This window comes from Rhinichthys klamathensis, unplaced genomic scaffold (genome assembly GCF_029890125.1).
Source record: "Rhinichthys klamathensis goyatoka isolate OS25496 unplaced genomic scaffold, OSU_Roscu_1.1 h1tg000056l_1, whole genome shotgun sequence".
Classification (NCBI taxonomy): Eukaryota; Metazoa; Chordata; class Actinopteri; order Cypriniformes; family Leuciscidae; genus Rhinichthys; species Rhinichthys klamathensis.
In genome coordinates this window covers 2,635,177-2,779,355 of record NW_026606601.1, presented here as the reverse complement: position 1 = coordinate 2,779,355, position 144,179 = coordinate 2,635,177, and the positions used below count along the sequence as shown (strand labels likewise).

Below are 144,179 nucleotides of genomic sequence, written 5' to 3'. Positions count from 1 at the left end.
CCAGGGTCACTCTTCTCTAGCTGGTAAGGTCCCTAAAGACCCGGGACGACAACCGCCATCGATCCAGGGTGAAATGTCATCCTAGCAAGAGCCAGCAGGGATAAGAAGGCCACTTTTCAGGAAGCAAAGCCCAAGGATGAGGAGGGAAACTGTAAGATCGACTGAGAAAAACACAAATAAAACAACAGCATGCTGGATGGTGAGCTTCTATTGAAAAAAAAATAATGCTTGGCATCACATTACTACAAAAAGTCGTTGAAAGGCAATTCAACAAATCAAAAAAGCAAAGCAATACAAAACGAAATAACAGTAATATCATTAAATGCATGTCTTTCATCTAGCAGTAAGTACAAGTAACACGCAAATAACCTTCAATGCCACATTTAACGGATGTCTCCAAAAAAATAAAGAGAGAACACTTCAACATAATGTGCTTAGAGAGAGGAAGGCAAGCTATTCATTAAGCATATTACAAGGCAAAGAAAATACATTAACGCCTGCATTGAGCTCTTTAAGCATGTAATTCTTCTTTGTTCTGACTTCTTAAGCATGTTATTAAAAGCATGTTAAAGAGGAGCCATTAAGCTCCTTGGCACCGGACATGTACGTTATATAAAGGATGAGAGGCCACGGACACATTTGATGGGTCAGGACTGACCGTGGATCAGTGGGTTTACTAAATCAGGAGTGTAGAACAGGCTACGGATGACCCGCTGTCTGCGATCTCACTGAATCGGAAATATGGAATAGGATTAGAACAACGACCCCGGGCCTGAGGATTCCCGGGAGATGGAGGTGGAGTGGGAGAGATGATGATTGGGCGAGACAATAGAGAGCACCATCAAAGCCCAAAGCACCACACCGTAATGAAAGCACTTCTAGGCAATGTGAACACAGGGAACTGAGCATATAAACACAAACTTATTCACTGCGCCGGAAGATGGATGGTCAGCAAAAGTCGTGTGTGTGATATGAGAAGAAATGAGAGGAGGAGGAAGAACAGATTCAAGAGGATCGGTGCAGGAAGAAGTAACAGATGGGGTGAAGGAATGGGGTTTGTTAAAGAACAATCACCCCAAGCTCCGACTGGAGAGACTTTCTGTTCCCCAGGTGATTCCTTAAACACAATAACAAGCCTTCTAAAGAGGGAAACACGGTCCACTGTGAAGCGAGACAAAGGTATGAAAAATAGACTTGTCATACTAAAAGTAGCAAAAAAATTTAATCTCTTTAAAACACTCTGTGTAGTGTGGGGGGTGAATTATTTTACGGTATCAAGGGAAGTCTCCAGGGTAGGGTAATAGCTGTCTCCTGTTTTCTTTTTTTTTATTGTGTGTTTTTTTTTTTTTATCTCTGATATTATGATCTCTGATATATGATTATGATATATCTCTGAGACTGAACTTATAAACTGGACAAATATTTTTCAACAAATTGAGAAAGTGAACAGGGAATTATTGTTTATTTTTAGTCAACATGAATTTACTATTGACTTTTTTTTTTCCTTCTTTTTTTTTTTTTTAAGTCACAGTCCTCCATGGTCCTACTCCATTTTTCCCTGTTTATATTTTAAACTTATTCCCTGTTTATATTTTAAACTTATGAAAGTTTATATTTTTTTAATATGAATTTTCACTTGGAAATACATCATATGTTGGAAGTACAGTACAATTGTTTGTGAGACTCATTCACTAATAGTGTCATAGACTGCGTTTTTTATTGTAAATAATTAATAATTTTGCAGAATTGCTTACTTATTTAATTACTAACATATATATATATTCTTAATTTTAACAAAAGTAAACAAATTACTTGTTTGTTTTCTTTTAAAACAAAGAGTTTTTGAAAAATTTGGCAACTGAACAGTGAATTATTGTCAACATGATTGTACTATTTACTTTCAGGAATCATTCACCAGCTGAGTGCCATTGAGATGTATGAAAATGCCAACGGATCGCTTTCTCCAGATATTATAGTCCTCCTTGGTCTTCTTACCCTACTTTTTTTTTTTTCATTGAAAATCCTGATTCACTTTGAAATATGTCACATTATGAAAGCAGTTGATTGCGAATATTAAGCCACATTCACTAATTTCAAACAAATATGCTTAGGCTGCACTGTGTTATGCAGCTTCTATTTATTTTTATTGTATTAATACTTTTGCAGAGTCTATTATTCAAATTATAATAATATATATTTTTAAACAGGTGTTTAAACAAATACAAATATTCTAAACAAATTGTCTCTTTTTTTATTTTGGCCCTTTTGCCTATATTTTGATAGGAATGTTCACAGAAAGACTGGAAACAATTGGAAAGGAGAGAGTGAAATAAGATAAGGAAAGGACCACAAGCTGGGATTCAAACTCATGTTGCCTGAAGCGCTGCGCACAAGGGTATGGCTTGACACAAATTGTTTCTAAGACCAATGAGAGTATATGATTGATTTAAGTTGTTTCTAAACTTTTAAATATAGAATTTAAATATAGACGTAAATATAATGTTAAAGGGATAGTTCACTTTGAAATTAATTTTTGGTATGTTTTAGCTTACCTCAAGGGCATCCAATATGTAGGTGTCTTTGTTTCCGCAGTAGTTTCAATTTTGATATTTTTAGGTCAAACCGTTCTTGTCTGTCAGTCATATAATGGAGGTCTATGGTCACCGCCTCAAAGAGCATGCACAGAGAAGTCCAAATTAAACATGATTTAATGACTCGTAAATGTAAGTACACATTGATGGCCTAAGACATGAAACGAGCGTTTTGTGTGAGAAAACGAACAGTATATATATATCGTTTTTACCTCTTGTAAACACAGCCACGTCCAAGTGATCTGAGGGCGCCGGCGCTTCGGTCTGCGCAAGCGCCGGAAGTGATCTCTCGCGCGTGTACGTCACTCATTGTTTACACAGAGATTTCGGAAGTGTTACCTTTCACTGTGAAGATCTAAACATATTTAGATATACAGGAAATCGCAACGGAAGACGATTTCGATATATCAACAGACAACGTTTAATTTTTTACGCAACCGCGCGAGAGAACACTTCTGGCGCTTTCCGGCGCTTACGCAGACCGAAGCGCCCGCCCGCGCTTTGATAAAAATATCAAAATTGAAACTACTGTGGAAACAAAGACACCTACAACTTGAATGCCCTTGAGGTAAGCTAAAACATACCAAAAATTAATTTCAAAGTGAACTATCCCTTTAATACAAAGTTCTGTCATGAACATCTAGATGGTGTAGGCTGATAGGTCCTTAACTCAATCTGCTTGCAATCACATTATTCTATGTTGGATTGGGCTCAGCTGATTGGTTCCTGCTGTATCAGCAGCCAATGAACGTGCTGCTCAACTTTCAAATATTTGGTCAGCTTTTGCTGCAGCAGTTTGCAGCGCGCTTTCAGATATACTCCACTTTCCCTATCTCCACCTGTCCAGATCTGCTACAGGTATATCATGCACAATGTTGTACAGCAGCAGCATACTTTGCTTGCTCACAGCAGCTTGTCATGTATGTATTGGAAGTAGCAAGTTGTACTTGCTCTGCAGCAGAAACAACAGCAGTGTATATCAGATCGATTCTGCCAAGACCAAACATATTAACATTAACATATTGTCATATCCATTACCATGCCAATCACCCCGAGAGTTGTCATGACAGAAGTATAATTGTAGTGCAAACTTGAGTCATGATGAAATCAATGTTTATGTGACAACATTTATTCTCAGATTTTATGCACAAATATTTTTTGTGAAATCCATTTCCTGTCAAGCCTGCAATAAAAGGTATGTAAAGTAATGGCAGCTGTCATCCTCTGTTTCTCTTTGTTTTACACGCCCACTGTTTTTGTTCTACACGGATGCACAACCAATGCTAATTTTACCAGCAAGTGCCAAAAAGTCTGACCACAATCTGGCAACCTGAGAAAGTCACACTTCATCCGGTCCTGGTGCAGATGACATTCGCCCGAACCGTTTCTGACAGAAGTCATTAATAAAAGTGTGGTCATGCATCAAAAAAGCAGGTTCTCCATCAAGCTGTCGCTGTCTTCTCGAGACTGAATAGAAGAACCAAAAGCCGTCTGTCTGACAACTCATCCTATCTGGGTGTGTTAGTGTGTAAAAAATTGTAGTGTTGTTTGTGTGTTGTTGTTTTTTTCTCTGAAATGTGTGATTTGTGATGTGTGAAGGGCCAGAGGGCCCACTGGAAGAAATGTTAGGTGAGGATGCAAAATCCACACTGTAAACCCTAATGCTCAAAATAATTAATTGGTTTGAGTAGGACAAACTTAAATTAAACAAATTAGTTCAGTCAAATTAACTTTTATGAGTATTTAGCACTTTCTTTTTCTTTCAAGTTCACTGAACTGATATATTTTAAGTAAACTGAACTGTTTCATTGTTTTGAGTTTTATGAAATTATTTATTTTAATTTAGATGAACTTAAGTTTAACTGAAACAGCTGGGATGTCTATTTCCCAGCATGCTTTGCCGATGGCACTCGAAAGGGAGAGTAAATGCTAAAATTAAGTGTAATATAATGTTTTTTTGTGTGTAAGATTAATGTTATGTGTGAGATTTAGTAGTGATTCATGTTTTGTTATGCTAATTTAGAAGAATTTCTGTTAATGTTGGCTTTAGGATAGTTACCATCATGGTGACAAGTGGTGCGTGCAGCTTGATTTGAGAGCAAATAATCCATTTATTTTACTGTGCTCATACAGCAAGTGTTTCTGTATAACATACTATTGCTAATATGTTAGCATTTACTATGTTAGCAGATTAGCTTTTTGAAGCTAACTAAGTTTGTACTAATAAAAGTATTTTGAGTTCTGCCAACTTATTTGGGTTTACAGTGTACTTCATGGATTTAAGTTATATTAACTGAATGGAATTAGTACTATTAACGTCTCGGTTACGTATGTAACCCTCGTTCCCTGAGTACAGGGAACGGAGACGTGTCGTCGGGGAGTTCCCTGACGAATTGGGATCACGCTAGGGAGCCAATTGCCTTCGAGAGAATTAAAACGAGCCAATGGAATTGGCATGCAAAATTTGCATTCCGCAGCCCGCCTACCAGCGCGGGTATAAAGGGCGGAAGTAAATATTGCGCAATGCTTTTCGCTGAGGAGCCGAACAGTGTCCAGTCCTCCGCGAAGGTACAGCAACATGGCGAAGGGACGACACGTCTCCGTTCCCTGTACTCAGGGAACGAGGGTTACATACGTAACCGAGACGTTCCCTTTCGTCCTGGGAACTCCAACGTGTCGTCGGGGAGTTCCCTGACGAATTGGGATCCCTAACAAAACGCCATGGTGCTGGCCCCTTCCAGCGCCCAGCTAAGCTACCCTAAGCAGTTTCACAAATTACGGGAGCTAGCAAGGGAGTCACACTGCTGTTCCGCAAGACCCACACAGTGGATTGGATAACACTGGGAAAGCGTGCCCAACCCGAAAAAGGGGGAAGGGAACGCTGCGGAAGCCAGATGCCTGAAGAAGGCCTGGAATACACATATGTACTAGCCCAGGGGGATAGTGAAACATATGGCAGTCCCTGAGGTAGTCCCCTCCAATGGGAGTGGGAGCATACTCAACAGGGACGACAGAACGAGTCTGTCAAGGGGAAGACACGGCTGAACTGCACGTGGCATAATGGGTCACCGAAGAGACCACTGGACATAACACCCAGTCTACACAACAACTCCCCTAGAGGTAGTAGACCTGGCGCCGGCGGTCCGCCACGCCTGGCACCGAAGGGGTGATGGAGGAACTCACGAGGCTAACCAACGTAGGGCGCCAACGGAGCGAAAGACGCACGTATCCGGCTGAGGCACGGAGTGGCGTAGCAAGCCGACACAACCTATTCCCTCACACCACTGGCCGTAGCGAGTACTCGGGAGGAAATAGGTTCCACACGTAGGCTATAGAATCTAGCGAACGTGTTCGGTGTCGCCCAGCCCGCAGCTCTACAATGTCTGTCAGCGAGGCGCCTTGAGCCAACGCCCAGGAGGCGGCAACACCTCTCGTAGAGTGAGCACGCAACCTGGGAGGACAAGGCTCACCCGTAGCTTCATACGCTAGGGTGATAGCATCCACTAACCAGTGAGCTAACCTCTGCTTGGAGACGGCCTTCCCCTTCTGCTGGCCTCCGTAACAGACAAAGAGCTGATCTGAGGTCCTGAAGCTTTGCGTTCTGTCAGTGTAAACCCGCAGGCGCGGACTGGACAGAGAAAAGCTAGGGCTGGGTCTGCCTCCTCCTGGGGCAGCGCTTGCAGGTTCACTACCTGATCCACGAAGGGAGTGGTAGGAACCTTGGGCACATATCCGGGCCGGGGTCTCAATATACGCGAGAAGGCCCGGCCCGAACTCTAGGCACGATTCGTCGACCGAAAAAGCCTGCAGATCCCCGACCCTCTTAAAAGAGGCCAATGCCAACAGGAGCGCTGTCTTACTGGACAGGATATTCAGCTCCACTGTCAGCAAGGGCTCAAAGGGAGGACTTTGAAGAGCTCTCAGTACCAGAGCTAGGTCCCAAGAGGGTACAGAGTGCAAAACACGAGGTGGATTTAACCTCCTAGCACCCTTGAGGAATCTGATGATCAGGTCGTGCTTCCCCACGGACTTACCTTCTACTACATCGTGATGTGCGGCTATTGCGGCAACATACACTTTGAGGGTGGAGGGAGACCGCCTTCGCTCCAACCCATCTTGTAGGAAGGAAAGCACGACTCTGATCGGGCAAGTTCGGGGGTCCTCCTGGTGGGAGGAACACCATTCGACGAATAGGTTCCACTTCAACGCATAGAGGCGCCTCGTAGAGGGGGCTCTAGCAGAAGTGATGGTGTTTACCACTGCCTGTGGTAGATCACCTAGAACCTCCGCGTCCCGTCCAGGGACCAGACATGGAGTTTCCAGAGGTCTGGACGCGGGTGCCATAGAGTGCCCCGTCTCTGAGAAAGGAGGTCCTTCCTCAGAGGAATCGGCCAAGGAGGGGCTGTCGTGAGGAGCATGAGTTCCGTGAACCAAGTCCTGGTGGGCCAATACGGCGCCACTAACAGGACCTGCTCCTCGTCCTCCCTGACCTTGCACAGAGTCTGTGCAAGAAGGCTCACTGGGGGAAACGCATACTTGCGCAGGCCCCGGGGCCAGCTGTGAGCCAGGGCATCCGTGCCGAGGGTCCCCTCGGACAGGGAGTAAAACCACTGGCAATGGGTCGTGTCCGGAGAGGCAAACAGGTCTACCTGTGCGACTCCGAAAACACTCCAGATCAGCTGAACCGCCTGGGGATGGAGTCGCCATTCTCCTGGCAGGGGAGGCAACCGTGAAAGCTCGTCTGCCACACGGTTGAGCTCCCCTGGAACATGAGTGGCGCGAAGCGACCTCAGATGCTTCTGACTCCATAGGAGGAGGTGGGAGGCGAGTCGCGACATGCGGCGGGAGCGTAGACCACCTTGTCGGTTGATGTACGCAACGGTCGCAGTGCTGTCCGTACGGACCAGTACGTGCTTGTCTTTGAGAAGCCCCTTGAGGCGGCACAAAGCCAAGCGTACTGCTTGCAACTCTAGGCAGTTGATATGCCAATGCAGCTGGGGCCCCGTCCACAGACCCGAGACTGCATGCCCTTTGTACGTGGCCCCCCACCCCATGGTAGAGGCATCTGTGAAAACCACAGCATGCCTGGAAACCTGGACTAGGGGCCTACTCCAGCCCGTAGAAACGCAGGATCCGACCACGGGGAGAAGGTTTGGCGACAGTGCGGGGTTACTTTGACCCGGAACGTGCCGCTCTGCCACGCCCACCTCGGGACTCGATCGTGAAGCCAGTGCTGGAGCGGTCTCATATGTAACAGGCCGAGCATCATTACTGCGGCTGCCATATGCCCCAGGAGCCTCTGAAATTGTTTCAGTGGAACCGCTGTCCTGCCTCGAAAGACCTGAGGCAGGTGAGCACTGACTGGACGCGCTCCTCCGTGAGGCGCGCAGTCTGGCGACCAAGTCCAACTCCATACCGAGATAAGAGATCCTCTGCACGGGGCAGAGTTTGCTCTTGTCCCAGTTGACCTGAAGCCCCAACCGGCTGAGGTGCCGAAGCACCACGTCCCTGTGATCGCACAACACATCTCGCGAGTGAGCCAGAATGAGCCAGTCGTCGAGATAGTTGAGAATGCGAACGCCTTGTTCTCTCATGGGAACAATGGCCGCCTCCGCGACTTTCGTGAAGACGCGGGTCGACAGGGCCAGCCCGAAGAGTAAGACCTTGTACTGACACGCTCGACCCTCGAAAGCAAACCGTAGAAACGGTCTGTGACGAGGAAAAATCGAGACGTGAAAGTACGCGTCCTTCAGGTCGATCGCTGCAGACCAATCCTGGGGACGGATGCACTCGAAAATGCGCTTCTGCGTGAACATTTTGAACAGGAGTTTGTGCAGGGCCCGATTCAAAACTCGCAGATCCAGGATTGGCCGTAACCCACCGCCTTTCTTGGGTACAATGAAGTAGGGGCTGTAAAACCCGGACCTCATCTCGGCAGGAGGGACCGGCTCGATCGCGTCCTTCGCCAGCAGGACATCGATCTCTTTCCGCAGGACAGGGGCATCCACTGACCACACACGGGTGAAGTGGATGCCCCTGAACCTGGGAGGCCGGCGTGCAAACTGAATTGCATAGCCGAACCGAATGGTGCGGATGAGCCATCGAGACGGACCCGGAAGCGCTAGCCAGGCTTCTAGGTACCGAGCCAATAAGCCCACCCGAACCACCGGCGTACCCGCGGAGGGGCAGCGAGGTGGAAGGCCGGGACCCGGCTCCAGTGGCAATGTAGCCACTGGAAGCGGGGTCTGGGCGGTCCACCGTGGGGCAGACGGTAGAGAGAGCTCGTTGGCTTTCTGCTGCGGGCTGCCCGGTGGCGAAGGGAGGGGGAGAGACGAAGAACGAGGCCCTGACTCCTCGTGTCCTGGTCTCTGCGCCTCCGGGCCCAGCTGCAGACCGGAGCGACGCAGACGGGGCTGCGTCACTGCTATCTGCAAGCTGGGGAGAGGGGAACGGGAGTGGTGCAGCTCGGGGGCAGCACGCACTGCCATTCTGACCCTCTCGGACGGAGGAAACTGGTCTTATTATACTGCCAGTCTCGACCGTGAGGGGAAACGAGGAACGAGGCCCGGGGGCGTCGAGTCCTGGTTTCCCCTCACCCAGCGAGAGACGAGAGTGACAAGGCCGCAGCCCTCACTGTCATCTGAACACTGGGGCCCGTGAACGACTCAGAGGAAGTGGACTGCTCAAACTTTGAGTACCGCTGATTACAGGATAACCAGCGGCGGAACAGAAACGAAATTCTCCACCCGGCCCTCCCCCGGGGGAAGGAGTGGTAATGACACGCACTCCCAAGAGCAGAACGTCACATACTCTGGGTCGCTCCTCTCAGGGTTGTTTCCCTTCCCTTTGCTGGGGGAAAACAAACTCCGAGCGGGCTGGTTTTGAGGTGCCTCTGGACCACAGTGTGGACATCGTCTAACCGAGGGCCAGCGCTGTGACTAATCACGGTCAGTCACTAAGCACAGCTCAACCCCGAGTTAGAACTACGCACGTGCAGTGGTAGTGAGAGAGGAAAAACTTCTGCAGATTTAGGCATGTTTGGCTTGCCATATTGGCACCAAAAATGCTTCCATACTGCCAAAATTCTTCACACACATCCAGGCGCTTTAGAACAGCCCAGGAAAGTGTGGCCGTTAAGTCTGAATCTTCAGCATGAGAACACACCATTATAGTAGGAACTCAGCATCATTTCCAGAATATAACCGCCCTCTCTCCGATGTAGCGATCGACATCTGTCCTCCCTGGGGCCCCGAATGAAATGCCTGGTCCCTCATGAGAAGGACCAGAAACCCATTCGAAAGCCTCGACGGCACACGGCACGCTGAACTGCTCCAACCTTTACGTGAAAGGGGAGGCGAACAACGCGCCGACGTGGTCATGCACTCCTAAGAGAACATGAACCACCCACGAACGCAGTCTCAACACACTGATTAGGCATGTGAAACCGTGATCGTGGCCGTCAACCAGGCATGCAAGATAGTGAACGTGGCCATCGCTTCGATGACACACGGCACGCTGGACGCTCAAGCCCTCAGGCAGGCGAACAACGTGCCGACGTGGTCATGCTCTCATGAGAAAGCATAAACCACCCACGAACACAATCTCAGCATGTTTGCGATGCGCTAGAGGAGTGAGTGGGTCGTGCTCACTGAAACCCTCAGATCACCAATGTTATTCGCCAAAGCAGCCCTCTCCTGGTGCACCAGAAGAGAAACTGAATCGGGAAATAAGCAAAGGGACTCACCTCATAGAGGCACGCGAGTCTTGATCTTGACTACGCATCTTGAGCGCCGAATGACGCGCGCTGGGTTGCCGTGACAACCCGCGCTGTCAGCCGGCGCTCGACGGCACACGGCACGCTGAACTGCTCCAACCTTTACGTGAAAGGGGAGGCGAACAACGTGCCGACGTGGTCATGCACTGCTAAGAGAACACGAACCACCCACGAACATAGTCTCACACACTGATTAGGCATGTGAAACAATGAACGTGGCCGTCAAATAAGGACAGGAAACGATCGCATCCAGAAACACACAAGTGAAACGTCATCCTGAAAAGGACGCGATCTTCACTCGTGTTGCTCTTTCAGAAGGGAAGAAAAAATACTCTTTAACGTGCCGAGGCACAGAGGAACCACCGCGGCAGACAGACGGGGAAACTGCAAGCCCGAGTGCTGCACTCACCACCCAATACCAGCCGTTAGAACAGCTTTTGTTTTTAAAGCCAGCTGGCCGCGGGAAGCGATGGTCACTCGAAGTGCCGTCACACCAGCAACAGAGGATCTTCTCTCTCCTTCCAAAGATGACTCGTTCTTCTCTTTTTAAATGTAGCTTTCTCGAAGGACACAGCAGCTCAAAGAGACACACTGGAGGCTCCGAAGCAAAAAGCATTGCGCAATATTTACTTCCGCCCTTTATACCCGCGCTGGTAGGCGGGCTGCGGAATGCAAATTTTGCATGCCAATTCCATTGGCTCGTTTTAATTCTCTCGAAGGCAATTGGCTCCCTAGCGTGATCCCAATTCGTCAGGGAACTCCCCGACGACACGTTGGAGTTCCCAGGACGAAAGGGAACTTTATTTACCCAAGTTATCTTAACAATAATTATTGAGTTACTTGAACACAAATCAAATATTTTTTTAAGCTTAAATTGTTTGAGTTAATAAACTTAAATGATTTAAGGCAATCGGTTTCCTCAAACGGTTTGAGTTGAACTAACTCATCAGGTTTTACAGTGCACCTATAGGCCCAGAACATTTATTTTGGAAGACTACATAAGAGATTCCAGGTTTCCTAATAATTCCATAATTCCATTAATTATTCTTTCAGCTAGACTGAAATTTTGGTATTTTTTTGCACACAAATTAATCATATGACTTTAAGCTCATATAAATGCATGATTCACATTAACCACTTCTACACTTTTGGTGTATTTTATAGTTGTCAGTGATATCAGTGCAATACACATCACAGTCATTCAGTATATTCTTCAATGAACATGAGCAGATGAAAGCGAGAGAGAGAGAGAGAGAGAGAGAGAGAGAGAGAGAGAGAGAGAGAGAGCTTAAATGTTAAAGGTTAATTACCATTCATAAAATGGAGAAAGTATAGCTTTGACCATTTAGAACTTAATTAGATGGTGTGGCGTACTCAATGGTGAGAAAGAGGCAGAGACAGAGTTAACCTGTTTACAGATCCAAATTAAAGCTGACACGACAACAAAGCACCGTGAAAGAGTTAGGCAAATGAAAGAATCTGTTTTTCTGCACAAATAGGCCAATCATTTAGGACACACACTTCCACTTTCTTCCTAAGGGACTGCAGCAGCAAAGGATTTAACTCATCAAAGCATTAGTGTGTGCGCGAGTGTGACAGAGAGGGAGGGATGGAGACTGTGTGTTCACTTGTGCACATCCTTTGCCAGTATATCTGCATGTAATGAAATTGCATGTGTCCTCTGGTGCATGAGATGATTTGTTTTTGAACTTGTGTCCATGTCTATGAATGTGTGCCACCCGGACTGTGAAATGTAGGAATTTACTAATAACGATTTGCGCCCACCGATATCGCCGTTTATTTGCACTCCCTGTTTGCCGTTTCAGCATCCGAGTCACCAAGGAATTATGCAAATCAGGCAACAGCGAAAAAGTGTGATGCACTCTATCATTTTTATCTGGAAGCCACAATGCGCTGTTTTTTTTTTTGGAGTTATTTGTGATGAAAGATTTCACATTTATTTATATATGTATTTGTGTAAAATTACAAATTCAAACAATAAATATCGTTTCAGTTCAAATGGCAGCACGCAGCGTGAGTGAATCTCTTCTGCTTTACTAGCACTAGCACGACATAAACATGAATCAACATGAAAAGGTATGTTGAAAGATACACTATAACTCAGCCTATATATTTAAATATGTAATTTCTCATCATGTATAGTCGCCTAGCCAGTGTTTGACCCGAAAGACACGTCCAGATAGTTTGACTAACAGTTAGCCAAAGAGTAATCAGTCTTACTTTTCTGATTAAAATTAGATCATTCTTTTAATGTGACTGACATAAAAACAGTAATGATCAGTCTTCAAGAAAAAAGATGACTAACTTATACGACTAGTCTAGTTCAATGTCCAAAGTTTGTTCTTTAGAAAAATAACTTTACAGAAGAGCATATCACTAAAATTAAACCGCATTGTTTTTGCTTAATTATTGATGTCTAAATTATTTAATGTGTGTTTAAATGTATCCAATTTTTTAAAGGACATTTTCTTAAAAACAAGTTCTAGTTAACATGAATTATATTATTAAAATGTGAGCCTACAACTTGCATTGAAAGGTTTGTGATTAAAATGCAGGCCATTGAAATATTAGTGTGCTAAGCTTGTTCAACTGTTTAGTAAATGCACACTTTTTTTGTTGTTGAAGGTGGAAAAACTTCTGTACATTAAGACTTCTGTCCAATTTACCTTTGCAAGTGAGTATGGTCACACACAAAGAGTTTCTCATCAGCTCCTGCTGTGCCAGCACAATGGGGTTGGCAGGTCTCCAGGACAGAACATCTGGCGCTTGAGAAAGAGACTACAGAAGGTGATGGGCATGGCTCAGGAACAATGGCAACAGTACAGACTCATACACCGCTGAGAAAGAAGGAGGAGTAAAACTCACAACAGACTCGAGGATCTTAAGGATACACCGGCTGTGATCTCTGCTGTATAAAGAGGTAATCAGAGATGTAATGCTGCAATTTTGAAATCACATACACACAATGGCCTGTATCACGTTCATTTGTAGTCTGGCATCCACTCCACCCAATGCACCTAAATATATGTGTAGGCCTACTTGTGAATATACTTTGGATACACAGTAATTTGCTGTACTTAAAGTGCTATACTCATACAAAAACATCTCTGTCGGCATTTGAGGCATGCAGATCAAAAAGCTCTACACCTGCTCTACCCACGCTAGTGTCATCCCAGAATACAGGTACATGATACCAAAATAAAACTCATCAAAATAAAATAAAATAAAACCTGCACAGATACTCATCCATAACAAGTCAAGCAATATCAGAATTTGTATAGTTCATAATTAAAACCATAATGTCCATAATTCATAATCTCATAAAAGTCCAACAACATTTTTAACTTTTTGAATTGTATTTTATTATGTCATTTTCTTGTTTTATTTATTTACATTTTCTGCTTTCTTTAGTGAGTAATGTTGCTGTTTGAGCATTAAAAAAGGTCTGCAATGGTACGACGCACAAAGTCTACTAAATAGGGAGTTATTATCTAAATGAGTAATCACTGTTTCTGAACTCCCTGAAACGCCTCAATTGTAGTCTTGAGATTCCAGGAACATATCCTCATTTAAATAAGTCTGACCCAAGGCATATGCAAAAAAAAAAAAAAAAAAGGGTCAAGGCCTGATTGAGTTGCATTAGTACTGTGTTAGTACTCGCGGTTATGGTAAGGGTCGTGACATTTCATTTTCATACCATGCTGAAGCAGCTGATCAATCAGAGCACTTTCGGACTGTTCCAGACTGGAAATAGGGGTGCGTTTCCCAAAAGCCTCGTTAGCCAACTATGGTCACAAGTTCCTTCGTTATCAGCATAGTTCAACGAGTTGATGTTTCCCGAAACCATAGTTCAGCTTCACAAAGTTGTGTGGGACAGATCTCGACCTGTGGTTAGAAGCAGAGTTTCTTGTTTGCATAACATGTGGACTGAATAAATCCCTATCTTGAGCAAAAAAGCTGTTTTATTCCCAATATACACAAATGTAATTTACGTCTTTTAGTTTGTCAATAGCCTACATTTTTTTCAATAAGAAGTTTTGAAGAGTGCACATGTGCATACGTGCTCTAGTATGTAAGACGATTGAGTATGGAAATAAAGCAAAATATCTGAGAAAAAAAAAGAAAAGAGGGAATTAGTCCTCGGATGCCAAATCCGTAATTTATAGAAAAAAAATCTGGCATTAATTTGATCTCAAATGGATTAATTAAAATAAGTTTTTACGGTAACACTTTATTTTACGACCCGCAAACAACTGCGTAAGTAAAGTTGCGTACGTTTCTGTAATTATAGTGTACTTCCATGTAGGTATAAGGGAACAATATGTTAAGTTTTGGGTAATAAAGGGGTAACAAGCAGATATACAAGCAAATTATTTATAATGTAATTATTTTTAAACTAACAGGTACCTATTCTGTTAATATATTCCAGGCAAAAATTGTACGTCTGTTGTATATAAAAGTTATCATCACATTTCTGGCAAAATATGTACAGTGTGATTTCAAGATTATTTCTGTTCTGTTTACAGATTGTGTTGATGTAATTTCAACATTGTGATTGTTTATTGTTAAACTTGTTTTAATAAATGGTTTTGGTTTAATTGTGCTACTGTACTTTTACAAGTACTAATTTAGAAATTTGTTGATAATGCTAATGGTGAAGCTAGGTTTGTCTGTTTCAGCATACTGGTTTAATGTTGTACTTACCCTGTAACTACACAGAACAAGGAGGTAACAAGCGCCACTTTAATTTACAGCCCGCAGGAGTTACACTTACCCTGTAAAAAACATAGTTGAAACGGGTAACAAACACTACTTACTATGTAACAATACGAAACAACACTATTCGCACAGTAATTACAGAGAAAGGTACTCTTATAAAAAAAAAAAAAAAATAAAAAAAAAAAAAAACCTTTTAATTACACCTACACGGAAGTACACTATAATTACAGAAACATACACAGTAATTTCGGTTTACTTACGAAGTTATTTGCAGGTTGTATATCTGCTTGTTACCCCTTTATTACCCAAAACTTAACATATTGTTCCCTTATACCTACACGGAAGTACACTATAATTACAGAAACGTACACCGTAATTTCGGTTTACTTACGCAGTTGTTTGCGGGTCGTAAAATAAAGTGTTACCGTTTTTACTCCACCACCTGCATCACATCATTAACAAACGTGGTTGAACGACAAATTTACCGACAATGAGGTTTCGGGAAACAGACGCATTTCTTCAACGATGCATCATATGGCAGTTAAGCAGCGAGTTGTTTTATGGGAAAAGCACCCCAGAGAGTTACTGACAGAATGGGAAGAGACGTGCTGCAATAATGTAAAATACGTGAAAAATAACATTCAAGCATGAAAACCTAGTAGACCCACAAAAACAAAATCAAGACATTGTAAAAGGGCATAATAGATCCTCTTTAATATAATTTTATTTGACGAAGATTTACGGTCCTGTAACTGGTCACCATTTATTTTTTCCGCAACCATTTGAATCCCATTTTTGTTTAAAGCATAACTATTCCATGTAATCTTTCAATTTATATTAGATAATTAAAGCTTCATGTATAGTCATATTCAATGATCAAAGTGCTGTTTGAAATAGTTTTAGATGGAGTACAGCATGTCACATACAGGACTTTTATTCTTCCAATGCATAATGGCAACATGGAGACCAAAGCTCCTCAGAAGACCTTAACAGTACATCACAAAATCTTCTTGTCTTAAACACGATTAGGACACTTTCCCTAGTTTCTTACCTAGACGGCTCATCAAACAATTGGTGTGTAACTTTGCTCATGTTGACAAAGCTTTTTTCGCAATACAATCCTCTATCCCCTTGCATTTCAATTTTAAGGCTTCCCTTTTATATCAAAAGCTCTGCCGGTCTGTTGGGGTTTGGACTTTTCTGTGCCTTTAAACTCTAAAGCGGGTGTTGGTGAGCAGTAATGCGGTATAGTCACTGAGCTTTAGCTCGCGTGTGGTGGGTGTATTATTGAGGGCAGATGGCTTAAACCCACGAGTGTCTGTTGAGATATCACGGTGCTGAAGGGCTATGCCACCAAACCCATTTTGATTAGACTGGGTCTCTGGAGCCAGAACTGAACTGGCAGACTCCGCTTTGCCTCTAGATCATAAAACCCTCAATCACAAAACGAAAGTACATTCAATTAGTTCGCCAAACCCACATAAATGCACTAGCGTAAGCCTGAGTTTATTTTCCTCTTTTCAGCCCTCCTTGCCTCTATCCTCCCACCTTTGAGTCCTCAAACTCTCTTTCTGCAAAGAGAAAAAGAGCATTTCCTCATCAAAGTGTTCAATAAAGCCCCCACCCTCCTGCAAAAAAAAAAGGGCATGAAACACAATTATGCAATGCGCCGCAAATGAGCTATGGCCACGTCGACAGAAAACGGCTAATAGTTCATTTCAGTCACTGTCTGCGTGTGAGCGCATCAAGCTTTTTGCTCCATTACCTCCAAAACAGTATGTAAATTTGCTTTTTTGGAGACAAAATATTTAGCTGTGTTTTGCTCAGAGGAAATGAGTGCTGCGGCTGATGGGAAGAGAGAGAGAGAGAGAGAGAGAAACAGTCGAGATGTTTGTTTGAAGTTTCCTCTGCAATTGGGGGAAAAAACCCCACTGCTAGCATAGCCCGGGCCACGCTTAAAATATAAGCTTTAAAGACATGTAGGTCACAAGAAGATATTTACATAACAAACCGTCTGACATGTGATGAAGCAACTCTCATTATTCTGACTGGTTTCTGTACTTTTCTAGTGGCTTGATGCCACTTTTGAAGAACGGTACTAGGTTAACACAGCGTATTTTCCATAAACAATGCTGATAATTATCTTTCCATTCATCTTTATCACAAATACAACATGCAGATTTATGGCAGTTGAGAAAATATCTTTGTTAAACGGTTGTTTTGAAAACACTGAGAATAATGAGTACAGAAAGCAGCAAAATATGTTCAGAGAAACAGGACAATTTATGGAATGCATGACAGATCACCTTGGAAACCACCCGCAGAGGTGAATCATAAGTGTACATTGTAGCATAACAAAAGCAGCAATAATTTGACAGAATGAAGATGGAAGACGTTATTTTGCATGTTTGCCGATATCTGCTTTTGTGACTTACAAAAAAAAAAGCATTTTGGTTGCAGTATGGTACAGTAATGCTGGCACAGGGAACTTCGATATGATTATCACGATTTACCATTATAAATACTATAATATACACTTCAAAAATACAAAAGTTTGGGGTAAAAACAGTAATATTATGAAATATTATTACAATTTAAAATAGCTGTTTTCTTTTTGAATATAATTTAGAATTCAATTTACTCTTGTGATGCAAAGCTAAATTCTTTGCATCATTACTCCAGTCTCCAGTGTCACTTCAGAATACATTCTAATATGCTGATTTGTTGCTCAAGAACTATTTCTTATTATTTAAATATTAAAAACAGTTGTGCTGCTTAATATTTTTGTGGAAATAATGCTATTTTTTTTAGGTCAGGATTCTTTGATGAATAGAAAGTTCAAAAGAACAGCATTTATGTATTTGAAATAGAAACCTTTTGTAACATTATAAATGTTTTACTGTCACTTACTTAATGCCTCTTTGCTGAATAAAAGTTTCAATTTTGAACACTAGTGTATGAATATGGTAATCATATTGCCATAAATACCATCAAACCAGGGTAAACCTGGGTAAGTGTATACGACGGTATTCATGGTATTGACCATTAGTTGGTAAAACCTTTGACACATACCATTGTCCTGCATGATTATCATGTTCAAATACTCTGCAATTTATTCTGTTTCCATCAGATGGTAATACCCAACACATTCTCATCCTTTGGCGTCATATAGGTGACGCCATATGACATTCCGTCGAAATCTTACGCACATGGCATCCTTTAGCGTCAATATAACACGCACTGTTATGGGTAGGTTTAGGTCTGGGGTAGGGTTACGGTTATGACGCCTTGGGATCTGCGTCTAATATTCACGCTAAACGATGCCATGTGCGTTGGATTTCGAAGAAATGTCAAAAGCGTCACCTGTATGACGCCTTGGGTTCTGCGTCTCATATTGACGCTAAAGGATGACGTGCGTAAGATTTCGACGAAATGTCAAAAGCGTCACATGTATGACGCCTTGGGATGAGAACGGGCTGTAATACCAGGGTACTTTTATACTGTGTACAATCATATTCATACATGTACATTTCAGTGTACAGTACAGTGTCAATGAAAATGCAGTAAAATGTCGGCTACAAATTCTTTGAACCTAAATAGACATATTGTAAAGATTTGTACATTATGCTAGATGTTATGTTACAGCCCAGGGCTTGACATGAACTTTGTTGCTCACCAGCCACTGGGGCTAGTGGTTTTCCAAAGTTATTAGCCACTCAACATTTTCACTGGCCACGATTTTGACTTTGAGACCATGGGGAAAAACTGCCATATAGATATGTTTTAATATTATATCGTAATTTGGCAGCAGGTAGCCTATATTAGGCTGCTGTCACTTTAATACCTGACTCATGGATCCATTATACTGTTACACATGCGTTTTCTTTCTCAACTGTTTAAGTTCACTTAAAACACAACTGACTGTGTTTATGTGAAAACTCGCCAAGACCGGCATTTCGACATTATTTAGTGTGTATTTGACTGTTTAAGCGCAATAAGCAGCGAAAAAGAACTCAATGAGAGGCGGCATTATGTGCACGCACTTAGGGTGTCAAATTATGCACAATACCTGCAATCCCACTAACAACAACAATATTCATCCGGAGCAAATGAAATGAGTGAGTGAGGGGAGGCGAGTTTGTGTTTCAACTCACTGTCGGAGAGACAAGACAGCGAGAGAGCGCAGCTGGTATCGTGTCTATTATGCTGAAAATGAGTATTGAAAGCATTTCAGATATTTCAGTAGGCCTATCGATATGTACTGAAAAATCTATATTTTGGATAACACTACACTGAATGATTTCAGATGAATTTTTAAAAGACCACGATTGAAAAATTCACATTTTATATATAAAATTCAACCCTCCATAGTGACTTGTAGGAGTTACACACCACTGCTGAAATCCACCCGCATTTGTTGGGTTGGCGGCTGTTACTTTCAAGCCTTGAACAACTATTTATTATGAATACTTATGACTAATGAGATCATGTTTGACATGTATGTGCTTTCTTAAAGTCGTATGAGAGAGAAAGCAAGGCTCGATAGCTTCAGAAGGCCTCTAAAAAGTTGACTGACGCACACCGGCACTCTATCTGGAAAACAGTGTCATTTAGTTGCAGTAAGTGAACAAATCCCCAGGGCAAATCTAAACACTAGTTCACAAATAATGAGCCCTGCCTTACAGACAGAGTTTTCTGTGCTCAAGCACTCCCAGACATTTCGGATTTGAGACTGAGCTCTTCACGACATCTTTCCTAAAAGCCGGCTAGTCATGGTGGCCGAGAGCTCTGGCAGGAGATCAATGCGAATCTCTGCACCCCTTTCACAGACTTTTGCGGCCGTGTTGACAGAATGAAATGAAAGCGTGGAAGCATTTCAGCACAACTGATTTATTACTTTATGACAAAGGACTGGTCTGAGAGCCGTGGTCACCGGCGCTGATCTGACTGTGTGCTGACCTTAGAACAGAGATCACAGTGATCCAGAGACATTACTGAGACTGTATGTATGCTGGAGCTAAATTGTTAGGAGAGTGTTTTTTGAAACTCACAAATGTATCTGCTACAAATTAAAGTTGTTTAGAAATATACAGTTCATCCATAAAAGCTGGAAAAAAGTTTAGAGTACAATAAGTTTACTAAATGGGCTGTAAGAGACAGATGTTTAATGCTTTATTTAAACACCGTTGAGCCAAATCCTTATAACCAGCTGCCTAATATGGTGTTGGTCCTCCGCATGCTGCCAAAATAGGTATGCCCACTGAGGTATGGACTCTACAAGACCCCTGAAGCAGTGGCGTGTGCCATTCTGAAATGAGGATTTTATTAAAAAAGTTTATTAAAAAATATATTTTTGCACATTTATTTTGTAAATCAAATTTACTTGGTCAAAAGTATTATTTAACATATATACCATTTTATTAAAAATCAAGGTAACACTTTACAGGTTCATTAGTTAACATATTAACTAATATGAACTAACCATGAACAATACATTTGTTGTATTTGTTAATCTTTAGTTACAAAAAATACAGCTGTTCCTTGTTTGTTCATGTTCGTTCACTGTGCATTAACTAATGACAACAAGATTTTTATAAAGTATTAGTAAATGTTGAAATTAACAAACAAAGATTAATAAATGCTGTGTAAGTGCAGTTCATTATTAGTTTATGCTAATTAATGTAGTTAACCAGAGTTAACTAATGAACCTTATTGTAAAGTGTTACATTGATTATTAATAAAATGGTATGTTAAATGATACTTTTGACCAAGTAAATTTGATTTACACAATAAATGTGCACGGATGAGGCAAAACATTATGGCCAATCACAGGTAAAGAGAATATAGTTAATCATCTCCTAACAAGGCCACATATTGAGGTCTGGGTAGATTATTAAAATCAAATGATAAAACAGACATACATTTTTACTTTTATACCTCAAAATTAGTTTTGTCCTGTAAATCTTTTATATGTAATATTTTCCTTTTACTGTCACCTTTCTGATGGTGTTACAACACTCTCTGGTCTCTCCAATTCACTAAGATGTGAAAATATTGCTAGTTTAGATATTGATATTTTGTGTAAAACCCCCTTTCAAAGTACTTTTCTATGTGACAATGCAATTATATTAGTGTATAATGTTATATATTTGTGATATGATGATATATTGTTGTGGTATAATGATTCAGTGCATCTGTGCATTATGGAAAATATGCTAAAACACACCTTACACATAAAAGAGAGTCCAGCTAGGCGTCATGAAACAGAACAGTGACTGATCTGTTGAGACTTAATTGGCAGGGAGCCGTTTAAAGCGAATCCATCTCATGCAGCACGGCCATAATGAATGTCCACTAGAGAAACGCATGTCCTCTTCTGAATTAGCTGTCTCACACACATCCTTTGATTGAAAGCTTGAAGGCAACCCTAGAACAAATGACACTTATTCCTAAAGCTAATAAGCATATCGACGGCATAAAAACACACTGGATGTCGATCACATGGCGTTGTGATAAACGATTCTCTTTCCGTTTAGAAGACTGAGCTGATGGCCTTGTTTTCAAGTGCCCTCGATAATTCAAAGACTGAAAACAAACACGCTCGCACAAACTCCTACACAAGCGCACAGACGTGTCTTAACACTTAACATTTCAGCAAGACATACAAAGAATGAATGAATGAATGAAGCATTTATATAGCGCTTTACTATACTGTACACCCAAAGAGCATTACAATCATATCAGTGGGTCAGTGGGTCAGTGTGCAGCATCCACCTGGATGATGTGACCGCAGCCACAGTACAACGGCGCCAGTGCGCTCACCACACACTGGCTATAGGTGAAGAGGAGACAGAGTGATAGAGGCAATTCAGTGGATGGGAATTATTAGGAGGCCATGATTGATAGGGGCCAATGGAGGGAATTTGGCCAGGACACTGGGGTTACACCCCTCTTTACGAGAAGTGCCATGGGATTTTTAATGACCAAAGAGAGTCAGGACCTCGGTTTAACATCTCATCCGAAGGACGATGCTTTTACAGTATAGTGTTCCCATCAATATACTGGAGCGTTAGGACCCACCCATGTATTCATGGAGTACCCGGACGACGACCATTTTTATTTCCAAGATGATAGCTGAACAACACGCGATAGCATTTCCTCCCCTTTTCCCCATATGTCATTTAATCTCATATACTGTACAATAGGAACAATTTGCATGTAGAGTTTAGTATGAGCCGTGTGCTTATGATGGGTTCTATGGAGACTCCTCATAACAAGAGAGAGCTAATTATGAGAAGATGAGCAGTTAACCCATGGTGTCGGGGCCCATGCGAAGTTGCTAATTGATGCTAAATGTATGCAACCTTATTGTACAGGATCACTGAAGCGCTAATCAAATACTGATCTACGAGGGCAATGTGTAAAATACGGATAATTAATCCTCATTCACGTGGCATTACACATTTTACATTACACATTATAGAATCACAGCAGGAAGGTTTATGTAATGTTCATATCATATTTTAAGTAGACTGACAGTAGCTTCAATTTCTAATTTAGATACTAATTGTTCCAAAGCAACACAATTGTTTTTTTATATCACATGGATGAATGAGCTGAGGCACCGATTGTCTTTCCCATATGAAGTGTTATAAGTTCAATGCATTCATTAAATTAGAATCAAATTCATAAATTTTTTTCATAATTCAATCTCCTGTGAAAAATTTAGAACAAATCTTGGTAATATTTTTACTTTAGGAATTAGAGTGTTTTGTAGTGTGCCTATTTATTTTGAACTGCAATATTATGAAGCGAAGTGAGTGCTTTGTTTGCACAAAAAATTTACCTGTAATCCCGTAGGAGGAGCAACACGACGCATGCGTGTTGTGTTGACTCGAGCGCTGTCGTAGTTCCATGAACTCGCTTTGGATATTATTATTTTGTAAATATAGAGGTAAATTATGTTTTTTTTTTTCACAAACAAAGCACTTGCGTTGCTTCATAAAATTGAGGTTAAACCACTGGAGTCAAATGGATTACTTTGATGATGTCTTTCCTGTCGTTCTGGACCTTGAATGTGTGCATTGCTCCCAATTGAGGGACAGAAATATCTTCATTTGTGTTCCGAAGATGAACTAAGTTCTTACGGATGTGGAACGACACGAGTTGTGAATAATTAATGACAGAATTTTCATTTTTTGGTGAACTATCCCTTTAAAGAATGTACGTTCCTAAAAAAAAACATGGTATTACCTTGGTACCATGTCAAAAAACATGGTGATGTCCTGTGTTTGTTGTTTATGCTTGTTTTTCTTATTGAAGTAAAAATGTATTTATATTGTATTGATGTAGCTGTTACGATTTGCGTGGAAGCAAAGGCTGAAGTCGGATCTAAACGCAGCAGTAGACTTTAATACAGATTCAGAACAGACACTCGAGGTACGCACATTCAAACATACATTCAATAACTGAACCATGAACAAAAGAGAAGACAGGATATAAATACACAGAGGGGATCAGGGAACAAGACACAGCTGGGGCAAATCAGAACAACGAGCGGGACCATACAACCTAACAAGACAACACACCTGAAACAAGGGACCTAATAATGACATGACTAGGATAACAGACTACAATTAACAAGGCACAAACTGAATAAAAGACCAAAGACAGAGAAACCACAAACCAGAAACATGACAAAATGAATAACACCGTAACATTATCCCCCCCTTCCATAAGGCGCGACCCCGCGCCGAATGAACATCAAATAGGGGCGGGAGGGTGGGCGCCCTGGAGGCTGACGAGGGCGTGGCTTGCCCGGAACAGGAAGCCTCCAGGGCGGAGCAGGACGTGACGGCGGCCAGGGCGGAGCAGGATGAGGCGAAGGCCAGGGCGGAGCAGGACGAGGCGAAGACCAGGGTGGAGCATGGCGTGGTGAAGGCCAGGGTGGAGCATGGCGTGGCGAAGGCCAGGGCGGAGCACGATGAGATGGTGGCCAGGTCGGAGCAGACTCAGACGAGGGTGAGGACCATGTCGACGTCGTCTCCATGGCCCTCACGGAGTACCTTCTGCCCCCCCCCAAAAAATACTTGGGGAAATCCTCGGGAGGAACCTCCAGGTGGTAAATGGGTTCCGGGCAGGCCTCCCGGAGCTTGAAGGGCGCAGGCAGGACGAGGCGCAGAGGCGGGGCCGGCAGGGCGAGGCGCAGAGGCGGGGCCGGCAGGGCGAGGCGCAGAGGCGGGGCCGGCAGGGCAAGGCGTCTGGATACACTCACCGGAGCCTGGCGAGCTGAACGAGTCCTCCTCCTCCTGCGACGGCGCTTCACTGGGCTTGAAACTTTCACTTGGCTGGATTCACTTGACTTGGAACTTGACTCACTTGACTTGGAACTTGACTCACTTGACTCGGCGGCACTTGACTCACTTGACTCGGCGGCACTTGACTCACTTGACTCGGCGGCACTTGACTCACTTGACTCGGCGGCACTTGACTCACTTGACTCGGCGGCACTTGACTCACTTGACTCGGCGGCACTTGACTCACTTGACTCGGCGGCACTTGACTCACTTGACTCAGCGGCACTTGACTCACTTGACTCGGCGGCACTTGACTCACTTGACTCGGCGGTACTTGACTCACTTGACTCGGCGGCACTAGACTCACTTGACTCGGCGGCACTTGACTCGCTTGACTCGGCGGCACTTGACTCCCTTGACTCGGCGGCACTTGACTCACTTGACTCCGCGGCAATTGACTCACTTGACTCGGGAAGCGCGGTCTCACTTGACTCGGCGGCACTTGACTCACTTGACTCGGGTTCGTCGAGGCTGAAGTGATGTGCGAGTTCGGCTGAGCGGACAAGAAGCGCGGGTTCGCGGAGCGCGGAGGCTGGCTTGATTGCTGGCAAGACGTGGAGCGCGGTCTGAGGGGATACTGCGGGTTCGGCTGAGCAGACCTGAAGCACGGGCTTGTGGAGCGTGGTCTCGGCAGAGCTGAAGTGAAGCGCGGGCGCGACCGGGGCGACGTGAAGCGCAGGCTCTCGCAGCTTCTCCTCCACGTCCACGGTAAACGAAGAGCCGCTCCACAACAGCGCCAAGTCGATATACCACTCTAAAGACCCGTGCGGACCAGGTTCGGGCATCAGAGACCGGAGTGGTTCCGATAATCCTCCGCGGAAGAAGATCTTCAAGCCCTGGGTGCCCATTTGCGCGAGATGTGCCAGCTCGAGGAATTCTGCGACATAATCCTCGATGGCGCGATTCTCCTGGCGAAGACGGAAGATCTGGACATCAGGACTCCAGGTAGGCATGGCTGCTAGATCCTAGTGGGTCAGTTATTCTGTTACGATTTGCGTGGAAGCAAAGGCTGAAGCCGGATCTAAACGCAGCAGTAGACTTTAATACAGATTCAGAACAGACACTCGAGGTACGCACATTCAAACATACATTCAATAACTGAACCATGAACAAAAGAGAAGACAGGATATAAATACACAGAGGGGATCAGGGAACAAGACACAGCTGGGGCAAATCAGAACAACGAGCGGGACCATACAACCTAACAAGACAACACACCTGAAACAAGGGACCTAATAATGACATGACTAGGATAACAGACTACAATTAACAAGGCACAAACTGAATAAAAGACCAAAGACAGAGAAACCACAAACCAGAAACATGACAAAATGAATAACACCGTAACAGTAGCATGGCACAGCATATTTGTATAACATCCAGCGCCTTAAACGGTTTCATAGTAGAATATGAAACGAGAAAGAAAAGCAGAAAGCTTATAAAACTTGTATATTCATCAGTATGAATAAGCGAGGACGGGAGTTACAGGTTAATAAAAAGCAGCCTGTAAGAAGTTTCTACTCATGGCCGCTATTAGATATGCAGCACCAATCTCACCAAGAGGAGGAGTGGGTGGAGGAGAGAGAGAGAGAGAGAGAGAGAGAGAGAGAGAGAGAGAGAGAGAGAGAGAGAGAGAGAGAGAGAGAGAGAGAGAGAGAGAGAGAGAGAGAGACAAACAGTGGTCTCCTCCATTGCCGTTTTATAGTCCCTGATGACATTGAACGTTCCTTCTTTACGACATCACCTGGAGAATTAGTAAACATAAACTGCGGACTTGCTCCGCTCATTGACTGAGCCCTGATTTATGGCGCAACCTGCTGCCTTTTTCTATAATCGTCCATCAAAATGGGAAAGAAATAAAATCCCAACAACCTGAGAAAAACTTTCTCACTCCGCCAACAATATATCTCACTGACATTACACACTCAACACTTATGAGGAAGAGCTCTGCTATAAATCACAAAGTACAGAATCATAAAAAATGGGCTCAAATAGCATCACTTTTACACCGCCTGCTCTGATCCCGGCTGTCTCTTAGCTTTACATGCAAGCTTCGTTGACAAAGACATGTTTCGTGGCTTCTTGCCTTCGAAAACTATATATATTAAAGTTTAGCTGATCATTTTTTTTAAGAACCTCCAAACTTTAAGAGGAGCTATGCTAACTGTTGTAAAACTTGCTTTTATTGGAGGCATTTGTCTTGAGTATATTTAGACAGGCGAGAGATGGCATGAAGTCTTCCAGAGGGAGGCGGAGAATATTAAGGCACATATTTGAGGTGTTTGTCATAGTGAATTTAAAGTGTCACTGTGAGAGAGTAAAACCACTGGAGCTGATTTACAGCCATGCTTTGCCCAGATATACGCATAACGCTGTTAGCGTAATAAACTCTTCGTCTCTTTGTTCACTTGGCTATTAGATATGGCCCATTAGATTCACCTGAGAAGTCTCACTGTCAAACTATAACACAACGACACAGATGCCTTTTCTATAAGGCCGATCGACTCTCAGTTCTCTGGAACTGGCTGAGATGAAAAGAGAAAACTAGAAACAGGCGACCTTGGAATCTGTTATTACGTCTGAAAAAAGTGCACAAATATGTAATCATAAATATAAAACAAATATACTTTATGTATTTAATCTCACTTTATTAACCAATTTCTTTGCTACTGACCTTCAATGATAGCCTGGGAAAACCCAGACAACTTCCGGCAAATTTAGATTTGCTCTGAAAGTTAGTCTGGCAAAGAGCTCATTCAAGCCCATTTCCAATCCGTCGAAATCGAGGCGCCAATCAGAAACGTTGGGGCGGATTTTACACGATGACGACAGCGCTGGGATTTTAAAGCAGATTTTGTAGCCTACATTACAAAGATGGATGCCGCCGTCGAACATCACTCGTTCGAATCAGCTATCGCGTCTGTTTTAAGCGATTTGAACGTTTCCTTTTTGTTAAAAACCGAGCAAAGAACAACACTCGGAGATGTTTCTGCCGCTCTGCATACGTCATCTCCTTCATCGCTCTGATTGGTTTTAGGTCTATCCGCGACGTCCGTTGGTGACGCCCCTCTGGAAATGATTTGTCTATGACGCTTTGCCAGACCATAACTCAGTTACAACTGAGAATGGTCTGGTTTTAACCAGGCTACTTCAATGATCCAATTCAACCAAATGACTTTAGTTAAATATCACATTTGCGTATAAATTGGTCGTGAGATAGCGTTGAATGTAACACAAGTAATACGATTAGTTACCTTTTCAGGGAGTAACGCAATATTGAATAGCTTTGCTTTTAAAAGTAACATCCCACAACACTGATCGTGACTGTGTGCATTTTTGTATATGTACACGTGTTGTACAAAACAATGCCCCATTTACCCTGTACCAAGGTGTCTCTGGCTGTGTGTGTCCGTATCAGGGATTGGGTGGCTGCTTGGGTTAATGCATTACAGCTGAACTTATACACATGTAGCGACCAGCTGCTCCCGTCAGATCCCCACAGCCCGTTCGTCCTGACGCCCTGCACCTTCAGCCGGCCTCCTCTCACCCCCTTCAGTCTCTCCCCCAATCCCTTCATCGTGTCACATCTGGACAGGAGCCACTGCCACTCCCTGGCCACACACAGATGGCTCAGAGATTGCGCCAGCCGGTGCATTGTGGGTAATCACTTTGACCAGGCTAGAGGTCACTCACAGAGGGTCAGTATATTTCCTCTTCCTGCATCAGGTCTTATCAAGGGCATTACAGGAATTAACCCCAAAAGAGTAAAGGGTAATTACAGCGTGCAGACCTAAACTGTAATTACCATTATTGACAAGAAGACTTTTCGCCAGTTGCAGTTTAATCACACACATTCAGATGAAACATTAAAGTGACTGCTTTTTTGTGCGTGTGTACTTTTCTTTAAAAACCGTTGCATTGATTGCACGTTGAGTCATGAGGATGATACTAGAGCAAACAACTTTTGAGCTGAGCAGTTTAATTCACTAGAAATAGATCTTGCACAGCCGTCTGCTATGGTGTGATGTGTTTTAATGAATTGATATTCAGAAGCGGCCTCCGTTGACTTTGTGTGCCGCGTGTCGAGGACTGGTGGCAGATGCCTGCTGAAGTAGGCGAGATAGCACAGACGCCCGGAATCATTAGAGACGCAGAACGTATACATCATTCCAGAAAGCAAAGAGAGCCAAGTCTTTATTGTTTACGTTTTTAGTGTGCAAGAAAAGAAAAAAAGCTATAAGAATGTTTCATATTTGTTGTGCCATTACAAGAAGACAAACCAGCTTTGACACGGGTCAGAGACGCTTGCGAACTTCACAGCACAGCTTTGCTTTTGTGAAACTCGCTAATATGGCATTGGGGTCATATGGGGCATGCTGGCTGGTGCCAACACCACAAGAATCGAAACAAATAGAATGTTACACACTTGTTGAAGGAACGCTTGCCAAAACACACATATTCATACATCGTATCAAACCTACGCTTGCCCTTTTTTCTATCCTGCTAGTGTGATTTTTGGTGACCTGAGCACAACTTTGAACACTACTGGACTTGTAATGTTTATGCTTTTCTTTTTTTAAAATATCTATATTTTTTATCCTCTATGAGTCATAATTATTTGTGCATTAATTTGGCACTGAAATTAAATTTAGTCCATTTTATACACACAAACAAATATTTAAGCCCACGTTTCAGATGTATGTATTTGAATTGCATATAAAATATCTGATTTTGACATAAACAAACCCAGTTATACCTAAATGAAGCAGGAACGATTTCTGCACTCAAAATATATACATAAAACAAATTAGTTTATTATTAACTAATATATTTGATTTGATTTAAATAATCATATTTTCTAAATTAATTTATTCAAATAGCTTAGAATCTTATAATAGCTATAAATCTATTAATTGTGAAAACAATTACATGACCAGCTGTGGAACAAGCAGTTTTCATTTATTAAAAAAATATTTATTGATAATAAACATGGTTATGTATTTAAAAAAAAAACATTCACAGAAATCTTTGTTTCTTCTCAGTTTCATTTATGTATATGGCTCGCATTAAGTTTATTAGTTTATGTAATCCAAAAGTATGAGAAATTTATATGCAATTAAAATACGTAAATCTTAAATTTAGGCTGAGTCTGACAAATGGATTCAAATCCAGTTCCCGAAAACACTGTGGAACATACCAACATATCAGCTTAAAATATGACTTTAAGATGTATTAAAGAGTTTTACAGACACAAATTAATCTCAGTGCATCTGATTTCCCTCTAGAAATCATATGCCCTCTTTTCAAAATTTTCTAATTATTTTACATGTACTATGTGTATGCATAAACTGCTCAATAAATACATTCGTGGAAATTTATATGAGTTTAATGTTTTCATTTAAATATATTATCATAGAGCTTCCACTAAGAAAAAAATAGTCTCTTATGTCATACAAAACAATCTTATAAGACGAACACTGCAACAATATTACAGTAATAATAAAACTAAAGCCCTTGGCTGACCAATCAGAATCAAGTATTCCACAGAGTATATAGCAGTAGCAACTTACATTACGATAACTTCAGGGCTCATAGAGTAACTACGATAACTCCTTTCGCTCAAGGTCACAATGGTGTAAGGGGAACCCAGCGTTTGTCCAGTTCTTGGATCACTTTATCTGTGGTTTGAACTCTAAAGCCTCTTGGTTTCCAGCCTGGAATCCACAGTGCTCTAATGTGCTGTATTTCGTGGTAAGTGTTTGTCCACCGGGTCTGAATGCGGAGGTCAAGGCTTACAGGTGCGGGCCAGCTGCCATATGCTGCTCAACCAAGGACGAGCCAAAACGCTTCTCTCTCAAACACCTCCAGCTGTTCCAGCTAACACTGCTGGCACACGCGCAAAAGCCGTCCACTCTCGCACAGTTCCGCCACACGCAGAGACGCCCTCGGACAGGAAGATGACACACGGGGTCAAAAAGGTGTCAAGAAATTGGTCTGTCATTAACCACGGCCAAACAGAAGGTAATAAAACATGCAGTGTGAGATGATGTGCTTTAAAATAGATAATTATTATAATTTTTTTAGGGAAAGGGGGATCAATGCAATCTTGGCACACACTGAAGGCGTTTTCAGCATTCTGGACATTAAAGCAGGTGAGACAATCACATTATTACACTGTCATATATCAGAATGGAGAAACCACAGCAATTCACACACTTATAAATGCACATCGGTAAAGCAAAGTGGCGCCCCACCTTCGTATCTGCTTTTGTCTGCTCAGCTAAATTAGAGAGTAACATTTTGTAGCGTTTGAGAGTCTAGCTTCAGGCTTCAGTGCAGAACGTTGCAGGGGACGCAATGATGCTGTGGAAACCAAAACTGTTAACCATAACATATAAGAGTTTCCCAAATGGAATGACACACCCACTACCTTTGTTTCAGGACGCTTTCACACAAGTTTTTGGTGCAGACCTGATGTCTGACATCCTTTCTTGTCAAAGTTTGACCTGCAGTAAGGTTCACGTGGATTCCAGTACCATTACGGTAAGTTTTGGCATGAATGCAGTCCATTCAAAAATGTCGAAATTAACTGCGTCCGTTGAAGTATAATTCACATTTTTCTATAGGTGCTTGTAGCGTTTGGAGAGCAACTTGTATTTGAGGAATTTAATAAATAACAATAATAATATGAATTATTTATTTATTAATTAAATAACTAAAATATATTAATATAAATGTATTCATATTTAGATACAAATATAAATGTAGCCTATTAATTATTATTATAAATGTTTCTTGACAGATTCAGCATAATGGCACTTGAATTCAGGTTTGGACTATGCTAGTGTTCTTTATAAAGCTATATTTTTGTTCTTTACTATCAATGAAAAATAGAAAGGATATTACTATTCTTGTTCTCTGTCCTATTTCTTGAATTTTAATGCAAAATTCTAGCGTTAATGTACTGTAAAATGAGTTACCCGTCAGGTCTCAAATATGTACTTGCTTGCTTCTAATGCGTGAATATGGCGAGTACACAACAATCACACAAATGTACTCAACTATCTATAACAGGGAAAATTCTCAAAATGTTCTCTCATACTGTTCTCTCAAAGTTATGAACAAAAATTCTTTCAGTAACATTATTGGAACATTCATTCAAAGTTATCAGGTGTTTAATGATGTGCTCAAAAAATTAGCACAAAAATTTCATTTATACATTGTTACATTTCTTTCTGAAATGTTTTAGTTGGACGTTCGTGTAACGGTTTTTAAATGGTACTACTTGTTTCAGAACGCTGAGAACATTAAAAAAACATTGCAATAATGTGCGCAATTTTTTTACAATGGGATATCCCCTTAACGTTCGTATAACCAAGAAAAATACGTTTTTAAAACATTAAAAAAAAGGATGTTTTGAATGTTCAGGGAACATTCAGAGATAACATGTTCATAACTTAATGGGAACATTAGCAAAATGGTATTGGTTTTAACTACTGGGTATAACTATCACAACATATAAGTTTTATCTAGCATTATGGAAAAACATTATGACATTCAAAGCATCATTTAAGCACATGCAGACATCCAAAGATAACCAAGGTGGTCCTTCAAAATGTGATTGAAACAGTTTTAATGGAGCGCTGATACATTTATCTGTGAGTGTTTGCTTAGCAGGAGGCCTCAACTTGCTTGAGTGACCATCTGATACAGTGCTGTGGATTCCAGGCCTATAAAAGAAAGTCATTGCTTGTTAAAGTGTGGGTCATTCTGCCCACAGAATCACAAAGGCCCTGCTCCTGTCATGAGCTGTCCCTCCCCTGTGTTTAGCGGCGAGAGTTCCAGAAATAAAGCAACAAAGGCCTTATCCAACGAGTCCGGCTTAAATGAAGTACACTCCTCCAAGCCATGTCAAGCTACCCCTGCACAGCGGTCTTATTCATTTGACCTTCATCCATGCTGGAGAAAAGAGGGAAAATGCCAACCAGGTGCACAAAAAGTTTCTTTTTTCCTCCCACTACGGGGCAGAGAGCTGAAGGGGGAGATGATTGAACTATCTGGTGGAAAGCTTTTTTTATTTTTTACAACACAAGAGGCCTAAACAGAGGATTTCTCTATCTATTTGTGCTTTCTATTCAATAAACAGCCCGCTGCAAAAGACAAGCGCTGTCTTTGGAGTCTGTAATAAGGGCATTCTAGATTTGTCTGAACCTGGAACATTAAACACGTTTGTCTTCCATCCGTCAATGTCAGAGCAATCATCTGTTCAAACGTCTGCCGTTCTGCAGGACGCCAGTGTTGTGTGTTTGTTCATTAATCATTTTAATCAGAACACACACACACACACACACACACACACACACACACACACACACACACACACACACACACACACACACACACACACACACACACACACACACACACACACACACACACACACACACACACACACAGACCACGCAACAGACAGAAAAAATATGTAGGGTTTTTGGTTCAAGTTGTATTGCATTTATTAGGAGGATTAGTAACGTAGTGTGTGTATACGTGTGTTTACTGAGTTACTATACATAAATTCATTAATATATATACAGTGCTGGTCAGAATTATTCCCCCCCCCTTGGTAAATTTGATCAAAGATGCCTGGCTGTAAAAAATAAATCTGTATTGTTTATCCTTTTGATATTTTTTTTTTAAAAATAAAATAAAAAATATTACCTTTTATTGGAGTAAAAGAATTGAAAGTGGGTGGAAAATCACATTATGAAATAAATGTTTTTTTTTCTCCAAAAACACACTGGGAACAAATATTTTACCAAGGGGGCAAATAATTCGGACCAGCACTGTATATATATATAGGCCTATATATACATATATGTGTGTGTTTGTAGTTAAAGAATAGACATGTACTGTAATATTAATACATATATTTAAATTATTGCTAATATTAATGCTAAAAAATAATAGGGTTAGGGATGGTTAATATAATTATTTAAAATAATATTAATGCAAATGAAGTATATTAATACATTATAATATTCATATTCTTTTTATTAATGTTAATAAAATAGATTAACACTTTTAATAAATAGCAATGTTAATATTACTATTTTAATTAATATAAATATTGTTGTCAAAAAAAATATATTAATTTGAAATAAATGTATTAATAATATTATTAGAGTTTGGTATAAAAACAATAGAAGTCAGTTGAAATTCCCCACCGTAGTAATTTAGGGAAGAAGGGAAACCGGCGATCGTTTCACACTTTAATAATCATAATCAAACAAACACAAAAGTAAAAGCTGCAGTCCCTCGTGGACGACTGCCGCACACACATAAACAAAACCTAACGTAAAATAGTCCAGGCCTGGTCCTCTCTCGTCCTTCACTGTCATCGCTCCTCCTTTTGTGCTTCCGAAGCGCCTCTGTGAGAGATACGAGACCGGTCTCGAGCCGTTCTCTCACGGCTCTTGTGTTTTGTTAAAAAACAAATGTTTGTTTAAATGTGATATTTGCTACATTTCATCCAACCCTATCAGACCACAACACAGTGAATGCGGTCAGTGTTTTTTTATTTTTTTTATTCACTGAGTTAATTTACTCCACTTTCCCTCCACATAAGTCAAGCTCCATTTAGATTTGTTTTCTCTTTAGCCACCATTAAGCACCCTCATTTATTAGTTCTTGAAATTCCTCCTAATACTGTTACTCTTGTCATTTAGTTGTTGCGGGCTCAAATGTATTTATTTGTTTGTTTTCGGTTTACTCATTTATTCTTTGATTTGTTTGCCCGTGCATTCAAACGGCGTTCGTTCTCTGTCGTTTCTTTAATTCACACTAAACTCTCTTTCCTTCTGCTCAGTGACACAAACACACGTAATTCTTCTTAATGTGACAAATGAACTGCTCTAATCTCCAGCAAGCTCTGCGCTCGCCTCCCGAGTTCATCTGTGCTAAATGAAAGCTTTTATGCAAATGGAATATTTGGGGGTGGGGTGGGGGGTGTGGGGGGGGGTGCACGAGTTATTTTTCATTCAAATAAGCATGGTGGCTCTTCGTAAGGAGGATTTGAACTTGTCACGTAAACAAGTGTCATCGAACGCTGAGTCCTGGCACCCGTATCATCGCTTCGAAACTCTCTTAGAGGAGTTATTCAGATTCACACTTTGTGACACGTCGCGGTAAGCTTGTTAGCTTTAGCCCAGGTTCTTTAACTGTGACTCACCTGTTTGTACAGTAAACAGGCGACTTCAAACGGCCACGGAAACTTGGCGCCCAGATAACGTCCATCTCCTGTGAGACGCGCTCGGTTGAAAGCTTACTCTATCAACAGAGCAAAAGCCTAAATTATGCACGGTAATACACAGGGCCCCGCTCACGCACATCAATCACCTGTAAGCGGAATACAATCGATCACATTCACGAAAACGTCACCGCGCGCTCACACCAGAACTATTTCCTCCCTATAGCTTGTAAGGAATTACATTACAGCGCAATTCTGCCAGCTTAGACGCGAATGCATTTAAACATTTACAACAATACATCACAATATATGGCGCTGTCACCGCAGAGCCAAGAGGCATATTGCCAAGTCTCAAGCAATGTGACTCCGGCACTCCGGAATGACAAACCCTCTGTCTGCAGTATTTACAACGCCGCCGTGTTTTGGAGCTCACAGCAGAGTGCTCTTCTTTATACTTGCAAAGGAATAACCAGCCCTACATATGACAAACACCCTTCTCTTCTCTTCTGTTAGATCTGTGGTGTTCATAATGCATTGGCCGTCCCGGAGCAGAAAGCAGACAGGCTTTCTAATCTAACACGGCGTGCTGCAGACGGACAGAGAGAGAGAGAGAGAGCTGTCACGGAGACATGCAGCCTCACAGCCGTGGACACATCCATAATGTGGAGCTCAGTGGGCCAAGCACATCCCAGCGTTCCCCTCTTCATCACAAATTCCAACACAAGCCCTTCTGCCACCAGCACACAGAGAGCACCGAGTTCAGCCGAGATCCTGAATTCAATATCAAACCCCAGGGTGCAGAAAGGGTCTGGTGCACCTCCTTGCAAGCAAGTTTTTATGTATTGAAACAATTGCTTTATTTCTTTTTTTAAAGGGGTCATATAATGGTACATGCACTTTTACAAGTTGATTGTACTGAAATGTGTGTTGGCAGTGCCTGTACACAACCATCATAAAATGATAAAAATCCATCCAGTGTTTTTGTTTTAATCTCCTTATATGTTTTCCCCTGTCTCAAATCAAGCTGTTCGACCTTGTGACGTCACACGCTCGGAAACCCCTCCCACGATTGTTGATTGACAGCATCGTTTCAACACAGACCCCCCCTCGCCCGTGAGCCAGCTGTCAATCATAGTCTGCGCTGACCGGCGCGGTCATTGTTGATATGCTGGAGCACTGTCTATGAGCAGAATGGCGTCTAAGCGATTGTGGTGTTCTGTTCTTGGGTGTAATAACGAACACAGCAGTCATTTTGATGTTCCTAAATCCGAACCGCTGAAGACGCAGTGGCTGAGTTTGTTTTCGAAGGGAATATTCCCCACGAGCAACGTCAATGCTCTCATGTTTGCGCGAATCATTTCTCACCAGACAGCTTTATAAACGAGGGTCAGTATAAAGCTGGTTTTGCTAAGAAGCTGCTCATGAAAAAAGGATCGGTACCAGCTATTCGTGTTCCTGCTGAACCTCTAGAACAACTGAAGTGAGTGTAACGTTTTATTAAACTTTATATTACTATTTATATTAATCTTTGCAAATCGCTAGCTGCACGCTTCACAATGAATGCGTCTAAGGTTTACACTTAGGGTACATTACGGCATGTTTTCTATGTATGATGTTCTCAATATAATTCATAATCCCACGTTTATACTGAACAACGCGTTATGGTTATTGTGTTATTGTGTTACAAACGGTGTACGCACAGAACAGAGGGGCGGGGTGAACAAAGCTCATTCTCATTTAAAGGCATATGCTCTGAAACGGCGTGCTGAAAACAGAGCTGTTTTTGACCAAGTAAAATAAGTGTTTTCTTACAATACTAATGAGAATTTGTAATTAAAGTATATTACAAACTTTTAATTTAGACCCTAAAGAATCATATTAGCTTGTACAAAAATGGCATTATATGACCCCTTTAAACAAAGTGAGTGGTTTACATGGCAGGTATATATTACTAGCTGAACATCGACTTGTTATTAAGTGTGCAAATCCAAGCACATCTAACAATATTTTTGAAAAAATTCTGTTATTCAGGCATGGGCCTACTCAGTGTTGTGCCTGAACGCGTTCAATGAACGATAGTTCATGAACTCGTTCATATTTTGGGCGAACGTGAACTGAACGTACTGTATTACTGCCTGATGAACGTTACGGTGAACGCGTTCATTCTGGTGTCTGTGAACGCACACTCGCTCAGTTTAACTTCGTGCAATAGGGTGCCAGATTTCTATGGAGCCTTCCAGGCGAAAACCCGGCTAAAACATGCGTAAACAGGCCTTAATAATGTAGCGAAAAAACACCCAATCTGGCAACACCAGCCACCAGTGTCGCACCCGGTCGCACGGCGGCCGCCGCATGCGTCATCAAGACAAAAAGCAGCATGTATTCGACAAAGCAGCGAGCGAGGAGGCGTCGTATGATTATTTAAACGAGTTGTTTAAGAAAGTTTATAGGTCAGTGCTCAGTGAGGATGGGAAAAATCTTACATTTCTGTGCAAACTTTGCCCGGCGATTAAATTATTGCTGTCTGTGGTTGTATATGGGCTGTGGCAATAATAATAAAAAAATAATAATAGCTCGCAGCAACATATGGAAAAAAAGAACTATGAACTAGTTCATTTTTTGAAGTATGAACTATGAACTGAACTAGTTCATTTTAAAATTTGTGAACTGAACTTTGAACTAGTTCATGTAGAAAATTAACTTTCCCAACACTGGGCCTACTTTATTAAATATGTATGTTTAAGAGACCATGGACACATCTCAACCTGAATGAATAAATAAATAGGCAATTTGACATTTTTGATTGTAATTGTGACTTTATCACATATGGCATTTAATCTTGCAATTGTGACAATATTTCTCAAAATTGTGACTTCTTTTTTTAAGCTTTATCTCACTTTTTTTACTCTGGCTTCCATAGAGACAGGACATCAGCTGAGTGAATGAATAGGTAATTTGAAATTATTGCTTGTAATTGTGCTTTTATCACTATTACGACTTTATATCTCACAATTCCGACTTCTTATTCTAAAATGTAGTGTACAATTACGCTTTATTTTTTACTCTGAGGTGAGACAAGCTTCTATATACAGTAGACAGGAAGTATATATCAATGAATGAATGAAAAGGGTAATTTGACATTATTTCTAGTAATTATGATTTTATATCAATTGCAACTGTATATCTCACAATATGACTTTATAAATCTAACAATTCTGACTAATTTTAAAATTGATCTCACAATTATAATTATTTTTTTTACTTTGAGGAAAAAAATATTACCTTTTCATACAGAAAGGATGTTAGCTGAAATGTATATTTTTTCTGATTAATTGTAAATAATAATTGTTCAAAATAAAGAGAATATGTTTTAAAACTGGATAGTTTTTTCCATTGTGTTTTTTGTTTCATTGCAAATTCTTTGTGAAGCTGTTTTAAATAATGAAAACAAGATGGACAGATGGAGTCTTTTATCATCAAATGTTAAATTTTTTATTATTACGGTCTTTGCCGCTGTTGTTTTTCTTTCAAAGGAACAGAACAGACCTCCATGGTAGCGATGCGGCCTGTGAGATAATTTTCTGCTCCAGTATCTCTGCATAGGGCCATCAGGCTCTGACGTGGTCTAGAAATTACACACACACACATCGGCATTCCATCTCTTCCCTTTTGACACTCTCTCTGTCTGTTACACATACGCACTTCCTCTCTTCCTTGTTCCACACCAGCTGCAGCCCTCCTACCCATGGCACGACAAAACCCCCGCAAATTGAACGGTTCAAAAGCAAAATGGTCTACCATCTGGGTTGGGAGGTGTTTATATATTTGGACTGAATTAACGAAACCCCAGGACTCCAAAATGGATGAAATCATTATCAAAAATCTGATCTTGAAGATCATACATGGGCCTGCCTCCCGCACACCAGGGGAGGGCGTTTGATAACCACATGGATGGTAATGAAGAAGAGAGCGCTTTTTATGCTATGAGGATCGAAGTTCTGGAACTAATGAGGGAGTTCCAGATCATACAATCGAAGATCCTCGAAGATCACTCAAGTTAATTTGCTCCCATGAACGCCATTCTTTCGGCAAGATGCATTATACATTTCTCTGTGATGAATGAAAGAGCACTAAAATCGTTCCAGCAGCATGGAGGTGATCGCATGACCGCCGCTCCGAGTTATCAGATGCCTGATGATTGAGTTTCATATCAGATTTATTCGCCAAACAACAGTGCTGTCTGTCTGAGGCGATAGAGCTTGTGGATTAAATGGCCCGAGTTTTTCCGGAGCATCAACAGGAGAGGGGGGAGGCAGGAAGAGAGGAAGATGTACCATGTGTAACCCGATCAGCACTAGCCTCAGAGACACATTTTGTTTTGCTGGCGATCATCGAAGTTCTTCTGTTCAGCTGTCAGTCAATTCCTGAGCAGTGTTGACCACAAAACATAGCTTAACACCAACAGGAACATGATCCAGGTTCTCCAACTTCAAAGCCCTTTTTATCTTCCTACAGAACCTTGGCTCAGTGGATAAACGTGCCCCTACCTAAATTTTTGCTAAACTCTGGAAACATTTCATATTTTAAACAATTCTTTGCAGTTTCCAGCTGAAATGAACACCAGAGGCAGTAAAATGCCAACGACTTTTATTCCTTCTCAGACATATTATGATTACAACCAGCCCGTTCTCATCCTTTGGCGTCATACATGTGACGCTTTGTACATTTCGTCGAAATCTTACGCACATGGCATCCTTTAGCATCAATATGAGACGCAGAACCCAAGGCGTCATACAGGTGACGCTCGTCTAAATCCGACGCACATGGCATCATTTAGCGTCAATATGAGACGCAGATCCCAAGGCGTCATAACCGTACTCTACCCCAGACCTAAACCTACCCATAACAGTGCGTGTTATATTGACGCTAAAGGATGCCATGTGCGTAAGATTTCGACGAAATGTCATATGGCGTCATCTATATGACGCCAAAGGATGAGAATGCGTTGTTACAACCCGATCTCACGGCAATTTGTACGTATTTTACGAGGTGGCTATATCATACGAATTCGTACCTCACTCGTACGATTTTTTGCTCAATCGTACGTATTTTATGAGTTGCCCAATTCGTATGAATTCATACGAATTACCTACCCCTGACCCCGCCCCTAAACCTACCCGTCACTAGGGTATAGACAAATCATACAAATTCGTACGAGTGAGGTCGTACGAATTCGTACAAAATAGCCACCTCGTAAAATACGTATGAATTGGTCGTGAGATAGCGTTTTTATGATAACAGATTATTGATTAATAAAACCTTATTTTTGCGTGGTTCCTTGCACAAATACTATGTCATGATGACCTCAAAATGTTTTTAGTACATTTATTGTAAACTAATACATTTTTACATTTGCATTACATAACTAGCTCCATATGTACAACTTTTCTGTACAGTAAACTTGTTCGGTACAGTAGCTCACCTGGTACGGCATTGCACTTGCAATGCGAAGCTTTTGCCTGGCTTCAGAAGACTTGGAATATAGTGCATGGATTTCTTCAATAGTGATTTTGTAGTGCCTTTTGGTGCTCGACAGCCTGTGGTACAGCCATATGGGTTTGGAATGTCATGGGTAAGTAAATTATGTCATTATTTAAGGGTGAACTGTTTCTTTAATATGCTGGTGTTGGAATGCAAGTAGCTTTCCAGAGACAATTAGCGTCCTGTTTTTACTCCTGTATTGACTGGAGAGGAAAAATCAACCATTGAGGGATATTACCAGCTAATGGTTACACTGGCTTACCATGCATTCATTTACACCAGAAACATCCGCTCCAAACTGCTGTTTTCACTGGTAGGTCTGTCTGCGTTCCTGGACCATTAGCTTAGCATCACTTTATCTCTGTGTTTGTCTCCTGCTGATTTGCTTTGATAGTGGGTCCACCGGGGCTCAGGCTGGCCTGTCTCATCAATTCGTTTTGCTTTTCATTGTCATCGCGGGAGCTTTCAAAGAGAGGCGGCCCACCAATCAGACCAGAGACATTGTGCCGAGCTTAATCAGCTTTGTTAGCATTTCTGTGTTTTGGTCACAGGCCTCATATAGGCAGAAAGTTTATTAGTAATGTGTTATAAGGATAGAGGGAAAATCACAGATATATCCCATTTGCCAGGATGGTGACTCAGACACTTTAATACCACTATGAGAGTTGATTCGTTTTCCATCGCAAAAGTGGCTCTAAAGAGTTATGTCAAACTAATAATTTGCACTTTAGCCAATGCATTTATCTTACAAGGCCAATTAACTGTGCAATTTTCACTTTACCTTTGTTTTATACTTCTGCTGAAAGAGGTACATTTCATAACATCTTGAGCCAAATACTAGCTGGTATGCGGTGGTGTTTTAAAATCAAGAGGTAAAGTCCCCACATTTCTTTTATATAGGCCTTATATCAAATGTAAATCATGTCACAATATATCGGAATACAAAATTGCAACATTATGTATCATGGATAGTGACAATATATATTGTGTATAGTTCACCCAAAATAAAAATTACTTTGTGAGAAACGTTTTAGTGTCAGTACTCCATTAAACTACTATATATAATGTTGAATATAATTTATAATAATGCAATGGGGGAATATTTGTGGGTCCTGATAATGCCAAATGTCTTGTTACCAGTAAAAAGTGGCCTACACTATTTTAAATATATCTAGTCAGTGACAGAGTTCAAACATATTAGTCTAAAATAATTCTGTATTTTCAGCTTCAGAATCATGAATATTTGTATTCTGGTGTCACCATTGTCCTGTGCATTGGGTTATCAACACCAAGTCAAAGCCTATCCATTTACACCCACAATGTAATATCAAATTTAGCATTTTAATCAACAGTAATTTTTTTGTTAACCTTTTATCATATGTCTTGAAGTATCGGAATAATATCGTATCGTGAGTTCAGTATCGTGATATGTATCGAATCGTGACATGAGGGTATCGTTACACCCCTAAAAATGTATGTTACCATTTTCCTGGTTAAATAAACATTACATAAAAGAGAGAGCAAATACAATTATATTTGTATTCTTACACTAACAATGTAATGTTGTATTTATTAAAACCAAGCATAAATTTCATCAAGTTATGTTTTTACGCATTTTTACATTCCAAAATAATAACAAGGCAGTTAGAATTTAAAACTATATATATTATTTGTGAACAAATGTTCAGCTTTTCTTTTTAATAGTCATCAACCTTGTACACACTGGTCACAGACACAGACACACATATGTACCTTTAATTTCCCCAAGCTCACTAAACCCCGCCACAGTTATCATGTTTTTGATTTTGATGTGACATAAAGCGGCGATATCTAAGAGGCTGAGTTGATTACTTACTATTTAATTAGTCTTCCCATTAAACGGCATCATTATCTTCCTTCAGTCCGATTAGAGAGTGCACACGAAAACAAGAGACAGGATATATCGCAACAAACCAATTGATGATTGATAACCGATCATACTCAAGCATTGTGCGATGGAGGCATTGCCTCCTCTCACATGACTTTCCCCCACCAATCCCACTGCACGCATCAATGGGCTCAGAGGAGGCAAGCCTCCTGCTGTAACCTGAGACACTTTTTAATGTCTCAATTTGTAAAATTTGCATTGTTTTATTTTTGCAATATAGTTTTTTTTTAGTAGACACTACCTCCCTTGCCTCCTCAGAGTTTTTTTTTTTTTACAAAATAAAATAGCATATGATAGATAGATAGATAGATAGATAGATAGATAGATAGATAGATAGATAGATAGATAGATAGATAGATAGATAGATAGATAGATCTAATACACTTCAGGCCACACTATTGTCAAACTTACGCTGACACGTGGGAATCTGTTTTCCTCATTTGTGTAATTAGGGACCGATCTCAGAGTTAAAAGTGTCAAAGAAAGTCCTGGCAGAACATACACTGTCTCTGTCAAGTACTTTATCATGAGTGGATCATTTTGGGCATTGTTCGTCCCGTGCGTCTGACATGTACTGGGTGCTGCATGCTGATGTGCCCTATCTTCCTAATTACCAGAGACATCCCGCTGTCAGCAGTGTCGTGCCAGGCTAGAATCTCCTCCGAGGGGTGACAGCTACCATGTCAGCCTGTTTGCCGAGACGCGAACACCGGCGTCCTGAGATAAAGAGAATTAAAATCCCGTCAAGGCCTCATAGCAGGTCACTTGGGCCAAAACAAAAGAGTGGTGATGGGGGGCTTTAATTACCTTGTGTTGTTGTTTGCCTTAGCGTTCCATAACAAAGCAAACTTAATTAGATGTCTCAGGATGTGGTCTCCGGGAGAGCAACACAAGTGTCAACACAAAGTTTAAATGGGAAAAAAACGGGGGGCAGAATGCAGTAAGTATTAATTTAAATGTGATTATGCGTCTTCAATTTGCATTCCAGATATTGGTGCCTGAAGGGAAATTAGAAAGAGTGTGTATGAGTGTTCAAGGTGTGTGAACTACTGGCAGGTTACTCTATTTGTAACATTGATGGAAAACGACTGCACTATTGGACCATGTTTTACCAATGACAGCTACAGTAGATTTATAGATTCAACAGTGTCAGGGCCCAGACAGAAACATAGTGTCGGCCCAGATCTGGCCCACATCTTGTACATGTGGATTCCACACGGCCCAGATGTAGGCCAGATCTGGGCGACACTGTGTTGCTTTCTGGGGGGCCATTCACGAAAAAAAAGCAAGGTCTATGCATATTTTAAAAGCTGAGCTTCTTTTAACCTGATAGCTCCATTTTTTGAATGCCTTGTCATGCAGGAGACACTTCAAAACATGACCGCAAAGGTCAAACATGTCCGCCTAGCATGCGTTTACATAGAAAAACAAAGGAAAAGTTGCACAGTGGAATGGGAAAACTCACTCTGTGTGAACTCACTGTTTATATCCAATAAATCTCTCAAATCTCATTCTCAGGTCTGGTTTGTTTAATATGTTTAATATCGATATTTAAGAACCAATAGCATTTAGCATGCAGTGATATCAAAGCTGGTGGAGACTTTTTTAAATATGAACATGGACATAATTGATCACTAAATAACTTGCATTTTGGTTTGTTCCTCACACAAAGTTATCGTAACGGCTTCAGAAGACTTTAAAGTGCATGGACTACCTCTATGAGGCTTTTATGGTGTTTTTGGGTGAACTGTTCTTTCAAGGTTGTCATCCTCGTTTATTTCAGCACCTTTTTTTCTTTTTCTTTCATTTTTCCATTCAGTCTTTTGGATCACAGTCTATTAATTCCAGTGAGGAATGTCCTCATATTGGCTGGTGCTCCGAACAAAGCTCTACGGCACAGCATGACAAATGACAACTCCACCTTTTTTACCTCCACATTCACAACTGTGAATAATGGGTAAGTTTCTGTGCCAATGCATGAGAGTAACATCACCAAAAACAATGTGTAGTTTTTAATGATATAAGTGTTCATTACATGACCACAGATCATCAACCTAGTGTTTTTAAAAAGCAGCTGATCTTATGAGTTGCCATTTGATGAGCATATGTGTTCAGTATTTTGCCTGGTAACTCATTGCTTGTTATAGTGGCACTCCATGTAAGTATGTAGGGCAAGGTGTAGCTTCCCCTGAGACTTAATAGAGTCCTCATTTATGCTTCATTCCCAACTTTATCTTGGGTGTCTTGGATTTAGGCGAAATAACAATTGTAAAATTGTAAAAGTGTTAAAGAAAGTCCTGGCAGAACATACACTGTTAACCTTTTAATTAAAAGAAATTAAAACTTTTCTTCTATACGTATACATTAAATTGATCAAAACACAGACAAGCAGGTGTGTTTAAACGGTTAGTTCACCCAAAAATAAAAATTCTGTCATCATTTACTCATCCCTCATGTTGTTCCAAGCCTGTAAGACTTTTGTTCATCTTCAGAACATAAATGAAGATATTTTTAATAAAATCTGATCGATTTCTGTTGACGGCTACGTAACTACTACTTTGGTGCTTCAAAAAATTCATAAAGAGAAAGTAAAGCTAATCCATATGAATCGAGCGGTTTACTCCAAATTTTCTGAAGAGACACGATCGCTTTATATGATGAACAGATTGAATGTAGACTAAACCGCTCAATTCATATGGATTGGTTTCACGATCTCTTTATGAACTTTTTGTTAAGCACCAAAGTTGTAGTTGCGTAGCTGTCTACGGAGGTACAGAAATCCCTCAGATTTTATTAAAAATATCTTCATGTGTGTTCCGAAGATGAACGAAAGTCTTATGGGAACGACATGAGGGTGAGTAATGATGACAGAATTTTCATTTTTGGGTAAACTTACCCTTTAATGCAGCACTCAAGACTGCAATAAACTGCTCTTCTGATTCCTAGAATCTCACAGGCTCTCATTTGCTGCCCAAAAAACAATTTTATCAGTGTTCTGCGTCCTAAAAGAGCGGCACTCAAAGGTACAGGTCACATGAAGCAAATCCTTTCTAGCTGAATTAGGGAAAGCGTAATTTCTGCATATATTTATGAATTGATTTGGCACTGTCGGGCGTTGCTGGTCTTTGCTAATGGCAATAATTTTTTGGATAGGATTCATATGTCTACTTCATATTAAGTTTCCTCACTGCTTACTGACCTTTTCATTTTCTCTGGCATACGCGATCCTTCACATCTATGGACTTGTCAGGACTCATTATGTTCTGACTGCTGCTTTGTTACGAGAGAGAGCATCTTTTACCGCGCAGATGTGTGTGTGTGTTGGCTGTCGTTTATAGTCTGTAAAACAAAGGCATAAAAAATAGAAGCCTGGGGTGGCACGGGAGCACACCCTGTTTGTCACGGATCGCTGCTGTGTGTGTTGAGCGACTGGGTGGAGACGGCAGTCATTATAGCCCTCAGGTTCAGCGGTTTTGCCTTCCCATCAAAGCAAGCGCAGATGATTTAGTTGATAAATAGTTCCATGGATGGATGGAAAGATGTCTAAAAGGAACGTTGTGTCCAAATGCACATGCTAAACCATCCTAAATTGTATGTGACTACAGAATTAGAAGCACAAATCATAGCAAATAGTTTTTTGGAAACAGGAAAAAAAAATGGACATGGGATCTGATGTGCCATCGCTCATGGCACATCAAAAAACAACATGGCCGCTGTGCGATGATCTGATATTGGTTATTGGAACTTTTTTTTTGCTGCTGTTGTCCATTTGCTCTATTTGTTTGAGGATTCTGATCAGCTCAAAACTAGCCTGGGAAAACCCAGACAACGTCCGGCAAATTTAGATTTGCTCTGACAGTTAATCTGGCAAAGAGCTCATTCAAGCCCATTTCCAATCCGTCGAAATCGCGGCACCAATCAGAAACGTTGGGGCGGGCTTTACACGATGACGACAGCGCTGGGATTTTGAAGCAGATTTTGTAGCCTACATTACAAAGATGGATGCCGCCGTCGAACATCACTCGTTCAAATCAGCTATCGCGTCTGTTTTAAGCGATTTGAACGTTTCCTTTTTGTTAAAAACCGAGCAAAGAACAACACACGGAGATGTTTCTGCCGCTCTGCATACGTCATCTCCTTCATCGCTCTGATTGGTTTTAGGTCAATCCGCGACGTCCGTTGGTGACGCCCCTCTGGAAATGATTTGTCTATGACGCTTTGCCAGACCATAACTCAGTTACAACTGAAAATGGTCTGGTTTTAACCAGGCTAGCTCAAAACAGCAAAAGCTCTACTATAACTACAAATATAAATATAACAGTATTTATTGCTATTTATATAGAGTGTAAAAAGCCTCTGCCTTTTTGTTATGTCTGGTTCTCAAACACTTGTGTTGGTAAAATGGGGTTCTCAGACTTCTTTTCAGTGCTAGTCTAGAAAATTGAGATCCAAAAAACACTTGCAACCAAAAACATCCTTTGACAGATTGATGTACTTTGAAACTCTGAATATTGAAACTGTGAATTTTCTTTGGATAATTCAGAAGACAAGCGTTCAATTTCAATTAAACTTGCAGTCTTAAATTTGACAAGTTTGCATGTATTTTATATTTTAGTGTTTGACAAGCTACAATAAAGGTAGACTCTGTGTTTTTCAAAGTGTTGATGTTTGGCAGATTGCATGGAAACCATAATTTCATCTTTTATGAATTGTTGAATCGTTCACAGTGAGATTGATAACATGCATTTAGAAAACAGATCATGCTGACTTTGAGGTGATTGAGCTACTTACTAATTCTAATATAAAAACAGTGCAAGACAAATGAGTCTGTGGAATCCATACATCATTGTAGTACTGATGTACTCTTTTGCTCTCTATACTTGCCAAGTTTATAAAGTATATACTTTCTCATTTAGTAGTATATGCTTTTGTTGCACAGCAGAATGAGAGCTCAGAGACATCAGGTATGTTTTAAATGGAAGACATTTTCTAAATAAAGCACATAGTGAGACAGGCAGACAGACAAATAATGCACTTATCACTCAGGCTACAATATTTTCAAAGGGTTTGGAGATTAACCTTTTGAATGTAATGTTGGGGATATGACGCCCCTCCTCTACCCGGGCAGAGCGTGGTCGACTTCTCTAATTAGCTGCCTGACATTTCACTTAATCCAATAAAAAACAACATGGCCGCTGTGCGATGATCTGATATTGGTAATTGGAACTTTTTTTTTTGCTGCTGTTGTCCATCTCTGTTCTGCTGTTGCTTAATTTTGATGCCTGTAGAGATATCATTAAACATTTCTATTGCAAAACAAGGCAAGGCTCTTCTCAAAGGACGCATGGAGGGGAATTTTCCTAATTTGGTTTAATCGAGGTCTCACCCGATCATGCACAAAAAGGCCATGAATGCAGATTTGCATTCTTTCACATTGAAGCGTATCAGTTTTCCGCTGCTTCTGTTACGGCTGTTTGATGACATGGTAGTTTCAGCACTCAAGCAAGCAAAGGGCTACGATTTTTTCCTGTGTTAGCATCTTCGTGGTGTGGTTTGTCACCTCAGTGTGCAAAACAAGGTCATTCTAGTTGCCCTTTACGAAGCTGATGACATCATTTCCGGTTAGTGGTCGCTTCGTGATGGCATTTTTGACTGAAATCCTTTTAAACATTGCACGTTAATGCATATCAATGTACAACTGTTGCATGCTTGAGTTTAATGCTCAAACTGATCATAATATGGCAACGCATTCTCATCCTTTGGCGTCATATAGGTGACGCCATATGACATTTCGTCGAAATCTTACGCACATGGCATCCTTTAGCGTCAATATAACACGCACTGTTATGGGTAGGTTTAGGTCTAGGGTAGGGTACGGTTATGACGCCTTGGGTTCTGCGTCTCATATTGATGCTAAAGGATGCCATGTGCGTAAGATTTCAACGAAATGTCCAAAGCGTCACATGTATGACGCCAAAGGATGAGAATGGGCTGAATATGGTTCTGTCCCAAATGGTACACTTTCGTGCAAGTCTATGTAGTCCATGAGACAATTTCGCCTCTTTTATATGCCCATATGCCAAGCCTGCAGTAGTGCGCACTTCACAGTGGATTACTAATAAGACTTTATCTTATTCAAATAAATTCTCCAAATCTGCTAGGTTGTTAATGACTTGTAAAGTTAAGCAGTTCTTGCACAGTTCAGATAGTGATGCTTGTTAGTGGCCCCAGTGTTTAAGCCTTAGCTAGAGGTCTGTCTAGCTTACGGCGGACAGGCACCCAGAGAAAAAGCTCTGAGCTAAATGAGCTTGGCACGGGAAAGCACTGTGCAAAAGACCAGACTTTATTTCTCCCAGAATCCTCCCTCTCATTAATTAATACCTGCCCCCAAGCTACTGATATATACAAACAGGAAGGAATGCACATGAAATGTGCCAGCAAATTGAAGCAAATACAAGATAAGACATGGAAATTAATTTTCATCCAACATTATTTTGAAAAATAAATATTGTACCACGCATTATGCATTTTCGTGAAATTCTTAATTGGCTTAGAAGTGGGAAAGTAAGTTACTTTTCTGTTTAATTTCTTAGGGCTAACGATATCAGTTTCCAACCAAATTTATTCTGCTGCAAATCTTTTTACCCACGGAAAATATTCCCAATTTGGGAAAAATCGTCTCCTGCGTACTGAATAAATTTAGTTTTTATAAAATTCTAAATTCTAACAGAATGATCCACAGAGGCGTTTTTAAATGGGAGAGCATATCTTCAGTTAAATCTGATATCAATGTGATATATATATATATATATATATATATATATATATATATATATATATATATATATATATATATATATATATATATTATGCTGTCATAAAATATATCAAATTAATGTGTTAATATTTAATATGAATATTTGGAAATTGTTTGGAAACCATGAATAATATATATGTTATTGTATGTTATTGCAATGTAATTATACATTGTTTACAATGTTATTATACATTTATTACAATGTAATGATACGTTTAATACAATGTAATTATACATTTATTAAAGTGTTATACATTTATTACAATGTAATTATACAATTATTACAATGTAATTATACATTACAGTGTTATTACACTCTAAAAACTGCTGGGTTGAAAACAACCCAATTTGGGTTATTTTTTAACCCAGCTGCTGGGTCAAAAAGGGTCTCACCCAGCGCTGGGTTATTTTAACCCAACCAGTTGGGTTATTGATTTAACCCAACATGTTGGGTTATGTTTTCTACCCGAAATTGGGTAGAAATTACTACATTGTTGGGTTGAACTGACTAAACAATGGGTTGAAGAATACAACCCAAATTATGGGTCATGGGTATTTGGATTAAAAATTACTTTTTTCAATTAACCTTTGCATTATGAAAGAAACTTGTAGTTATTTTATAAAATTAAAGATAATATTCAAAACATTATATCAATGCATGTTTTTATTTCTTATTTACCAATTAAAAGATCTTCAATTGACATGAGTTGGTCTTTAAAAATATATTTATTCATTTCATAAAGAATTTACAATTTAAAATGAATTCATTAGCAATTCATTAAAAATTAAAGTTCATTCATATAGATCATTTACAAATTCGCCCAAAGTGCTGCACAATATCAGAACCAGAGAACACCATTTAAAAACAATAAAAAGTATATAGTTAATAAAACAAACAATAGAACAAATATTTAATGCAAGAATGCAACAAATTTACAACAATCATGAAAATTCATGGGAGCGGGGGTTAAATGGAATTAAATTGAGCCCGGAGAATTTTGACCTCATTTGCCTCTTGTCCGGGGATTTCAAAGAGTGCTGTTTGGATAAACTCCCAAACTTTGCTGCAAACTTTGGGGTATGCGATGTCAAAAACAAAAAAAGCCTTAAAGCAGACATCTACAGCTCCCAGAAGGGAAGGGTGCTCCAGAGCCGTCCCATTGATGACAACAAATGCCTGGGAGCACTGATGTCCGTCCCCCAACAGGAGTACAAAGGGGTACTCTGTGGGTGCCTTTATCAGGTATTCCGCCAGGTTAGTTCCAACCTGTAAGAAAAACAAAACAAAAGGAAGTTGTTTGAACAGGTCAGGTATTGTAACAGCAACAGCAATATCACCAGAGTTGTCATGATTTTACTTAGCTTCATAATAAGGAAGAAAAATAAATTCAGGTAAAAAATCATTGTAACTTACAGGCTGAACATCAATAAAAGCCCTTCTGAGCTCAAGGTGGCTGGGGCGGCACAGTTTTCTGCCAACCTTGTATACCCCGGTTGGCAGCAACACCGGGAGCAGCTGCAACGCAACCTCCCCTTGTTTGTCTGTAAAATATATATGATAGATTCATCAGTCAAATACAACAGTACATTTATCTTATGGTTGGAGGGAGGAAGATTTTTCACAATATAGGAAAAGTGGGTAACACTTATTGTTTTCCCTGGTAACTAACCAGTAGTCCCCTAATAAGGCTGAGTTGGGCGTTCACCAGTAAGTACTGGTTAACTGATTAGTTCCCTAAGTAGAGCCCGACCGATATGGATTTTTAGGGGCCGATGCCGATACCGATAAAAAAAAGCCAGATACCGATATATCGGCCGATATTATTTATGTGTATATTATAATACAGTAGCAATATTATGTATGTGTATTATAGTACAGTACCAGTCAAAAGTTTGGACACACTTTCCTATTGGTGTGTACAAACTTTTGATGGGTACTGTATATAGAATACACAGTATAAACAGAATAAATATATAAACATTTTGCAATGATCACTCAAATGTGGTGATCAAACACTTGTGTGACAAAGATATGTAATGGAGACAGGGTGAATAATAGATTGAGAATGATACATTTGAGCTGTAACCAAACTAGTTTGCATTGCATGTTATATTATAAATACTGTTGCATAATCTTCACTAACGACTTTGTCTTTTAATTTAGTCACGTTATATAAAACATAACATATCAATAAATATATCAAAAGTGTCACTGACAAAACCTTATTATTCAATTCAATTCAAATGTATTTGTATAGCGCTTTTCACAATACATATTTCAACGCAGCTTGCACACAGAATGCACACAGAAAGTGCATTTCAGAAATGTCCATAGAAAAAATACAGTTAGTTAATTATGTAGGCTATTAATTTAATGTAAAATATTATCTAATTTTTAGTCTTAATTCCTCTAATCTCTACCAGTGGAGGACGAACTCAGATCTTTTTACTAAAGTAAAATTAATAATATCATAATGAAAACGTTTTTAATTACATATGTACAGTAGTTTTATGCTATTTTTTAAATAAGTAGTAAGCAAAATGTACTTAACGTGAAACATAGTGGTATAATTATATAAAGTATTGCTTGTGTAACATAGTGTTAGGCAGAATGAGCTTCAACACTGTCCACACCGGACGCGGCCGTTATTGCTAGAATGTTCTTTCCAGTGCAAAAAAAATATATTTTTAATGTAGTAGTTTGTCTTATCATAGCCTACAAATGTCTCATTTTACTCGATTTACTGAAGCCTGTAAACCGCATTTGCAGCTGCACAGCCGTGTGTATATCTATGCTGAAGAGCAAAGATCTATGCTCTATCATAGGCTGCGCTGCGGCAACTGCACATCCAATGGCGTGGGCGCCTCTGACGTGCGACCAATGAGCCAACTCTACGTCATTACACGTCAGAGCCTGTCAAGGGGGCGCCAAGTCCCCGAATTTGCCATTATAGCAGTTCATGTTGAACTTCACGAGTGCAAAAACAGGCGATTATCGCCAAATACAGGCTTATGTCAGTAAAATAAAATGCATGGGGTTTAACACAGATATATTCGGTCAAAGTAGTTATTTACTCGTGTAATCAATTTTTTTTCCTGTTTTACAGACGGCGTTTGAGACTTAATTAGCTTATTAACTCGTCACATACATTTCCGAAAATAAGATATAACGTTAACTAAAAGAAAACTCACCATAACAATCCTAGGTTAGCTGTAGGCTATAAATGACAAATGATGAGCGTCCGTCTCAAAGCTGCGCCAAATGGCGGACAGACCCTTAAAAAACCCGGACTGGAACATTTCATACATATCGAAGTGCCATTTACTTAAACAATGCAAATTCAATCGTAAATATGCCTTTTGACGACCTCAATATCAGCGGTTCAAAATGTGATCTGATTTCTAATTTGCGATCGGTAGGCTTTTATGTAGTTTAAACGACCCAGGCTCAAAATAGCGTTCCCATCAGTAATCAAGCTAACTGCCTATAACTAAGACAATGAAACAAAACTTTATGTGGTTTATATCTCACCGTTTGATGTTATATAAATCAACTTACTTGGAGCAGTGCAAAGTTGCGTGTCCTGTCCGTCGTCCTCAGCTCTTGAAAGGGGGGGGGGGGGGGGGGGGGGGGGGGTTACCACGGGTAACCCGGGTCCAACCGTTACTTCTACAACCCAATGCGTTGGGTTGACATTTATAAACCAACGTTGGGTCAAACTGACCCAACCCTAGATCCAACTGCCTCAACCCAACATTTGGGTTAGGGAAACAACCCAGCGCTTTTTAGAGTGTATACGTTTATTACAATGCAATTATACATTTATTACAGTGTTATTATACACTTGTTTCATTTTTATTATAATACATTTGTTACATTACTTTGTACATTATTCTTTTTGAAAAAAAAGTAGCGATTCTTTTTGAAAAGTAGTGATTCTTTTCGAGAAATGAAGCGATTCTTTTCAAGATTATTATAAATTTATTAAAATGTAATTATACATTACAGTGTTATTATAGATTTATTACAATGTAATTATACGTTTATTACAATGTTACTATACATTTATTACATTTTAATTATGCTTTTATTACAAAGTTATTATACATTTATTACAGTGTTATTATACTTTTATTACAATGTAACTATACATTGTTTACAGTGTTATTATACATTTATTACAATATAATTATAAGTTTATTTCAATGTTATTGTTGCAATGTAATTAACATTGTTTACAGTGTTATTATACATTTATTACAATGTAATTATACGTTTATTTCAATGTTATTATACATTTATCAATGTAATTATACATTACAGTGTTATTATACATTTATTACAATGTAATTATACATTTATTACAGTGTTATTATGCGTTTATTACAATGTAATTATACTTTTATTAAAGTGTTTATACATTTATTAGAATGTAATTATACGTTTATTATAATGTAATTCTACATTGTTTACAGTGTTATTATACATTCATCACAATGTAATTCTGTATATTCTAAATTACGATTCTGTATACATTACAGTGTTATTATACGTTTATTACAGTGTTATTATACATTTATTACAATGTAATTATAAGTTTATTACAGTGCTATTATACATTTATTGCAATGTAACTATACGTTTATTACAATGTTATTATACATTTATCACAATGTAATTATACATTTATTACAGTGTTATTATACGTTTATTACAATGTAATTATACGTTTAGTACAATGTAATTATACATTTATTGCAATGTAATTATACATTTATTACAATGTTATTATACATTTATCACAATGTAATTATACATTTTTTACATTGTTATTATACATTTATAATAATGTAATTATACGTTTATTTCAATGTTATTATAGCGATTCATTTTGAAAAAGTAGTGATTCATTTTGAAAAAGTAGCGATTCATTTTGAAAAAGTAGCGATTCTTTTTTTTTAAAAGTAGCAATTCTTTTTTTGAAAAAGTAGCGATTCATTTAAAAAAATTATCGATTCTTTTTTAAAAAGTAGCAATTCATTTTGAAAAAGTAGCGATTCCTTTTTAAAAAGTAGCGATTCTTTTTTTGAAAAAGTAGCGATTCATTTTAAAAAGTAGCGATTCTATTTTAAAAAGTAGCGATTCTTTTTGAAAAGGTAGTGATTCTTTTTGGAAAGAGAAGCGATTCTTTTTGGAAAATTATACATTGTTTACAGTGTTATACATATATTACAAAGGTAATTGTCATTATGCATTTATCTCAAAGTAATTATACATTACAGTGTTATTATACATTTATTACAGTGTTATTATACATTTATTACAATATAATTATACGTTTATTACAATGTAATCATACATTTATTAAAAAGTTAAATACATTTATTACAGTGTTATAATATGTTTATTACAAATTTATTATACATTTATTAGTGTTATTATACGTTTATTACAATGCAATTATACGTTTAATACAATGTAATTATACATTTATTACAATGTAATCATACATTTATTAAAAAGTTAAATACATTTATTACAGTGTTATAATATGTTTATTACAAATTTATTATACATTTATTAGTGTTATTATACGTTTATTACAATGCAATTATACGTTTAATACAATGTAATTATACGTTTATCACAATGTAATTATACATTTATTACAGTGTTATTATACGTTTATTAAAATGTAATTATACGTTTATTACCATGTAATTATACATTTATTACAGTGCTATTATACATTTATTACAATGTTATTATACATTTTTGACAGTGTAATTATGCATTTATTACAAAGTTATTATACATTTATTACAGTGTTATTATACGTTTATTACAATGTAATTATACGTTTATTACAATGTTATTATACATCACAATGTAATTGTACATTTATTACAGTGTTATTATACGTTTATTACAATGTAATTATACGTTTTTTACAATGTAATTATACATTTATTACAGTGCTATTGTACATTTATTACACTGTTATTATACATTACAGTGTAATTATGCATTTATTACAAAGTTATTATATATTTATTATAGTTTTATTATACTTTTATTACAATGTAACTATACATTGTTTATAGTGTTATTATACATTTATTACAATGCAATTATGTTTATTTCAATGTTATTATTGTTGCAATGTAATTAACATTTATTTCAATGTTATTATACATTTATCACAATGTAATTATACATTACAGTGTTATTATACATTTATTACAATCTAATTATACAAAAAGTAGCGATTCTGTTTGGAAAAATTAGCGATTCTTTTTTAAAAAGTAGCGATTCATTTTGAAAAAGTAGTGATTCTTTTTTGAAAAAGTAGCGATTCATTTTGAAAAAGTAGCGATTCAGTTTGAAAAAGTAGCGAGTCTTTTTTTTAAAAAGTAGCGATTCATTTTGAAAAAGTAGCGATTCATTTTGAAAAAGTAGCGATTCTTTTTGGAAAAAGTAGCGATTCGTTTTGAAAAAGTAGCGATTCTTTTTGAAAAAGTAGTGATTCTTTTTGAAAAGGTAGCGATTCTTTTTGGAAAAAGTAGCGATTCTTTTTGGAAAATTATACATTGTTTACAGTGTTATTATACATTTATTTCAATGTAATTGTAGGTTTAATACAATGTAATTATACATATATTACAGTGTTATTATACATTTATTATACATTTATCACAATGTAATTATACATTACAGTGTTATTATAAATTTTTTACAGTGTTATAGCGTAGCGATTCTTTTTGGGAAAAGTAGCGATTTATTTAGAAAAAGTAGCTATTCTTTTTGGAAAAAGTAGCAATTCTTTTTGTAAAATTATACATTGTTTACAGTGTTATTATACATTTATTGCAATGTAATGAAAAAAGTAGTGATTCTTTTATTATACATCTTTAATTATACATTTGTTAGTCTTATTATACATTTATTACAGTGTTATTATACTTTTTTACAATGTAATTATACGTTTATTACAAAGTAATTATACGTTTATTACAATGTAATTATACGTTTATTACAATGTAATTATACGTTTATTACAATGTAATTATACATTTATTACAATGTAATTATATATTTATTTCAGTGTTATTATACGTTTATTATAATGTTATTTACATTTTTTACAATGTAGTTATACGTTTATTACAATGTAATTATGCATTACAATGTAATTATACATTACAGTGTTATTATACATTTATTACAATGTAATTATATGTTTATGTTACGGCCCTTAGGCCGTGTGTGTCTGCTTAGGTGTACTGCTGCTTGTCTGTCCTCTGCAGGTCCTGTGTGCACACCTGTCTCCATTTGGCAATCAGCTAGTGTGCCCACCTGTTGGCAATCATCAGGAGAGCGGGAGCTGGTGTAAAGGGAAGAGAACAGGCAGACTGTGGACGAAGCTTACCAGAGCTGGGTGATACTGCAGTGGCGTTCGTGGAGTTCCTGCAGTAGCGTGTATCAAGTCCGACCCTCGTGCTGGGGTTTACTCTCTCGGTGGAGAGAGGGTGGTAAATATAATGTGTTTGTTTCCTTTTTGTAATTGTTTTCTGTTGTATCTTTTTGAGACTCACCTTTTTGTATCTGTTGTACCTTTTGGTTAATTAATATTGTAAATAAACGCCATACTTGCTGATAAATCGGTCTCCTTTGTTTCTTCAACCCAAAATGGTTTTATTATTGTCACCAACCTCCTCCTCCCCTGGACTTTCCACTGGAGGTTTGTAACAGTTTATTACAATGTAATTATACATTTATTACAGTGTTATTATACATTCGTTACATTATTATTATTATACATTTGTTACATTATTATTTTGTTACATTATTCTTTTTGAAAAAAGTAGAGATTGTTTTTGAAAAAGAAGCGATTCTTTTTGGAAAAAGTATCGATTCTTTCTGAAAAAAGTAGTGTAAAAATGTAATTATACATTTGTTACAGTCTTTTTATACATTTAATACAACGCAATTATAAGTTTATTACAATTTAATTACACGTTTATTACAATGTAACTATACATAATTTAAAAAACTGTATAGAACTATGAAAAACTATGTATAGAACTATGAAAAAATAGCGATTCATTTTTGAAAAAGTAGCGATTCTTTTTGAAAAAGTATTGATTCTTTTTTGAAAAAGTATCGATTCGTTTTGTAAAAAAGCATCGATTCGTTGTCTGAAAAAGTATCGATTCACTTGAAAAAGTATCGATTCACTTTCGAAAAAGTATCGATTCATTTGTGAAAAAGTATCGATTCTTTTTTTTTAAAAAGTATCGATCCATTTTTGAAAAAGTAGCGATTCACTACTTTCGAAAAAGTAGCCAATCACTACTTTCGAAAAAGTAGCGATTAACTACTTTCGAAATAGTAGCGATTCACTACTTTCGAAAAAGTAGCGATTAACTACTTTCGAAATAGTAGCGATTAACTACTTTCGAAAAAGTAGCGATTCATTTTTGAAAAAGTAGTGATTCATTTTTGAAAAAGTAGTGATTTAACTGAATCTGTAAGTCAACTACACTGTTTAATTCTGAATATGATATTTTATTCTGGTGTGCTTAACGTTATCGTTTTCTCAGAGTTTAGGCTCCTGTGTAATAGTAACCTAGGCTATTAAGCAACTCAAACATACCAAAACAACAATTACTAAAAACACACAAAAACAGATTTTGCACGGGCATTGCACTAGTCTATCTATCTATCTATACATTACAGGAACGTCTGTGTGTCTGTCTGTCCGTCTGTCCGTCTGTCTGTTGATCAAATATCTCTCGAACCGTTAGTCCGATAGATTTCAAACTTGACAGGTGTCTTGCTACGGGCCCGAGTAAGTGCAGTGCCGAGTTTGACGTTGTTTGGATAAGAAATGCAAAATATATCGTTAAATATATCGATAAAAGAAGCACACATTGAAGTTGTGGTTTAAAAATAAACATTTTGACATTAGAGAGGGTTGTGGTTTAAAAATGGTGGTTTAAAAATAAACATTCTATCAGCTAAACATTAAGTCAGCTACTATACACTGTTTACTTCTGAATATTGTAGTTATTCAGAAGTAGTTAGTTGTCAGTAGTTAATATAGTTCAATTTTCCATATATAATGTATGTCATTATGTCAGTATCAGTATTTGCTTTCAACCATGCACAAATAAAAATGTCACTGAACTTTTGCTGTGTAATTGTAACAATAAGCACTCAAACACAACAAATCAACAATTACTAAAAACACGCACAAAAACAGATTTTGAACTGTTATTCGAACCGTTAGTCCGATGGATTTCAACTTGACAGGTGTCTTGCTACGGGCACGAGTAAATGCAGTACCAAGTTTGACGTTGTTTGAATTAGAAATGCAAAAGATATCGGTAAATATATCGGTAAAAGAAGCACACATTGGCTTTTGCCGCTCTAGCCGCTGGCCACTCTGGCTCACACTGAGTGGCCACTCCCCAAAATAAACATTCTGACATTAGAGGGTTGTGGTTTAAAAATATCTGAATATTATATTTTATTCACGGCCATCATTTGTAGTAGCCTATTCACAAACTGTTTGCTCAAGCGTAGCGTTTTCTCTGAGTTCACTGTGTTGCTGCTCCAGCCAAGGTCTGACCCTCCTCTGAATCGACGCGCTTATTCATTTGTGGATGTTAACTGAATCTGTAAGTCAGCTACACTGTTTAATTATGAATGTTATATTTTATTCTGGTGGGCTTAACGTTATCGTTTCCTCAGAGTTTAGGCTCCTGTGTAATATAGCCTTGGCTATTTAGCAACTCAAACATACCAAACCAACAATTACTAAAACACACAAAAACAGATTTTGCATGGGCATTGCACTAGTTTTACTAATTAATTACTAATGTGCAATGTATTTAATGTAAATTGTTATTTATTTTTATCCAAAGCTTATAATCCTGATTGTGTATAAAAGTTACACAGATTGACTCGGTTTATTCATTTCCTTTAAAAAAAAAAAAAAAAAAAAAAAATTTAAGTTCCAACAATCAACAACTCTTTTTGCTGAGTATTATGTTCCAGACAACCTGGAGCCAAAACCCTTTGTACAAGTGAGCAAAAACTACTATCTTTAATGGGCAAAAAGAAAAGAAAAAAGGACCCCGCATTATGCAAAGCGGGATGATGTTTACGTTATAAGCCTTGTCTGTCATTTTAGTAAAGCTGCTCTCATGTATAAACCTGCCTGTAGGTTCCTTTGGCCGGGCGCCTGAAGCATCTGAACTGTGCAGAAGTGCCATCGCTGTGATTCAGAGCATCCTCACGCTCGACTTAAACCGCTGCTTGACTCGTGCCTGTCGGCTACCTTCGCGCTTTAATCTCTCTGAGTGGTGGGAATGTGAACTAATGAGATAAATTAAGAATCATTAGCCTGGAGCTAAACTTTAAAGATATCATCCATGTTCTGCAAAAAAAAAAAACAACCAAAAAACAGATTCCTTCAACCCAAAGCAAAGGAGCACAAGAGGCGGGTGGGATTCGGGAATGACATGCGATAACCAATATATGGAAATTCACTGCAGATTTGCGATACGTTTTATAAATATATTCCCCTCGCCTGAATGTTTGATGATTGTAATAAAAACGCCATCTTCGTCAACGCAAAACCTAGACGGGGTAGCTGTGTTCTAATCTTTTAATGTGTACCATGGCAAAACGATGACAAGAAGCACGGAGCTGCATCTATTAATAAGATATTTTTTTGGTTTTAATGTCATAGATCACATAGAATACAGCCGTAGACAATAGCTCTCATCCATATGCTTTGTTGTTTTGTGTGCGTGTTGCGACTGAGGGGGGTATGTATAAAGTCTCATTCAATTATGGATTTACGCCTTAGACTTTGATGGCCAAAAATACCCCTGTTCACTAATACTGCAATCAATCTCTCTCCATGCCTACTGAGTATAATTAGACAATAATGAGGAAACTGCTTTATGCTGGATCTCAAACTATGTGTTGACCTCAGCAACTTATAGTCCATTAGACAGCAAATAGCTCACAAGGCTAGCATAATAAACCATGCCTTCCACTTCAGCTGAGGACTGAAGCATTACATGTACAGGCAGTGATAATACATAATACAGCGTTTTTAATCGTCTCCGCGGATCCGTGTGAACGGGGATCGATATGACAACGTCGTCGTCTGGAAAAACTTTTCCCCTTTTAGTACATAGTACATTGTTTACATTGTCGTGTAAATGTCCCCATAATCACAGATATTTTATTATATATTATACCTCATTATAGTAGATATTTTTATTGGGATTTTATGAACTGGGCATATTTTTTCCTCTCTGCAGCCTTTAATGTAACATCTACTAATGAAGGTATGTTATAACTTTTACATGACATTTGCTGCTCAAGTGATTGCTCAACAACCTGGCATAATCTAAATGTTCCTACAGTGGAATACATACTACTTTTCTGAATCTTGGAATCTCAGGCTCAAACCTGAGGAAGGCTCTCAAAGACCTGACAGAGGAGGCAGAACAAGGGAGCTTTTGGCTTTCTAGGAGCTGTGGCGCCCGGGGAGCGATTGGGGGTTATTCTTGATCAAGGACACCTCAGTCATTTCCTGTCAGTATTGAGAATCAAACCTACAACCTTCAGGTTATCAGTCTGACTCTCTAACCATTAGGCCACGACATCCCCCACTATTGCAAACATAACCAGTGTTAACAGGCAGTCATAGTAGAGAGACTGAATTTTGAGTAATTAGAAGATTTAACACACAAAGGTCTCTCATACACACATATAGACATGGAGGCATCCACCGGCGCTCGACTCACACATTCAACAGCAATAAAAAATGAACTTTAACTAAAGGTATAAAAAGGAAACAAACTGAGACGAGCGACAAGCAGGGAAGTTATTTCTATCTGTGTGGCTTCAGGTTAAAGCGTTCTTAAGAACCTTGATGTCTTTTGAAGGCATTGGTTGTGTAAATGAAACAGACTGAAGCATGGCAGTGTGCTGATCACGGAGAATGGGCTCAGTCGAAAATAAAAAGTGATTGTGTCACACACCACAGCGAGATCTGAGACACGCAACCACCGTGCTGTGTATTGTTATTTGTTGCGGTTGTGTCAAGTGTGTCGGCATGTCAGACTCATCACTGTGTTTAGACAAAAAAAAAAAAAAAAAAACGAAACCTAATTTAGATATGCTTCTCTTTCACTTTCTCGCAACAAAATGCTTTTTTGCTATCTCTTTTTCCCGGGTACTGATAAACCCACTGTGTGGAAAATAAAGAATGAAACGAGAAAAAACAACAACAAAACAAAACAAAACAAAGGAGAAAGTCTAGGAGAGCCTCCTTTGAAGCAGGAATACATGCACGGATAGAACAACGAATAAATAAATAAATAAAACAAATTTATAAATAAATAATGGAACAGACACGATTGTGTCTTTATGGAAGATGAGAGAAGTTTTTTCTCCTTCCCTGTGGCAGCTGTGCAGGGCGACCTGTGTTTAACGCACACCGCGGGCAACGCTTTCTGATGACATAAATAGCCGATCATGAAAATGGTTTTCTTCCCCTTGAGTTTTTTTTTTTTCTGCTTCTTTTGTGATTGAGCTCATTTTAGTCACAATGCGGCACAACTTTGAAAACATAACATATAACTGCGGTTCTTTTAAAAGGAGTGCTTTTTCATTTAATTGCTGTGCCTGGGAATAGTTCAAATCCCAAAGTACACTGTGTGGGCAGGGCACCGTTCTAATAACATATAGACATATATATATTCATATATTCATTGTTTATATTCTCATAGTCTATGATATGAGGAGTGCACAAGGTCATTATGAGCATTATAAGCTAAACTGGATGGATAGCTTGAGCCACCAATACTGCTACAACTGAGATCCATTTGATGAGGGAAAGATGAAAAAAGACAGTTCTGTTCCCAAACACCTAGTGAGCAAAGGTTGCTTCAAAAGTTAGGTTTAATTATGTCTAGTCTTTATAGGCAGCAAATAAGAACATTTTGTGGAATACATAGCAAAAAGCTCAGTGGATGACCAAGATAGTGGATGATACGAGTGAAATGTTGATTCTAACTAAATTGATTCAATATTAAAATGTATGGACGTGTGTTTTCAAAATATCGTGTTGTCCCTTTTGCATCGCCTTGCATTAAAGTCGGCGTGAAACAGAAGTTGCCAGTCTTTTTTTCCCTATTGTGAGATATACCCGAGTGAAACGGCTTCTCAAACAAGAAAAACATGTTGGGTGATACTTGATTTTGACAGAAATTGATTGGATGGTTGAATCATTGGTTTGCTATTGGTTGATCCAATGTGAGTGACAGGTTGTTCCGCCCTCGAGCCAAAAAACACATCATCAGAGAAAAGAAGAGAAGTCGTTGCAAGAGGAAGGGAAAGTTATTTTGGTTAAAGCTAATATGATGTGCATGGATAAATCATTTATAATAAGTACTGTCAACAAGAATGGTAATTTTTCATGTCATGGTAACTTTAAAATCAACATTGAATTGGACGCAGTATGCAAAAAGGCAACTTATTGGGTTGTGGAAAAGCACAAAAGTCACAACAAATGTATTTTTTTTTTCAAAAGTGGCAGGTTTTATGCGTTGAGAGAAAGATAGATTAATGAATTCTGATTTGTTTCACTAGTTCCTCAGAGGGAAACACTTTTTGGTCCTTATTATGAAACGAACAGCATGTTCTTCTTCTGAATCCTTTCAAACCTAAAGAAGCTAAACAACACTTGCAATGAACTTCTGACAATGGACATTTTTTGTCAAATTAGCTGCCCATAAAACAGTGTTGGTATTGTAAAAAAAAAAATAGGCAAACTGTAGTCGTATGTGGCTGTATTTTAGTTTTGTTTCTTGTAGACAAAAACAAGTTACTCAGCAAGTAGTGAACATGTCATTTAAGCAGTCTTTTCCAACACGTGTTTAAAACAACATAACCTGTCCAAACGCACAGCAGCGAGGCGAAGCAGAAAGCGAGAGCGGAAGAGTTGAACCAAGAATGAAACCGAATGGAAATTAAACTCATAGAGTTTGACGACTACTAAGGCATCAGTTGCCAAGTACAATATAAGCCCATGTATATTACAACACAACCATATATTAATTTAATAAAATACACAATATAGCTCTTGTACACGTAACAATTTGGCTCAATGCACAGAAACTGCAGAAAAATCAATAAAAATATGTCGTTTTGATGTAAACACATTAAATTGGATACATTTTACACATTAAAATGATATTGTGTATAAGTGACAATGTGAAGGGACATTTCCTTTTTTAAAATCTTTTTTCGTTGTTGTTAATGTAGTTTTTCTGGAATCGAAAACAGTGTCCTTTGCAGTTTAATAAATATCTTCAACCGCATGTTCATCCTGTGCGCACCCTTATTTTTTTCTGAGATTAATGGTTTTTCCATCTTTTCTTTTTTACAAAATGTATAAATATTTTCAGTGTTATCTGGACACTATACATAAGTTCATATATTTATATATATTTATCTATATGCATATATAGATATATCTTTTCACAGTTGAGGAAAAATGTCCCTAATATACAAGAGAGTGACTGTTATAACTTAACATCGGACACGTGGAGAGTCACTTTAAAAGTAGTGAAAAGCTGAAGACAGATGATCACAGAGGACCAATAAAGTGGGAGTAACAGGTTCACCGTTCTGGAATGTTCCATATGTACGTATACATGGGAGGAGGACACAGTTTACACGTGACTAGAAATGACAGGTGAAGAATGGTTACATTTCATAATCAACCCTCCCCACCCCCCCTAAAGATTCGAGGCCCCACACACAGAGTTTGCTGATATCATTTGCACTTCTTATGCTGATATTACAAAGCCAATAAAAGTTAAACTGAGAGTCTCTGTCTTGGTGTGGTCCATCTGTTCAGGAGCGTCCGATGCAACCCGAACCCTTTTGATTTGCGATTGTCATAACAAACCACTTCCGTCTACCCGCTTCCCCTCCAAAAGTCCCTGGAGGAGAAGGGTGGGACACTCCATCTTGCGGGTAAGTGACAGAAAGACGTCACTGTAAGAAAGAGTTTGAAGCTGGTGGGCACTTGAAGAAGAAAAAAAGCTCACAAGAAGCCAGAAGCAGCAACTTCTGCAACTCCAAAGGAATTCCCTTGCCCCCCAAAACACAACACGGCGTCCAGACGAACAAAAGCGAACAGTTTTTTTTTGCTCCTTATGTTTTTTTTTTGTTTTTTTTTTGTCATGATCTTCAAGTACGCATATTTTTTGTTCTCAAAAAGCATCCCCATCTGCGCCGCACTCTCTCGGAGAGTGTCTCGACTTATGTAGTCTCCGATGTAGTTTCTTATGCTCTCTCAAAGTCCGTTTTTACTTTCTGATGGGGGTCTTTTCGTTTCCCCGACAATCCTGCAGGAGTTTGTCGATGTCTCTGACCACCTGGTCTGCGTCCATGGTGCCACGGCCCATCTCTCCTCCGCCCTGCTCCAAGACGCAGTCCATTTCCACTGCCGTCTCCTGGCTGATCCGTGAACGCGCTTCAGCCAGGACTTTGGCCACGGGGTCACAGGGAGGCAGCGTGGAGTAGCCCTGCTCTTTGTTCTGCTTGTTCGGGGAGATATACTGTCCGTCTGGGGGTCCGTAGTGGCTGGTGCTGGGCTTGCCCTCTGCTCCGTCACCCATGCCTTTGGCCGAAGAGCACGGGGAACCTGTACTACAGCCTTTGGTGGGACTACATGAGGCAGATGGGACTTCCTGCAAGAGAGGGCTGAGGGCACGTTTGGTCTTTAGGTAGGGTTTAACATTCGCCACCAGGATGGTGTGGTCCCGACGCTCCTTTCCAAATGTGCAGAAAGTTTTTTTGCCATTGGGGTTGCAAACTGTCTCGTAAGTCTCGGTCTCCACTGCGACCGCTTCCATGCCGGCAGGGACGAAGAGATTGGTGCGGTAGTCAGAGCCCTCGGCTTGGGGAGTTCCAGCTCCTCCGGCCCCAACGGGAAACTGGGGCATCCAACAACGGTCAGAGTGACCCAGCACTCGACACTCCTCTGTGCAGTTCACACAATCCTCCTCTAAAAAAAAAAAAGAGAGAGAGAAAAAGATTGATTTTTCTGGAAAATCAAAAACACCAAATAGCAATGCGAAAATTCCAACCTTATCTCACTGCAATTTTTCGAGGTGGCTAATTCGTACGAATTCATATGACCTCACTCATACAAATTCATACGATTTTTGCTAAATCGTACATATTTTACGAGTTGCCCAATTCGTATGAATTCATACTAATTACCAACCCCTGACCCCGCCCCAAAACCTACCCATCACTGGGGTTTAGACAAATCGTATGACATGGGGATTTCAAATTAGTCACCTTTTGCTCACTCGTACAAATCCGTACAGTATGAATTGGTCGTGAGATAGCGTTGGAAATTCATTTTGGATAATTAAGTGAAGTAAAAACATCACAAATGAAAGGAATTTCAACTGTTAGATTATTTGTCACAAATGAACAAATCTGTCATCAGTGCAAAAACATCTTGAGATAACGTAACACTTGAGTCAATGTTTCCTGCACCTCGTTTCAGCAGAGCTAAATCATCAGAGCCACGTCAAAAGAAATCACATTTTACCTGAGTTGTGAATCTGAGTTTGCAGTCTAAATTGAATTAGGTGAGATAAAAAGGCACAATCAACATTCATACAGAACAACTAGTGTAATCTGATTCATGAACAAACGTCTCTCATGAGCTGGTGCTTTTAATGAATCATTCTAAAAAGCCCTTTCTTCGGAATTATTATTAGTAATAATAATCATTTCTATTAATATATACACTGCATTGGGGTCAGTATAAATAATTAGTACTTTTATACAGCAAGGATGCATCAAATTGATCAAAAGTGATGGTAAAGTCTTTCACATTGTTACAAAATATTTTTATTTAAAATAAATGTTGTTCTTTTAAAATGTGTATTCATCAAATAACCCTGAAATACAATGGAATTCCATGGAAGCACCAAATCAGCATATTAGAATGACTTCTGAAGGAGCATGTGATATTGAAGACTGAAGTAATGATGCTGAAAATACAGCTTTGCCATCACAGGAATACATTACATTTTAAACTATTTAAAAATAGAAGATAGTTATTTAAGTTGCAATAATATTTCACAATATCCTTTTTTAAATGCAGCATCGGTGAGCATGTTGACATTTTTTACAGACCCCAAACTTCTGCATACCAGAAACAAGCGAAACAAAGTCATGAATTATATAAAAGAAGGTATCCAGAGGAAGAATGAGAACTATCTGGCTAAATAAGTGAGTTTTCCATAAAAGTGATCAAAAAGATGGCAAAGAATCAGAAAGTTCCTCACCATCATGCTCATGTATTCTACAATGCACCCTCCCTCTCTCCTCAGCCTCCTCCTCCTCTCTCCTCCTCCTCTACTCAGTAGAACAACAACAGCTCAGTTTTGGCAAAAAGTGTGGTGCTGCTATCATAAATTTATGTCACTGGGCTTTGAAGCTATCCCAAGGCAGCCCTGCCATATCACAGAGCCAAGTGTCTAGTGCGGTACCGCGTGTGTATGTGTGTGTGCCAGCGCGTCTTCCCCTCTTTCATCTCAGCTCAGAAGAAACCACATTTTGGATTATTGTGGGCTGTTCTAATGGTGTGTCAAATGGGTCCAGGATTGTGAAGAGGATAAAAAAATAATGTATTTTAAAACGGGAAATGAAAGAAAGGGGGGGGAAAAATAAGGGAACAAAAGGGAAAACATGAAAAATGAAAGCGAAAAGGAAAGCACAGCTGTTGTCCTGTGAATATAAATGCTCAAAGAGCTCAGGTGAAGCTGAGACCCGGGTCGTGAACACACGCAGACCTCACAGTTAGGGACCCGTGCCATCGGTTCTATGTGAGTTTGACAAGTCAAGTGCAGTGATTTGAGCAGAACAAACAAAAGTATTCCATTCATATTTAATAGTTTGATGATGTCTGTCTTTTGGGAGACAAAAACATGGAAACACAAACAACCTCATGAATTTATGAGAAGAAATGTTTTCAATAATCTAGCAGTCATCACTCACCCATTTAAGTGTCTTGGAATAACAGATGAGATCGGAAAATGCCTAGTGCAAATGTTGGGGTAATCTTCATTTGTGTTATTGATTTCCCCAAAATATGAATCTCTTCTTCACCTCAAACAGTGCATGATCAGATTAGAAATGTTTTTCTTATGGAAATGCCATATTTATCTCACTTTACTCCTTTGTTTCTTGCTCTATTTCACGTCGCTTCTGTTTTCTTTTTCATGAAATGAACAATGGGACACAGGAATTCATAAAGCCAGTTAAAGTTTGAGAACAGTACGATTTGGAAACGGAGCCAGCTTGATTTACTCTTTCTCTGTGAAAAGAAATCACTGTTTCTTCACCTCATTCAGTGAAAGCGCACCAATTGTCACTGCTAAAGTGTTCATAGTTGAATTGATATCTGTGTTTACTTTCACAGAAGTGTAGTCAATTGGTTTTCTTTCTTCAAACGATGAGCGAGGCTCGGCGTGTATAAATGATGACCACTTGACCTTATTATCATCATTAATCATATTTTAAATTGCTCTTTCAGATGTTTCTCTGCTAAAGGCCAAGCCATGTCATGAAAAATGATCCTCTGCAACTCGGCTCCCGAGTCCCTATTGTTCCTGATTTCACTGTGCGTGTGTCTGGCCAACAAAAGCCCATCCCTGGGGTTCCGTTCAGTTTGTTTCTGGTCTGTGGGGTTCCTGCTAACCTTGAAAAAAGTTTTCAAACTCCCCAACCCATTCTCAATGGTAACGGTACACTGCACCTGCCTCTCCTGAGGTCAAAATATGTCTTTCCAACACACACACAAACGGACATCTGCGATGCATCTGTGGACCGAGCAGAGAGAAAGCCAGCCGAGAAAGTTCTGTAGCGGACCAAAGACCGACACTAGGGGGACACCTAGGGTTTTGTGCCATGTATGAAATTTGTTTGTGCATTTGGAGGGTCAGCAGCCTGGTACGTCCTCAGGGACGCTTTCTGCGAGAGGACAGGGATAAGTACCACATAAGAGGGGAGAAAGAGCTTGACATTTAGAATGTGGTGCTCTTGTGTTGTGCAAGAGGAAGACAAGGGCTAGTCCTGAGTGGCACAAACTAGCATGCATGACAAGGTGAGGAAGAACATGCTGTCCACTTTAAATAATGAGATCTCCCACGCACACACACACACACACACACACACACACACACACAGAGAGAGACTTCAGATCCACATAGGCTTTGAATCGGAGCTGTTTTGCTAGTTTTTGCAGCTGTTTATCTATCCTAAACATAAATTAACGTGGGTATGCATGCTAAACAGTGTATGTGCGTTTGCATATCTTTCTGCCTTACACTTTCATATTACCTTTAGATGCAAGACTACCAAAACAAACATTTGCATTACTGTTCAAGTTTGGGGTCAGTTTGTTTTTCTATGATGCGTTAAATTGATCAGATGTATAATGTTACAAAAGATTATTTAAAATAAATCCTGTTCTTGTACATTTTTTATTCATCAAAGAATCCTTATACACAAATATTAAGCAACAAAAATATCGAAGATTTCTGAAGGATCATGTGACACTGGAGTAGTGGCTACTGAAAATTCAGCTTTGCTATCACAGGAATAAATAACATTTTAAAATATATTGAATACTATTTTTATATTGTAATACTATTTCAAAATTTTACTTTTTACTGAATTTTTTATTAAATAGTCTTTGTGAGCACAAGACACTATCACAAAATATTGCCCCCAATATTTTGAATGGAATTTCAAGCGGAAAAGATAACAACGGAAAATACGTTGCTAATAACCTACGCTAAAAAAGCAAATCAGACTTGCTTAGCATGCTCAGGACTGAATGCTCGTTCAATGAGTGGAGGCACAATAAAGCATAAATAATCCACGCTGACACATCTCCATGCAGCCAGTCAGGAGGAACCAATCCTTCAATAGATTATTCATGCCTGGGCGGAACAGGTGACCTTGAGACTTGGCAGGGTCGCCATGACTAACAATAAGACATGTGACACCGGCTGAGGCCACTAATTCGTCGCCAGATACAAAGCAGGAGGCATGGTGTGAATTATTGCCACCTCCAATCCCCATCACGTACAGTCAGCACACAAGGTTACAAGCTGTTTTGGGGACACTTCATTATAACTGTATTGTGTGACATGCCTGTGTTTTCTTGACAGTCCACGCTCAGATCTATATATTGAATGGCTCTTCGTGAGCTATGGGCTGCTCATCGGCCACTCTGCAGGAATGTCACATCAACTGCCCAATTATTATCACAAGCAGCACACGCTCGGCTCTGTGCACCATTTACAGCGAATCACAGACTTCAGTTTCAGAGCACGAGGCTTCTGCAAGCACAGCGCTTGTCCCACTCATCAAGCTAATGATGTGTGTACGACAAATCTCATTTTACTTTGCCTACAAAGTCCCAAAGGCGAAGCAGCAACTCAAGACAGCATATTTATATGACACTTCTAACAGAAGGTCACATCATAACACATTCACTACTTTCTGGTTTGTTCCCTGCTGCATCTGAGTTGAGTTGTCATATTATGAATATAGTCACGTCTGAAAGGGTTGTAGGTACTGCATGGCTTGCTTAACAATGGCCTTAAGGTCTGAATGTATTCACAATATTAGCACAACCTCTCACATCTTAATTATGTTTTAATTATAATCATAATAAAAAAATGAATTGTCTGAAATGAATGTTATGCTATTAGCAACAGTGATTAGAGGTGACTTTGTAAAATAAAATAACAATATATATATATATATATATATATATATATATATAAAATAAAAGATATTTTAAAGTATAAAATCAGTTTGTAATATTTTTTTAAATAAAAAACATTAAAATTTAAATGTCATAAAATTAAAATAAATTCCATTATTTTCTAAAATATATTTTACTTTATTTATGTAATATATTGTACACTATATTCCCAAACATTGTAAACAATTTAACGGAAACACATTACAAACTGAATTATGATGTCATACAATTATTAAAAATTTCTATTTTTGACATATTTTTTTAGTTTTTGTAATATATTATAATATAATTGTATTATGTCATAAGAATTTGCCAGAGGTAGACCTTCCCTCTGAGCCTGGTGGGTGAAAGAAAGAGAAAAAAAAATCCAGGCCACTTAAGAGTTTGAAGCCATTTAACAAACACCTTGCACTCTCAGTGAAGGAGGAAGCTTTCAAATGCCAGCGTTTCTCAGAAGAATTTGGGTGACTAGGTGCTTTATTTGGTTCTCCAGCTGGGAAACAGAATGAAGGAGACAGAAAAAGAGACAGATAGTATATTCTAACTCAGTGCATTAAGGCCTCCTGCCAAATCTTTTATTAGCAATTCGTTTTTCAGTCCCGTCGTTCCGTTTCTCTGTGCTCGTTCGCCAGTGACCCCTCCCGATCTCAGCACCGCACTACCAGCTTCCTGCTTTCCTTGGTCCACAGTGTGTCTCGCAGCCAACATCAATTTCAACTTCTCCCTCCTTCTCTCTCTCAATCTGCTGTATGCCACCAGTGGGCGCAAACAGAGGTTGATAGTCTCAGACAACAGTTATAAATCTGCTCTGATGTCATCATTAAGGACCATCATTAGGCCATGAGGTAAAAGGAAACAGTCAATTAAAATCATAGAAAATAAAAATAAGAAATAAAATAAAGTACTAACTGCAGGCCGAGCTGTTTATGATATTTAATTGGTGATAAGAAGGCGATATTCTGTTGAATGTTACATCAAACATTAAAGGAGTCATACTGTAGTATTAACTTTGATACCCACGCTCTATTATAGTCATTTCATGCCCTTCTAAAAAAGAAAAATTGGAAAAAAATAAACACAGAGCTCGTTTGACCCTTATTTCTGAATGCATTATTGTCTCGCGAGATCTGATGCGAGGTTTTGGCTGTCGTGGACGGTCATTTTAATAATGCAAATGAGGGGCGCGTTGATTGGTGGCAGGAAGGAGGGGGCTTGACACCGCAGGTAACTTCAGCATATCATTCCAAAAAGAGATCATGGCGCAACCCGACCTGGCCGCGACCTACGGGATTCAACCGTACGTTATATGTTTGAGCCAGACTCTGAACCAGAGCTGGAAACGGAAGAGGAACAACAGTCAATTGAAGGACGTCTACATCAACATGTCTCTAAATGGTAAAGAATTTTTTTTTGACTGAGACATACATTAACATCAGTAACGAGCTAAAACGTTTTTTTTTTGTGCTATTTTCTCCCACATAAGTTTAACTTTAATTTAATGTAGATTACATTAACGGACATGTAGTCTACTTTATTTTCAGTTTACAGTGGTTATAGAGATTAACGTTTGCTATAATGTGTTGTTTTTGCCTTTTTTGACGTTGTGGTTTTTTAGATATTTAATAATTTTCATCTGCAGACATGTAACGTTATGTTTTTCTTTATGTTTATTAATTCTTGACTGTTTTTTAAATTTATCCTTATCACATACATTAACCGCATTAGTAGTTAGCTGCTGTTTGTTACACAAAATATAGTAATAAAAACACAGTCTTACCGTTTCAAATTCAGGCAAGTCCCTGATTGTTGGAATGGCACCTTTTTCCAAACGTAGCTTCGATGCCAACTTCGCCTGATATTGCCCCAAATTTGTAAAAGATTCTTTTGTGAAATGTTTAGCGCAGACACCTAACGTTGAGCAAGTTGAGATGGTTGTCAAACATGATGAGATGGTTGATGAACAGCGTCATTAAAAATAAATTTCATCCACTTGTCCCTTGTAGTTTGGTCAGTTTTGGGTAAAGAAAAAACATTAGAATGTGGATTATGACAGTCAACCACAGAGCAACTCACGTGTGCACTACGTTTCTGCATCTTTCTTGACTGAATATGATGGGGAGAGGGGCAGGGCGGGCCTCCTCTGCGGTGTCCATATATGGTATATCCGGCCCCGTCTTGACGTCAAGTCGGGGGAGAAATTGAAATCTCGTATTTGAGTGCGCGTGCACGTTGGCTAGTTTAAGAACCCTGGGGTAAACAAACGCTTCACTTTTGAATATCGGCATCCCGGCCAATGTATAATCGTTAGTCAATCATAACATACATTGATTCTCATGGAAAAGTGAAAATTGCACATTATGACTCCTTTAAATATGATGTTAGCAGCTAGTTCTGCATGCTAGCATTCATGTGGACCGCCTTACATCTGAAAAGGTGTGACATTGGGAATGAAGTCGAGTGAGGGTATACATGAGAGGGCACAGTCGCAGTGGGGTTGGGATCGTGAACACAGGCTTTGTGTAGAAAGTGTGATACGCCCGCTCAGCGTGAGCAGGGTAGCATCAGAGCACTCGCACCTGTGCCCTGGCAGACTGGGGCGCAGTTGGTAGGGGGATGTATGTGTGTGTGTGTGTGTGTGTGTGTGTAGCCGGCCTTGTACCTTAAAGGCTCGGTGGACAGCTGGAACAGGCCTTAAGGCCTTTATGAGAGGCTGGCGCTGCACCTGTGTGCATGTTTGCGTGGTTGAACCTTTCACCGCAGATCTCTCACTTCCTCTCGGGTCTAAATCGCTGCTAAATATGTAAATATACAGTTAAAAACAAAGGTTCTTAACTGGCATCTACTGCCATGTCTATGAAGAACCTTTAACATCCATGGAGCCTTTCAATTCTAGTGGTGCGGTTCATTTGAATAACTAAACAATTGGACTGCTTCTGCTTCAAAGCGAACTCTGGTGATATGAACAACACAGACCAAATAATTCTAAACAAACCAAAAAACAGGATGTTATGTCACAATTTGTGACCCTAAAAAGGACAGAATGTTCAAAGATACCTGGTTCTTTTTAAGAGCTATGTTGCCCATTACAGTTCAGTGGTCACTGTAATTTTGCCAAGATTTCTGGATCAACATATCAAACATTCCTGTCCAAAAATGTTGTCCTAACTCTATCCCATCCCCAAAACCTAACCCTATACCCATAACTTCTCCCTAAAATCCGAGGAAAATAGGTAAATAACACCAATGTAGAAGCACATTGGTTTTAAGTCTAAACTTAACATAAACTTTAAAATTGTCCCTCAAATCTGATTGTTTGAATGGAATGTTGTTCCAGTCTCAACAAAGATGTTCATCCAGGATCATGTTGTACTTGGTGAAATCATATTCAACACAGTTCAGTACAGGCGTTGAAACCGCCATCTCCTTGCAACAGATCTTTGTTTGTGTGCGCAACGGAAGAATTCCTAGTGCTGTTTTGACTCCACATATTTTATAAGCTCTTTGTGAGTTCTCAACTGGTAAAAATACAACCATACACTGTCAGAATTCGAATACCTTAGAGTAGTAATATGCACACTTAAGGTACTACTATTTACTTTTATGAGTAAATAAGGTACAAAAATGTCCCTTTAAAGGGTGCCCCAGTGCCAATCTATTGTACCCCAAAGGGTAGAAGTACACTGCATTTAGCACACAACATTGTTTTGGATGTTCGGTGAGTTTTGTCACTAAATATACCTCATATATCAGGTTGAGACCTTATCCTTATGCCTTTTGGTTTGGTGTTAAAAATGACAGTTAACTCTAAAAGCCAGGGTTAAATGTATAATTTTTCTTTTTTGGTCCAGACCAAAAGAACCAAGAGAACAGAAATACAAGTGTGAACACACCCTATGAATTTTTTTTTTATGAACTGTTCACTGAAAGGATTTTGGGTAAACAAAAGTGGTTCTTATATGGAACCATTATTTTTAAATGTGTACCTATATGCTGTTTTACCAAAGTCCTTTGTAGAGAACAATTTGATCCAGGATAAGTTGACAGGGGTGGTATGGAGGCAAATACCGATGGACTCTTGGGAGGCTCATTGACAAGCCACCCGGACAGCAAGGGAACGCAGAGATGCTTTAACTAAGCCAAGGACAAATGTCTTTCGATCAAACGCTCCTTTTCATTATGCATTCTCAGCCGAGCAGCAGGCAGCTAATGCCTGGTTAAGTTGCTCTAAGCCGAGGCCTCAGGGTAGCCCGCCTCCGGAGTAGACGGCGAAGGAGAGGACTCCAAACAAACACAGAAAGCCGAATCAATGGCCATTCACACGCAGGACCTCCTTGAAGACGAAAGTTGGTGGAACGAGACACTAGTGGAAGGGAGAGAATGGGTGCTGTGTGGAGGAGAGAGGTTAGCGAGAAATGTTTTTCTCTTGGCGCAGCAGGGGCTCAACGCGGGGTTTACGGTCCTTAGCGCTCACCTGCGGGGAAGAGATCTGTTGGCCTTTCAAAGAGAATGTGCTAACCTTCACAACACACACATGAAAGGTACTATGGGGGTGGAGGGCCAGGGCTACTTTTATGGATCGCTGGATGTCGCATTTCAACTAAGCGTACTCACTTGTGCGAGTGTTCCTGTGTGGATTTTGAATAGGGTGAAATTAGCTCATTCTGTGCTGTATTGGTTTGTGTGTTTTTGTGCCTCCCCTTGAGTGTGTTTACATGTTTGTCTGGCCAGCGACTAGTTTCTGAAAGCATCATTGGGCACTTCAGCAGTGAAAGAGGACTTAGCATCTCAGCATCTTTGATCTCAGGGATCACACTCACACTCAGATCTGTCCTCTACGCTCTGGATGTGTTTATACAACGATTGAACTCACATCACAAATTACAAACCACTTCCTATATACAGGGCTTGACATTAACTTTTTTGCTTAACAGCCACTGTGGCTAGAAGACACTCAGCATTTTCACTGGCCACAATTTTGACATTGATGCCATGGGGAAAAACTCCCAAAGAAATATTTTCAATATAATTTCATAATTTCGCAGCAGATATATTAGGCTGCTGTCACTTTCAGACCTGACTCACGGATCCATTATACTGTTACACATGCGTTTTCTTTTTCAACTGTTTAAGTTCACTTAAACCATAGCTGACTGTTTATAAATACTCACCAAGACAGGCATTTTAACGTTATTTTGTGTGCATTTGACTGTTTAAGTAGCGAAAAAGAACTCAATTTAGTACTGAGAGGTGGCTTTATGTGCACTCACTTTTTGAGCACAAAATCTGCGTGAGTGAGTAAAAAATGCCCAAAACACCTAAATTTAAGCCCTGTAACACCAACAATATTCATCCGGAGCAAATGAAACGAGTGAGTGAGGGGACGGGTGACGGGTTTGTGTTTCATCTCGCTGTCGTAGAAATAAGAGAGCGAGAAAGTGCAGCTGGTTTTGTGATTCTATTCAGAGGAAAATGAGTATTTGAAGCGTTTCAGATATTTCAGTATCAATATGTATTGAAAAATATATATTTTTGATACTACATTGCACTTAGTTTATTTCAGATGCCTTTTTAAAAGACTGCAATTGATAAAATGTATATATATAAATTTCAACCCACCAAAGTGGCTTGTACGAGTGACTGCATTACACGCCACTGCTGAAATGCCGCATTTGGCGGGTTGGTGGATATTAATGTCAAGTCCCATATATACAAATTGTACAATCCACAAAAAAACAAAAAAACTTTAGGATATCAGTAATGCAACAAATATCAGTCTTTAAAAATTATACACTGCACACCTTTTATTTTGTACTACTGCACAAAGATGCTCAATCATCAAAAAGTACACTGTTCAATGTCCCGCCTTTCTCATTACAGTACTTCAGCTACTCATTAACTGATCACATCATCGCTCTCTTTGTTATCTGATAGAAAGAAAACACATCCTGTCCTTTTAGCTATTTATCTGTATTGATATCCCATATACACCAGCTCATCAGGTGAAGCCTGAGCCTAATATGGCGAGTTCATAAAAATACTGTCTGCCTTTTAAAAATGATTTAAAAGTGTTAAAGAGACCTTATGTATTCAATTTTTTTGTATAGGACTAATGCGGTTCAATGGCTGAAAGGAAACTAGAGAGGAAGAGAGGTGAACACAAAAGAACCATTGCACCACAGAGGTGATACAAGGGCAGAATAAAAAAAGGGGAAGCAAATAGAACACGAAGAGATTTCTATTCATTCACACACACGCTCTGTTGTATGCCTTTTATGTGTGCTGTAAATATTCAAGAGCTGCTGTGACTGGCGGGAAAAACAGGTGCAGATCTTCACCTGTGTGTGCATTCAGAAAAATTCAGTCCATTTCGAGGCCACGGGAAAGATGAGAAAAAGGTGGAAAAGTCAAAATCAAGTCCTCTGTGTCATTAACGCCTTTGTAATTAGGAAAAGAGGAAGTCGCGTTCATGCTGGGTGAAGTTTTTGTAATATCTTTCTAGTGAGCGTGCCAGTTCAAATTCAAGCTCTCCTTTAGTCTTTGTGCTGTGATCGCCTGCCGCGTCCGCCAAAGTTCATTCCTGGAAAAGCTTGAAAAACCACTGCGGGATTCCACAGGTGGGAAAGAAATGGATAGCAGGTGCACACACACACACACACACACACACACACCTACTGTGACTCAAGTCCCACTTGCTTCTATAATAACTACGACTAATTACACCAACAAACACACAAAACGCTTTTTTCATTAATTGTATTAATCTGTTTTAATTTCCCCAAATGGCATTTGTAAAGTTTTTTTTTTATTTTTTATCTCCCCTTCTCTCTTTTTACCTTTGCATTCTATTTTCTACAATAATAAACTAATGTTAAGCCCGGAAAGCTATGACTCATCTAGTATTACAAAAGCAACCCACCAGTTTTTCAGGGTGGAAAAAGAGGACTGTTCCTCACTTGACAATTACTAAATCATCTGGAAACATCATATTAGTGTTGACGAAGGATGTCTATAATACCTGAAATTATAATATAAAGGTAGCCATTAGCATAACATAGCTAACCGGGTAACGCTAACCAGGCCAAACAGCCTGTAAACAAGTATTTACATCTCTCAAAAACACAAAAACGTTGCCCTACATGGGTCTAAATAAAGGTGATTCAACTGGAATGGTGACTGGCATTAAGCAACTCTCTTTCTAAATCACTTTATGTAATGTAAATGTCACTCTCGGTCTGCGCTCCTTCCTTCTCCTGCTGTTTTCCCACAATTGAATTTTATACTTTTTCTACGTGTCATCACTTTGTCACTGCGACGGTTCCCCGGAGTCCCATGCGGAGGAAGAGGATTATACGTCTGTCAATTATCTCCTTTTCTCCGAGATGCAGGCGGATCTCGAGCTAACTAAACAGGCGCGCTCGATGATGTCCAGTCACTCATTACTAGACACAGCGGGTGTTATCTGTACTCGTGTGTATACAACTTCACAGTAATGGAGATGGCTTTCACCCCATTAAGTGGCGGAATGGCAGGGAAGGGTGCAGGGAGGGGGGAAAAAGAATCAGAAATCAAATTGAAGAGATAAGGTGTGACCTTTTAATGAAGACGAGTGAACAATAGACAGGAAGATGGAGGGGGGAGATAGAGAAAGGGAATAAGTGAAAAGACGAAATACAGACAAAAGGACCTATGGATTGACAGACCGAAAGCATCTTCAATCCATCTCTCTTATCTGAAAGAGAGAAACATTTAATTCCGTGAGGGGATTTGAGTTTCAATCAAGTATTTGATTAACGTAATCATTGGGGTAATTGATCCATTGAAGCCGGCCCTCTCAGTGTGAACATTGAGGGTCATGGGGAGAAAGCTGTTGAATCTCATGAGTGGCTTTCAGTGGGACAGGAAGAGAGCGCAGCCAGATCCCTCTCTATTCAAACAGCTTGACACACAGCTGTTCCAGTCCTTTAATTTTGCATTGGCTTCCTTGCATCTCTCCTAATCCCTCTCCATTGCACCGTCCACTCGTTCCGTCCTCATTCTAATTTACAAATTGCTGAGATGATGCATTTAAACTGCGCCTGTCAATTCAATTTAGTGTGATTAGTAAAAAAATGTTATGCAATTAATTATGCCTCCTGACCCTGGAAATGCTGTAATAAGGGATTTCCTACCATTTACGCAATTTAAGCTTGAAGTGACACTTCATGTTTTTGCCAGTCCACAGCAAGCGATGAGCTGAAGAGTTGAATTACTTACGGCGTCTTAAAAAGTCAAGATTAATGAAATGAAGAACATATTACACTGACTTCTAAAGCCACTATTTGTTATGTCAATTCAATATTTTTCTAATGCAATGTGGGGGATATTCCCAGGAAATATTGATATGTAAAACAAATTGCTGTTATTTTGATGAATTACTGTATGTCATATAATTAATTTAGATAACAATTTATTATTCCAATCCATTAACAGCCCTAATTTACACATTACTGAAAATAATAAATCGATACATTTAATTTTAGAAAGCAGATTTTGTCATAGTATTTGTGATCAAAGCAATTGTTGACAGTGTTGCAATGGCCACCATCTCTTTAGCAACAGCTGCAGGGCCCCAAACATGAGCAGGCGTTCCATTGACAGAAGGGCCAATCTCTTCAGCTGGCACCAGGGGTCCACACACACACACACACACACACACACACACACACACACACACACACACACACACACACACACACACACACACACACACACACACACACACACACACACACACACGCACGCACACGCACGCACGCACGCACGCACGCACACACAATATTTGATTGTTTTTAAAAAGTATTCTATGCTCACTGTTTATTTGATCAAGAATACAGTACTTTGAAATATTATTACAACTTTATCTCTTTTCATTTCTATTACATGGAATTAAATTGATTCCTGTGATGCAATGCTGAATTTTCAGCAGCCATTACTTCAGTCTTTGCTTCAGAAATAATTCCAATTTGTTGATTTGGTGAAACATTTCTCATTATTATCAATGTTGAAATCATTGTGCAGCTTAATATATATATATATATATATATATATATATATATTTTTTTTTTCTTTTTTTTTCTGGAAATGTGATTTTTTTTTCCAGGATTCTTTGATGAATAGAAAGTTCAAAAGAACAGCATTTATTTGAAATTGAAATATTATGTAACTTTATAAGAGTACTTACTGTTGTTTTTGATCCATTTAATGATCAATATACACTGTAGAACTTAGTGCAACAATTTATGCAAGAATGGTTTACACACACAGTGAATGACAACAACCATAAAACGGAACAAACAAGAAAAGCGTGACTAAAGTGAGAGTGTTATCTCGGTTTAAAGTATCAAATGTCTGAATCCTGGTCCTAACTTGGTTAAAAAGTAAAGGAACACACTCTGACCACACGTCTGTCCTGCTCTTATCCTGTATCTCCTGCTTCCATATCCTGCCGCGCTACCAGGCTTAGCATGCTAGCAGATTTCCGTTTCACTTTATTACATTAGCATTGACCTTTCCTTCTCCGACAGGCACAGCACTGCGCCGTCTAGAGCCCCAACGCTTCTGTAACTTTCGTATAAATACATATTTACTCTCTGCTTCATAAATTTGATCAAATTACAAAGAGATGCTTGACTGAAATGCAATAAGAGATGCTTAGCCTTTGTGTTGTTAAGGGGCACCCATTTGGAGGTCTCACTTCAATATCAGATTTCAGCTGTTTTTAGCTGCTAATTTATTTATTTTTCCACATTTGCAGGTTGGTAATTTATAATGCCGTTCATGAAGAACACAATTTTAAGCATTATAAACTCAAATTACTTTTTATTGACTCCTCTCCATGAAAATAAAAGGATATCAACGGATGATTTTCCTTTTTCCCTTTCCTCAGTGTTAAAGGGGTGGAAGAGATGAAAAATAAAAAATAAAAAATCTGTGGAATTTTAAGATTAAGGTCAAAGATTAGCGGGTTTACACAGGATAAGAAAGGGATTATATACGCTCAACAATGTTAAAACACAGATCTGAGATTTCATCAAAACACCTGGCTTGTAAACAACCTCATAATACATGTAGATCTTACACTGACAACCAAACAACATATTACTGGAGCCACTAAATTGTGTCTAAAAACACAGTTGCTGTAGTAACAGGAGAGGAAGTGACATGCTCTTGAAAGCACGTTCACAGCTGATGACAGACTGTGGTCATAGTAAAGCCGGTTCACTGGGATTAGATATGCTCCACGGGCTTCTCTGTTCTGAATTACAGATTAGATTTATGAGTGTCCTCATGTTTTCTCTGGAATCGGAGTATAGCAGAGCTTTCCTTGTAAAAAGCAACTTAAAAAAAACACTTTTTAGCCATAAAAATCATACATTCTCATCTGAAACTGAAAAAAAAAGTTGAGTAAAACTTAGAATCACACATAGATTTGTATATTTTCGGAATGTAATTTCTATTTCCATGAAAAGTCACCTGTGGGTGGTTGTCAGGTGATTCATTTCAGGTCCATGTCCAGTAATTATAATGTCTAATAAATACTATTAACTCTTTCACTGCCATTGACGGCAATTTTTGTCATTTATGAGACGCTTCCCTTCATTGATCGAAATTTCCAGCTTTCAGTGTTTTTACTGTTATACTGTAGGGGGCGCTATGACACATCATCCGAAAGAGTCCTGAATCTCCTAATCAAAACACATGCGAAGAAGAAGCAGAAACAAGTGATAGCATATGTAAGCAGATGCATATGTAAAATAACGCGATCATCAACATTAAACAGCATATAAATCAAAACTGCCTAATGTTACTGAATGAAATGTCGACCCGGGACGAGCTATAGGGTCTGTGAAGCTTATGGACTCCATCTATGTTTTGATCATCGTTCTGAATCCGATCAGGATGTAGTCTTTGACACAAATGCGATTTTCTCAGCTTTTTCTCAAAATGTTGCTTTTTTAATGAAACTTACCCACATTCAAGTGTTGATAAAAAAAGGGCAATTGGATGAAGCTAGAATACATATATATAGTTTTTTTTAAAGTAGGGGCTCTGTTCTTTCTTTTGATATATTGCATATTCCGATATTTATACAACAAAATATTCTGGGGGCCATGAAACCTTTGGGAAAATGATGAAAAATGCTGCCGGTGGCTGGCAGGGAAAGAGTTAAAGAGATACCCCACCCAAAAAATGAAAATTCTGTCATAATTTACTCAACCTCATTTCGTTCCAAACCTAAACACAAAAGAAGATTTATTTTGAAGAAAGTTCAAATAGTTTTTTGCCCATATAATGAAAGTCAGTGGGGTCCAGAATAACGCAGAGCCCAATGACTTTCATAGTATGGACACAAAAACATCAAAATATCTTTCATAGAAGAAAATAATTCCAGTTTGGAGCAACATGACGGTGAGTAAATGATGACGCTTTTGTGAAGATTGACATCTTTATGCTAATGTTAGTAATTGAGGAATACTGAGTGTTTTAAAGGGATACTCCACCCACAAATGAAAATTCTGTCATCATTTACTCACCCTCAAGTTGTTGCAAACCTGTATGAGTTTCTTTCTCATATTTAGATATTTTGAAGAACGATTGGAACCAAACGGTTGTTTGGCACCATTGACTTCCATAGTAGAAAAAAAAAATACTATGGAAGTCAATGGTGCCAAAGTTCCAATCGTTCTTCAAAATATCTTCCTTTGTGTTCAGCAGAAGAAAGAAACTCATACAGGTTTGCAACAACTTGAGGGTGAGTAAATGATGACAGAATTTTGACATTTTTGGATGGAGTATCCCTTTAAGACTGGGCTAGAATACAACCAAACGAAAAGCAGTGAGTAAGGTCTCACTTTCTCCTTTAAGCAATACAACTCATCTTGGTCACAGTCTGAGAGAGGTCATAAATGTATTTGCACTTACTGAGCAGAAGCTAATTTAAAAGAACGTGTCCCTCTCCACCACTGGAGTGTGAGGTTTACAATGAATTCAAATGAACGAGCAAAACGCAACTGATTTCAAGCTGGCCACAAGTTCTTTCAGAGTGACGAAGCCTGAGGTGAAATCACAATGAGGCGGTGTGTTTGAGCATGACTATCTCTCTTCTCTCAGTGCAGGCCCAGGTGCTCGCTCTTCAGAGCCCAACAGCAGAAAATATCCCCCGACGGTGGCCATTGCACTTCGATTACTGGTCAGTGAACAATGAAGAATGTTCTAGAAACACTTGTCATGTTGATGTAGCAGCTGCACGCACGACGTGCCTACGAGAGGCGATGGGGCGAGGCCATTGTGAACGGCTGGTGGGAAACCAAAGCTCCGAGGCAAATACTCAGATAGGCAGCTCACGATCTGTGCAAAAACGATTTTCCGAGACAGGGCCGTAATTGGCAGCGGTGATAACGAAGCATGAACTGAATGTTTGTTTCATTCTGCATTAACCGGTGGAAACCAGGTTACGGAACACGTGATTTCATAAACACAGTTGGTCAATAAAGCGGAACGCCACAAGTGGGCCATGTTACTGGGATTTTACCGTGTTTGGTTACACTTTATTTTGTACTTATAAGGTACGGGTAATATACGGTAACTAGGCATCAGCAATATGGTAATAGATGATCAATGTCAATAATTATTATTATTTTTCATATATATATATAACACAAATTTGAAGTAAACACATCTTATCTTGTTCTTATCTAATAATGTGTAAGATTTCCACCTTGATTAAAAAGTGTACATCTGAACTTTTTAAAAGAGACACTTTTTTAAACTACAAAAAAAAAATGAGTAAGAAAATTATTGGGTAACACTTCACAATAAGGTTAATTAGTTAACATTAGTTAATGTATTAACTAACATGGACTAACAATGAGCAATACATGTGTTACAGTATTTAGTAACATGAACTAAGAATGAGCAAGCCTTCTTCAGCATTTATTAATAGTTAATTAATTAATACTAATTGCAACGTTTAATAAAAGGTTAACTAATGTAGTTAACTAATGTTAACTAATGAACCTTATTGTAAAGTGTTATTAGGAAATTATTATTATTTTTTGCACTGTTAAAAAAAAAAAAAAAAAAAAAAATACAACAAACAAACATAATGGCTTTCAAATGTGGTTCATCCAATCAGAGTTTAAATTTGGAACTTTCCATTTTACAAGTCCAAATATAATATGTGTTGCCTAGCTACAACAGCAGTGTTTTCTCCGTGTCTCGTTTCCTCCCTCTTTAAAAACACCCTCATCTAAAGAAGCATCATCATAATCTCCAGACGAGATTATTGAAGGGGTCACTCCTGTGGGCTCGGGAAGGAGAAGATCAGCGGGCCTGTGATCTCCAGATTTGCACTTTTTAATCAAGGCGGATTTTGAACACCTTCAGCCCAGATGGCCGGACAAATTTTACACACTAGAGGAACAAGCCTTCATGTGACTGTGGATCTATAGCTTCAAAACAACCGCATTATGAAACACATTCATAAACACAACCCAATAAAGCCACGAATATAATGAGCACCAGGGGATGTAAATTTCAGAGATAGAGAATCTCAATAATTGATCCTCCGTGCTGGACTCTGATGCTAAATCTCTCTCTCTCTCTCTCTCTCTCTCTCTCTCTCTCTCTCTCTCTCTCTCTCTCTCTCTCTCTCTCTCTCTCTCTCTCTCTCTCTCTCTCTCTCTCTCTCTCTCTCTCTCTCTCTCTCTCTCTCTCTCTCTCTCTCTGATCAGTGTTAATTGCAGATGGTATTTACAGTTTAAGCCATGGCCAAGGACGTTTATCACCTAAAAGCATTGATCCCCTAAGCACACTCCTCAGACAATAAGAGAATAAAAAAATAAAAAATTGACAGGTACATTTTATGAAAAAATTAGTGGCGCTTATTGGTGCAAAATTCACTACCACATGAGCCAACCCCAACATCTATGTAATACTCTGGTGCTGAAATATGATCACTAATGGCCTCTAGGACTCTGCATGACTGGGGCGATTCACCATGTGGTTGCTAGGGTGTTCTCAGTGGTTGCTAGGTGGTTTATCAGTGGATGCTTACTGCTGGAAGTGTACAAGAGAGTCTCTTTACTGAAATAAAATTGGTGAAAAAACAAGTTTCACTAAGATACAGGTAGTAAATTTCAAATAATTACAAAGAAACGGCAAGTAACACAATGTATTAAACGAGATTTTAAAGTAAAAAGAAAGTTCTTGTAAAACATAATCCAATAAACTTTGTTCTATTTGCAACTTCTATATATATATATATACTGTATATACATATTTAAAGTGTATGATACTCTTGTTTCTAATTTGATACCTTTTTCTCTTTTCAAATGTAAAACTATGGGATTTTTTCACAATCTTTTTGTTTATCCACTATAAAAAAACACAATCGCACAAATTAAGCTATCATTTCTAAAAGTTGAACAAAAAACACTTAAAATATTGATGTAGGCTTTACTTTGTCCTTAAAAATTCACATTTAATTCACTTGTCATTTCTTTGTAATTATTTGTGAATTTTTGAGTGAAAATTGTTTCAAAGACTAGTATTTCTTGTAAAACTCTCCAATTGTTGTTTTATTGACAAAAGTACACGGCGAGTTTCGTTTAGGTATAAGCAATAGTAACAGGAACACTAAAAAAGAAGGAGAGAAAGATTGGTGGAAAAACAAACAAACACGTGTTAACAAAGTAACACAATTGAACACGACATATATCAGGAACAGCACCCCTTCGCTCCTTGACTTCGTGTTGTCTTAGGTGATACTTCCCCCCTGTCCTCGGTTATGATAGTCACTGGATAAGATGAGTGTCTGTAGTGAGACAATAGCTTCCCAATTAAAGCGGCTCTTTCTCTGCGATTCCTCAAGGTGCTGCTATGTGACAGTTTAATTAACAAACCCTCTTATCTTAATTCAGCAGGAGAAAAGAAAAAAACCAACAGGAAAACTGCAACAAGCTGAGGTTATCGAGGAAAAACACTCCCAACATTTACGCAAATGATCACACACACATTCAAACACTATACTCTATATATCTTGTATAATCAGAAAGGCCTGTGCTGTAGTTTGCGTGTTTGAGTAACTGTCACTCTCTGCTAAAGACAAAAAATAATGAGAATAATGGTGAAATGTCAAATAGTAATTATGATCATGGGTGAGAAAAGAAGTCAATATTGCTCAAAGCACTGGAAACCCATTTTAAGTCCGTAATGTGACATTTTCAAGTGCAACTATATTCAATGGCGAGTAACAATTGTTATATAAAAATTATTTTGAATGATTATTATATAAAATAAGCATATTTTTTACATTTATACATTTGTTTAATTAATTTTTGTATAAATATAAATTTCATAAAAAAATATATTACAATATAAATATACAATTTTATAATAAATAAATGATTAAATATAATCAGCAACTGTGTATAGAAAGTAAGTGACCCCATTTTAATGTCATATGGACTTTAGGTCGTTCACCGTGATTTTTCCAAGTAAGACGCATTCCTGGGTCAAGATATTTTGTTGATCCTGGAACAACGTTCCTGTCCAAAAATGTTGTCCTAACCTTATCCTTATATCTAACCCTACCCATAACTTTTCCCTAAAATCAGAGGGAAATGATAGGTGAATAACACTGATGTAGAAGCATCAAACCCTGCTTGTAAGCCACATCTTCACATACGTAAACTGTAATAAACTGAAATGATCCATCGAATTACTCAGTGACTCAACAGCTTGTCTTTTGATTATTATTTGAACTGTAGGTGGCTTATAGCCCTCAGGAAACAACAGAACTGTACTTAAGCTCACCTCCTGAGGGGAGACAGCACGTCTCCCCTTCCTCGCTCAGCCCGTTCATCTCTGTCTATCCTCCATCTAGAAATAGTCTGAGAGCAGACAGGAAACGAAACAGACGGAAGGATATAGTGGGATGGGGATATGACCCCGAGTCAGACTCGAACCCTGGTCGCCCACACATAAAAGTGCATCTATGTGCACAATTTTTAGTATCATCTGGTCTTTTTATGATTTTTATACAGTAGGAAATGATGGTGAGAAGTAGGAGAACTGGATCAAGCTGGATTCAAACTCACATCAGTGTTATTTTAGTAGTATTTATTCATTAGCTTAATTTTGATTTTAGTAATTTTTGTATGTGCTTTTGTCATTTTTATTAGGTTTTGATTTTTTTATATTTCTATGTAGCTTTACATTTTATATTTTTTCAGTTGTAGTAATTTTTGTACTTCAACTTCAAAATATAAATGGAAATAAAATGACATTTTTACGTTTTTGTTGTTGTTGTAATATCATTGCCCCTTTTCACAGACAAGGCTTGAGCCTAATGCATAGCCTGACATACTGCATCTTAAAATTTGTCAGTGCTATTGTTTTGTTGCACGTTTATAAAAGCTACATGTCTTAATTTAACAAAGACCTATAGTCCTGGCTTAATCTAAGCCTGTCTGTGAAACCAGGCCTTTACATATTTTTATATTTTATTTCAATTAAAGGTTCTCTAAGCGATCCTGGGTGACGTCACTTCTTGTTGACGTTCGAACTATTGTCAAACAAAACGGAGGCTAGCTAGACCCTCCCTCCTCCTCATCCGCACACTAACCCCCCAAACCACACCCTCAAAAACCCTTCTTGTCGGTCATTGGCTGGAACAGTTTGTTATGTTTCGTGGTGCGGGTAAGCCCAGTTTGTTTTTGTTGCTGTTTGTGGAGCCTGGGGTGTCTGCAGAGACCGCGTTTTTTTACAGTGTGTTTGGGGGACAGGCAGCTAGCGGATAGTGAGGAGATGTTTGCTGTATGTGACAAAAAAAGTTTTGGCCTAAAAAACGCGTGACATCGCTTAGAGCACCTTTAACAGAATTATTTGTAATGGTCTTAGTTTTAGTTGACAATAACAACAGTGACATCACATCACTATGGAGCATTGTGAGGAAATCCTAAATGCCAGCCATTGCTCTAACCGGCTTTTTATTTTACACTATTCTTGCTTTTTCCTTTTCTTATCTCAACAAACCCATGTTGTTTTCCTGAAAGCAACCGGAGAGCCTCAATATGCACCATCAAAATAAAGTGTTACCAAAATAACTAATAAATGAAAAAGAGCAGGTAAAGGCAGGAAAAAAAACGATGGTTTTGAGCATTTTATACCCACTAAACCGAGACAAAATATTTCCCATTGGGGAAAAAACCTATACATACAAGCGCACCGCGATAAGCCCATGAGGGTACAAACTGCCTTCATGTGCGTCTCTCTCAAATCCCTTTAGGCTCGCTTAAACACAGCTTGAAGATGAAGGACAGGAGATGTCACTTAGAGAGCAGAACCTCTAGAATCTTCCATAGCTGTCAGAACAGGAAGTCATCATTTATAGAACAGAATAGGCAAGAGCAAGAGTGTTCAGCACCGCACTTTATATAACAATAAATATGCAAGATGACAGTGTTTATTTATACAAATCTACTTGTTTTCGGTCTAGTTCCTTGTCGAAGAGTTCACCCGAAAATAACTATTCTGTTAGCATGTACTCATCCTCATGTCGTTCCTGAACTATTCCATTAATACTGATATGTTGACTAATAAAAGGATTTATTTTTTTCCGAACACAACACGTTATGTTTTCTTTTGCACTTCCTTCTAAAAATGCCACTACCACACGAGCGCACCCGAAACGCTCGCTGAAGACAGAGCACAGATGGGAAGGAGAGGCAGAGAGCCAGAAAGAGCTGATGCATCATCATAATCTCCTCCTGGGGCATCATTGCTATCGCGATGCTGGACAACATGTTTCTCCCACAGAGTTTGAGAGGCGGACACACGGAAGTTTAAACTAACGCAGAGGTGCAGATTCATTCAAGCGTGTACACATAATATACATGGAAAAGTAGAGTAATGTGCCAAAGACGGGTCAGGAGGCCATCTGTAGGCCCGAAAGGCTGCATCGCTCCTTTGCCCTGGCCTGCCTTACCCACACAACACACTCCATCGCAGCACGATTCATCAAACTAATCACTCACTACATGCCTCCTATTTGAGACCAGGGTCGCGTTAAACTTCCAGTAATGGCAAAACAATTGGCCAGCAAAAAGCTTAATGGCAACAGGTTCCCCTTCAAATTGGCAGAGAGCAGGAAATCTTAAAGGATTAGTTCACTAAAAGAAAAGGGTAAACCAATGATGTCGGACGATTTTGAAGTTGGAGGAGAAAATGAGATGGAGTTTTTCGCCCTACCCTACCCTTTTGAACCGGAACACGCGCAACCTTTCAACGTATAATGCGTGGCGCATCGCAGAGCTTATGCAAGACGAGCATTTGTGGTTAAAAAGTGTACTTTTTTTTTAGAAAATGACTGATCGTTTCTCTAGATAAGACCCTTATTCCTCGGCTGGGATCGTGTAGAGTCCTTTGAAGCTGCATTGAAACTGCAATTCGGACCTTCAAATCGTTGTACCCCGTTGAAGTCAAATATATGGAGAAAAATCCTGGAATGTTTTCCTCAAAAACCTTAATTTCTTTTCGACTGAAGAAAGAAAGAAATGATCATCTTGGATGCGTGGGGGTGAGTGAATTATCAGGAAATTGTAATTCTGAAGTGAACTAATCCTGTCAGACTTCATTTTTTACGCACAAAAATGAACATTCTGTCACCATTCTGTCATCACTCACCTGTACTGTATGTGGATCCAAGCCACTATGCATTTCTTTAACACCAAAAATAAAATCAAGCTTTTAAGCCTAAAAAAGGACACAAAAGCAACATGAGAATATCATAGTCAATTTGATTCCAAGTCGATTTTCTAAGTCTGTGTGAAAACTGAAGTCGTTATTCACTAAAAACCTTGATATGCACCTCTCTCCTAGCGTGTTCAAGAGAGTTGACTGCTTCATGAACAAATTATTCAGTGAATCAGTTTCCAATGAATCAGTTGATCAGATTCACAAAACCTGTCTGTATTATTTGTCCATGAACCAGTGCTCGAGTTCATGAGTAAATCAGAAAATCTTTCCTCACACAAAACTATTGAGACTTTAATAATACTTTTATGGTATTCTTTTTCTTTAGATTAAAAGATTCAATTCATTGAAACTGCATGGAAAAAAAGTGGCCAGAAATGTCTCCTCCTATGTTCATAGGAATAACGACAGTCATACAGGTCATGAGAGTGAGAAAATGATATCATTTTCTTTGACAGTTGAACTATTACTAAATATCTGATGTTCAGCTTTACTCTTAACAGACCTTAAAGTGGTTAAGATTGCCTTGAGGAAAGAGTTAAAATTAGTTCAAAGTCATTAGCATAAATGTTCTACAGTTCTTAATGATTCATAAAACATTCCCTGGTTCGCCGGTAAGACATTGCAATCTGAAATGGAGCCGTGCCTGAGGAAAGTGGACATGACCATGAATTATTTCCAACCTGCTCCCAATCTGACAAAGACATGGAACGGAATATATATATATATATATATATATATATATATATATATATATATATATATATATATATATATATATATATATATATATATGGGTAAGACTGTTTCCAGATGGAGGACGTCGCAGAGAACAAGGTTCTTGCGAATCACTGCGAGCATGCGGTCACATTTGGCACAAGCTGTTTATCGCAGAAGAAGCCAGCGTGGATAAAAGGGAAATAATGGATAATTCATTACAGCAGAGAGACGGATGGAGAGAGAGAGAGAGAGAGAGAGAGAGAGAGAGAGAGAGAGAGAGAGAGAGAGAGAGAGAGAGAGAGAGAAGGGACAGAAATATTGAGATTGTGATTTTGATAGACTTGATGAGGAAGGGTGGCTGTATAGATGATTGGACACTTGAACCAAGGTCTCCAATTTGTGTCTTTGCAAAAGTCCATAAAAACCTCAGGAAACAAACAATAAGGCCCGATTATTTTTTGATAGGTCCAATCAATTTCTCCTCCTAAAATGGGGAGTTTTCCCAGGCGTTGAGAGTACGCTTTAAGCTCTGTCTGTGAAAACAGACGGCACAGTCCAAGCTAGTCGTGTTGCCATTTAATACCATTCAAGAGGCAATTTCAACTTAATCAAGTTGGTTGTACGAACTGCACAGCAGTTCAATAAGTTTTAACGCAACCTTTATAATCTTCCTTTAAGACAGTTTTTTTTTTTCTTAAACCCATTAGATCCTGTCATATCTCATCACAGGTCTTAATAACTCACTAATTAAGCCAAGCGTAATTATACACCCAACAATGCCTTAAAGTAAAAGGTTAGAACTAAAACGTGAGCCGAATCACCCAGGGACTAGACTCATTAATTAATCCAACATATGTGTGCTTATCAAAGTTAATAATCAGTTTAAGAGACATTAATGCAAGAGGGATGGAGAAACTGTGTGAAGATGATCTACAGCTACTCTGAATCCCCAAAATAGATCAGGCTAATAGGCTAAACTGCTTAAAAATATATAACATTTACTTCCCTAAAGTGATCTTCGGGTGAAATGGATGTTGCACGTTGAGATTTTTTCCATCGCAATTGATTGGATTGTGAACAGGAATAATGCGCACTGATAAATTGTGCACTAACACCAATCAATGTGTATTAAAGAGATCAATCCGACAACATATTTTTAGGTGACGTAGTTACACGTTACTACATGTACTTAATAAGTAAATTAATTACAAGTAAGTAACCCTAAACCAAACCCTAACCATAACTCTATAATAAGTGCATGTAGTTATTTAAAATTACTCAGTACCTATTTGAGTAATTACAATGTAATTACGTCACTTTGATAAAAAGTGTAACCGATCATTCATTTACTCACCCTCGTGTTGTTCCACACCTGTATGAGACACAAGGAGATATTTTGAATGTCATTGGGGTTCGAACAACATTGGACCCCCTTGATTTTCATTGTGTGACATTTTATAAAACACATTATTTTGTGTTCCAAAGAAGAAATAATGTCAAATGACATAATAGGGAAAAATAACAACAGATTTGTTAAATATGAACTATCCCTTTAAGAAAGTAAATGGGGACAGTTGAAATTGAAAGTGGTGTACTTGACACTTGCCACTTGACTGGTGACACCATTATAAATCTCACCTATTATGTCTAATCTATCTCTTAATTCTGTTTGCAACAGGAAATTACATTTGTTTTTGACCTACACACACAAAAGGCCACATGAAAATGCACCAGTCAGTGACCCCGAGCAAATGTTTGTCAGAAATTGCAGTGACATACACTCACCGGCCACTTTATTAGGTACCCCATGCTAGTAATGGGTTGGACCCCCTTTTGCCTTCAGAACTGCCTCAATTCTTCGTGGCATAGATTCAACAAGGTGCTTGAAGCATTCCTCAGGGAGTTTGGTCCATATTGACATGATGGCATCACACAGTTGCCGCAGATTTGTCGGCTGCACATCCATGATGCGAATCTCCCGTTCCACCACATCCCAAAGATGCTCTATTGGATTGAGATCTGGTGACTGTGGAGGCCATTTTAGTACAGTGAACTCATTGTCATGTTCAAGAAAACCAATTTGAAATGATTCGAGCTTTGTGCCATGGTGCATTATCCTGCTGGAAGTAGCCATCAGAGGATGGGTACATGGTGGCCATAAAGGGATGGACATGGTCAGAAACAATGCTCAGGTAGGCCGTGGCATTTAAACGATGCCCAATTGGCACTAAGGGGCCTAAAGTGTGCCAAGAAAACATCCCCCACACCATTACACCACCACCACCAGCCTGCTCAGTGGTAACAAGGCATGATGGATCCATGTTCTCATTCTGTTTACGCCAAATTCTGACTCTACCATCTGAATGTCTCAACAGAAATCGAGACTCATCAGACCAGGCAACATTTTTCCAGTCTTCAACTGTCCAATTTTGGTGAGCTCTTGCAAATTGTAGCCTCTTTTTCCTATTTGTAGTGGAGATGAGTGGTACCCGGTGGGGTCTTCTGCTGTTGTAGCCCATCTGCCTCAAAGTTCGACGTACTGTGCGTTCAGAGATGCTCTTCTGCCCACCTTGGTTGTAACGGGTGGTTATTTGAGTCACTGTTGCCCTTCTATCAGCTCGAACCAGTCTGGCCATTCTCCTCTGACCTCTGGCATCAACAAGGCATTTCCGCCCACAGAACTGCCGCTCACTGGATGTTTTTTCTTTTTCGGACCATTCTCTGTAAACCCTAGAGATGGTTGTGCGTGAAAATCCCAGTAGATTAGCAGTTTCTGAAATACTCAGACCAGCCCTTCTGGCACCAACAATCATGCCACGTTCAAAGTCACTCAAATCAACTTTCTTCCCCATACTGATGCTCGGTTTGAACTGCAGGAGATTGTCTTGACCATGTCTACATGCCTAAATGCACTGAGTTGCCGCCATGTGATTGGCTGCTTAGAAATTAAGTGTTAACGAGCAGTTGGACAGGTGTACCTAATAAAGTGGCCGGTGAGTGTAAACAGAAAACGACAGACACTACATAATGTACTACCTGACTGTTTGGTGAGAAAGACGGGGCTTATATAACATACATAACAATGGGGCTTATAACATACATCATCAGACACGGTTTGGGCATTTCCATCTCTCCGTAACTGTGTAAACTACAAAAAATTACCACGGGTCACGTATGACAGAAAACAAAGAGGCTGATTCTTGCATTAATACTGCAGCCTACATCTGGAGCTGTCAGGCTTGTTTTATGAACTCATATGTGAAAATCTCTAAAGCACTGTTAAAGTATATTAATCTACTGCTGATTCTTGGGATATTGGATGTAATGGTTTACAGCCATTGAGCCCAGTTTAAATGCTGTCTGTACTCAAATTTGACTGCTTTCATAAAGCATTTTTCTATTCATAGACCGTAATATAGGATTGTGCTCTAAGAAAAATTAAAGAAACAGCATTGTTGCCCAGGCTTAGACCTTTTATAAATTTTCTAAAGGCTGCCTTTTTTTGCCGAAAAACATGTTTTCCAACCTTTATGTCAAAGCGTTTGAACAAATGATAAGGTCAGATGCAAAAGATCATGAAGGAAAAGCGTGCGAGTCGCACTGCGACTAGCCTCCAATTACCACCGCTAAAGTTCCTCTCTGAAACGAGTCCTTGTCCACTTCGCTTGTGAGGTATAAATTAGCCATTTATGGATTAATATCTCCTAATTTCTTCATCCCAGTATGGGCTAGTGGGAGAAACATTCCGTATAGCATTTAGCACACGTCAAATAATGAGTTTTCATTTAAGGGGAGAGGGAGATGATGAGCGAGCGGCCAATGAGAGCCAAGGAAAATGAGTCTACGGCTCCGGCGGGTCCCTTCTTAATCATGATCACCCTGTACCGTGAAGAATAAGCCATTACTTATACAAACAGAGCATAATTAGTCACCACGGCGACAGGGGCGGCGGGCTAATGTCACAGATTTATGGTTTGCTCCCTCAGAAGGCAGAGGACACAGTGTCGTTATGACTCTCAAATATCATAACCGCGATACCCGGGGCTAACGAGGTTCCAGCTTAATTACATGAAAACGAGGTATGTGGGTATATGCACACACAGACACAAGGGCTGGGCATAGAAATAGAAGAAAAAAATATGTAAGAACTAGATCTAGTTAAAAGTAATCAATGTTTTCGAACAATCTCTTTTTTTTTTTGTTGACTAAATGAACAAGGAAATTAATTCATAGAGAATTAATAGAATTAATAGAATTTTCCACTTTTTGCATAACAACTCATAAATAAAGGGGTATTGTTCATCAACATATATTTTTACTAAAACATTTTATTATTGAAAAAAAAAAAATGTAATGGCTTCCATGAATATTTTATTCAGAAGCCCAAATATGAATTTAAAATTTAGTGCAGTTGCTGATATTTATATGGCCAAAAAGTAAGATGAAATTCTGATTGCTTGTAATGTAAATCAAATAAATCTTTTTATAACATGAGTATCTGAATGTTGACAGAAGACATGTAGTAGACATGTCAGGTTTTTCAGCAAAGTTTTGTTCATGTTACTAATTTGCTTTACAAGTTTGCATATTCAATATTATATTAAATATAATCGCTGTCAGGCGGAAACATCAAATCTCCAAAACCACTACTTTTCAGAAAAAAAGAAGAAAAAAAAACGGTATTTTTTCAAATAATTAAACACTGAACTTCGAACATACGTGTTTTGTCCGTCATTAGAACGGCCGCATCTGAGGCAGTAAGTGCATCACATTACATTTTCATCAACTTACAGGTTATAAAAAATTTTGCCGCTCATTTTTTTCTGTCATTTGGCTGGAAAATCACATGTTATAAAAAATGAAGGGCTATTTAAGGCAGTTTTGACTATGCCTCAGTGACAAATGCAAGACTAAGTCACTCTTCTCTGCTCCTCAAATATATAGTCAAGACTCAATAGTATATAGTCAACATAGGATGGTGGACAAAGGACATATTTTCTTAACCCTCTGGGGACCAGAAACGCGCCCGCGCGTTTTGCCGTTTTTTTTTCACATAGCAGAAAAATAGACTTAAAATACTCTGTTGATTTTGATCGTACATATAAGTGTTATACATCAATCGATCTTGTTAATTGTCTATTATTTTTCTGTATACTCACAATAAAAACAAAGTTTTGTGCTTTTTGTCAAATAAAGAAAAATAAACATGATGCGAGTTTTGCCTTCTCTCTGTCAGTGCAGTCCATTCTGAAACACGTCCGAAAAATTAACTCTAACTCTGCAAATACTTGTCATACAGGCACGAGAGATTTTTCTTTATGAAGCTTGAATTCTCTTCTTTTCAATGATGTAATTTATATAAAAAACAAATATTCTCAGTTTATGTAATCTGTACGAAAAGAGAGTGCTGTCAGATTTTTTTTCCCCAGCTCATTACACTTCATTACGCGTTAATCTGACACGCCCACGGAGGACGCGCGCTATTCAAACGCAAATGTCGAGGCAAGCCATGACAATGCCCACATCAGCCGTTCCACCGCGGCGGTAAAATGTGGGGTGTATTTTCTGCCTTTTACCGCCAAGAGGCGCTACAATCATAGACTCTGAAAAGTGTTTGTTTATTCTCTCTAATGCGTAATCTGCTGCCGCACCGCACTGATTCAGAGCGATTGAAAGCTGGTAGCAGATGAATTCAACAAGTGAAACGTATAGTTAAAATAATTCATAATCACAATACTGAAATTAGGCTACTGAAATGAAATTGAATAAATAATGAAAAAGTAAAACATTGCAATAAAAACATTTACAGACGTACAGACGATAGCTCAGTGGTAGATGTTGGCCAACAGCGTTTATATTTTACCTTCTTGATGCTTAAATAGCTAACTGTTTATAACTGTTTACTTATTTAAAGTCAAGAGTTTTGTTTAATTATTATTACAACATAAATTTGCTACATTCCTGGAACCGCAGCCGCTGCACAAACGACAAAAACTGATGAAGGAAGATTGTCAGCCGATTGCATCAGAAAATGAAAATGAAGAAGCACGTCTTTAGTCTGCTAAATTATTGTGTAATGTAAAAGAACACTAAAATTACTTAAGTTTGAAACCAAGTTCGAACATTTCAAGGTTTAAATAAAGTGTCGGGACAGTTTTTTTAATTTAAAACAGGGTTGCATCGGGTTTAGAGTTTATTTCTTTTGCGATGCAAAATAAGAAACACTAGGCTAATCTTATTCTTGCGACATTTTAAATTTGTATTGCCAAAGAAATGACAGCTATATTAAACAATTAAAACAGTAGGCCTACAAAACGAAAATTGTCCAAAGCAACATAATTAAATTAAAACATGCGTTTTTCTTTGCCTCTCTCGCGCTGAATCTCTTTTTAACAAGTTTATTTAGTCTCCCTCGCTCTCCATATGAAAGAGGAACATTAACACCTATGCCTATTGTCCTGCGCGCTCGATACAGCACTGAACTGTCCCTCCAACCCCCCACAGGCTATCGGAGTCTGAGGCTGACTTAACACAAAGAGAAGTCGCAATTCACACTTAAATCGCTATTCTAGACAGTGTTGATAATGAAGGAATTAAATGATTTAGTTACATGTAGCCTAGTGATATTTCTATCATAAAAGTTTATTACTAAATATTTCATTATTTCAGTAATTGATGAAATAAAACTGGTTTGGGCCAGCTTTTTCCAAGCAAAACTAAATATAATCTGAAAAAAACGCATGTTAATTTGTTTTCATGAACAAAATGTTCAACTCAATATTAAAGTCTACATGGATCTTTGGATCCTTTCAACCAGGCATGCAATTTGTGAATTAAGTTTTTTATTTTTTATTTTTTTATTCAAATAAATATCGAACCACGGTGCTTTGTGGTAATGCTGCTAAATTAAATAACATGTATTGCATAATTATGAACTTAAATGAAACAATATCGCAACATTTCGACAAATACATTATTTGATCTGTTTTTACATTTTAATTCAGGGCGATTTAGCCTGCTACATTTAATTAGAGCGAGATTTTCACCCTTGTCATTTTCTCATTGGGAAGCGCTTACAGGCTACATGTTTGAGTACATCCTCTGTACCTCTCGTTTTCATATGGATTACATAATCAGATAACATTTATTAGCCAGAATATTTAGACATTTAAAGGCTTTAGACAGAGCCGATTTCTTATAGTGACTGAGCTGAAGTGGCTTCGGTTCATTTTTGTGACGCGCAGTTCCCGGAGACAGAGACGACAGATAAACTGTTTTTGTCGTTAGCAAAAGTTCGAATAAAACCCGACTTTAGAAAAATGCATAGGGCCACTCGGCGTGGTCTGCCAAAACACTTAATTATAAACTTCAATATTTCATTCAAAATAATCTCAACACGCTTTGTAAAATTTTGAAAAGCCGTGCATGCATTAAGGCCACTTGAACTAATGAACAACTGAAACGCTGGTTTTGATTTTATTGTTTGTCGTTGTTTAAACGTGCTTGTTGCATATCTCTATTTTATATTTGATATGGTCTATTGGTGAAGTAGCCTATAGCATTGATTACTGTGGAGGGAGGGGTGTGGGGATTCAAATAATTCAGCAGAAGCAGGGATGTTTAGACCAGAAGGAAATCCCCGTCCCCTCTGGCAAATCACACTTTACTTAAAACCATGTTTTTAAAAACTCTAGGTTGTAGGGAATCAAAATAATAATAATAATAATAGGCCTAATAAAAAAAAAAAATATATATATAGGCTATATATGTAAAATTACTTTTTTTACAGAACTGCTTTTGAAATTACGATTGGTAGCCTCGTACGATTGGTACAGATGCAACGTCGTTGTGTTCGATACTATTGTTCCTAGTGTAAAATGGAAATGCATGGTAATTTTATTTTATAAATATAACCAAAAAACTGTATGGCGTAACAGAGTTTTAGAGCTAGACAAATCTCTCTGCATTAATAAATATAAAATTTGCAGTAGACCATGTTTGATCGGGATTTGAACCCGTGTCATCTTGATGATGAACCGTAAGTTCTACCGCTCGGCTATTAATTTCCTCACTGAGAAATGCCCAAATGCTTGTTTCTCACATGAGCGAGAAAACGTTTTGTCGTTAGCCTGTGTGAGTGTAGGCCTACTTTAGCCTACCTACATGAATAAAAGTAGACCTTTTACAGTTTTAAAAGATGATATCTTATCTGTATGACCAACAATTACGCAGTAAGTTCTTTTAGCTGTTATGAGAAAAATAAATCCAAATGAACGCGCCGCCGCGTTTGTCAAACTCTAATTCAACATGCCAGAATAAAGCCAGATTTTAGAATAATGCATGGCCACTCGGCGTGGTGTGCCAAAATACCCTAATTATAAACTTCAATATTTCATTCAAAACCATCTCAAAACGCTTTGTGACATTTTAAAAAGCCTGTATTAAGGCCACTGGAACCAGGATCGTAACTGAAACGCGCTGCATGTCTCAATACAGGAGCGCTGGTTCAGATTGTATTGTTTGTTGTTTAAACGTGCATGTTGCATATTTAAAAATATTTGTTTAAAAATAAATGTTTGTTGTAGGCTTATTTGTAAATTACCATAACTTGTAGAATTTCATCCTTACTGTTGTTAATTGACATTAGCCCCACTTACGTTTTGATAAATGTCCCTTTGCGCCACCTGGCGGTCATTTCGCGAGCGACTTTGAAATGCGACTGGTTTATTTTTATTGTATTGGTCTACTTTAAAAAATAATACTTTATAAGACATTTATGGGAAAAGACTATTTTCTTTTCAAGATGTTTCCAACTGTAACTTTGAACCAATTCTGTAGAATGGCCCATATAGCATTTGACCAGGATTTGTTTCCAGGTATGACTAAAAATGTGCTTCTGGCTTTCATTTATATTTTGATTGTTTGTATATATATATATATATGTGTGTGTTTGTGTGTGTGTGTGTGTGTGTGTGTATATATATATATATATATATATACACATGTAGGTTATATATATATACAAGAAAGAATGCAATGACAAAATATATATATATATATATATATATACATGTAGGCTATATATATATATACAAGAAAGAATGCAATGACAATATATATATATATATATATATATATATATATATTGTCCTTACATTCTTTCTTGTGTGACACCCCTGAATGAAAGGCTCATTATTATGCAGGGTCACTGTCTGAGAACCACTTAATTATTCATGATAGGGGTTGGGCCGTTCCGCCCATCCGCATATTGCCTTGGCAAACAAAAAAATGTTTTTCACAATTTAAAACAATCTATTGTTTTATGTGAATGATTAGGAAGGATGATTTTCAGATCATTTTGAAGCAAAAACTCTAGGCAACAACGTACATTAGTCAAAAGTCTTGTGGACTCATATTTAGTATGTTTTTTGTGTCCTTATTTCAAAAACTTTATTTTTTAGTTTTTTCAATAACCACGCATAAACAATATTCTCTCAAAAATACAAACATGTACATACATGTTGCTCACACATTATGGTAGACCTGTTTGTGCTAAATAGAGTTTAATTTCACCTGTGCCATTAATATGTTTATAAGCAACTGAAAAAAGCACAAATGTCAGAGCATGTCAAAACATCCAAAGGGCCCCAAAAACACTCTGGTCCCCAGAGGGTTCTTAACCTCATGTCTGCAATGCTTGTTACCACACAAATACACTCACAATGGAACAAATTGAAACTTTGTGTATTAAGAGTGAAAGCTAATCCCTTAAATCTCTATAATAAAGGAAACAAAATCCTAAGCTCCTGATATTGCCCTTAAAAAAGATTTGCAGCCTTTCCGTAGGATTGCGCTAGCTTAGTGGACTAAATTGCTTTAAGTGTGTGCGTTTGAGCCCGGGGAGTGTGAACGAGTGAGGTGAGGACACAAAACTACAACAACAACAAGAGTGATACATGAATGATAAGACTCACGCTACTCCAGATTGCTCAGGCTTCTAATTTCCCTCTCCAAATGTTTCTTCTGACATGTGCATGCATCAATTGGGTCGTGCTTATTCAGTTAGAGAACAAAGGCTGTTGCAGGAGAGGGACTATTAATGAGGACGGAAAAAAAAAACACATCGATTTCGGGGTGATGAAATAATTATCTGAAACATCAACAAAAGGCTGCCATCTGACACAAGAGTTTTACACTTCCAGTGCAAAAGAGCAGAGTTTTACAGAAATTAAGCTCCTTTCATGAATAAGAACAGTTCACTTCCTCACTCGATTCTATTGACACTGCTGAATTGAAACATTCCTGAGACATCATTTTTGATCAATAGAATTGAGATGCAAGCCATTAAACATCAATTAATCACATTTACCAGACAGATGTGATATAGAAATATGAACCAACAATCTCCCATATGGTACCTGTTTAGATCCTATGCGTACAAACACGTTAATTAGAGTTCTCCGCCGAGGCTAGCCGTACCAGCTGTTGTTCTTAACGGCAATACCGTTTTTCAAACGAGGACGTCACTTAAGTGCTGGACATTTTGTCTTTAAAAATAAGGCCTAATATATTCTGAAAAAAAAAATAAAACGTAATAGTTGTCAAGTTTAAAGTCAAAAGATGATGAAGATGAAGGCATGTTAAAAGTTTCAAAATATTAAGAAGGTTTATTAACAAAAACAACTCGAGTGCATAGCAAATACTTAACAAAACTTAAATACTCAATTATAATGAACTCAATAATGATCAGCTGTGGTAATTAAACGGACATCCAGGCAACAGATGACGGACGGCATAGGAAACAGGAAACAGGTGATAAACAAACTAAAAGTCCATGAAAGTGAAACTGAACATATATTCAGTAATATTATCGATTTTACAACTTTTACAACAAAATATGAACATAACTGAGCTGGATGATAACACTATTGTATTCTGTAGAGCTGCTTTCTAACTTAATCAAATTTGTTTCGTAATTGACAAATTCAGCCGAACTGAATTGAATCAACTTTGAATAGACCCGAGCTGAATATCGACACCATTGTCTTGTTAGAGCTTAAGTTAGATTCATGTTTTTTCTAATATTTGATATTTGCATCATTGATTCTGTTGATTTTCTGTGTATGAAGCTGCTTTGAAACAATCTGTATTGTATAAACTGCCATAGAAATAAAAGTGACCCACAATGTATTTTGAATTATATGTTTTAGAGTTGGCATAAAATGACCAGATTTGTAACGCAGACATATATCTCCATTGGAAAGCATAGCATCCAGTATGTTAAATGTTTAGATAAGTCTCTTAATAGCATGAATATTACTTTGATGGCCCCTGAAAACAGCAGTGGCCCCAGAAGCTCTGTAGAAGTGAATGAATATGGTGTCTTATTGGGTTTGAGAGAGCAACAAATCTCCAGCTTTATTCTGCCATTGAACAATGCTGTCCGAGACCTGCTACCATTGTTTAAGTCGCCAGAGTCATTGCTTAGCCCCTGGTAATTGCATTGCTGGCGATTTGTAATCGTTATGAGGGAAAAGCCGCTGTTCCCCACGGGACCCGGCAGGTCAGCTGCTTTCATGCTCACGCAGTCACAGGCTATATATCTGCTATACGGCCGATCTGGTGCTCGCGTGCCTGCGAGACGTTTTTTAACCCATATCTCTCGCCCCCACACGTTTCTGGAAACATGACTCACGAAAACAGATGATCCGTTTTGATGCATGTTCTGATCAAAATCTCATTTGCACAAAGTTCATTTACAAGTTTTAAGAAATACAGCAAAGAAAGTGATTAACTATTCGGTGATTTTGACTGATGAATCACCGCACCACTGCTGAGAGGTATCAAAAAAATGAACAAAATAAATCAGAAGAGATTTGCTGACCCTTTAATTTGTCTACGTTTTTTCTCTCGACTACAAATCAATTACATTATTGCGACACGTCTGTTGTTGTCGGAATTGATAGAGAACAAATTCGAGAGCTTATATGGCTAAATCAGATGTGCGGTGACAGCTCTACCTCAAAAAAAAAAAAAGATACGAAACTTGTCAAACATGAAAAATAAACTGACGTCTAAAACTGTAAGATTTATGTGATATTAATGCATATTTGAGTCCCTTTAAAGCGAGACAATGACAGTGATTACTCTTACTGACAGTCGACTCACGAAAGCATTGATGACAGAGCTGAGTCTATTCCTGTGAAACTCAAATATAGCCCTGCTTCCAGAGTTTCTGCAATATAAACTTCAGTAAGATAAATTTTGGAGATTATGGAGTTGTGCAAGAGTGAAATTCATACAGAACTGCTTTACAAAAAGGAAAGGATCCGTGAACATTTAGGAAGTAGGATGTGGATCAATTTTAAGGTTAGGGTTGAAGCTTGAGCAACATTATCAACCAAAATATTATATTATCAATATATCAGTTCCCTCTGGTTTTAAGGGCATTTATGGTCAATGTTGTTTTTGCTCACTGTTTTGGCTAATTGAAATAAATCTAATATACAGTAGTGGGCAAAAAATAATGTTTTTTAATGATCCTACAAGGTCGATTGAACCATCAAAATATGAAGAAAATATTTTTTTTTATTTTTAACTCTTTCCACGCCATCAGTTTTTCTTCTTTTTTCTTTTTGTTGCCAGCCACCGCAAGCATTTTTTGATCATTTTCATAAAATGTTCATGGCCCACTGAATATATTGTTGTATGGATATCTGAACATGCAATGTTTCAAAAGAAAGAACAGACCCTCTGCTTTAAAAAAAAAAAAAAAAAAAAAAAAAACCTTTTTATTCTAGCTTCATGCATTCTTTTTTAATCAACATTTGAATGTGGGTAAGTTTCATAAAAAAAGAGCAACATTTTGAGCAAAATGTCAAAGAGTACGCCTGGATCGGATTCAGAATGATGATCAAAACACAGATGGAGTAGATCGAGTCCATCAACATCCCCAAAGCTTCACAGACCTATAGCTCGTCCTGGGTCGACATTTCATTCAGTAACATTAGGCAGTTTTGATTTATATGCTGTTTAATGTTGATGATCGTGGTATTTTACATATGCATATGATTACACATAGGATCGCTTGTTTATGCTTCTTCTTCACATGTGTTTTTTGTTTAGGAGATTCGGGACTCTTTCAGAAGATGTGTCATAGCGCCCCCAACCATATAACAGTGGAAAAACGGAATGCCGAAACTATTAAAACTAGTGAGTGAAGGTTAACAACTGCAGTATTAATACAACCTTTAAAAGTTGCACATTTTCTCCACAAGCCAATGCTTTCATGAGTAGACATTTGAATCACCACAAACAGTGTGTGTGTGTGTGTGTGTGCGCGTGTGTGTACTTCAGCTCTACCGTCTTAAAAAAAACAGCCTGATGTCTTGTGGCAGTCATTTACACACATTCTTTATCTGTATTACACAGACTTGCTTTTCTTGGCAGAAAAGAAAGAATAAAACAGACGTGGAACTTAAGGAAAAGAGGTGAATGAAGAGTCCTGAAAAGAATTGACAAGAAGAAAGCCAAGAGTTATATATTCCATTGAGAGTGTGTATGAATAGCCCTGGAGAAGTGTGGAGCCATTTCAAACACGGCGTCATCGTCTAAAAACATCTGCATTATATGGGTATAAAAAATGAATGACAGGAAATGACCTTTTTTTTATGGAAAAAGGAGCAAAAAACATTCAAATCTGTCAATATGGATTCAAATAATGCCTGAGTGCCAGGAAGAGGAGGTTACCTAGGCAACAAGTGGGAAAAGGGCATCCGTTAGAATGTCATTAATTAACTGATTTTGCTCTTTTGAAGTGGATGTGTTTAAGGATCACAAAGAGGCATATGCACAAAAAAATATATCAATCTCTTTAGGTATGTATTCAGAGTGCTACTCGTTTCTTGATTTATTTCCTAACTGAAGAAATATCATCTCAGCCCCTTTATCGCACACCACACGAACTTGGCGTACCCATTTTTCTGTGCTTTCCGTTGAAGCGTTTGATGCCATGTACAAAACAGGTGCGAGAAACTAGTGCACTGGTCTTAAAGACAACGTGACATTATATTCGAAATAAACATCCTTGATCTTAATGTGCGCGAATCATCAGTGCATATTCTGGAGGAAAATGTAATAACCTTTTCTGCTTTTGAAAAACTCTTCTCTGCTAATGCAAACACACCTGAGTAGGCAGGGAAAAATAATGTAAATTAATAATATCATAGCTTAATGAGTCTGATTCAACCACATCCCAGTGGATAACATTATGTCCACTGAATTCTTTCACTCATATTACAACATTAGGCACACCAGGTTTGATGCCAATGAAATTTTCAGTTAATAACATATTTCACAATGATTTGATATTTGAGTGAACTTTTCCAAGATACATGCTTTATGAATGCCGATTGACGTTGTCTTTAAACACATGCGTGTTCGAGCACCTGTTTCATTAACGAAGGCCCTGCTGAATGACTCATGTATTGATGAACGAATCACGTTTCTGGCAGAGAAGTTAAACAAGGCTTGTAGAATCAGGATCTTAATCAATATGTCTGATCAGACCTTTCGCTGTGTGGTGTTCTGACACATTTTGGAGTCTTGCTGGAGCATCTGTTGTTTCCCAGAGCTCTGCCTCCGCCCGACTATTCAGTTCAAAGCATTGCGGCGGCCACAGAGAATCAATCACCCGTCACTCTCAGGTAGTCTCAAAACTATAATGTGTGTGTGACCAAGCATCACAGCGCTTTGTTCCAATAGATAAAGTGGGTAAAAGAGATCTTGATTACTACGCCAAAAAAAAAGAGGGAAATGGGTGACTGGGTTTGTGTCTGGAGAAATCTATCCGTTAGCATTCTCATTCATCTTAATGGCAGGTGCTTGGCTTGCTTAGGTTTTTATTTTGAACCAATGCCATGTGACTAATCACTCTGAAGCCTTACAAAAGTAGGTGAGTTTGACTTGAAGCGTCGCTGCGCAGATCGATCGGTGTATGACATCAAAGTATCACGAGAGTGATTTGAAAGCCCTCTGCTCTCTAATCGCTTTCTCTGTACTTTGATGTTATACACCGGTCGATCTGCGCAGCGTCGCTTCAAGTCGAACACAGCTAGTGATATCACTATGGCTAAAAGAAAACACTTCTAATCCTCCATTATTGATTATTCTGTGCTGTGATGTCAAATCCAAAAGAAAAGGGAAAATAGAAACCCATGTCACGCTTTTAAGAGTACTCTCAAATCGATTAATCGTGATTAATCGCATCTGACATACAAGTTTGTCTTTATATAATATTAAATATTACTAGCAATATATGTTCCTTTTGCCACCATAATGGTATAGTTATAGCAGGGGTTAACTGGACCAGGGTTAGTATCATTAACTAAAAATAAAAAATAAAAAGCATTACTTTTTTAAAATAAAAAAAAAATGAAAAAGAAACTAGCTAGTTGCAACATTTTTCATTTCTGTTTAGTTTTTACTTGAAGTACTAAAATAATTGAACAATTAATAGAAACATATATGCACATATCTTAAAAAATAAATAAATAAAAATGACAAAAATACTTAAACTTTAACTGAAAATGAATATGGAAAATACATATATATATAAAAAAAAACGAATTTAAAATATCTATAGAAACTAATACTATACTAAAAAACCCTAACCCAAGCTAACCAGCAAGCAGACTGGAAGACACTGGTTCAATTATTTCAATAATTTCTTTTTCTATTTCAGTTTCTCCATCCTCTTCTCCTGTTTTGTTCCTTTAGACGAATAATCTGAAGCATTACAGTGGAAAAGAGGTGAGACAATTTGATTATCGCGCTCCAATCAAACACAATTAAGAGAGGTCATCTAGAACACTTACACAGCAATCTAATGGGACCTTTTCACGCACGCACACACACACATTATCGCAAGGTACACATCTTGGCACTTGCGTATAATGGCCTCGTTGTTCGTTACTCATATAATGTACATGCGTATCGGACCGTGTGATGGCCGCTGATGAACACATTCCAGGATTAGACCATGCTGCAGGCAAAACTTTACATCAATTAATCACCAATTAATACGAAAAATACTTTTCTGCTAAATTAATACACAGCTCCCAATTTAGAGAGCCTAATTAATCAATTTCACGACTGCACACGTGCCGGGCAACAAAAAAGAATGGAGGAAGGAAAAGAGGGGAGTGAAAGAAAACATACAGAAACAGAAATGAAAAAATAGTGCGTATTAATAAAAAAAAAAAAATGATAGCCACACCAATATTGAGTAAAAGAGTTTATAAATCACGTAAAAAAATAATTACCATCATGCATTCTAGAATTGCTTTATTTGCAAAGGATACTTAAATTTGGGCCAAAACAACATCTCAAACAGGGTTGCCGTTTTTAGAACAGCATTCCCATTGGGAACATGATGCCTTAAAACACTGTCTAGGTATAGGCAGCTCACTAGGTTTTGGAACAGAGCTTGTGTTTGTTCTAAGAACAACTTGGTTCTGATCCAATTAAGAGCAGAGAGAACGAGAGAGCGAGAGGAACATGGCAGATAAAACTAACTCTTCTCTACAGGGATCAAAACATGACACTAGATCCATGTGGGACTGCAGTTCTATTCACAATGCGTATGTCTTCCCTGTTATGATTTCTATGAATGTGTTTGCGCTAGAGGGTGAACATAATTAGAGTAGATGGCGAAAGAGAGAGAGAGAGAGAGAGAGAGAGAGAGAGAGAGAGAGAGAGAGAGAGAGAGAGAGAGAGAGAGAGAGAGAGAGAGAGAGAGAGAGAGGAAAATGAGTATTGTCTTCTACTACCCTCTGTTGTTTATGTCTGTGTGAACAGGGTCTGGTCTCTCTCTGCTCGACTGAATTATTACTTATGAAAAATCGCAAACACACACACACACACATATGGGCATTACGTTCTCACAACCCTGAAAAGTAGCTAGGGTGCATGTCTGAAAGGAAGTGAAAACACGCATGTGTGTATGAGTGCAATAATAAGAAAGACTCCGTCCAGCGATTAAGATCTAGTTCTGTTTCTCTATATTCAATTTTGCCCTTATGAATACACAATTTGCCATCAGCAATAACAGTTGTTGGTACAGCAGCTACTTAATATTCCAAGCATGTATGCGTATCTAGAAACACATCTAGAAATTGAATTCACAACGTACCTGAGGGGGTACTTAAAGTCAACATGAAATAGCATTTTACTTCTATAATGTGACGTATTTCACATTTAATGAGAAAAAAAAACATGTAGGATGGGACTTTTTTTTAATCAGGAATTGACTGAAAAGTGGGCATTCAATACCAGAATGAAGGCAACCTGAATGTCTGGCTATTGGTTAACATAAAACTCTTCCCTCTTGATGATATGATCCAAGAAGGAAAGTCTTTTCAGAGGCAGATCAACATGTGATTCCCTGCAGCCAACTCTAAATATTTCATTGGTCATCAATCACAGCGCTGATTGCCTACACTGCTGAAACAAATACTAACCTTTTGGTAGCACATTCTGATAGATAGCATTTCTGTTTGTCGTGATTGGATCCATCCATGATGTTTCTGAAGTGTGAACCGAATCCATGAAGTCTGAACTTTCTTGACAGGTGCAGCAGATAGTTTGTTACTCGTCTCACCCATACTTCTATCTATTCTTCACAACGTCAATTAGAATTAAACTATGAACTGTCTAAACTTGTGAAAGACAAATGAGCTCAGGTGTCTCATTAAAGGAATAGGAAGCTACTTGGTAAGTCTTTTTCACCCACAGTATTGATTGTTTTTAAGTTTTTAAAACAAATAATAATTTAATGATAATTATAAATATTATCTATAGTGTAATATGAGTCAAAACCAAGGAATGAGATATTAGAGAGGGTGATAAAGTAGGCAGAAAAAGAGAAGTTCCCATTTCCTAAATAATGCATCAAACCCAAACGGCTCCTCGTGTGCGCACACACACACAGACTGATATCCACTAATCATAACCTGCTGCCATAAACAGCTATAATACTCCACTGTTAAAGACACCACTAATACGCTGCATATGCAGTGAGACATAACGTTTACTACACAGCAATGTTGTTATAGCATACAGCAACTGTAAAATATCCATTTCAGAGGCTTTTAACACAGATTTAGAAGCTGGTGGTAGTGGAGACGGTCTAATGTTGGATGTGATAATGCTTACAAGAGGACACAGGGGATCTCTAGGCTAGCCTGGGTTTTCTCTAGACTGTCATGTGTCATTTCTGTGAGAGAGAGAGTTTAAAGTGTGCCTGTCTGAGAGAAGATACACCCAGCCCTCTGGAGATATCTGGAGATATATTGACAAAACAGACAGTCGTTCCCAATTAACTGTCTTGTAGCTTAATTATTGATTCCAATACTCAATAAAACAGAACAGAGTGAGGAAAGGAAGTAAAGTGAGTTTGGTCATCAAAAGTGACCCATTTGAGAGGATAACTAAGTATAAAAGTAGACAACATATTTAACTTAACGCAAACACAAAACAGTGAGTTACAGTTTGATTGCGATTTCGTACTAACGCTGCTCAGTGTCTATGTTTCATTGACTACAGCCTACATCTTTCCACGCAGAAAAACACCACCTGACACCACTTTTATATAAGAGTTCAATAAACACGGAACATGTTTTTCTTTCCAGGTTTTTCTCCGTCAATGGAAATAATCCGAATCAGTCAAAACGGAAACTGGTTGGCATCTCTGATCAAAGCACTCGAGTTTTGTTCCTAAATTAATCATCATTTTTTTAATGAATCGATTTGGTTTGAGTAAATGATTCACTAGAAGGTCAGCCACTTCGTTCCTGAATGAATCAGTGTTTGTGAGCGAAACGATTCGGTTTGAGTAAATGATTCAGTCGTTTCATTCCTGAATGAATCGTAGTTTTTAAGCAAATTGTTTTTAGTTGAGTAAATAATTCAACGATTTACTTATAGAAGATAGTCAGTTGTCTTGTGTCTGAATAAACCAACGTTTTTTTAACAAATTGGTTCAGTGAATGATTGACTCACTCAGACTTTCACTTGTCATCCGTTGTTATTGTAACATTGTAACATGCAGAAAGAGTCGACAACAACTACAAATAAGGATAAAACACATGCAGAAATCACTTTTGACTGTCAGGTTTTCATTGTTCATGGCTCAGGTTACTATAAAGCTTGTTAGACATGCGACTATTGTAGCTGCTGCTTTTGTCTTTTTGTGTGTGTAAATGAGTCACACTGTTAAACTAGCTAATTTCAGCCATTCTCCAACCCTTTCCCATGCACCATTAAATAACAACATTCTCAAAATATGAAACATATGGGCCTCTTTAATTGGCCAATTTCTCTTGCCAGTGCATTCAGTCTATTCCTGAATCCAACTGAAAACACACACACACACACACACACACACACACACACACACAAGCCAAATCAAGGCAGACAGGCTTGGCGTACTCGTCCGCTGCCTCGGCTCAGATAGCGGCAGATTCCCCTCTGTTCTATTGATTAATTGTGCCATTATATTTGATGTATTGCTTTCTGTGGCCCATTTATTCTCTTTCTTTCTCTCATGTTTTTTTTTTTCTTCCCTCAGATTGTCGTTTGTGGAATATGGCCCCAGTGTAATAGTCTTCAACATGGCCCAACAGACCTGGGTATAGATGAATAAAACCATCTTTACATGCTTCTTTCGCGAACAAGTGCAATGAAAAGGGAGTATGGGACTGCTTTCTTATCTGAAGTTATTGTTCTAACATGTCACGAGTAATTTGTCCTACCAAGAGAGAGCCGGAATAATTATTCATATTTAATAAGGTTGAGAATGTGACATGGCCTGCTGGATGATAAGTCATTTTCCATGTTCCATTATCAAAATTTTAAGGAAGCGCCTACCAGCGCCTAACCAGCACTCACTAAATGGAACGGCTAGAGTGGTTTGGCTTATAAAATCATAATGGGCCTGCCTGCTTTGATAAACTGAGAACGTGGCTGGAATACAAGAGAGAGAGAGGGGGGAGAGAGAGAGAGAGAGAGAGAGAGAGAGAGAGAGAGAGAGAGAGAGAGAGAGAGAGAGAGAGAGAGAGGAAGGGGGAGAGGGAGATATTGAAAGATGGAGGAAAGAGGACAAGGAAATAGGGAGTCTAAAGGATGGAAGATAGTTTGAAAAGCAAAAGAGAGCGAAAGAGTGGGAGCGAGAGATGAGCTGTTACGAAAATGAGACCGAGACAGCATGAAGATTCAACTGCGGTGAGGTCAGGAAACGAATAACCGATTGAGACCTCTAACTGAAAGCTTTCATTTCGATTGAGAAAGGGACATGCAGAGGAAAACAGCAAAGAGAAAGATTAAACTTTCCACAAATAAGAATAATAAATGAATGAATGAATGAATGAATTAAAGAATGAATTAATCATTATGGCTAATATCAATTCAACAGATTGTTAAAATTAGGATTTACTGTACATGTTATATATGATATTAATAGTTAGAAACACTCAAGAAGGCCTCCATGGTGGAACATTCACCATTGTATCTAAAATCGAATAGTTCCTATAAATCCATGGGACAAAAGTGTACTGCATTTGTGGAAAGTGCCAGGTGAAGACAACAAACACGCAAAGAATATCAGGAACGTCCAATAACAATGAGCGAATTTCAAAAAGAAACACTATAAGAATGAGCACAAGAAGAGAGACAGACTCTAAACAACTCAATCTTTGGCTCTAAATGAAGTTCCTAATGTTGAAGGACTCACCCTGCTCAAGTGGTTGAGGCTTGAGGCCAGTGGCCTTCATCTTGAGCGCTTCCTTAGCGGACATGTCACAGCAGGAGCCTTTATTAGTGTCCTGATCACTGTCCGCTTGGTCGCTGTCCCCATGCCCGCTGTCTCTGAGACTGGCTCGCTCTGGATCTTTGAACGTGGAGCTGCTAAAAAAAGTCCAAAAAACAAGACGGGAATGATCAAACGGGCATGGGTTTTTAGTTCTAATCTAAAGAACATTCATGAGCAGACGAGTTCAAGACAAATAAAGCTGAGAAAACTGTTAAACAGGCCTTACCTTTGAACAAACTGCTGCCTGTTACCCATGTAATTGGGCTCAGCAGGAAAATTGTCTGTCTGTGAAGGAAAAAGGAAAAGAGTTTACGTCTTGCACGACACTGAAATGTGTCCTGGTGTGCAACTGAATCTCCTGGTGAAAGAGATTGATTAATTATTCATAAAATGGGGTGGGAGAGAAGGAGAAAAAGAGGGGGGCTTTAATCCTTAGATTTGTGCATTTTAATTAGTCAAGGAAACATGCTAATTAAACATCCAAAACACTCAATTGCACATTTGTGAACTTAATGACCTGTTAGATACAAATAAGAGTGGAGGAGCAAGGCAGAAAATGGAATGAAGAGGAGGGAGTTTGTTAGTATGAGAAAATGAGAGGATGGGTTGTTAAAGGCTCTGCGCACTCACCCACACATGCAAAACCTTCTTTATTCATCTGAGAACTTCCATTCACAACTACTATTCTTAATAGAAGCTAATTGTATTCACTTTTTAGAGTGACTACATATAAAATAAAGAACTAAACAGGATTGCAGTGATGTGATTTGATCTGCCAGCATCTTAATGCTCATTAATGTCTTGCTGAGAGTTTATTTTATTGCATCATGCTTTATTTTTGATCTTCTGTGTGTATTAATGCTTTGTTAATACTTCATGACTTTTTTCTTTATGTGTGAATGTCAATAAACATGACTGGGTCATATTTAATCCAAATCTCCAAATCCAAAAAATAATAAATTATATATATATATATATATTTAATTTATTATAGATTTTTGTGTACAGCTTTCTGGAGATTCATGCTTACTCTTACTTCAGCTGAGAAGATATTTCATAATCTATCATCATTATGTGAAAAAAGAGAACGTCTCAAAGTCTACCAATCAGTTCTGCCACACAAAGACAAAGCTGAGTAATAAAAAGAAGCGCTTTATTGAGTAAACTGCACCAGTTTGCCGTTCTTTACAGAGTTATATCCATTCGCATCTCCCTCTCTTCAATGGCCGACGACGACCGAAAAAACAATCCCTCCCTGATCTCTCTTCTATAGGTTTCAATTACTCAACTCAATGTTACATCAATGTTGCCACAACGTGTTTGCGCAGTAACTCAGAGTCAATACGGAGTGGAACGGAAGAGAATCTGGACTCAGCTGTGGTCCAGACAATATTGACATGGCTAAACACGAGACCGAGAGAGACTAATGCACTGGTTTATTTCTCCTCTCCCTCCCGTCCACCCCCCCTCTCTCTCTTCACCATCATAAAACCTCTCAGACATCTTGATGGTACAGTAATGCAGTGCTGGAATATTCTTTATTACTAACATACGCTTTTATGCCTGACATTACCACATCTACTCGGTGTATAAAACTGTATTCGCACCTGTTGATTTCAAAGACATTTGAAAGAAAGGAAAAAATCCATGCAAACAGATCTTAGACTTTTACATAAAAAAGATCTGCTATATAATCAAAGTGCGATAGCAATGTTTATCTTTTCAATTGTCTTTTTTCGCTTCTGAAACCTTACGCCATAATACAATGTCTATTTGCAGGAGAGAGATATAATATTTTTCTTCAACGCACTGTTGGACTTCAAAAGGAGATATTTGAATGGTACCCGATGTCACTGACGGCTGAAACGATGAAACGAGACGGCAAAGCCACAGCAGGAGGGGATTGTGGGATTGTGTGAAAGGTCACGTAGGCCTCTCTGTACCCTCGTGACCTTTATGGAGCTTTGTTGAGACTCTCTATCGCAGTACGGAGCGCGTCTTTCAACTCCAGTCATGGATAAAAAGCACAGATGCACAAGCTGAATCAAAGGCTAAATCAGCGATTGGAATGCTTTGCAGCTATAGTTGTAATTGCCTTTTGAAAATTCAAAGCGAACTTTGGTTCATTTTGACTTCTTTAACTTTATTTCCCGAGGAAAAAACGCACCTTTTCAGGGGTTAGGGGACAAACAGACCTTTTGCACAGCGTTGATGCATAGCTGTGCTATTTCAAGGTAAAAGAAGAGTGAATTCAGTGTTAGACAGTACATTCAAATAGCCCTACATCCATTTTCCCAGAATGCAAAAATCAGCAATTACAAAAGATAAGTTAAAAAAGGCACTATCTATTAATGAAATATTCGCAGGGGTGCCAGGACGGAGGATGATGGCTCATTTTGATAGCAGCGCCAGTGTGCCCTTGGCAGCGACAGGAATCACAGCAATACGACCTACACACGTCTGCGTTTTAAAAGGTTGATAAGAGCACTTTCAGAGGAAGTGTTTTACAACATCCTGCCTGTGTGCAAACTGCCCCTGGAGAAAATCTCTGAGCGAGAGAACGAAGAGGATAGTGCCGGTCTCAATCGAGATTCATGAGGCTTTTCCTGAGATTGCGCAAGCTGTGTCCGCTGGCCATGGCAGCTCTGGGTCACGCACGGCTCCATGCGGCCTGCTTATTTATATTTTCTTCCATTACCATGTGTCTTTCGCAAAAACTTCATCAGAAGCATCCAACTTCATCAGAAAATATCCACAATCATGAAAAAAAACCGCAACACAGTCTTGCAGGCTGGCAGCCAACGTCGCCTGTTCGTTCCAACAGTGTTGCTGTGAGCCGCTATAAATAAACACTTTGTATCAACAACTAAACGCTAATAAAAAGTACATTACAGTAGTACAGATCACACATTCTCCAGCCAATTAACACATACTCATTTTTACAACTTCAGGTCCTGGCTTTAATGAGACACGGAGGTGTATGGCATCAGGTAACTGCGTTTCTGCTATGTTCATATCCAGACCAGCTGTTACATGCAACAGGCTAGCAGACAGCTAATGACTAACACTATTTATCACTGTTACTAAACTTACACTTGTTTTAATTGAGTGTTTAACTCCCAAATGAGGGCACTGGACCATCATTTGCAGTAATGCAGCAAACAAGTATTAACAACAGTATTAGCTTCCATCTGCATGGTTTCGACTGGAGCCATTAGCAAAACACTCTAGACTTTCCATGACTGATTTCTAGATTTTTCTTTGTTTTGTAAGTGATTCAGCATGTTTTCTAACTTGTACCATTCTTTTATCTTTATCAGACTTTTCAAAGTTGCCAGATGCTTCTTTATTAATAGAGACAAACGCTAACGGCTAATACAATTTTTTCAAAGAAAACATCACTGCTTGTACGTTAACTGAATGTTTATACAAACTATCACCAATATTTGCAAATTGGTGCTTGTGTACAGGAAAACCTAAGTTTAGTTATTTAATAAAACAATGATGCTAACACACACACACCTGATTGCTGATCATTCATGGCCTATAGAGGGCACAACAGGATAAGAAATCTTTGAAGTCCACTTTTACGCTCCGTTTCAGTTAAAATAACAAATAAATGCACACTCAGAGAGCGCTCCACAGTATATGTTTGATCCAACGCATTCTCATCCTTTGGCGTCAAATAGGTGACGCCATATGACATTTCGTCGAAATCTTACGCACATGGCATCCTTTAGCGTCAATATAACACGCACTGTTATGGGTAGGTTTAGGTCTGGGGTAGGGTACGGTTATGACGCCTTGGGATCTGCTTCTCATATTCACGCTAAACGATGCGATGTGCGTCGGATTTAGACGCGCGTCACCTGCATGACGCCTTGGGTTCTGCGTCTCATATTGATGCTAAAGGATGCCATGTGCGTAAGATTTCAACGAAATGTCGAAAGCGTCACATGTATGACGCCAAAGGATGAGAACGGGCTGGTTTGATCATACCATCTGGATGCTCAAAATTTATTGAGTGAAGGCACATTTTACACAGTTTATTGTACAGGTAAGTTAATCGCTGTTCTAAACTGCTGCTACACACACAGACACACACACACACAGAGACAATAGCGTGCATATCACATGAAGATCGCTGTGCACAAGGCAACTCGCGTTCGAGTCTCAGCTCGAGGTTCTGGCTTATTTGTTCATCGATGACGTCATCAGCGACTGGTCGACATCGACTAACATCACATAAATGTCGACTTTAAAAAATCTGAAGTCGTTCAACCCCTAGTATATATATATATATATAATACAAAAAATAATACAATTATATACATTTTAGTAATTATTTATTTAGTAATAATGTAAAATAATGATAATTTATAAATACTAATAAAAATGTATATGAATTAAATTGCGTGATCCCCAAATCTCCCCAAAGGAGGTTTTGTAAGACTTTTAAACATAAACTCCCCAAACAACAGGTAAGCAAACCCGTGCTCACAATCACACAGTACTCATCACAAGCTCTAAAGTTTCCTTAAGCTCCCAGTCTGAAGCGGAGCAACAAAACGAAAGGAACTTTGTCTAAGGGAGTGTGTGGGAGAAAAACAGACTCTCTCAAGAGAGAGGCAGAAAATGGCTCATCTATTTCAAGGAATCCTCACTACACTCTCTTGAGTGTTTTCACGGTGACCAGCCAGATGCCTCCTTTCAATAGAGACAAATGAACAAAAGACAGGAAAACCTGTGTGTGTGTGTGTGTGTATGTGTTCATTAGCGTGTTTACGAGACAAAAAGGGAATGAAATATAGAGGCATGGTAAGCGATAGGTATTGAGGTAGGGGGGAGATGTCATGAGGGAAAGGAAGGGATGCTTATGCAGCATATATGCCCATCTGCCTTTCGAACGTCATTGGAGCTCTCCGGCTTGTGAAATACATCTGGGTATTTCGCCGTGCCAGATATGTGCCCTCTGCTGTCTGACAATACAAACACGACTCAGAGAAGAGCATGTGTGCATTACGTTCAATTCAACCTTGTAAGTCTGCCAAGTGGACAAATATATATATAGTTTACTGACAAACTCGTCACTTTGTGGGATGGTGGCTATATTTAGCATACAGACAAGCATTCAGTCGTGTACAATTACAATTTAATGTATATGTAAAAGTTTACACTGGATCATAGCAAAGTAAAATTAAGGCTGTTCGCACTTTGTTTAAAGCAACACCAAGGAACTTTTCCTCTGCGGTCGCCCTACAGGTTGGAAGCGGAATTGTCCATTACCGCTGTCGTAAATAATTTAGCCTACCGCAGCCTACTGTCGCACGCGCACGCTCGCTGTTTATCCAGCACCGGCTTTGGAATCAACAATGGCCACAGACAATTTGAGGAAGTGGTGGGGGAAGTGACGTATGCCGTAAAGCAGTCGAATTTTGTAGTTCTTTTTGTGCTCCGGTTACTACTCGAAACCCGAAGTTAGATAGCGCAAGTAAAAGCGATACAGACCACGTCAGGCTATGGCAGACATGTCATTTAACCTATTGTAAGTCGATGTACCATCACAAGGGTCTTGGAAATATATTATGAAGGTTGAAAAACTACATAGTGTTACTTTAAAACAGACTTTTTAGTTGTTTCTGTTTTTTCATCATCAATGTCACTACCACAATAAGGATTAGTGACCACCATTTACTAGCGTTTTTGTGCAACGCTGAAATAATTAATATATAAAATAATGAAATACAATCAAATGAAATAAAAAAGTTTTATTCTCTCATTATTTTAACTTTATTCTCAAAATTGTATTACTTTTATTTCGTAATGTTATGACAAGTAGCTATGGGAAATGCATTATACTATGGGAAATGGGACCAAAAATGAACGTCAAATGTAGCTCACATCCATAATTTAGATTTATTTATATCTCCACATTAACTGTACCCCAGAAGAAAACTTTCACAGCAACTAAACAAACCAAACTCTGACTGCAAACAGACTGGGGTCCAATAGCTCCCTAATTGAGTGTAAAACAACCATCTGACATGACGGGCTATCGAGAATCAAAGGTTTCAAGGGCAAACAAGCCGCTTTTTGCGTCTGTTTGTTTGGCTGTTTGAACACCAAGCCCCTGGGTGGAATCGCATTTGCGAAATGTACACAATAAAGCTTCATAAACAAAGAGCGATCGATGTTTACAACTACATAACAAACAAGAGCAGGACAAGTTACCCCTGCCCTGTGCGTGCCGAGCCGACTCAAATGAATAACAGAATAATCGGACTCTCAAGCGATGCATTCATTATAGGGGCAGAGACAAAGAATGGCCTACTCAATGGCACGAGCATTGATTAGGTCATTTCTCTGGTGCATTACCAAGTGATCAAATTCAATTAGCCGGTCATGTTTGCCTGTGGTTACTGAGCCTATCTATCGTCTAGCCTTAACGAACCAAATGCCATTTCCTGCTCCCGCTCTCCCCAGTTAAAAGTTTTGAAAAATTAATTGCTTCCTTTGAAATTAACACCACATGACTCTAGACGTTTGTGGTCAGAGTTATATTCATCGAGATTAATAACGGGGAGCTCAACAGACACCGCAGGTCATCCGTTTTTATCTAAGCCTGGATTTGACAGGAACCTTTTAAATATAATAGCCACGACACACCGCTTTCTGTTGTTTAAGGGTTTAAATCGCCATTAATGCTAAAGTCTAATCTGTGTCCCAAATGTCCACTTATGAGTGGATGTCATTGTCCTAAAACGGTCCCAGACAGGTGCATAACAATCATTGTGACTATCCACTTTACTTTTAAAAATATCTAAACTTTTTTTTCTCATGATTGGTTTGGTCTCAATACAAAGACAAAAAATGCAGCCGGACACAAAACAGAAATCTGTCAGCATTTATTCACTCTCATTTCATTTTTAAACCTGTATGACTTTCATTCTTCTGTGGACCACAAAGAAGATATTTTGGAGACTGTTTTTATACATCTGATCTTCAAAGAATTTTTTTTTATCCATACAATAAAAAAACAATGGGGTCGAAAACAACACTGGACCCTTCTGTCGTTTATTGTGGACAAAAAAAAAAAAAAACATATTCCAAAATATTATCTTTTGGTTTCCACAAAAGAAAGTAAATCGCACAGGTTTGGAACAACATAAGGGTGGGAGGGTTGTGTTGGACAATTGTCATGTGACTTACTTAATATTCATAAGAAAAGCTAATAATTATTATATTATGTCTCCCCTCACACGCTTTTCTGATCCTACAGCCTTTTGGAATAAAACCTATTTTAATGCATGAACAAGAACACTGGGCAAATTAGGCTAAAATCTGCATTACATTTTTTCATGTCTGTTCTTTTGTGTTTTTAATACATGAAATCCTTTCTGAGAGCACTTACAGCGATTTTCAATTCCAGCGGTCGTCATAACTACAGATCAAGCGATCTGAGCCACAAAAGAAGCCCTTATACATATGTGAGCCAGACAGTGTATCTCAGAGGCAATAACCACATCTAGTCACCATTTCTTTTCACAAATCCCGATTTCAAAAATGAAGAGAGGGAGATTACAGTAATCCCGGGTGGGATTATAAGTGCTTCGGGGCAGACCTGCTTCTATCTCCCAACCGCCTGTGTCCGGCTGACATGGATGCAGTCAGTGGCAACTGTCATACAGACCAGATAAGACCCAATTTTCTCTCGGGAAAATGCAGAACATAATCCCATAACTAAGTATGTTAACAGGAAAGATGGCAGCTGTCCTTTTCTAGTACGAGTATGAGTACACTGGGGGGGAGAAAAAGATCATTCACATTTCAAAACTTTCGCTTTGCTTTATTGAACCCTCTCAGGTTTGTTGAGTGAGAAACAAAAGGCTTTCTGACATTCAACTCGTCCTTACAGCTCTGGTCGTTGTTCTTAAAAACAAGCGAAGTGGAAAATACATTTCTTAAGCTCATTATGAGATATAAAAAGGCTCTTGCAGTGTCATTTTTCATGCTCAGACTCTCTAGGAAACTTAGGATACAATGGTGAGACCTGAGGCAGACGTCAGGGATAGAGGGACAGAGTGAGAACGAAATCTTGAGAGAGAGAGAGAGAGAGAGAGAGAGAGAGAGAGAGAGAGAGAGAGAGAGAGAGAGAGGTGGCTTGGCTTTCTAGTTAAGCACATTAGAGGTGTGATACAAGGGATAACCTCTCTGAGTCGAAACATGGTGGATGGTTTAACCATTCAGAGGCTTTAGGGAGCAAGAGTGTTGGGGGTTATTGTAGGTAACAGGTGGCTTTTCCAGTTAACAAAAATATCTATATGAACTATTCCAATATATAATGTGTTTATAAACGGTTTTGTGCCACCTCATGCTAAACAATATGAAAAAAATATAATACACATAAAATTATCATTTTTTGAAAAATTAAACATATTTTCTTCTTTTTCATATTTATATTTGTATCATAAAATGTGTGTAATATATATAATCCTGCACAAAACTAATTTGTTTACATATATATATATATATATGTGTGTGTGTGTGTGTGTGTGTCACATATATATAGGAGGAGTAAATGAAACTGAGGGAAAGAGGGCAATAGATGGTGAATTTAAATCTGATTAATTCTTTTCAAAGATATGAAATTGTGTGAGGGGGGGAAATCCTACTCAAACGAATTTGTTCAAAGATGTGCACCTCTTGTTCCTGTATTATTCCCTTTCAAGTAGTGAGCCCTGCGGTTCGGCCGAAATGTGCCCAGCTTAACAACCTCACTTCCCACGTTGCACTGCATGTATTACTTGTGCAGAAATCTCCCACATAATTTGATTTCATTTGGATGAAGTGTGCGGGACTAATTAGAATTTCAAAAAGGTGTTACATGGAAGAGAACCCCGGATGAGACGGTTAACATCAAACAGCGTGACAGTTAATCCTTATTTGAACCCTGTAGTTCAGAAGAAAAGCTCAGCGCATGGTTTCTACAAACGCAAACATGATACTTGAGATAATGTAGGTATATTAGAAATAGAAACGTCCACAAATGGACCGTGCACTAATTAAGAGTGGTTATGGGTTTATGACACCATTTCTTGAACGCGTTTCTTAAGCGGAAGGGTGTTAAAGTTTCCGCTGGGGGCTTTGAGAGTCGAGGTACTGCTTTGGAAATGTCAAGCACACTTCTGCTTCAGTGAACGTGAAGACAAACAAACACGTGCAATCTACTCTCTCTATTATTGGATAAGGTCACCCGTTGGGTTCACGGCTGGAGCAGTGCCGTCAGGGGTTGGTCAGAGTGCAGGGTGTCTCGAATCGGCACGACTTCATGCTGAGGTTACAGAGCTATGGCACATGTTCCTCTGTAACGAAATGCAGCGGCGTGTAATTGATTTGTTAATCGTCCGAGGTCGCTCCTGAAAGCTCAGAGCCTCACAGAATCCTCCTGATTCTCCACCACTGGTGGTCCAGAGCTCCCCGAGGACACCTCGCAGAAGAGTACAAAGCTTTTAGAGCACTTCAAAAACAAACATTCTCAGACACACGCCAAAGATCTGGTCCACTGCACCCTCTCATATTCATAATGATTTCATAATTCATTTTTTTTTATTCAGTTATGAGCTGTATGTGAAGACAAATGATCCAACTTAACCACACAGCTTTTTGCTATCAGAATAACAATTTGTATAAATGAGAAGTTACTGCAAGCAATATTTTAAAATGAGGATCCCTGCAGAATCAGACGACATCTTGGGGCATGCATCTAAAAATTAATCAAGATAGCGCTCCCTAACATTTCACACACAAAACCCAAAGATAATCATTAACATTACAAAACAATCATAACAAAACAAGTTTTACAGTCATGCGTTCAAATTCAAATTATCCTAAAATGAAAGCCCTGAATGCAATGCATCACTTCACGCATTTCCAGTGAATCAAACTCATGACTTTGCTAGCACCATGCTCTTCTGTTTGAACAGCTAGCTTGCTGAGGGAAGAGATGGACTCCATATGACATTTAAGTGAAAGGGGACAACAAATATAATGCATACAGAGAATGCACAAAATGTAAACAGTGTAGAAGAATTTAAACGATATAGGTGCAGTAAGATTTTTTGAAAAACGTTGTTGAAAAGTGGATCGGATCAAGCACCAAAACACACCTGTAGCCAATCAGCAGTAAGGGGCGTGTCCACTCATGATGGGGGACGAGAGAGAGAGCTCAGTGCACAAGACGGACATTAGCAGAACGGCTATAGAAAGAGGGAGATGGCAGAGAAAATACAAAAGAGGAAAATGTCAGGGGAATATAACTTTAAAAAGAAGGGTTATAATCAGGTAGGATGTCCCGCCTTAATATGGAATGAATTACACATTCAACTTGAATTATCCAACCCAATCTCATGGCAATCCGCACGTATTTTCTGAGGTGGCTAATTCGTATAAATTCCTACGACCTCACTCGTACAAATTCGTACGATTTTTCAGAAAGCGTCATCACCCCTAACCCCATCCCTAAACCTACCCATCACTGGGGTCAAGACAAATAGTATGAAAACATACGAGTGAGGTCGCCACCTCGTAAAATACGAACAAATTGCTGTGAGATTGCGTTGGAATTATCATAGCTTTCACTTATTGATGATCATGCGCTTGGGTGGCAGGCACAGCAGATTCCACCACAGTCGTTGCCCGTGTTGCATAGCATGTACTGTACGTGAATGTGGGGGCAGAGGCATCAAGATAGGGGTGTGATGCTTTTGGGTAGACTTCAAATATCAATAGCGTTTACCAGAAATCGCTTACTGCACCTTTAAGGAGCGTAAGATGGAGACAACAGAGTTAGAACAGGAAAAATCAATACACTCAAATCTGCCCAAGCTTCTTATCAGCTAGCTATATGAACCTGCTTCTTCCCAAACATATCTCCTCATTAAAGACAATGAGGCATGACACGAAAACGAGACTGAGAGACAAACTGTAACCTAAGCCCTATAAATGCTCAACTTGTGCATCAAACTTTTACAGCCCATGTTGGTGAGAAGTGCACAAAGCAATTCTCTGTGTTGCTGGAGCCTCCGTTATTAGTTTTTCCATTTTATGTAACGGAGGCCTTTTCAAAACTTCAAGCCAGACCACAAAACACATCCAACTAGACGTCGGCCCTCGATATCGGCCCTATCTGCCCGCTGTTAAAAGGCTGGAGCTGGGAACTTAAATGGAGCTGTGGTCGGGATTCTCCGGCCTTGACGCAGAATATCAAATTATCACTGGATAAGTATCTGAGAGGTTGAATGTGGGAGCGTGCTGGAAGTTGGATCCAGAGTTGAGCTGAGGTAACAACACTTGATCGTCTTTCAAACGCAAAACAGATAACGGGCACGCCAAGCTAAAACTATTTAAGCACGATAACCCCTCTGCCAATAGCCTTACAGCTCTCACCAATAGGGTTAACTCTGCTAAAGAAGGTGTTAAAACTAGTGTGCACCAGGTCAAAGACCTCTTAATCTTTCCTTAGAAAAGACATCCACTGAAAAACACCCCATGCAGTTTGCAGACGGTGAGCACAGCCCAGTCTTTGACCACCTGTTAGTGATTTGGGAGCTGAGGTTATCATCAGCTTTACCTAAGCCACCCCCTGGTGTCATGCAAGTCATGCTGCGTTTGGCCTTTGCAACGTGGGGGTGTGTGTGCGTATGGAAGAAACTAGCTAAATTGTCGTCACATATGCGATATTATTTCTGAAAAACAACGATTCGCCCGTGTCTATTAATCCTTTGACAAAATCACACCGGAACATTTAGATCTGCGTTGGCGCTGCCACTGAGCCAGAGAGAGCCTTTGCCATGCATAGGTATGAAACAGCTTTACAAACAGGCTTTTCAACCACACAGTATCATTATTTCTCCTAGTAAATATGCATGATTATCTGAACATATCAGAATGTGAAGGACCTGTTTAGAACCACTGACCCTAAAAAGTGTTGTGTGTATTAAGAAACCTTATGCACTTATCGGGAAGTCTTATGTGAATGAATGAACGAACCTGATCTCTGCAGGAGAAATGATGGATTATTTATGTGCAACCCTCTCAGAGGTCCGAATGCTGAAAATACTAATGCATCAACGCGCAGTGATGAGTATATGAGCTGGCCTCTCATCTCTCATATGAGCATGCTTTTATGAGCACAGCTATTGTTAATGGAAGCTTTTTTTTTTTTTTCAAAGAAGAGGAGAAGTATAAAACGGGATGCTGGCTATGTCACTGGACCGTTTGTGTTGGTATCACCAAACCGCATCTGTGACATGTTCAGCCTCGGGGAATGAAATATCGCTTTTCTCCTCCTCTTCTCCCTGAAATTCCTAACACAGCAGTTCACACGCTCTCTCAAAATAGAGGCTGTTTCACGCCAAACCGCTTCCCGCCGTCACGCAAGGAACAATCTCCACAGATCCGTCAGGCCACTGTGTGAAATCAGTTAAAAAAATTAATAAATAACTAGGTGGCTTGAAAACAAAGTAATGGAGGAGACACAACACAATTAATCTCTGATTGGCTCTTAAAGGCTCCAGACCTCAACCCTGTAATCCAAGTAACAGCAAAAGATTAATTAGTAGCAGTTTAGGAGATAGGAAAGAGAGACTGTGTGTAGCTGTTGACCTCGAAAACATTCATGTTCCCACTTTTGTTTTAACTTACGCTTTGTGATACGCTTACGCTCTGCCACAAAGACTATATAGAACCAGATTTTTACTATTGTGAACTCTAGTGTTGCTTACTCGTGCAAAAGCTGCTGTCATGTTTCAAATTGGTTGCTTGTGTGCTTTTTGGTGATTGATACGGCATTCTGTGTGATTTCTAGGAGATTTTGAGGGGGTTGCTAGGGGTTGAGTGTTTTAGTTGGCTGCTAAGGTGTTCTAGTTGGTTGCTATTGTGTTTTGGGGGGTTGATTGATAGTAGAGCTGCACGATTCTGGATAAATTGAGAATCATATTTTATTAGGTTCAAATAGAGATCACGATTCTCCCACTATTCTCAACAGACAACTAAACAAAATAACATCATTTACTAGAGGTTCTGACAAAATGTTAATTGCTGCAGTCTATTTAAAATGTTTAATTAATTTGAATTTGAATGGATGATTCAATGACTCACTATTAAAAACTTCACTCGTTTCATTAATGGATGAATCAGTGTTTTTGAACAAATCTCTTGAATGAATGATTCAATTACAAATAAATGTTTTAAGTCACTTGTTGCCACCTAGTAGCGTAACGATGTAATCGATACTGTCATTATTTGAAGTGCCAAGTTACTTTACAAAGGTGAATTGCTCTATTTTTTGATCGCTTCCGTATTGTTTATATCCGAACTATAAACTTTTACTTCTGTGATAATTTGAATATTTGTAACACAGAAATAGAAATTCTGTGTGGTTGACAATACCTGCTTTCTCTAGGTTAACGGCAGCGCAAACGCGGATTTGAATATTCCGGTGTGATTTTGTCAAAGGTTTAATCAGCCCAGGCTTATTCAGCCCGTTCTCATCCCAAAGCGTAATATATTGACTCTTTTGACAAAGCGTCTATATCCAACGCACATGGCACCCTTTAGCGCAGTGGTCTCAAACTCGCGGCCCGCGGGCCATTTGCGGCCCGCGGGGTGATATTTTGTGGCCCCCTACTTGACATTAAAGTTTAATGTTAGTGCGGCCCGTCGTTGCGTGTGCCGCGTTTAAAAAAAAAAAAAAATTTTTAATCCCTTTTGGGCTACCATAGATAGTCTCATGACAGCTTACGGTGGGTTTGTTGTCAATAGTTGTCATAGACAACCGCGAAGTACAAACTTACTGCGCCTGGAAAAAATGAGCGTGTCGCTTATGAGCGCGCTTCCCGCGCGCCTACATTTGAAATAACGAACTTGAGCAAGCAAAATATGTGAGCGCGATATGTGAACATGCCACGAGCTACTGGTAGCTCGCGAGCGACGTGTTGGAGACCCCTGCTCTAAAACAATGTGAGAATAATCATTTTGAGCTTGTAATATGTGTCCAGCAGGTTGATAAGAAGGTTTGCTTTGATTTGTGCAAAGTCAGTAATTTGCCTGAGACACTATACATGTGTAGAAATAATTAAATAAGGCTGAATTCACATTTAGCACCCAAAAACGCGTAGAAAACGCTAGGCGCGCCGCGTTCTCCTTTTTCCAAAGCGCTAGGGCGGTTGCGCTCCGTAGGCGTCTGTCGTTGCTAAGCTACGGTGCGCTTGCGGCATTCTGAAAAGTTGAGATGTTTTTATCTCGATGCGGCGCGCACGCGCTTGGAAAAAACGAGCGCGTCGCACCACGACCGCGTCGCTTCCATTATGAGCGCGCATTCCGCGCACCTACATTTGAAATAACGAACTTGAGCGCGCAAAAGACGCGATATGTGAACAGGCCCTAAGACGGGCAGACATGACTGCAAATATTTGTATTTCAAAACAATAATCGTTTTTCTAAGTATAATAAAAGGAAATGTGCCTTCCAAAAAACATCCAATATCATTAATGTGTTGTATAAAGAAAATAAAAAGGACATAAGCAAATATAAGTATCACAAATATGTATTATAAGGAAAAGAAAAAGAATGTTTGTAAAATGAAGTATCACAAAGATTTTGTGTATAAGGAAAATGAACTTCAACTGTCAGAAGGACAGCTCATGAAGATTGAATCAGTTGTGCTCCTTTTTTGGAATACTTGAATACTATTTTTTGTGGAATACTTGATGTGGCCCAGCCTGACCCAGACTCTACCTCCAGCGGCCCCCAGTTAAGTTGAGTTTGAGACCCCTGCTTTAGCGTCATATGAGACGCAGATATATGGTGCCTCCTAGTGGTCTAACCCTAACACTACCCCAGACCTAAACCTACCCAAAACCGAAGCATGTTATATTGACGCTAAAGAGTGCCATGTGCGTTGGATATAGACGCTTTGTCAAAAGAGTCAATATATTACGCTTTGGGATGAGAATGCGTTGGCAACATACCTATGGCAACATTTTCGCAAAAAAACGTGCACGTTTCGCGCCAGTTTCAAAGTGAAATGTCCAGTGAGTGGCACTAAAAGCGTGTTTAGTTTTTTCCCACAACAGATGAAATTGAATATGGCAACGTTTTATTGCGTATTGTAAATATTGGTATGTATTTTGCGTTTTGCAAAAATGTTTCCACGGGAACTTTTTTCCAATGAGCCTGTGACACAGGCGAATCATTGTCATTTAGTAATGAGAACGTATAGGTGTTTGCTCTAGTTGAAAGGGTGTTCTAGTTAGTTGGTATGGGATTTTGAGGTGGTTTTATGGTGTTCTAGGCGGCTGCTAAGCTGTTTTAGGGGGTCATGTCTATGCCGAGATGTAGTTCTCATGGTCTGTTCACATCCAAAAGCATGAACCTTAGAGCAAGCACCACTAATTACAAAACGCCAAACTAGCTACAGCTTTTTGCGATGCATAATGAAAGGAGGGTGGTTAAACATCTCCACTCCTGGAGCTTTCTGGAAAACGAGCTAAGCAAATGAGTTTCAGATCTCTTCCCAAATTAATTTACAGCATACCACTTCAACACATTTGTTTTTACATGATATAATCTATAGCAGACCACATAAAGTGGTTCCCATGCGCTAGGCATAGAATACAGAAACTGTGGGACCAGGCTCCATTAGACTCCATTCATTAGTGCAGCAGCAATACAACATGCTTTGATAAAGATTAAAATGTTGCCAAATGACTCAACAGAGCAACAGAGCCTCAAATTTAGGTCATGGGGAGATGATAAACAATTCAAAAGAATTAAATATATAATATGATTCAATATAGTAATGAAAGAAAGCATTGTTAAGCTGCTAGACTGCTCTCCAAACAACTCCAGAAAGAGATGCCTCACACAAAAACGCACACGTTCCCGCATAAAAGCCTGCACGCATTACTGTTGTGGCAGCGCTCAGAACAATTGTCTTTCACTCCAAGGTGACTCTCTTCCTTTCCATTTCCATTTCTCTCAGGGTCAGCTACGTGCATCTCTCTTTATGTGTGTGTATAAATTGAGAAAAGCATGGTTTGCTTAATGCAATGCTGTCAGAACGTCCCGCTGCAGCCCTGTCTTCTGTGTGCATTAAGAACCTGTCAGCCAGAGTATGGAATTAATCAGCAAACCCCTGAAGAAACAATTGCATAATCTAAAGCTATAAACTCGGCCGACCTTGCCTTCAAACGCGCTTAAATTTCCACCTTCAAACGGGAGATTGAGAGAGCTAAAGGAACTGAGTCAATAGATTTCTCTCTCCTTTCTGCCCTCCAATCTTTTCTTCCTATAAAGAGGAATGATTGACTGCTCCACTCACCTTCCCAGCAGTTCTAAATAAAATTCCATATGGGTTTTTTTGTTTTCGTTTTTTTGAATGTGACCTCCGCTTTGGCTTTGCTATACCTTTTGTTTGTTGTGAAAACACTGACTTTGTTGGACTCAACATAATGGGGGCCCTAAAGGTGGGATTCCGGCCTGAACAAATCTTTTTTTATTCTTCTCAACTTGTCTTTACTGGTTTTCATGTCTGATCATTTTTGTCACTATTAAATTCGTTTAGGGCTGTAATTATGTTCTATAATTAGGACAAAATAGACCTTTGACTATCGGCATAAATTACAATATCATTATTGAAGCTTGTATAAATTATCTTTTAGCGTTATGTTCTACAGACAACACCAGAGATATTAAACCTGTCCGCTTTTTTACGGTCTATTTTTCTATCTATCCAGACATAAAAATACATAGATGTGCTTGAGGAACTTTAAGACAAGCCAGGACATTTTCAGTACTTGCAAACCTCTTTTATTAAGATATGAACTGTACAAACTTCAAATCCAACAATTATATTTTACCCTTCCAACTTTACTTTTATCCTTTTTTCTTTCAATTATCTCATACTCGCCCTCATGTTGCTCCAAAAAAGATATTTTGATGAATGTATCAACAGTGTGTAGTGTACCCATACAATGAAAGTCAAAGGGGTTGACTTTTATTGTATTGACAAAAACACACAAAGTATCTTCATTTGTGTTCAATAAGAGAAAGTAATGCATATACAGGTTTGGAACGTCATTGAGCAAAGGACAGAATTTTCATTTTTGGGTGAGCTATCCCTTTAAAAACAACCAGTCAGAAAGGCAGCTCTAAGCCCTGAATATTCACTGACCTTAGATCCGGCTCAGAAGGGAGGCAACAGATTTTGAGAGCACCACTTCATTTATTAACAAAATCAATTGATGGAAAGGTGTGAAGTTTGCTATGGTGACAAGATAATCTAATTGTCAGAAATTTGGATTTAGTCGTCAGCGACATGAGCCATTACACTTCTGATGTGAAATGACAAGAGCATAGAGAGAGCATGTAAGAGAAAGCGAGGCTGTAATTATCAGCTCTGAGTGTGTTAGTGGTCTCTTAGAAAACAAGTCTCCGACTGGATCGGCCCTTTATGAACCTCTCACTCTTTGGATCAATCAGTCGTGCAGAGACTGTGGATTGATCTAACTTTAAAAGGGCGCCAATGATGACTCTCTTAAAGACGGAAGATGGGGCGGCCTGCAAGACATTAATTTCGATATTTGCTTGTAACTTGAGCATGTTTTGATATACTGTTTTTGTAAATATAAGTGGATGGCTATACGGTAATCTTTGGTCTGGTGTTTAAGTGCTGTGATACAATACAGATACTTGAGTGCGGCATTGATTTACAATCAACTTTCAGAAACCTTGCATTTGTCTACTATACTAAACTAATGAACAGTCATTCAAAGTTCAACATTATCTGCCTGAGTTCTATGTAAAAGTAAATGTTTCATAATATACCAGCATCTTGTACACTGATTATATTAAAAGATGAATGCAAGAATCTACTGTTAAAATGATTTTGGTATGAATACAGTTGGGCGTATTTATATTTTTGAGAAAGCAAGCAAACAAAATGAAGCAAACTAAATGCATGAGTAGAACTACTTTTTCATATTATTTGAAAATGTCTGTGCTTCCATCGAGAATGATGAGAAATGTTGTCACACAAGCCTGTCGCTTCAAAACAGATAGCTATCATAAACTAAACCATAAATCAATAATTAATAAAACTTTTGGCAAGCTTATTTGCTGTATAAGCAGTGCACAAAATGAAAAATAATAAAATAAAATGTAAGTTTAAGCTTTCTACAATCTCAGAAAAAAAGGTATAAACACTGCTGGGGCGGTACCCTTTCAAAAGGTACACATTTATACCCAAATAGTGCATATTAGTACCTTAAATGTACATATTGGTACCTAAATGGTACATTGGAACCTTTTTTAAAGGGTACCGTCCCACAGCTTTTGTAACATTGTTTTCTGAGAGTGTACTTGAATGAGGAAAGACTAGAATCTCCAAAACTGTTTTTATATTATGTTATATTTTCAATAACATATTTTGAATTAGCAAATCAAATCTGACAAATCACACTATGGCTAAAGTAAACTGGTGTTCTACAGCAAATAAAATAAAATAAAATAATGAAAAGGCAGAACTTCCATTCCTACAGCCTCCATAATGAGCGTTGCCATTTCTCCCATTCATGTTCCTAGAATCCTGTCACCTGTCCCCTTATAAATATACCTTACTGTATGTCTCAGCTTGAAGGCTGCATTATTTAACCCAAGCATACAGGTAAGGACATCACCCTCACAGACAGAGAAATAGAGAGAGAAAAAAACAGACCATAAACAGAAGGTTTTTGTCAGTCAAGCATTTTCACATTGTATTTACTAGGATTAAGAAAAACAAACAGAAATAAGAGCCCCATATAAACCGCCAGCCATTTTCTTTAGATGCTGACAGCCCTCAGCCCATCAGTGCTGAGCTGCAGGTGAAGAGATGTAACTGTAGACAGATAAGACTGTGTACAAAACATGAGTCCTGACAAGCTCACTCATTAAACTTGACCAGGCCACAGATGCCGGGTTTATGTTACCAGCCGGTCCTGTCACATGGCAATACGATATCTCGAAAGAGAGCCATCTCTCTGTGCCCAACACCTCACTGGAAAGACAGGCCTAGAGCCAGGAGCTATCTTTAGGTATTTCACTAAAGCTAGTGGATAGCATAAGGAATAAGATACGAGAGGAGTACGAAGAACTTGTTCGAACATCACCCTGAGGCGGACGAGGGCTGCGCAAAATTATTGTTTATGCTACTGGGAATTCTTTAATTGCCTATTTTTTCTGACAACATTTCTAACATCAGGACAAGTGCGTTGGCAACCTGCAACATGCCCGTTGGAAATTTGCAAAGAGTTCCTCAAACTGTAAAACGACATGATGCGAGAAAAGAAAGAAAGGAGGTGGAAAATGGATCTCTCTTTATTTCCCAGAAAAAAAAGGCCACAATTCCCACTGTGATAATGTACCTGAGAAAACATCTGTTGAAAGAAAAAAAGATCTGCTGATTGGAAAACTGCCAACACTTAATAAAACATGTTCCCCATCGTTTGACTTTGAAACAGGATGCCGTTTTTATCGTTACCTTCTACAACGTCTACATGTAAATTCCCAGATGTATGCTCTGTGGAACATAATGCTAATGTAGGAACTTTGTCTTTTGATAAATAAACCAGGGGAAAAGAAGAGAATGAAAGAAGTAAATAAAAGAGAAGCAAACAAACATCCTTAAGTGGATACTGCCATTTAAACAGTTTAGCAGAAGTAGCCCCGTGGGAAGTATCCCAAGAACCCTTCGGGGTCTAGAGTGGCCCTGCAGGGGAACTGACGCAATCTGCACATAATAAAAGGAGAGATGGTGCTTGAAAGCACAGCTTGTGATTGAACAATGCTCCATGATTTCTGACACACAGAGAAAGGACGCAGCAGAGAGCTGTGAGGACTCGCTTCCCTGTGGCCAAGCGCGCTGCAACAGACAGCTGTGTGTGTTTTTGCCGTGAAGACGAAGAGAAAACGATCTGTTTGCATTGATTGAGAGTACAATTTAGAAGCAAGTTGCTGCTGGTTTCTTTGGCTACAAAATCTGGATTTGACAACCACATTTACTAACAGGTGTGACTTGCGGTTTGCCTGTTCATTCAATATCTTAGAGTAGTGGTTCGAATATTGGGTCTCAATCACTTTCGTGATTACATTTCTTTTAAAATATAGGAACAACTGAACTGAAACCACATGGACGCAATAATCACATGTCTTTAGAGAGTGTCATATGTATGCTGAGAGTGAAGAAACTCTTTCAAGGAAACGTTGTGCAGAAAGATTTTATATGGAAAGTTCGGTTTGAGTGTGATTTATGTAAATTACTAACCTTACATAGTTGTTCCTTTAGAATACTCTACATTCATTAACACCAGAACGAATTTATGGAAAAAATCATGTGTGCGCGCATGTGTTGTGAATAAGGAAGAAATTTGGTAGCACTTTATTTTACAGTCCTGTTCCGCATGTACATACTATGTACTTATTATAGCAATTACAATAACTGGGTTATAGTTAGCCTATACTAACCCTGAACCTACCCCTAAACCTTAACTTACCCAAGAAAGTACTGGTAGTGGTAATATAAGGTAACTTCATGGGTTAAGTACACTGTAAGTAAACTAAATACTGTAAAATAAAGTGTAACCAGATTTTTTCTCAAATTTTTCTGTGCATAGATACGAAAAATCCACAGCAATTGAGATACATATCAAATATGGCAACTTTTAACACCTGAATGTCTTTTTTTCACAATTAACCCAAAAAACATTTTTTAAAAGTTAAAACTTATTTTAAATTGAGTCCGGAAAAGCATCTCTCTACTGCATGTTTATGTAGAAAAAGAAAAAGAGCACAACTCAAAGCAAAAGCACTCTAAAGTGTTACAATTTGAATGTAGTCTTTCACTATCCACTCATGTGTAGGATTTCATTTAATTCATTACGTCCAGCACAAACTTAGTCCTTGTGTTCAATTATTTGGTCCCCTGTCAGTGTTGGATTCTTTTATTCAGGACTTGTAATTTGATTTGACTTTGTGTTTAGCCGCCACATTGTTCACACGGCTAGCATCAACTATTTACAAGTTGCTCCAGCATTCAGAGTGAAGGAACAATGACAAAAGGTCAGCCATTTGACACATGTAACCTAGCAGACTGCTAGCTTAGCATCCCCATAATTTAAACATGCAGATGATGTTTTCGTTTCTAATTAAAGAGCACTTGTCTGATTGAGTGTCTCGTCTCAAAATCTAAGCGCCACATGGCTAAAAAGGCTAGCAGGAAAATGGTGCCAGAAAAAAAAAAAGAGAGAGAGAGAGAGAGAGAGAGAGAGAGAGAGAGAGAGAGAGAGAGAGAGAGAGAGAGAGAGAGAGAGAGAGAGAGAGAGAGAGAGAGAGAGAGAGAGAGAGAGAGAGAGAGAAAGTGTACGCACAACCATAAGCCATCTGAAATGTGGGCGTCACTCTGCCCGAAATCACTAAACAGTCTAAACCATGTACATCAGGGTTAGATTATCCCACCATCCAAAACAAACTAGCACATAAGCAACCAAACCTTTGACAGCAACTCCAACGGCCTGAAGCGTTAGCAAGGCTAGCTTTAGCCATTACTGCTACAAATATTGACAGTGAGTTACTGGGACTTGTTTCCCAAACACCCCATCGTGCAACATCCTTGTGGGCAAGGAAAGAGGAACATGGTGTTTACTGTGAAATGAATAGAGAGAAATTTAATGCAGGTACTTCAAACAAACTCCAAAAAGAATCCTGACTACATAATGCTCAATATATGATTAATATATGATTAATAATGTTCCACACCAGTACAGTATGTCCTTCTATGAGTTTCTTTCCATTGACCAATCAAATTAGTTTAAGTGCCTCAATGTTTTCTGCCTCAAGGGTCAAATCTTGTGGTCTTATAACTCTTGCCGGAATATTTCTCTTTTTCACATTAAACACTTTAGGCTTGCTTAAAGGGATAGTTCACTTTGAAATTATTTTTTTATATGTTTTAGCTTACCTCAAGGGCATCCAAGATGTAGGTGTCTTTGTTTCCACAGTATTTTCAATTTTGATATTTTTAGGTCAAACCGTTCTTGTCTGTCAGTCATATAATAATGCAGGTCTATGGTCACCGCCTCAAAGAGCATGCACAGAGAAGTCCAAATTAAACATGATTTAATGACTCGTAAATGTAAGTATACATTGATGGCCTTAGACACGAAACGAGCGGTTTGTGTGAGAAAACGAACAGTATTTATATCGTTTTTATCTCTTGTAAACACAACCACGTCCAAGTGATCTGAGGGCGCCGGCGCTTCGGTCTTTTCGGGAAAGCCCCGGAAGTGATCTCTCGCGCGTTTACGTCCCTCATTGTTTACACAGAACAGAGATTGTAGGTAAGACGGCTAATTAAAATGGTACGAATTTGCGCTTATCCGGGATGTTTAACCCGTCGTAAAAGAAAACAATAAAAAATTTTTTTTAAAAGACCGAGGCGCCGGCGCCCTCAGATCACTTGGACGTGGCTGTGTTTACAAGAGGTAAAAACGATATAAATACTGTTCTTTTTCTCACACAAACCGCTCGTTTCGTGTCTTAGGCCATCAATGTATACTTACATTTACGAGTCATTAAATCATGTTTAATTTGGACTTCTCTGTGCATGCTCTTTGAGGTGGACCCCATATACCTGCTGACTGACAGACAAGAACGGTTTGACCTAAAAATATCAAAATTGAAACTACTGCGGAAACAAAGACACCTACATATTGGATGCCCTTGAGGTAAGCTAAAACATATCAAAAATTAATTTCAAAGTGAACTATCCCTTTAAGTAATTAAATAACCTCTGCACTATGGGACCATTACTTTCTACCCTTCGCAAAAATGGCAAAACTAACATCTCAAACTATACTACTCTCCTAGATCAACACAGCCCCTGTCCCAGACTCAGACATTCAATCTTAAAATATGAAAATCCATCATTAAAAAATGAATTATTAAAAGCTTAAAATTATCTAAACTAAGTCTGAAATGATCATAAACCACTTCAATATTTATGAGAAAATTATTTATAAATGTTTCAAAAACTGTCCCACGCTTGTGGCATCATTTTCACAACAACAAATAAATCCTGAAAAATGTTCTGAAAAGGAAATATACTTGTTTAGGAGACAAAAGTGACAAAAAAAAGTCACTTTCAATCAAGCTTTTTTTTTTTTTTTAATCAGGCAAAAAAGTTTGATAACAATTTCATTTTATGTAGGATATATACAATTCTAGCTTCTAAGCTTTCTAAAAATAGAGTGTTTAAAGATTTATTTGAATTATATTTAAGATATTTCATTTTCTTTTCTGAATGTTCACAGGGCCTATACAGTTTGACAAAATATGAAATATCAGCACACTTGGAACACTGTAAACTATAGCAGTGTCTCTGGCTCCAAATTCACTCAGATAAGATGTATGTGGTCACGAAAAAGAATAGGAAGAAATCCGACAGCCTCTCATATCCGTTCATTTCTCAAAACCATATGTATCAGTCATTCATCCATTCATTCATTCGTCTGTGCATTTGAAGCCACGTCGTCAATCTAGCCCAACGACTCTGGCACAATGACTTTCTCGTGATTAATTCCATCGTTCAAGCGGAACTGTACAAGGGCGGGGTGAAATTACGAATGCGTTTATGAGTTATTAATGGCCTCGGCCCGCTGGTTACCAAACGGGTCTGGGATTCCAAACCCACGCAGGGTGGACAGAGCGGGGTTATAAAGCTATACAACTCAATAAATAATTCAATGGCGTTACTTGGATTTCCAGAATCGCCATACATTATATATGCAGTTCAACAAATGTCTCTGCTATTATACACATATCTATACACTTCAACTTTGCAGTAATTAATCACATAAATGCGTGACAAAAAACTACAGAGATCTTTTCACCCTCTCTGCTACATTTTTCATGCCGAGGTTTTGACACACTCCAGCGCACCCAAAGAAACTCAGCGACCAAGTGAAGGAGGAAGGGAGGGGAGGACAGACGGATGGATTTTTTTGTTGTTTCTGGCTTTGCAGGATTGATTTTCATCTCCCGAAGAACTGGGCTAATCTCAATCCTTATTCTAATCTGTATCTAAACCACTTGAAACCCAAGGCTTCTTCACAGATGAATACAAAAAAAAAGTGTCTACTTGTGCAACATAGATGGTTGTGCGTCAATCTATTTCAGAAGAAGGGATTCTTATGAACAACATTTATCCAAGATATGAACACAAGTGAGGTTTTGCGGCAACACTCTCCACTGTTAACATGAAGTGGTGAGAGAAATTTCAGACGTTTATCGTTGCATTCTGGTCTTGTCTTGTTCTGTTAAATCTGATGATTTATTAATGAGCTGGTAAATATAGCAGAGGATCGGATGAGTGCGGAATACACACGCGCGCAATAAACAGCCACACAAATCATGAGGTAAAGAAATAAAACCCCTGCAACTCTAGAAGGACTAAAGCTGGAGAAATCAAACAAACAAAGGCAGGATTTACTGTATAGGGTCTCATGTGCACCGTTTAAGCCTAGCAGACAAGTGCTGTTTAGATTTCCCTCATATACTGCAGAACACATCGATCACGTGCGTATATCAAAACCGGCTATCAATAATTCAGCGCAAACACGCCATCTGAAAATATGAACAAGACACCAAGGGCAGAAGAAAGAACAACTTTAATGCGCAAGAGCTAAAGAAGGACAAGCTGGGGCAGATAAAGGAGAAAAACACCTCTTAAAAATGTCATGATTATCTTTCCTCTCTCTCCCTCTCTCTCTCTCTCTCTCTCTCTCTCTCAGTCTTTTGTCTTTAACTCAGAACCATAAACAAATGCTTCTCAGGCTTAAAGGGGAGAAAATGCATCTTTACAATTACTTGTTTTTCGATAGACTCGTTCCACTGAAGTATAGCAGAAATTGCAATTTAATGTTGTCAGTTGAAAATGTCTAAGCCTCAGTCCAAACTACAAGTGAGAAGAGAAGAGAAGAGAAGAGAAGAGAAGAGAAGAGAGAGAAGAGAAGAGAAGAGAAGAGAAGAGAAGAGAAGAGAAGAGAAGAGAAGAGAAGAGAAATTGAAGGACAAACAATGGGCTGTTACACTCATCAAGGGGAATTGTTATGACTCAATTTGCCAACACACATACACACACACTAATACCCCCTCCCCTCCCACACTGCACACACACAATGTACCATAATGCAGCATGCAAGGACAGAACCATTAGCATGCATGACTGTGCTCACACTCCTGCTGTCCCACTGCAAAACACACAGAGAGAGAGAGAGAGAGAGAGAGAGAGAGAGAGAGAGAGAGAGAGAGAGAGAGAGAGAGAGAGAGAGAGAGAGAGAGAGAGAGAGGGGGCACTAAACAGATTGTCAGACATTGACTCTCTCAGTCTCATGCCTTGCCATTTGACAGTATTTCGCTTCAGTTCCCAAAGCAATACATTTAGAGCTCGTGCAGCAATCTGATTACCTGACAGCCGCTTTTATCGCACAATTTTGCAAAAACAAGTTGACAGAAACCCAATCTCCATGAAACACTGCGACTTCACTGCACGACACAACAACATTATGCCACAAGCACAACTACAGCCCTCATATCAAGGCAGTTACTCAACAGCGTGATCTGTTGTCATCTATTTTCCACTCCTCTCTTCCTGCATTAGGTGCATTTAATGGAAAGAAACAACTCAGACGGACAATCCCTGGAGAGGCATCACTATTGTCCATCTGCAAACTCCCTCCAACCGCTGACCTTTACAACCGGAGTGTGTGCCCTCCCCCAGCGCTACATGAATTGCTACTCCTGCCTTACCGGTTTGACCTTAAGTGGCTCATTTGACCTCTCTATTTAGGATAAACAAACAAAAAAGACAGATGAAAGCATCAAAAGATTTAAAATTGCATGCAATTTTCACTTCATAAGCATCATTACATTGACACGCATAGAGAAAAAAGACATAGATTTGAAAGCGAACACTGCATGTGCATTCAAATCAAGCCTCATTCACTTTGCTATGTGCTCACGGTACTCTGAACTGAAGGCAGACTGTCGCCACCTAGGGGACACTTTTATAGCCTGGATCACCAACGCTGATGCTCACAGCAGCCTCTGGCTCATCCTCACACACATGTCCACTCTCTCAAACTAAGGTAAGTAACAGTAAAAACATTTTCTTTACCTTAACAGCAATTTAAGCCCAAATAAAGCAAGGGAATTAATTTTCCTGAGTGTGTTTTTTTTTTTTTTTTTTTTTAAGGATTTAACAAATGTCTGCAAATAAATCTTTAAAACATGAGGACGAATATTAAATGCTCTCTAGGTAAAAAAAAAAAAAAGGAAAATCCCCGGATCTCGACCACTTAAGATTTTCTTAAACCTCTCTTCGCCATTAAGTAATAGATTTGGACGCCTGTGGTGCAATCAAGCGTTATTACATCCATTTATCCAGGAAACTTTTCTCGGCCAATCGAATTATACCCCTCATTCTGTTGTGCTCTCTGAGAGCAGACAGCCCTGGTGCTGTAATTGACCCTAAACCTCTTTTCATTTCAGAAGTATTACTTCAACGGCCAGCTGTTCGCAACCTCTGGATCAGTTACTATAAAACACCATTAAGGAGTCCCGGGTCTTACCCTCTTGTTGTCGCCGGGCCTGATGGAAAGCATTTAAAAGTCCCTTGTGCAGCTGTGGGGACCGTGCGAGTTTTTATTTATATATTTGTTTATATATCCATTTATTTTCACCTTTCAGCCTATCTCTAGCTCTTATGACAGATGCAGATGACAGCCCCCGGACACATCGATCGACAGGGACTGGAAAGGGAGAGATTTCTAACATTTTTTATAACCTCTCAACTGGGATTCACATTTCTATGGCTCTCTTTTAATCCCACTCTCTCTCTCTCTGTTCCAGGCCAGAGGAGAGGAGAGCCAGATTGTTTTACGGGCTCAGTAACAGGATAGCAGATCTGCCTCCCGCCACACTTCTGCTGTAAATAATGGAGAGTATATCCTGTACTGTATGGATCTGTGTAAACACAGCATGCACTCTATGTATGTGTTTTGGGACTTGTTTGTTTTCAGTGACAGAGTGAAGGTAGTGAGAGAGAAGAGCATGTATCTATAGTGCCCGAGTCTGTGATTTGATGAAGCCTCTGCAGTTATTCTGCTTATTAATAAAGGGCCCAGAATAATGGGCCTCACTCTGACCTCTGACCTGCAGCTGGGACGCAATGAATAGCAACGCACTCACACAATCATGAACAGACACACGCAGAAGCAAACACACAGATCTAGAGAATGTTAATCACACAAGATACCCATTCAAAACATGCATAAAGATGCTCTGTTGAGAATAACAAGCTTTTTACTATCAATACTTGCTCTCACAAATTAATGCTTTTCCACAAAAACACCAGCTTCAAATCCCTGAAATCATAGAAACATAACTGCTTCAATTAGCCACAATGCTAATGTGCTCTGGGTGGTTGTTTACTTGATTTCTATAGCAACACTGTGGGACGAGTTTTGCGCCAAAGTTAAACACTTAATGTTGGATGTTTGTTCAAATCACTAACCCTAAATATGAGCAAAAGCAACATGTGATAATGTACACATTCAGCAGAAAGTAAACTACAAAAGACACTCCTAAGTAGAGATACTACAAAGAAATATGTATATAAAATAAAGCAACAGAGAGAGAGCTAAATTAATTTTTTGCCAGCTGTAATCTCAGATGCTGCACACACACGCACACCTGATGTACAGAGTTTAAAGAGGTGACTTTAGCCTCATCTGACACGACAGATTTCAAATGACTTTAAACTGGCTTAGCAGCGCAGACACACATAAGTTGTCACTGGCTTAACCAAATCGCTCCACACAAAGACGCATTAGCAAGGAATGAGGAAAATCTGGGAAAGCTCTTTCTTTATTGTGGTGGAATGCGGTCTGAACGTCTTTAATAGAGAGAGGATTGTCACAACCTTCTTGAAGGTGACAAACCTGCTGAATAAGTAAAACGTTAAGGGTGTTACAATGCCAAGGCTGAAAATTGAAATGTTTGAGGTCAAGAAAAATTACATTACATTGTATAAAAAAACATTTTCATGTATTTAATTGACCTAGCCTGTAAGCAACAGCAGAAACGAAAAAAAAAAGAAGAAAAAAAAACATTAATTATGTCATTGTAAGAGGCAAAGAGTAGGAACCTTACATTCAAAGCGCCACAGGAAACTAGATATTGATTGAAGCTCTATTCATTCGCAATATAGTAGCTGGAAAGATATTCTAGGCAAGAGCAGCAAATCATCACAGTATGGCCGTTATGAAATAACAAACCTTCAGGGCTGAACCTGTCAGTGCATCAAATCTCTCCACACCAGAGGTAACATCAAAACAATATCTCCAGAACAGAGTTATGTTCCATACTCAATTTCCTCTTAACGCATTACCTGAAACAATATGAGCAAAGCTAGATTTCAAAAAACGATAGCGAGGTGCTCTTCGGCGTCTGGCGAGTGGAGAGCGACTCGTGTTTCATATTATCACTGGTTGTGATCCCCCCGCATTATGATTCCCTTGCTGCTTTGTATGCACACACATCTACTCATCCATTCATGTATTGACCTAGAGAGACAGAGCAGGATGAGAGGGGATGGAGGGTAATAAGGAAGAAGAATATAAGTTGTCCTTCCTACCTGTATTATTGACATCCTGTTCACTGGCGTCTCGGTGGTGTTCGTAACAGGTCCGGTGAAGCTGGTGTGACAGCCAACATGTCCTTGAGGAACGCTGAGGTTGTTGGCAGTGGGTTTGAGGTACATGACCTCTGACCTTGGAGAGCTGAGGGGCAGACGCGTTTGGTAGTCAAAGTACATGGGCGAGGTGGCCAGAGAGGGACTGCTGACAACGTTCATCACGTTCATGGTGTCCCGTTCCTCCACTTCGCTCTGCACCAGCATGATGTCGTTCTTGTTGAGCTTCTTCTTCTTGCTTTTGCCGAGTTGTGGGTGAGTGTACTCAGCGATGCGACAGTTGTATGTGCGGATCTCCTTGTTCTCCCGTTTGCACTTGACTGCGATGGTGATCATAGCTGCAAGGAGCATGATCGAGATGATACTCAGGGTTACTATTAGCGGGAGCGACATGTCCCAGTTGTGGTGTTCCGCGTTGATGCGCGGTTCACCCTCCGGTAAAGGCCCTGAGTAGGCTTTGACGATGAGTTTGGCCATGGCGGAAAGTGACGGCTTGCCATGGTCAGTGACCTTAATGATGAGCTCCACAACAGGCGCCACCTCCTCCCACAGTGGCTGGGCTGTCCGTACCTCGCCTGTCACTGAATCAATCTCGAACAGGTGTTCCTCATTCCCATCCGAGATCTCATAGGTGAGCCGACCGCTCTCACCAAAGTCGTTGTCCACCGCTCTCACGGTGGTGATAATGTGTCCGACTCCCACATTCCGAGGTACATGGATCTCAGCAGTGTCGTTCTGAAGTAATGGGAGGACAATGACAGGAATGTTATCATTAACATCCAGCACGCTCACACGGACAGTGCTGTTGCTTTCCAGGTGAGGGTTTCCAGAATCCTTCGCTTGGACTTTAAAGTCGAAATACTTGGTTTGTTCATAGTTAAAACTCCTCAGGGCATAAATTGCACCATCAGTCGGTTTGATGTTAACATATGTAGTGATAGATTCCTCGCTTACATTAGAAGGAAGGAGGGAATAGGACACAGTACCGTTTTGGCCTAAATCTGGGTCATGTGCCAGAACAGAACCCAGGTATTCCCCTGGGATGTTGTTTTCAGGCACCTGGAGAAGGTAGACCATTTTTGTGAAGCGGGGTGCATTGTCATTTTCGTCTAAAATCTTAACAGTGAAAGACTTTGTTGAGTTCAGGGGAGGGTTGCCATTGTCTTTGGCCACAATAGAAATGTTATACTCGTCTTTTACCTCCCTGTCCAGAGGTCTGTCAGTCACTACTGTGTAGAAGTTATCATAGTTCTCCTCCAGCTTGAAGGGAACGTTTCCCAAAATCCTACACTGGAGCTGCCCGTTGCGGCCTGAGTCTTTGTCTGTGACTCTGACAAGCGCAATAACTGTCCCCGGAGTTGCTGCTTCACTAACCGCCCCCTGACGCACCGCTACGAAACCTATTGATGGCCAGTTGTCATTCCTGTCAAGCACTTTAACAGTGACTTTACAATGGCCAGGAATTGGGTTGGGGCCTTGATCCTTTGCCTGAATATCAATCTCTATAATTGGGTTCTCCTCAAAGTCGATTTTACCCTGAATCTTTATGACACCCGTTCGGGGGTCTATTGAGAACAACTCCTTGATCCTGTCTGGGACGTAACAGCTAAAAGAATAAGTAACCTGCCCATTAATGCCTTCATCGGTATCTGTAGCATTTAAATCTATCAATACTGTGCCTAGGGGTGCATTCTCAGGGATCTCTACTACATATGAGGGCTGATCAAACACAGGGCTGTTGTCATTGGAATCAGTGACTTTAACATTGATTTGCATTGTGCCTGATTTGGGATATTCCCCTCCATCTGTGGCAGTTATAATTAAAGTGTGATGGCTACGTTCCTCTCGATCTAAGGACCTCTGAACGACCAATTCAGGAAATTTAGTTCCGTCCCCTCTGGATTTGACATCCAAAGAGAATATACTGTAATCATCCCGCGTGATCTGATATGTTTTCAGGCCATTTTCCCTAGTGTCAGCGTCGTAGGCAGCAGCCAAGGGGAAACGTGTGCCTGGGGCTGCATTCTCAGATATGTCAATATCGATCTGATCAGAAGGAAAGGTCGGTGCATTGTCATTTATGTCCTGTATCTCAACTTTAATCATGCAGATCTCCTTGTCATTGGCAAACACTTCCATGGAGAGCTGGCACTTGGAGTTTTGTCTGCACAGTGATTCCCTGTCGATCCGCTGTTTAGTGTATAATAGCCCACTTTCGGGATCCACATCAATAAGGTGTGGGGCGGAGTTCTCCAACACCCTGAAGTTGGATTTTTTCCCCTGCTCTCCCAGTTCCAGCTCCGCATCCTTGGCAATGTTTCCAATGACGCCCTGAATTTTCTCCTCAGGTATTGAGTAGTTCAAGTTTTTCAACGTCAGGGCTTGCGCCCATAAAAGTAGGAAAAGGAAAACAGAAAGATGCATCCCTTTCAGTGAGAGTGCCTTAGGTTTGTGATGCGTTTTACGGCTCCGACCTGTTGATCTTCCCAGAAATATCACAATTTATACTTTCAATTACTGAGCACACATGCTGCTGATTCATGATAAAAAATGTATAAAGTCATTATGTGGGCTTTTCCTTTGAATGCTCTTTTCTTAGCAGAGCTCCCTTTATCCTGAGTTTTTACAACAAACGGTGAGGCTGTACAGCTAATTTATATTCTGCTGAACGCCCAGGCGCATTGGAGGCATAATCACAATCCAGTTTCCACAAAGAAATAGCCTTTCCCAGCCTCTTCGCCTGTAATGAAAAAAGAAAAGAAAAACACATTTCTATTTCAGATTATTCCATGTAATATTACACATAATCATGTAAATACTGACATAATGATTTAAACAAACACCTCGTGTCTCAACATATGCGCTTTTTTCCCTCTGTACTGTGACCGCGTAATTCTAATGCGTAATTCCTCATTCCCTGGCGAACGACGTGGATGGCATGTCAATCTAACCTTGAGATGCGTCGAGCGCTTTACCACTAAACACAGGTGGATGTTTGTGTTATTCTGCTCTCAACATGTAGGCTAAGCAATGCGTCGAGGATGCGCCATGTGGCACGAAGAGCGTTACGCGCATCAAACGCGCAATTATGGATAAAGGTGGTGAGCAAATAAAAACGGACAAATCTCTTTCAGTGTCCCTGCGTCCTGAAACAGCTGCTTAACTGATGCCATATCTATAGCCTACCTTGCAGTCTTAAGGCAATCCCTTGAATGCAAATGCGTTGAAATAAGCCTCTTAACCGGCATAATCCTGCTGTTAAATACAATTCTTACATAGTCGCATAAAGCAGAGCAAATGAAACACAATCCTAGATGGTTATTTATACTGCGCTTATTGAATAAATACGAGTATAAGCTGTTGCATCCTCACTGACACTGTGCGCATCCAGCAGCTCAGGGAGAATATATGACATGTCGTCTCATCTTTTCTTTTTTTTCTTTTTTTTTTCAGGATGACACTTTGAAACAGAATGATGATGAGAAACATCACACAGACTTACCTGTAGCCTGCTATCCAGTCTAAGCACAACCATCACCAAAGACGAGTTACATCCTTAATGCACCTTTCCGATGAGTGGAAACAACTCCAACTAGACTGTATGGGAAAATAAAGTGGTCCCCAAAAGTGCGCTTGTAATGTCAATGAGGCTGATGCAGTGACTCTCCTGCGCTCGTGGACTCAGGCTGTAGACGCTTCAGGACAGATATCTTGTCCCAGGCGTAAAATGTACATCCACAACCGTTGATATCACCAGCGCGAACAGCCTCTTATACTGCAATGATGCGGGGTGAGACATCCCCGTGATAAATGCGTCCTGGCCCCTCGAGAGGCTATCCGTCCAGTCCCCAGTAGAAAATAACCGAAAAGAGGAAACACAAGAGAGTCCAAAGTTTAAATGTAGAAATCAACCGAAAGTGTTCAGTTCAATCCGACTGTCACTGAAAACCAGCTGTCAATAACGGTACGGGAATAAATGCACTGTGGCGTGCCGGTGTCCCTTCAGCCTCCTCTGTGCGTTTCTCTCTCTCTGACTGTCTCACTCTGTCTCATAGTGCATTAAACATTGTTACTGATCCGCCGCCAACCAATGGATGAAGGAGGAGGGGGTAACGCAGCCAATCAGATTCTCGGAATTCAAATTATAGGCGGGGCTTTCGAAGAGGTCCTTTATGTGAGTGATGTGGACGCGATTCTGAGCGCAAACGGGAGTTTATAAAAGACTCTTGTACTTTGAGAGCTACAAGCGGGTTTGGAAAATGTTACGTTAAAGAAACTGTGCGACACTCATGGCAGAATATATTCGCAAATTGGTCAGTCTGTTTCCCACCCACAGCATGGGGTGGTTTTTGTTGTGTTTGACTAGAATAATAGTAGTGACTATTACTAGTAGTGACTGTTATTAATACTAATTTTAGGCTATTAATATTATTTATAACAATACTGAATGATATCCAGTATAATATAAGTTTAAAATAAACATATTCTTGGTTTGGAGTTGATGAAGAGGTAGGCTACTAAAATGTTCAAAAAGACACACAGACACCAAGCAGAAACTTTAAATGTATTTGCATGTAGGCTATACAAAATCATAATTTAGTCGTATTCACTGTCTGAGCTTTCTAGAACTAACTTGGCAGTTTAATAGGTTGAAGAAGTCTTGTTTCTCCCTTTTCTCAGAATTTTGGTGCTCTTTTGACTTTACATTTGACCTTCGGCTCTAAAGAAGGAGAGAAAAACAACAGTAAAGGGTATTTTTAGAACTGACCAAAAAATTCAGGAGTTCTGAAGAGTCACTATTATATGAGTTGTCCATTAGCTGAAGTAAATCTCAATATCTGTAATGATTAGATAGGAGAAAAAGTATGGTATGAGAGGTAGCATCTAAATGTTTCTATGTTTATCAATTATGTCCGGTAGAAAGAGAGAGTATTAAACAGTAATGTCTCTTAAGACAGACAGCCACGTTTAAAATCATTTAGAAGATTTTACATATTGTACTACAACAACAAAAAAATATATATATTTAAGGTTTTCAGACTAGTCTACACAAA

At 39.1% G+C, this 144,179-nt stretch overlaps 1 protein-coding gene and 1 long non-coding RNA gene across 4 annotated transcripts; one reads left to right on the top strand and one right to left on the bottom strand.

The window, feature by feature from the left end:
• The first annotated feature begins 13,021 nt into the window (after window positions 1-13,021).
• LOC130083484 (uncharacterized) lies at window positions 13,022-35,535 on the top strand. Its single transcript, XR_008806840.1, has 4 exons — window positions 13,022-13,306; window positions 30,552-30,613; window positions 32,242-32,449; window positions 35,221-35,535. It is a non-coding gene; the product is annotated as an uncharacterized LOC130083484 (long non-coding RNA).
• A 27,321-nt stretch (window positions 35,536-62,856) lies between these two features.
• On the bottom strand, window positions 62,857-143,188 carry pcdh17 (protocadherin 17). Of its 3 annotated transcripts, XM_056248653.1 has the most exons (6): window positions 142,628-143,188; window positions 139,069-141,865; window positions 110,506-110,564; window positions 110,202-110,374; window positions 64,354-65,101; window positions 62,857-64,321 (listed from the first exon to the last, which is right to left on the bottom strand). In XM_056248653.1, the coding sequence occupies exons 2-5, from the start codon at window positions 141,547-141,549 to the stop codon at window positions 64,401-64,403; spliced, it is 3,414 nt and encodes a 1,137-aa protein (XP_056104628.1). In that variant the 5' UTR covers window positions 141,550-141,865; window positions 142,628-143,188; the 3' UTR covers window positions 62,857-64,321; window positions 64,354-64,400. The 3 variants fall into 3 exon arrangements, with proteins under 3 accessions (XP_056104628.1, XP_056104627.1, XP_056104629.1); XM_056248652.1 differs by having other exon boundaries at window positions 62,857-65,101; XM_056248654.1 differs by having other exon boundaries at window positions 62,857-65,101; window positions 110,202-110,371.
• Between the last annotated feature and the right edge of the window lie 991 nt (window positions 143,189-144,179).

Bases quoted from the DNA above. Each gene is read 5' to 3' on its own strand.
- pcdh17 (XM_056248652.1), bottom strand. From the start codon at position 141,549: ATGCATCTTTCTGTTTTCCTTTTCCTACTTTTATGGGCGCAAGCCCTG. The intron at 110,375-110,505 runs GTAAGGCCTGTT...GACTTTTTTTAG, and splicing joins AGGCAGCAGTTTGTTCAAAG to CAGCTCCACGTTCAAAGATC. The intron at 65,102-110,201 runs GTGAGTCCTTCA...TTTTTTTTTTAG, and splicing joins GCCTCAACCACTTGAGCAGG to AGGAGGATTGTGTGAACTGC.